The sequence below is a fragment of the Myxine glutinosa genome, chromosome 4 (assembly GCF_964187855.1).
Source record: "Myxine glutinosa chromosome 4, kmMyxGlut1.1, whole genome shotgun sequence".
Classification (NCBI taxonomy): Eukaryota; Metazoa; Chordata; class Myxini; order Myxiniformes; family Myxinidae; genus Myxine; species Myxine glutinosa.
The window spans coordinates 83725377-83851240 of NC_136264.1; the positions used below are offsets into that span (position 1 = coordinate 83725377).

The 125864-nt window shown below is 45.1% G+C and overlaps 2 protein-coding genes across 8 annotated transcripts; one reads left to right on the forward strand and one right to left on the reverse strand.

Moving 5' to 3' along the window:
• Positions 1–7863: 7863 nt before the first annotated feature.
• Positions 7864–34309, reverse strand: QPCT (glutaminyl-peptide cyclotransferase). Its single transcript, XM_068099613.2, has 7 exons — positions 34086–34309; positions 27304–27450; positions 24276–24560; positions 22695–22868; positions 12284–12383; positions 12017–12133; positions 7864–9552 (listed from the first exon to the last, which is right to left on the reverse strand). The coding sequence occupies exons 1-7, from the start codon at positions 34278–34280 to the stop codon at positions 9407–9409; spliced, it is 1164 nt and encodes a 387-aa protein (XP_067955714.2). The 5' UTR covers positions 34281–34309; the 3' UTR covers positions 7864–9406.
• A 1173-nt stretch (positions 34310–35482) lies between these two features.
• Positions 35483–115858, forward strand: LOC137414125 (F-box/WD repeat-containing protein 9). Of its 7 annotated transcripts, none has more exons than XM_068099607.2 (11): positions 35483–35651; positions 47342–47780; positions 47897–48036; positions 49497–49619; positions 59161–59273; positions 62433–62524; positions 62620–62768; positions 77547–77660; positions 99470–99553; positions 109754–109816; positions 115362–115858. In XM_068099607.2, the coding sequence occupies exons 2-11, from the start codon at positions 47375–47377 to the stop codon at positions 115446–115448; spliced, it is 1371 nt and encodes a 456-aa protein (XP_067955708.1). In that variant the 5' UTR covers positions 35483–35651; positions 47342–47374; the 3' UTR covers positions 115449–115858. The 7 variants fall into 7 exon arrangements, with proteins under 7 accessions (XP_067955708.1, XP_078632218.1, XP_078632217.1 ...); XM_078776092.1 differs by having other exon boundaries at positions 35487–35651; positions 47897–47965; XM_078776091.1 differs by lacking the exon at positions 99470–99553 and having other exon boundaries at positions 35487–35651.
• The last annotated feature ends 10006 nt before the right edge of the window (positions 115859–125864 follow it).

Here is a 125864-nt window from a genome sequence, read left to right on the forward strand (position 1 = left end):
TAAACTGCCTACCTTCTGGGAGGCTCACGCGGTGGTTTGGTTCGCACAGGCGGACTCCCTGTTCACCCTGCGAGGCATCACGGCCGACGACAACCGCTTCCACCATGTGGTAGCAGCGCTCGGTTCAGCCACCGCGGCCCGCGCCCTGAGCCTCCTCGAGAGCCCGCCAGCCGCTGACAAATACGGCGCGATTAAAAAGTTCCTCCTCGACGCTTTCGCCCTCCCATCGGTGGAACGCGCACGGCGCCTGCTCGACCTGCCCGAGCTCGGCGACACGCGCCCTTCCGAGCGAATGGACTACATGCTTTCGCTGCTCGGCGAGCACTCTCCGGCATTCCTGTTCCGGGAGCTGTTCCTCCGTCAGCTGCCTAGCCCGGTACGCCTCGCCCTGGCAAGCACGACGATCACGGATCCCCGTGCCCTCGCCAGGGAAGCCGACAAGATCTCCGCCGCAGGCCAGCGCATCGCAGCAGCGACCTGGGGCCCACCGCCGTCCGACGCAACACCCATTGCGCCCGAGCACCCGGCACGGTCGACGGCCGAACTGCCGACGCAATTGGCGGCCGCTACACCGAGCCGACCACCTCCAGCACGAGGACCGGGGCCTCCACCTGACCAAGCGTGGTGTTACTATCATGCCAGGTTCGGACAGAAGGCCCGGACATGCCGACCCCCGTGCACCTTCGGCAGGCCGGGAAACGGCCGGGCCGGCGTTCATTACCAGCCATGAGCGCCGGCCACACGGGCAACTTATTGTTCATCACGGATAAAGCGTACGGACGGCGCTTCCTGTGCGACACCGGCGCCCAACTGAGCGTCATACCCGCCTCTGACCAGGACAGGCAGTCCGCGGTTTGCGGCCCCTCCTTGGTTGCGGCCAACGGATCGGCCATCCGCACCTTCGGCCCGCGCAACGTCACCCTCTGCTTCGGCGGCCAACGCTTTGCTTGGACGTTTGTAACCGCAAACGTGGCCATGGCTCTGCTAGGCGCCGACTTCCTCTGTGCACACGGACTGCTGGTGGACGTCCAACGGCGTCGTTTAATCAACACCGAAACCTTCAGCTCCCTGGTATGCACATTGAGCAGCTCCGTGCCGACCGAGCTGGCATGCGCCCTCCCGGCGGCGAACGAGTTCGCTCGCCTGCTCACGGAGTTCCTGGCCCTCACGCGGCCGACGTTTTCGGCCGTCGCAGTACGGCATGGGATCGAGCACCACATACCAACCACAGGCCCGCCGGTCTACGCCAGAGCCCGCCGCCTCGACCCAGCCAAGTTCGCCGTGGCCAAAGCCGAGTTCGACGCTTTAGAACACCTCGGCATCGTGCGGCGCTCCGATAGCGCGTGGGCTTCGCCACTACACATCGTCCCAAAGCCAGGGGGCGGCTGGCGCCCATGTGGCTACTACCGCCGCCTTAACGACGCTACCACCCCCGACAGGTATCCGATCCCGCACATCCAAGACTTCTCCGCCCGTCTGGCGAGACGGGTCATTTTTTCGAAAATTGATCTCATACGGGGATATCAACAGGTACCTGTCAGGGTGGCCGACGTCCCTAAAACGGCAGTCATCACGCCGTTTGGCTTATTCGAATTCTTACGGATGCCGTTTGGTCTGAAGAACGCGGCTCAGGCGTTCCAGCGCTTGATGGACGGCGTGCTGCGTGACCTGCCGTTCCTTTTCGTTTACCTGGACGACATCCTCGTCGCCAGCACGTCCCGGGCCGAGCACCTCCTCCACCTCCGAACACTGTTCGCGCGCCTCAGCGAGCACGGCCTCATCGTCAACCCGGCCAAATGCCACTTCGGCACGACGGCCGTTGATTTTTTGGGCCACCACATCACCAAGAACGGGGCCGTGCCGCTGCCAACCAAGGTCGAGGCCATCACCACGTTCCCGCGTCCCCGCACCATAAAGGCCCTGCAGGAATTCCTGGGAATGGTGAATTTTTATCACCGCTTCATGCCCTGCGCTGCTCAACTCATGCGGCCCCTCTACGAAGCCCTCCGGGGCAAGCCGGCCAAGCCCGACATCGCCTGGTCCGCAGCAATGGACGCGGCCTTCCAAAGCTCAAAGCGGGCCCTCGCCGACGCAATACTGCTCGCTCACCCGGTGCTCAACGCTCCCACCGCCCTCACCACGGATGCCTCCGACTATGCGGTGGGCGCCGTCCATGAGCAATGGGTGAACGGGGTTTGGCAGCCACTCGCTTTTTTCAGCCGGCAGCTCCGGCCGAACGAGCTCAAATACAGCACGTTTGACCGTGAGCTCCTCGGTCTACACCTGGCCATCCGCCATTTCCGCCACCTCCTGGCGGGCCGACCTTTCACGGCGTTCGTCGACCACAAGCCGTTGGTTTACACAATGGCCAAGGTCACGGAGCCGTGGTCGGCCCGCCAACAGCGCCACCTCTCCGCCGTGTCGGAGTTTACCATGGACATCCGGCACGTCGCCGGCAAAAACAACGCCGTGGCCGACTGTCTTTCCCGGGCCAGCGCGAACGCGGTCCACCTGGGCGTGGACTTCGCGCTTATGGCGGCGGACCAAACCACCGACACCACGGTGCAAGCCCTCCGGGCGGCGGACACGGGCCTCCGCCTTGCCGACATCCCCTTCGCGGACACTGTCCTGCTCTGCGACGTCTCCCAAGGCCAGCCTCGCCCCATCGTGCCCGTCACCTGGCAATGCCGCATCTTCGCCTCCCTCCACGGCCTTTCCCACCCGGGCCGGAAAGCTTCCCAGAAGCTGGTGTCGGCGCGATTCGTCTGGCACGGCCTTCGTCGGGACGTCCGCGATTGGACCAGCACCTGCACAGCCTGCCAACGGGCCAAGGTCCGCCGACACACCCAGGCCCCGCTGGCACCTTTCACCGTGCCCGAACGACGTTTCGACCACGTCAACGTGGATCTGGTGGGCCCCCTCCCCCCATCACGGGGGTTCACACACCTGCTCACCATGGTGGACAGGACCACCAGGTGGCCGGAGGCCGTTCCCCTCGTCTCCACCACCACCGCCGACGTGGCGCAGGCTTTCATCGCCACCTGCGTCGCCCGCTTCGGCGCACTGGCGGACATCTCGTCAGACCGCGGACCACAGTTCACCTCCGAGCTGTGGGCGCGGTCGCCCGCAACCTGGGGGTCAAGCTCCACCGTACTACGGCCTACCACCCCCAAGCAAACGGGTTGTGCGAGCGATTCCACCGCTCCATGAAGGCCGCGCTCATGGCCGGCCTTCAAGACGGCGGTTGGGCCGACCGGCTGCCGTGGGTCCTTTTGGGCCTCCGCACGGCCCCCAAGGAGGACCTCCAGGCATCCACCGCCGAGCTTGTCTACGGCCAGGCGCTACGCGTCCCGGGCGAATTCGTGCCCGACGCTACCAGTCCCTGGTCCGCAGCTCACCAGCGCTCGGACCTCCAGGAGGCCGCCCGACGGTTTGCCCCCGTGCCAACATCCCACCACGGTGACCCCCAGTCCTACGTCCCCCCAGCACTTCGCACAGCGGAGTATGTTTTTGTGCGTCACGACGCACATCGGGGGCCACTCCGGCCGCCGTACGACGGGCCCTTCCGGGTCCTGCGACGGGACGACAAGTCGTTCGTCATCGACATCGGCGGCAGGTCGGACCGGATTGCGGTGGACCGCCCCAAGCCGGCGCACGTGGACGTCGACCAACCACCACGGGTGGCCCTTCCGCCGCGGCGAGGCCGCCCCCCGTCCACGGTGCCCCCCACTCGACCGCCCACCACCACACCGGACCCCCCCCCCCCACGACCCGCCAGGGGTCGCTTCGGCCGGGTCATCAGGGCCCCCCTCAAATTGACCCTGCCGGTGCAAGTCGATTCTGGGGGGACGTGTGTAGCGGCTACCGCTGGGTTTTCACAATCGCCTTGCACCTATCAAGGACGCGGAGCGATCACCATGCCGGGCTCGTCCAGGACGCCCGGGCAGGCTCGCCCTCAACTTGCCAGGCCGCAGCCAGGACGCTCGGCCACGCCCCCTCTCGCCTTTCCTGGGCAAACGCTCCGGGATAATGTGTGTATATATATTGCTGCCCGATAAACGGGCTTTTGAGAGTACCTGAGTGTTTTGTTTGAATAAAGCAACTCGGACGAATTCCAGCTTTTTGTCGCGTCCATTCTTCCGATCGACGTGGGAGCCCGAGCTCCTTCAATAGAAGATTAAGATTGGATTATTCATTGTAAGGCACAATGTGGGCAGAGGGAAACAAAAGGGATATATACAGAAATATACACTGTAGCTTTGATATCAGAAAATAAAATTCTAGCAACAATAATGACATTAAGGTATAATCTGACATATAATCCTTGGGCTGATTATGGTCATAGAGATAGGATATCTCGATGGACAGCATCATAAATAACCTCACCTAGCCAAACTCCTACCACCTAGCATCCCACACTGACCATATTTAAACAAACAAAGATAAAAAGACAATTTTTTAAAAAGCCCCTCGTGGTTTTAGCAATTTTGCTGCACGGAGTGAAAGGCCACCAGTCGGCCAACTTTGGTCCTATTGCAAAACAAAATCTTTTTCATATGTTACTCTCATGTATTGTCTTTGTGCCAAGTTTGAACAAAATCGATCCATGCATGCCCAATAAATAGTCGTGGACACGTTTAACTAACGAAAAGGCCGCCAATCGGCCATCTTGGATCTGATCTCGAAAAACAATGACATGCATATGTAAGCCATCATTCATTATATGTATGGCAAGTTTTAACAAGATCAGTAAATGCATGTCCGAGAAATGATTGAGGACATGTTCAACATCGGGGTTTTTACAACTAAAATGGCCGCCAGTCAGCCATCTTTGATCTCATCACGAAACAAAATGATGTACTTATGTATGCCATCATGTCTGTCTTTATGTTAAGTATGAACAAAATCGGTCCAGACATGGCTGATATATCGTTGCGGACGCATGCACGCACACACGGAAGGAAGTAAGGACAGACAGACGGACAAGACCTCCAGAAGCCCTCGTTTTGAACCAAGTCCAATGGGGGATAATAATAGAGGTGCGAAAGCAGAACCTCTGACACTTTAAAACCACACTGCTCTGGGAAGGAGGGCTTATCCATGGTGAAGGCAACTACCTCGGAGAAAGAAACACTTAAGTATAAGCCATGAGAAGGGCAACAGGTAGCCAAAATTTTTTTTGGGTGACAAGCCCAAATCTGTATAGATTTTGCTGCAGAGGGCGCTTTTCAAAATGGCCACCATAAGTATTACTTTTGACCATATCTTGGTCTGTGAGACTCAGACATGATATTGGTGCCGAAACCTGTTTTCAGTGTCAAGGAACTCACTAAGACCAATAACAATTGCATTGGCTCCTTCGTTTGGGGCAGCCATCTTGAATTTCAAAATGGCCACCATTCGAAATCGCAGTTGTCCATATATAAAATTAGAATTTGGTCCTTCGCTTACGCACGCACGCCCGCGCGCATGCACGGACGGACGCCAGGACGGACAGACGGACACATGGACGGAGGGGAAAACCATAGTCCCCCTTTCGCTCCGCGGTGCGACGGGGGACAATAAATGCAGTGGGGAAGTTGAATATTTTGAGACTTTGTAATGTGAGATGGAGAGATGTTGGTGATTTAATGAGTGATGATGTGAGGGTAATCTGCTTGTGAAGGGAACTGAGAAGTGCTGCAATGATGTTTGACGAAAATGTTGAAAAGTGTGCCTCCAGAATTATTTGCAACTCTGAGATAATTGTGGAGGCACACTTTTGTCAATTTCAACTTTTTTTTTGAGAAAATTGTGAGTTATTTGAAAAACAGTGAAAGGGTACCAATATTTTTGGCCAGGACTGTAGCATCAGGAATACCAGCATAAAAAAGGTGGATGGGCCGAAACAACCAATCACACCCGTGTACTTTATAAATATACTGTTCATTTCCCCCAACCCACTCCAGAACTCTTGAGAACCTGAGGGCAGGACTTCACAACCTTTGGGTTGCTCTGATGAGAATGCAGTAGCATCTCATTGGATGAACTGACAGAGATGTCGCTTCAAGTTCGGAGATAAAACCAGTTCTCGAAGCCCAAAAGTCATAGTCTTAGTGGCCGATGTCAAAATCAAGGTCATCGTGGCGGTGGTGTTCACCGTTGTTGAAAGTAGAGTTTAAGCTGCTGCTGGAGGCACAGAGTGTCTGGTGTTGGGCCTCGAATATCTATGTCATGAGTTGTGTCAGTGTGTGGGCCAAACAAGAACCGGCCCTACTTGCTGCTTCCTTCCTTCCTTCTGCGTAAGTGTTGCTTCATCAGTATGATGATTACTGCACTGCTGTGGATGCCCCAGGTAAATACGTTGCCTCTCGTCTGGCTTGGTGCGGGATCCCGCTTCCCAAAGTTGATTCGGACCCATTTTCTGGTGATAAGTTAATCCATTTATTTTTCCTCTTTGTCAAAAAGCCTTGGCCCAAAAGTCAAAAGCAAAGGTGGGCAAAATACAGCCTATACATTACTTCTGCGCGGCCTGTCTCGACTCCCAGACGAGACTATATTCATCCACCCTGAAAACAAAAACCAGATTGTTACCATACACCACTTCAATACAGAAACTTTGCAGTCACGACAAAGGGATTGCAGTGTTACGATTACATTTACTATATTATTATTATCATTCGAACATGATGTTGATGTGTTTATAAACCGAGGCTAATTTCTTACTCCCGCGATAATTAGTACACCGCTTCTCATCGAGTCATCCATGAACCATACACCGCTTCAATCCATTACGGTGGATACGCACTTAAAAGAAAAACTGATCCACCATAAGTTGGATTGCTGGATTTTGAACAAAATGGTTATTTAAAGAGTCGAAGCAATAACATTTGGGGGGGGGGGACTTTACATTTCCTATATCAGCGAATGCACAGCAGGAAAACAATGCAATGTCTGTGTGCAGGGTACAGGCCTATGATTGGTTGGAAATAGTTTAACACGAGAGCAACGAAAACATTGGCTATATAGTTTGCAATTTTGCAGGAATTCACATTTGTCACACTTCAGTGGAAGGCTGCAAACACAACTTTATCAAGAAGAGAAAAGTAGACGCTAAATGCCTCGTGGTTAACAAGGAGTGGATTTCAAAAAACTTCTCCACAGATGCAGCAGGAAATGCTGTGTGCTCAGTTTGCAAAGAAAGTGTCGAAAATGAAAATGTATTCAAAGAATCACATCAGATGGTTCCTCGAATGACAAAAGTGCAAAGTTCTTGTGAAGGATTACTTTTTATTTAGTCTTCCCAATAGGGATATTTAATTTAGTTTATTATTTGGTGTTTTTGATTTTAGTTTGGTGTTCATAGCCGAGAACCCGCAAAGGGATTGGGTGAAGCTTTTCTGTAGTTTCTCCATTTTGTTGGATTCTTATCGGTCTCATTCTGTAATAATGCTGGTCGGTAGACCGGAAAACGAAATCTCCAGTCTCCTCTCTGGTTTTTTCCAGACCCCGCACACATGTTGCATATGGCAAGCCACATATTTCAAGATTACGTTGCAAAAGTGTTTTTTAAAAACTTTTACTTTAAGCAATCCATTTGGACAATCTGGAAAACACATCCAAGATATCCCTCTCCCTTCCATACATCTACCGATGTCCCTGTTCGCTACTGGTGTTGTTTACTTCTCTCTCCCCATCTTGTCGCCTGCTCCCTTTATTATATGTTCTATGTGTTAGCTCTTACGTGAGCCTCAACTGAGTATATAAATAATAAATAAACCCACAAACTCACATGTCACTTCTCTTTGATAATCATGTGAAAATGTCTTAACCCATTAAACTTTAATGGCACAAACCGTTCACACGTCATGAATTCAAAAACTATTGAGATTGTAAGGTAATTTTATTACAAAACAGATATACGGCCCATGACAACATACCAACATTATGTGGCCTTCCCGTGAAAATGATTTCCCACCCTCGTCTAAAGAATAACTTCGAAGTAGACAACATAAAATCATTTTCTTGCTTTTTGTGTTTTGTGCCAGGATTTTGGGGCCTTGGATTTCATTTGGGTTCTTTCGTGTTTGTGACTTTTTGTCATCATTTGGACTACCCTTCACTTCTAAACTGACTACAATATATAAGACCAGTCGCTTTGCTGACGGAAATACCGATCTTTGCTGCGATGGCTAATCTGTGGGGTTCAAAAAAAAAAAAGATTCCTGGGAGATCCTGTTCTCCATGCAGGGAAAACCAACGTCACGTGGTGGCATTTGCAGTTTTGGAATTTGCAATCTGTGTACCCATAAAAAAGTTTTTATTTTTTTAATTTTTTTATCACAAACACTCCCAGGAGTTATTCGAATCCACCGTAGTTGGATTTAATAAAATCCGTTAATCCGTTCTCAAGTTATAACACGACAAACAAACAGACAGACACGGCTCCTTTAATAATATAGATTTTTATGTTAATACACTTGGGGCGCAAATTCTGGATGGTGTGCCGATTACAAATAATCCGAGGCAAATCCGCCTCTGCCAATCTCCGTTTGGTCAGCAGACGTGCAACGATTGTCATGGAGTGGTTTCCAATTGTACATATGATGGGTACACGACAACATGCTGGACTCACCCTGATCACATTATTTCTGCTATTAACGGTTTCCACAAGTTATTTATCCTTAATAAACATAAGAACTCCTTTGTACATTTGGAACTCCTTTGCAGTAAGGAGCATCATACCAAGATACAGCAAATAACTCGATAACACAAGACATCGATGCCACAGACCTGATTTTATACAAACTAGCACAAGGTGTTTCACTGCATTTTACACAGACATCAAGGTGAAGATCCTGGTGTTGGGCTAGCGGCTAGGGTGCCGGCTTAGGATTCTGGGTTCAAATCCCGGTCGATCGCTGAATTAACGCCAGGGGGGTTGACTCAGCCTGTCATCCTTCCGAGGTCGGCTAATTGAGTACCAGTTCACTGGTAATTCCCTGTTTGTCGTTAAAAGGCGGCAAAAAGGGTTCGCGTCAGGAAGGGCATCCGGCCGTAAAACATTGCTTCAAAAAGGGGACCAAAAAACAACAACAACCACGGTTCCTGAAAAAGGCCAACCCCCGCTTTGCGGGGGAAAATGGCCTCTAAAGGTGGTTATTATATATTTTTTATATCAAGGTGAAGATCAAATCTGTTAAAGCAACAACATTTTTGAAGTAAAAATGAACTCATTAAAATAAAATAAATGCCCATAAAATAAAGTCTCGTTTAATAAAACATTTTTTAAAATCCAGCATTATATATGTGAAATAATCGACACAAAGCTTTTCATTGTAACAATATTACATAATCTGGAAACAGTTGTAACCAAAAAGTGCAATCGGAACACTATTTTCTATCTGTCCCGTTGCTGTGGGTCGGGTCAAAGCTCGAGATATTCAGCGACAAACACTTGGATGATTTTATTGAGGTTATTGATGGTGACGGGGTGGAGGTTTCTTTCTGTATCATCCATTGTGTGCCATACAACGGGGAACGGTGTTGAGATCAAATGTAGAACCGGCACTCCTGTATGGGTAAATTAACCAAATCTCAAACGTCATCAATTGACAATGTAACACGATTTTGTAATCTTCATTTAAGAAAAGTTCCAACAAACAGCATATATTTTGGCTGTTAAGTTCCAAGAACTGTCGTATGTGGTTAACAAAATCTGTCTGGCACAATAGTACGTAGGTCGTGCACTTCCCTTTGAGCAGTTTCGTCCGAATTTGATATTTTCAGCCCAACTATAAACTGCCGGCGTGGCTTTGAATCCAGAATAAAAACTGTCATCGTGGTATTTCACATGATTCTTTAACGTGAGTGTTGTCCCTTGGATGGACATAAAATGGGCATCCCGTCTGCCAGAATTCGTTGGTGGACATTAAATATCCCATGCTGTCCTTAGCGGATGGAGGAGGCAAACTAGTGCCGACAACAACACAACACACAACATGCATTTTAAAGGCCATTTTCCCTGCTAGAGCGGGGGTTAGCCTTGCGGTCTCCATGACAATCTTCTCCATTTTGCCCTATTTTCTGCATCTCTCCTTGTTAACCCCCTTGCCCGCATTTCTTCTTCCACCATCTTTAGCCAAGTCTTTCTCGGTCTTCCCCGTCCTCTGCTTCCTTCTACATTCATTTCCATCACTCTTCTCAACCAGTCACTTTCATCCTTCCTCAACACATGACCAAACCATCTCAACCTGTTCCTCTTCACAGCATCAATCACAGGCTCTATTCCCATCATCTTTCGCAATTCATCATTTGTCTTCCTCTCTCTCAACGATACTCCACACATCCGTCGAACCATTCGCATTTCCACCCTTTCCAACCTTCGTTGCTGCTCTACGTTCATTACCCATGTCTCGCTCCCATAAATCACAACACTTCTCACACATGCAGCATACACCTTTCCCTTCAGCTTCAACGACACTCCCCTCATCATCAGCATGCCACTCAGTTCCCGAAACTTCTTCCATGCACATAGTGCCGACACAATGGATAAATTCTAAATTCCTGCCATAACCAGCAGAGGCCATTGCATCAGCGGCACAGCCACACCCTCAGCCAATTATGCTACTCTGGAGCCTTGTGCTCCATATGAACAAAGAATAAGAACAAGCAGGGTGGGTGATTCATCAATGTGTGCCACCCCTCAGATGGACGTTAAACTGGTGTCCCGTCTGTTAGCGCTAGTTGAGGGGACGCTTCATATCCTCCAGTGTCTTTTGCATGGAGTAGTCGCGTCATCCCCTGCATCCCACCCCTGGTCTGAAACAAATTTAAAATTCTGGCCACCTGAAGTTGAATGCTATGTCTGGCTGAATTTGAATTTAGTTTAGAAATAAATAGGCTCATGAAAGACTTTTTCCAATCTTAACTAAAAGCAACCCTATAAGAAGGTGAGTCATCAAAGCAGGAGCGATAATTAGCAAAATATATAATAAAAACTCATGTAACACAAGCTGCATGCATCATTATAAAACACTTTAGTCTCATCTCACTATAATTCTCCAAATGTCCGTCCGTCTGTCCGTCAGTTCGAAGGTACCGCAAAAACGGCTGAACCGATCGCAACGATATTTTGGGTGGGTAATTCTGGGATCCCCAAGAGTAAAATAGGCTATGTTGTTTTTCCAATTTCAGCTTTGGCCTCAAGCATTTTCAGGTTTGGTCTCCCGCATAACGTTCGCTTCGCATCGCAGTGACGGCGAGCACCAACATGTCGGCTGTAAGATTGACGTGTATGTACATCTGATTACTTGATAAACGTACCAGAGAAAACAAATCGTTTGGGCAATGGGCTCTCCAATATTCGATGTGTTCACGGTTTGAATTACGTAACGTAACGTTTGTGACGATGTTTGTGTTCACGGTAGTGTTTGAGGTGACGTTGTGAACGTAATTTCGTAATGTTTTTCGTTTTTATTTTCGTAATCGTTTAATGAACGTTTAATGTTTAATGAGCGTAAGAATAATGTTTAATGATCATTAAATGAATGAATGAACGAATGAATGTAATGAATAATGCCATGGCGTCACGTTGGCAGCAGTGACAATATAAAAATGTTTGCCAAGAACTTCAAAGAGAGAAACGGAACTTTTATCAGCAATGTCGTCTATCCTGAAGTTCTATGCTGAAGAAGGGGGACAAAATCATTCCATTCTTTTTCCCCAAAAGAAAAGCGTACAGTTGATATCACGATTTGAAACACGATGGAATAATATTTACCGATATGAACAGCGATGTGGGTTTTTTTAAATTGAAATTCGAAAAATACTGTTTAGATTTTGATGATTTGCGTGTGATATTTAACGGATGTTTATATAAATCGTTTAAATAATCATTTGTGCCTCCCAATTGAAGCCCTGCCCTTAGGGAGGGTACCGTTAATAAATCCACTGAATTATCAGAGGAACAACAACAACAAATGAAAAAAAACCACATTTATAAATAAATAGTCTTAGAGTTTTGTTTAATACCAACCAAGTTGAAGAAAAGGTACATGATCATCCTGAGTATGTGGGGCTCGTTGATTTTTATAGAAATACTGAGCTTCATAGTAATGTTGTTCCAAAAGCCTCAGATGATGTAGCCTTTTCTCTGAAAACAAAACATGACATGTAAATGCTGTTAAGGGGGAAAAAGACGTACAATTTGACGTACAAATAGATTTGTACGTCAAATCAAATTACGTCAAATACAAAGACATACAAATACAGATTTGCATACGAAGCAAATGAGAACACTCACCAATTCCAACTAGCCTATTGAACCAATATGTCGTCTCAGAAAAGTGATTTAAAAAATATGGATTCTGTGCTCCAATGAGATCCATCAACACAAACAAATCCTGCAATGAAAAATAATTATCACAAGTTTGCCTCCATTTAAAACGTTTCTGGACAAAACAATTCCTGTGAAAATCATAATAAAGTTGTATCTGAAGCAGGGAGAGGAGGGTCAGGGCAGTCATCATCTTTTTTCATCTTTCAGGCATCTTTCAGATGAAGCATCTTTCAGGAGTCATCTTTTTTTTTTTTTTTTTCTTTTTTTTTTCCCCGTTTCCGGTCCGGTCATGAGAGGACGCTGGCGTCACTTGCTCGCCGCTTCTCTGACTGGACCATTGTCCGTATCTTGCTTTCCTGGTGGTCGTGGCGGATTTTTGGCCATTGAGTCTGCCCTCTGCACGGTCCCGGCTCTGCTCTGCTGCTCCTGGCTTCACCTGCTCGGCTCCTTCGCTGTTTCCTCGGGCTCACTCTCGTGGGTTGTGCCCATTGTTTGCAGCGGCGGTGGTGGCGGTTTGCCGCCGTGATCTTGATTAGCGGCGGCGGTCGTTTGCCGCTGCATTTGCCGCTTTGCCTCCTCAACCTTGGCCTCGTGCTCGTCTCTTCGCTCCTGTCTGCCCTCTGCATGGTCCCGGCTCTGCTCCTGGCTTCACCTGCTCGGCTCCTTCGCTGTTTCCTCGGGCCCACTCCCGTGGGTTGTGACGATTGTTTCGCCTCCTCACCCTTGGCCTCGTGCTCGTCCCTTCGCTCCTGCTGGCATGGCTCTGCGGTACTCCGCCGCAAGGCTTCTCCTGCTTAAAACCCGCTCCACCCCATCATGCATCTCTGCAATCAAATCGAATGGACTCCTGCGTCGACCCAGGTACATTCACCGTGGCTCCGGTCGTAAGTTTGTTTATTTACAATCAGGTCACTCCATCCCCATCCTCTGGTCGGCTCAGCGCACTCCCACTCATCGTCCCAACACACCTGGTCACAACAACGCACAAAATCGCACCTCCTGTCTGCGAACCCTGGCCAAATCACCTGGATTCATACCCGCCGTACAAAACAACATCAAGCTCACCCTGTTCAATACCCGGTCCCTCAACAACAAATGCCTCATCCTGAACGACTACATCCTGGAAAATAAACTGGACTTTCTCTGTCTCACCGAGACCTGGCAACAACCACTGGACAACTACACGCTCAACCTCACCACACCCAATGGATATTCTTACATCAATAAACCACGCTCGGAGGGCCGAGGTGGTGGAATTGCCGTTATTCACCGACAAGACATCAAGACCAACCTCATCTCCATCTCATCTGCTCCATCATTTGAACACCTGGCTTTTAAACTCTCTGGTCACACACAGTCAGTCATGGCTGTTGTCTACCGCCCTCCCAAACCACACCCATCATTCCTGTCTGACTTCTCCTACTTTCTGACCCAGCTATGTTCCCTCTCCCCCTCAATCCTCCTCCTTGGTGATTTCAATATCCACATGGACTCCACTGACTCCACGCTAACCACTGACTTCACTGATTTACTCACCTGCTTTAACCTCACTCAACATGTCAACTTTCCTACCCATAACCGTGGTCACATTTTGGACCTTGTCTGCTCTACTGGACTAATTTTGCACCATCTCTCTGGCTCCGACCTCACTCTCTCTGACCACCTAGCCATCACTCTGACCATCAACATCCCCACCCCAGCACCAAGGCATTATCGCACTATCAACTTCCGTAAGCTAAACGCTCTTTCACCTACCTCATTCTCATCGACCCTCTCTGAAAAAATGTCCACTTCTCCCTTCGTTGACCTCCACACCCCTTCTGACCTCACTGACTACTGCAACCACACTCTCTCCTCCTGCCTTGACCAACTTGCGCCTATAAAAACCAAAACAGTTTCTTTCACCCATTCTGCTCCCTGGTTTACCCCTGAACTCCGCCTGATGAAAACTCGTGCTCGCCAACTTGAAAGACTCCGCAATAAAACAGGTCTCACAGTTCACTCCTCGGCATACAAGGACCACATACAACACTATAAAGATGCCCTCTCCCGCACCCGCTCCGCCTACTACTCTCAAATTATCCACTCTGGCTCCGGAAACCCAAAAGCACTCTTCTCTACAATAAACAAACTCCTCAGCCCCCTGAACACCACCACCCAGTCATTCACAATAGACAACTGCATCTCCTTCCTTTCATTCTTCCAACGCAAAATTGAAAACATCTACAACAGCTTGACCACCGCCGCACCCGCTCCCCCTCAAACCACCTTCCCCCCCTTATCCTGCCATCCCCTGTCTCAATTCTCCCCAGTCTCCCCTACTGACCTCTCTGAACTCATCGGAATGAAAACTGCCACCTGCACTCTTGACCCCATCCCCTCTAGCTTTGTCAAGGCCTCCTTTCCTGCTCTCTCTCCACTTATCATTGCAACAATAAACTCCTCCCTGTCTACAGGCATCGTCCCACCATCCCTCAAAATTGCTGCTGTTACCCCCATTCTGAAAAAACCTGGAGTAAACCCTGACACCCTAAATAACTTCAGACCCATCTCCAACCTACCCTTTCTGTCAAAGGTTTTGGAACGCGCTGTAGCCACTCAACTCAAACATCACCTCTCTGCCAATAACCTGTATGAAACATTCCAATCCGGATTCCGCTCCAACCACAGTACTGAAACTGCTCTCCTCAAAATCACCAACGACCTTCTCCTCTCCTCTGACGCTGGCAACCTCAACATTCTCATCCTCCTCGACCTCAGCGCCGCCTTTGACACCATCGATCACACCATCCTCCTCACCCGACTTGAAACCACCTTTAACATTACCGGCACTGCCCTCTCTTGGATTAAATCATACCTCTCTGACAGACGTCAGTTCATCTCCATCAATAACTGCAAATCCCCCACTGCTCCCCTCCCCCAAGGTGTCCCCCAAGGTTCAGTTCTTGCCCCCCTCCTCTTCATCCTTTACCTGTCCCCCCTCGGTCACTTAATCCGCCGTCATGGTCTCCAATTCCACTGCTTCGCCGATGACATCCAGCTTTTCATCTCCACCACGTCCATCTCCACCGCCACCCACTCTATCCTGACAAACTGCATCACTGAAATAAAATCCTGGCTTCAAATCAACATCCTCAAACTTAACTGTGATAAATCTGAAATAATCATCATTGGCCCAAAACGCTCACCAAGTCCACCCATAACTTTGCCCTCAACATCGACGGTTTCCCAGTATCCACCTCCCCTCACATCCGGAATCTTGGCATCATCTTTGACCAAACCCTCTCCTTCGACAAATACACTAAACAGATCACAAAGACAGCCTTCTTTCACCTGAAAAACATCGCCCGTCTCCGTCCATCCCTCTCCTCCGTGGCTGCAGAAACCCTCATCCACGCCTTCATCACTTCCCGTCTGGACTACTGCAATAGCCTCCTTTATGGTTCACCCTCAACAATCACCAATAACCTCCAATACATTCAGAACTCTGCTGCCCGTCTACTCACCCATTCCCGGACCCGTGACCACATCACCCCCGTCCTTTACAAGCTTCACTGGCTCCCCATCTCCCAGAGAATCCAGTACAAAATCCTCCTCTTGACCTACAAAGCCCTCCATAACCTGGCCCCATCCTACCTGGCTGACCTCCTCTCCAGACACACTCCCACCCGCAACCTCCGCTCTGCTGGTACCAACCTCCTGACCCCCCCCCATCCGGACCAAATTTAGATCCTGGGGGGACAGGGCCTTCTCCATCGCTGCTCCCACCCTCTGGAACTCGCTACCTCACACCATCAGAGACTCCTCCTCACTCACCACATTCAAAACATCACTCAAGACCCACCTGTTCAACACTGCATTCAACATTTAACCCACAGCATCTAACCCCTGACTATCTCCTCTCCTTCTCCCTCTTTTGTGCTTTGAATATTTCCCTATTGATTCTTCTTTTTTGCAATTGTTTTTATGTTTTGCTATGCATTATGTTTTGCACTCTGTCAAAGCGTCTTTGGGCTTCCTGAAAAGCGCTATATAAAATAAATGCATTATTATTATTATTATTATTATCATTGAATGAAAGCAAAAGAGGCAAAATTACCGATCCTCACCCTCCCTACCCCTTGCCTTACCACACTGCGTGTGCGTCGTACATTTCACTTTCCCCTCATATTTTCATATACTGCCAAGCTACTTTACCGCTCCTTCCCAACAACCCAAAACCTACACACCTCCCTCGCCACCTCCCCCAACCTTACACATTGCTTTTTCTCTTTCCTCAATTAAAAGTACAGCAGAAGTGAAAAAAGAAAATGATTCCACACATAAACTTAAGCCAAAGAAAATACATCTTTAAATACTTGTTATTGCAAATAAAATAAATTACCAATTTAAATAAACCACACTTGAATGGGTTCAGTCTTCAGTTAAATGAATTTTGCCCTGACAGGAAGGTGCAGAGGTTGCGCACTTACATTTGCGCTGCCTTGTCTGAGTTTGATTGCCAGCATGACCATAAACTGTCAGATTCGTGTTTCGCAGACAAGGCATTGCATCACCGTGTGCACATTAAGCTGGGTGTCCCATCTGCTCGCATTAGTGTTTAGTTGGTGGATGTTTTAAAGATCTCAAGTCCTTTGTGAAAGTCATTTCTAGTACCCTGATCAAATTACAGATCCCTGCTTAAATCACTGTTAGTCGATTGCAGTATCTGCCAGATACTTCGGCTGACGCCACGATGTGGGATTAATTGGAAACATTGAATAAGTAGGAGTTTTAGAAATTGGTTTCAGTTTCAACTGTCATAGCATCGGCAGATAAAAAACAATTCATTATTCAACTTTCCGATTAACTGATTTTCGGCAAAAAAATGAGTAATCAGTTAATTGACAGAGGTCTGACAAATCTTAACCCCAGCCCCTGACCCCAACATTAAGGTTCAATACAGATATATAAAACTTCACCCAATTGACTTTGTTGCCTCCAAATTAGCGGATATTTTAGTCAAATTTATTTTCTTTTACATATTACCCAGTTACAATTGATGGTCGTTTCATTTGAATGGTTAACCAATTTATTTGAAGGAATATTTATTTTACAATTTTATAATAATTGCTCAAATTGCGAGCCACCGACATGCATACACATCGATTAATGTATCAAGGTTTATTTTAAAGTTTCTTAAAATGGACACAATGATTATGCAAATTCGTTTAATATTTCATTCTTTAGATCTTCAATTAGGGTCTGTACCCTTTTGGGTATTTGAATTTCCATGACTTTCCATGACTCTTGACTGATATTCCATGACCCCACACAAGTCTATTTTACTCACCCCCTTCCTCAAAAACATCAGCAAGATTATGCAAATGATCAAGTATTTAAAGTCGACCACTATCCTGCTTCAGTTGAATAGCAGATTAGGTAACTGTTAACATGACAATGTGGTGGGCTGGATACAGAAGGCCTGTGAAGAACAAAGCAGGCCAGATATCAAAACCGAAGAGACACTGTTTCTACTGATCGTTTTTACTGTGAGAACATTGCTTGAGCTATTCTGAGCTGCAGCTTCGCAATGTGTCATGGGAAATTGTTCTGATTACAGAGCGAAAGACTTACACACAACTCTCTCGAATGTAACTTGTCCTAAAAATAACAGAAAACACATTCACTCTCAATTTCCAATGACCGTCGGTGAAATTCCATGACTTTCCAGGCCTGGGAAAGCATTTTGTTAAATTCCATGACTTTGCAGGATTTCCATAACCCATATGAACCCTGTCAATAGTGCAAGGGGTCTCGTGGTATAACCACTGATTTCATGTGTCCCCAAAGAGTCAAGGGGCATTATAATCTGGACTACGTGGGTACCATTCCATCAGTCCACAACTTCCTCCCTATCCACCTCAAAGGCATCGGTTAAAAAAACAAAAAAAACAACAACAAATGAAAAACATTTCCTACAATTCTAGCCTTTTGGAACACCCTGTATATAATTTTTTGTACATGTACAATTTGCTTTGAGTATTTTTATTTCCATCAATCCATACTTGCTTGTCTGATTATATATGTGGTCTTCCAATAGTCAATAAGTATAGAAAAGTGATTTTAAGAGTGGTGTTTGTTGTGGCGATGTTGTTTTGAAGACATTTTGTATTAGTCAGTGAGGCCTTTGTACCTAGTGGTACAAAAATATTTTTTCCTTTGCTTTGAAATATTAATGCTTAAAATTAGCTTGTATCAACAATAATACTGGCCTTGGTAGGTTTGTGGCTTCTATATTTCTCCCTTTAAATGCAACTTGCCATTCCTTCATTTGTATACCATCTTTCATTTGTATACCATCATTTGTATACCATTTGGTGTCGGGAGCGAGATTCGGACCTGAAGCGCTTAGCGCGCTCAAATTACGAGTGGCCCGAAATTTTGTTTTATAAAATCCTAAATTTAAAAATCGTGCCATGGATGGTCAAGGCGACGGGATGCCGGTGGGGGAATTAGAAGAGGGGTTAGGGGCAACCCAGGACCACAGGGAGGAAATGGAGGAGGAGAGCAATGGTGATGTGGTTGCGGGGGTATCGGGTACACAAGATGGCCCCCTCGCGCACGAGGTTTCAGGCGCACAAAATGGGTCCGCGCGCGGTAGCCGCGCCCGCTGCGCAGATGGGGGTGGGCGACATGGAAGCCTTCATGGCCCAAATCATGGCGGAAATGAAACGGGAGAATGACGGTCTAAACAAATCGAGTAATAAAATTGAAGAAATAACTGAGGGAATGGCGAGGGACAGAGCCGCATACGAGGTAAGGGAGGATGAGAAGGAGGTCAACCGCAGGTTGAGCGAAAAGGTCCCACGGGTGCATGAGGAGGTAACGCGACTCGAGGAGCGCAGGTTGAGTGAAGTGGAGAAAAGCACAGGTAACTGGACCGGGGTAGAAATCGCGACACGGGGTTTGGGGCAGCCGGCGACCACTGAGGTAGAGGGGATTTTTTTTATTAAAGCCAACGGTCGTCGAGGTGAACAAAGAAATTATGGGTATAGTTGAAATTGGAGAGACCGAGGACTTAGAAGAGCAACAACTGGAGGAAGGAATGGAAATTGCTCAATGTCCGTGCTCACATCACGATGCTGTGCTCATTAATCCTTACTAGGGCATTGCCCGTACGTGGGTGCCCGTTCCTTGCCAAAAAAAAAAAAAAACGCTACCCGTACGCTCTACCCCGCCCGTACGCCCGTAAACAAAAAAAACAACGCTCTTCGCTTCCGCCCTTCGCTCTGACTGAATTGGGAAAAATAATGCGCATAAGAAAACGAATTACGAACCGTAATGGCGGTCAGCTCGTAACGCGCTCAGCTCCGCTCGTCTCACATCGGCCACGCCTACGCAACAAAGCGTTCTGTGATTGGCTGCCGGAAGTGAAGTCGTCACTGTCCGGAAGTTCGCAAATCGCAGTTCCGATGAATCGTTTTAATTTAATCGCAGTTTGAATTCGTTTTAAAACATAGTTTAACGGCAACATAGTTTTCCAACGTGAAATAAATGAATACGCTGTCAAATGTGCCGTCCGAGGCAGAGTCTGATCGCCACGTTCGGCACACGTGATAGCTCGCTGCTCTCTGATTGGTTGAAGCGTTTTTTGGACATAGCTCGGTAAGTACTTGTCCGATTAATTACAAACCTTGAAAAGGCACATCCTCGGGTCCCCAGCAATATACCTGGCAAGTTTAAAGTATATCGGACCCGTGGTTGTCGAGAAACAGCGGTCACAGACACACAGACACACAGACACACAGACACACAGACACACAGAGATTGCTGGAATTATAGATAGATAAAGATTTGCAGGTGTTGGTGCAGGGAGGAAGAAGAACCCCGTAGGTGAGACGGGCTGTATGTGGTGCCGGGAGATTTTGTAAGAGGATGTCTGGCGCGAAGAGAATTGTCGTGCGATTGGGGTCAATATGGCACCCGGGCGTTCGTGGAAGGTCCTGTGTGTGTTGTGTTAAAGCGAATGGCACGCGCGTGAGGAAAAAGTGTGCGTCAAAGAGCGAGCGTGTTACAAAGCGCGAGTGTGAAACCGAGTGCGAGCGAGAATGCACGTCGGGGTGTACGGAGTGTGACACAGGGAGTGAGCGATACGGAGTGTACGTGCGAGGGTGAGTGTGACACGGAGAGTAAGGTGGTGGTGGAACGTGTGCGAGGAAGCACACCTGAGTTGGTTGTGGCGCGGGTGTGGGAGAGCCCATCGGAGCGCGTTAGTGGGTGGATGCAAGAGTGCACGCCCATGGTGAGTGGTACGGAGTACGTACCGAGGGAGTGCGTGCAAGACGGTGCGCGAGGTGTGTTAAGGGAGTGTGCGAACGGCGAGTGTGCACGAGGTGTGGTGTGTAACAGGGAGTGCGGTGGTGGAATGGACGGAGTGTGGAGGATGCACTGTAAGCGCCGAGACGCCGGGTTTTGTGAGTGTGAAAAGGGTCGCGTGTGCGTGTGAGCATGCGAGTAAGGCGTCGACGTTGACCGGGTTAGCAGTTAGGGCGACGGATAGCCGAGGCGAGCACTCGGGGCGCGGTGCGCTTTGCCGGATGCGAGGCCCGGCGCGGGTCGGTGTTGCGTCACTTCTCTTCGAAGCGTCGTTGCCGATTCCGGCTTGGCCCCGCCCTGCACGGTCGAGTCCGGGCCTTGTCGGGCAAGGCGACCGGTCTGGTTCAAGGGCAAGTAGGAGGAAGCGGTACGGTGCCCCCTGGCGGGGGCAGGGTTCCGACCGGGCGAGATTGAGCCATCGGGCCCGGGACCGCAAGGTGCCGCGCCGAGATGGTGCGTGGAATCTCGGCCCAACCAAACCGCCTCCCTTGCACCGAATGCCGAACGGATTCAACCTGCAGGCGACCAAACCACCCAAATTCATTGCTCGGCTTTGCGAAGCCGAGTTTTAATGATGGCATGACGCACCGAGGCTCGGATATAGTGGACTGTGATGATGATCGTGTTTTGGATTCGAAATTTTGGAATAGGGAATTTGTGATTGGTTGAAATTTAAGAGCAAAATTGATAGTGAGACATGCCCGATGTGGGGAGGTGGCAACTCTGCCATCCCTCACAGAGTGGGCAAAGGAGCAATAGTTTATGGGGTTTGGCAGTGAAAACTCGCCAAGGGAGGGTTTGGATAAAGTGTGTAGGGATCTAGAGAAGATGACCATAGGTAACTAAGGTTAAGTAGCACCAGTGGACAGGTAGTGGGGACATAGAGAGGGTAGTTGGATGATAATGACCAGGGAGCGTAATAATATAAGGGGCGACGGGGAAGCACGAGTTTTAGAGGGAAACCAGGTAGATCAGATGATGCCGTGTGAGTGTTGGAGGTGCACTCAGGAGTGTCTTGTGAGAAGGTGATTGTGAATTGTATTGCGCGCGGAAACCTTTGAGAGAGAGAGAGAGAGAGAGAGAGAGAGAGAGAGAGAGAGAGAGAGAGAGAGAGAGAGAGAGAGAACCCGTCACGCAACGCCCCCAGAGAGAGAGAACCACAGCAGCTTGAACTTTAATGCGGCACACCACAGCAGCTTGAACAAACGGAGCTTTGAAACCACCGCAGTTTTTGACCACGGCAGCTTTGAGCGGTGAACCAAGTTGCAGCCTCGAAGCAATGTTGCCGTACGAGAGACGGTTGAGGAGAGCCGGCGGCTGCCCAACTCGAGCCGCGATCATCCCAACCACCCGGATCCTTCCCGCCATTCGTTCCTGCCATCATCCCCCGTGTAAGTCTGATTGTTCGTCCGTCTTCTGTGTTGTCCTGGGGTTTAAGTAAGACTGTTAATGGGTAAGCTAGAGTTTCACTGTGTCCTTCTGGTCCGTCCCTCTTTCTGTCTTTATTTTCTTATTCTTCCTTCTCCCTTGGTTTCTTTTGATTGTACATAATAGTAGTAATAAATTATATTTGTATTTCCTACCTTTTGCCTTCTTCTTCTTCACATCCGTTCGTCTTTGAGGTTTCCACATTGAATACCTGTGGCACGATTTGGCCAATGTTCAGGAATCGGGTCTAGTAATTGTTAATAGTTCGTACCGCGGTTGCTAAAAACCGCTCGGCAATTAACATCTGTCCACGGTATGAACGGGGCTGTGCACCTGCCTTTCCGGGGGTAGCTGGGCAGTGTCAGGGACCACGTCGGTCAGTTATAGAAGAGGGGATTAATCCCCCCTCTAAGGGGAACAGAGGCCGACGTTGGGTTCCGTAACATTTCGCGCAAGTGTGCAAATTGAAATAGGTGTGCCTGCATATTCAAGTTATTATATGAACACTACACTAAAGTACAAATAACATTATTCCATAAATAAATGGGAAGCAAAATCCCAGAATCATGGCAAGGCCAAATCAAATTACAATTGAGTCGATCAGCGTAGTGCGAGTAGCATCCACGGGGTGATTCGTCAATGCCATTTGCTTTGAAAGATGCCGAGAGCCATACAAGGAGTCCTTGTCACTCCATTCCCTGAAGGATTCTTCTCCATCAAAGAAGATGAGCTGCAGCGTCAGGTCAGAACTATCAGTGCTGACCTGCAAGACAAACAGATTGACACAATTATTGTCATGAGAAATGAAAATAAATGTCTTTTCAAGACAGGAATATGTGCGTTCAAATGAGGTGGGAATATCTGCAATGTACTAGGCAGGGGTGTAATAGTGGGAGCTCCGATCAACATGGGTGAGCAGGATGATGAGGTCAAACTTGAATTTAGATTTGTTAGATGTGGAGACAAATAAAATGTAAAGGCACGGTAAGATGAGTTCATCAGAAGCTGGGCTTAGCAGCTAGTCTGGAGTCAGCCAGTAGGTAGGTTTATTGTGTGCAGTTGACCAGTATTTTTGATGGGGAGGGGGATTGATGGCAGGATGGTGGGAAATTTGGACTCCCTCCTTCCCTTTTGATTTTGAAAGGCCCATAATTTAACTACATTTCTTCCACTTTCATTCAGAACCATACAACTTAATCTCACAACTGCCTGATTCATACATCTTTTCTTCCTCGCACCACAACTATATGTCTTCTTCTTGCTCATAACTTAACTTCATACTTGCACTAATGCTAAAAATACCACACCTAACACAAAAGTTATACATTACCATGTGTTAGGAGGAGTTTTCATGCCAAAAATGTTTTCTATTGACAATGTTGTCTTTCACAACAAATTCTCCTTGGGTTTACATAGAAATAGCTATCAAAGCCAGTCGCTGACTGGGCATCCTCCATTGTACAAAATCCTTCCTTGGCACACCTGGACTTCTATCCACCTACAAGGCCTTCATCCGTAGCTTGATGGAGTACTGGTCTCTCCTCTGGACTGGCAACCCCGCCTGCTCAGCTTGACGCCGTGGAAAACAAGGCATTCCAGATCATCTAAATCTCCCGCGATGAGGCCGATTCTATGGGCCTATCACTTTACCATCACAGACAGTTCGGCGGTCTCCGTGCCTTGTTCAACCTCCCTTCTGATCTTGCATCCTCTGCCCTCTCATGGTTTGTGATCCCCTCTCTTACCCCAAGGTTTATGCAGGGCACACACATTCCACCAGCAACCCCCTTCTAGTGAAACTCCCAAAATGCAGAACCCAAACCCACCTCACCACCTGCAAGTCCACCTCCTTCTAAATATCCAATATTCCCTCCCTGAGAGTTTGATTATGTATTCATATTGCCCACCCCATATGTTCTCACCTACCCCTCATTCTTCTCCACATGCCATATTTGTCGAAGTCACCCTCTATTTTATCCTGCATCTCTACTGTTGGTGTTTCCCCCCTCTTTCTACTGTTACTTTTGTTCTATTGCATCCTGATCCGTTCAGTGTTCTAAGTTCTTCCACGAGCCTCAACTTTGTATCCAAAAAAGAAAAAAATCAGTTAAACTATTGTAATGCAACTTCCAAAGGCTTCAATGTTTTTTAAACCAACTTTGAAACATACATTTTTCATCTTCTTTAGTCGGTCATCCAGGGCTCGAGCAAGACTGAGCATCATGGCGCAAGGCACTGCAGAATCTGTAGCACCAACAAAAACACGGCCATACATATCATTTGGAAAATACTTGGAGTCATAATGGCAGGAAAGAATCAATCTTCTTTTTGCTTCAGGATTGAGGACTGCGATGATGTTGCTGAAAACCTTCCTGCCATAAGGTGTCATGTCTTCAAATGAATCAAAGTTAACGGTCCATTCAGCACTCAGTGACTCTATTTTGTTAACGATATGCTGTAAGAAAACAGAGGGGTGGGGGCGGAAGGGGAAAGGAGGGAGGAAGAAATCTTTTTTTACTTTTCTGAAACATCATCTATCTATAATTCCAGCAATCTCTGTGTGTCTGTCTGTGTGTCTGTGTGTCTGTGACCGCTGTTTCTCGACAACCACGGGTCCGATATACTTGAAACTTGCCAGGTATATTGCTGGGGACCCGAGGATGTGCCTTTTCAAGGTTTGTAATTAATCGGACAAGTACCTACCGAGCTATGTCCAAAAAACGCTTCAACCAATCAGAGAGCAGCGAGCTATCACGTGTGCCGAACCGTTAATGCAATGCAAGCGTTAATGCGTTAATGCAAGGCTTTTCTTTTTTTCCCTCTTCTCTTTCTACTTTTCCTTGCGATTAAATTGCAAACAGCCAAAATACGTTGGCGCTAATTGAATAATTGGCCATTAACACTAAAATAATCGTAACTGCGATATGCCAACTTCCGGACAGTGCAGCCTTCCATGTTGTTGTTGTTTGCAGCAGCTGTTTGCAGCAAGGCAAGGCTTTTCTTTTTTTCCCTCTTCTCTTTCTACTTTTCCTTGCGATTAAATTGCAAAAAGCCAAAATACGTTGGCGATAATTGAATAAATGGGCATTAATAGATAGATAGATAGATATGCGATATGCGAACTTCCGGACAGTGTGCGCGTTACGAGCTGACCGCCATTACGGTACGTAATTCGATTTCTTATGCGCATTATTTCTCCCAATTCAGTCAGAGCGAAGGGCGGAAGCGAAGAGCGTTGTTATTTTTTGTTTACGGGCGTACGGGCGGGGTAGAGCGTACGGGTAGCGTTTTTTTTTTTTTTGGGCAAGGAACGGGCACCCACGTACGGGCAATGCCCTAGTTGATTAAATGGCCTTAAGCTTTGTTAAAAAAACATTTTTCCAAAAATATAGGCAAGTCCCATGATACAGAACATTAAATATTGGAGAACGACTATAAACAGAGAATAGAGCGATAAATGAAAAATAGTCTACATTTATACAGCTTGCAAATTTTTTTTAAAACAACCTATGTTGTAGTTATATAAATTCAGTAATTCAATATCCAATATTATCCGGAGTTTTGCAGGTTCATATGACTTATTCGTTTTTGATTAAAGCTCTTTGTAGCAGGGTTTTTAAAAAGAAGTCTCCTCCCAAAGTTGATAGGATCCACGAGTTCTTAATTTGTGATTTTTCTGGCAAACATGTAGATAAGCTTTGACTTAATTCTAATTTTAGGGACACTGGTGGAGAGAGTATATTACCAGATAAAGTTAGGAAGCAAACTCCATTGAAGGTTTATATCACTTTCCCCAAGACCATAGGACAATCCTTATTCAATTATAGTAAATGTCTTCAAACTCTTAGTAAAGATATAGTAAAGGACATTTTGGAAACTGACTGTGCACGCATGTCATCCCCTTTTGTATGATCCTTATAGACATAGTTTCTGGGGATTTGAATATTATTACTAACAAATAAATTAGGGATCTGATGAAAATGGGAGCTAAATATAGGGAACCAGAATACAACTAGATGGATTTATGGAAAAAGGCCATGTACGTACAAGCTTCTAGGTGCATTTTTGTGTAAAAGTTGAACCTCACTTTTTAAAATAATTAGGGTATGCTGATTTCGATTAACCCGGTTCCCAAGCCGAATTTTGAGTTTTGAACTTTGAGAATTTTGAGGGTTCCTCTGTTGATTCAGCACGACATATGTTGTTATCCAAGACTGGTAAACCAGAAGCAATGTCACCGACAAGTGATGCTCTTCATTTCCATTTGATGTGAGTAAACTATCAAGCCATGGTATGGAGAAATGCTCATTGTGCCATACCTGACCTTCCTGCACATGTAGAAATGGGATGGAAACGTGGTGATTCAGGACTAGAGCCTATTCTGATGTCACCGAGTCCAATCCCAGAAATTTGCCTCAAGATGATTTGTTGTGTATGCCAGAAGCAATGCAAGACTCAACGCTGCAAATGTCGCTATTCAGAGTTGAGGTGCACATCAATGTGTGCCTGTCAGCAACAGAGTGATGATCAGACCCATTGTATGAATTTGATGTAGTTTGGCAAAACAACATGTGTGACATTCCTGAATGTTTGTGATTCATGGCCATGTATACTTAATTTTAGAATAAATGGTTGTATGAAACATTGTCTTATTAAAACCATTTCCCATTTTTCATGTCCAATTTCAATATCAGTTTTAATGTCTCTTTCAATATGTCACCAACCATAATATAGACTAGACGGATTTATGAAAAAAGGCCATGTATAAGCTTCTAGGTGCATTTTGGGGTAAAAGTTGTAAAGTTAAAGTAAAAGAGCTGCATGTATATAGTATATACATGATATATAAATGCTTGTTCAAAGAAATTGTCCAAAAATGGCAATTTGGTGGCCATTTTGTTAATGGTAATTAGAAGGTCAAAAACTCAAAATTCGGCTTGGCAACCGGGTTAATCGAATTCAGCATACCCTAATTATGTTAAAAAGGGAGGTTCCCAACATTTACCCAAAAATGCACCGAACATTCACACTTCTCAGAAATCTGTCTCGTCTATATTAAAGTTATTAGGATGTGGTAAGACTTCAAATAAAAGTAATAATTAAATAAGTTTGAATAAGGATATTGCATTACTGTTTTGTTTGACATATAGTAGGCTAAGATCTGCAAAACAATTACGTCATGAAGAAAACAGGCTCACCTTCTGGACAGTGCGACTACCAGATGATCCTGGCACACGTTCAATCAGCATTGGCTGGAGATCATTGGTCCACATTCGTTGTAGATCAGATAATGAACATATCTCTTGCAAAACCTTCCTGCTCAAAAGTTTTGGATTGTGATATTTCTAAAAGAAAAAATAGATCTCCATTACTCATCAAAAAGTGGTTTCCTTACATTGGTTGATACAATATAAATCAATCTCTATCATACTACAGTATATGTCATTTGTGAAATGCCTGTTTGTGCATATGCGTTTGTGTATGTTTGTTACCTCCGCCACCAAAGGTGGATGGAGATTATGTTTTCACCCCTGTCTGTCCGTTCGTGAACAAAATATCTCAAAAAGTTGTGGACGGATTCGGACGAAATTTGGCAGAGATGTAGCGTATGTGACAAGGCCGAAATGATTAGATTTTGGTGAAGATCAGGGTTCGGATCCGGCTACTAGAATTTTAAAGTGATTCTTCACCATCGAGAGATGGGGCCAAAAACGAAACATAGCAGGATATCTCAAAAAGTTGTGGACAGATTTGGACAAAACAAGGTGGACCGGTTGGGCGTCTGTCAAGGACGATTTGATTTTGGTGAAGATCTGAATATGGATTCGGATGTGAGAATTATTTTTTTTTGTAATGATTATTCACCATTGGGAGATCGGGCACAAAAACGATACATAGCAGGATATCTTAAGTTATGGATGGATTTGGACGAAACTTGTTGGGCATGTTGTGTGCGTGACAAGGAAGAATCGGTTCAATTTTGGTGAAGATCCGGATCCACGGAGTAGAATTTTTTATGTGATTCTTCACCATCGAGTGATATAGCTAAAAATGACGGGTAGATCAGGGTATGAAAGACTGGACCTATGGTGATTCCTGTGATCGATTTAGATTAAATGTGATTCTTTATTGTGATTTTTTGGTCTACTCTTGAATACAAAATGTAAACTGTTCACCAGGCGGAAGTATGCCGTTCTCTACTGCGTGCCGTTCTAGTTTGTGCATGTGTTTGTATGACTTCTATGCACTCCTGAACCACTGGACGAAATGAGCTGAAAACTGGTGGTTGAACATGGAGTTTGCCCAGGGGGGTTTAGGTGGTTAAACAGAAACCATAGCCTCGGCGATACAAGCTGCAGGGAGCACTCCATGTAAATGTGTGTCACAGCGGGATTCGTATTACACGTCATATGGTCCATAATTTTGGGGGAATTAACCCATCTGTAAGGACGGGTTCTTTGCTAGTTAATTCGAATCGTGGATGGCTCTCTTTCTACTTCAATACATGACAGTGGTACATCATATGCAGAGCTTTCACAGATGGGTACTGGCCATTAGCCCAACCGCACAATACTATTTCGGTTTCATATTGACCGATTTCAAGTTACGTGGTTGGACAGATTGTCGATAAAGCCCTACCAAGATGCCACTTTAGTGCTTTACAACTGTTCAGTAAGCTTGCTAGCAAATTGGCCAAAATATAATGACTCGACTTGCATCTTTGCAAATGACTGAGCAATCCCGAGAGGGTTTACACCACGCTTTTAGCAACTGAAGTGAAAGGTGCCTCATCCAAGCAAATCGAGCAGGTCATACAAATTTTTGTGATTATGGGCAAAACATTTAAAGGATAGAAATTCTGCTACAAAAGTGTACAAAACTTTCAGAAGTACCTTTTTTACCACCATTCAGGAAGGCTACCTCAGAAATGGCCCAACGGGGGAAGCAAAATGTTTACACATGACAATTTCAGAACGAGTAAGCAGCAAACCTTCAAAGTATGCACCTATAGTTTGCAGCATTTGAAAAAAACATATACTGGTACACCTGCACACGTTTTTGCTTAAACAAAACTATCTAGTTTAACAAATAATTTTTTAATTAGCTTCAAACTATTTTGTTTTCAATGCAGCATCTCACAAGGAAGGGCTTTCAAATGGAAATTAATCATTATTTGATAAATAATTTAATACAATACTGTTTTGATATTTTTCCAAATTAAAATCACATCGATTGATCGCATTCAGGCTTGCAACCAGCCGTCATTTTCTGCTCACGTCAAAACAACTCTTCCCCGATTGTTTTTTCTTTTTCTCTTTTGTATACAAGATCGAGGCTCGTGTAAGAGATAACATTAATCACAAAAAACATAAACGGATACATAAAACATATAATAAAGGGAGCGGGAGACAAGATGGGGAGAGAGAGGGAAGCACACAAGTAAAACAGTAAGGAACAGGCACATCGGGAGATCGGGAGATCTGTGGGAGGGAGAGGGCTTGGGGAGAGGGGACAGGGGAATGGGGAGGGGAGGGGGGGGGAGAGGATGGGAGAGGTATTAAACAAATGGACACTGCTATGATTTCCAGGAAAGAAGTCAGGATTTCAAAAAGGTGGATCTGGGGTGAATTAATGGGGGTAGAAAAGATCAAAGTTTTGGATGGGGGAAGATAAGAGATGGTGGTGAACAGCTGTTTTAAAGACCTGGAGGGAGGAATGGGATTGAAAAGAGTGAGGGAGTTTGTTCCAGAGGTGGGAGAAAAGAGGAATGAAAGTGAAGGTAAGTCGGTAGAAGACACAAAGACCACCAACCTGCCTGCAGTGAGCAAGTGAAAGGCCCTCCGAGTTAGCTTCATCACAGGAGATTCCAATGATTCTGAAAGCTTTGGTTTCAACAGCGTGAAGACGAGCTAGGTGTGAGGCAGGAGCACCAGCCCAGAGGGGAGAGCAGTATTCCATTGAGCTTTTTTTTTTTTTTTTTTTTTTTTTGTTTTGTATACAATATCGAGGCTCGTGAAAGAGCGAACATTAATCACACAGAAAGACAAACCGACACATAAAACATATAACATAGGGAGCGGTAGACAAGATGGGGAGAGAGGGGGAAGGACACAAACACAACATTTGAGAGCAGGGACCGAGAGACATGGAGACATCGAGAGATCTGAGAGAGGGCGAGGGCTTTGGGGGGGGGGGGGGGGGCGTGGGAAGGGGGCAGTGGGAGAGGTATAAAACATATGGACACTGCCAGGACTTCCAGGAAAGAAGTTGGAATTTCAAACAAGGTGGATCTGGGGTGAATTAGCGGGGGTAGAAAAGATCAAGGTTTTGGATGGGGGAAGATAAGAGATGGTGGTGAACAGCTGTTTTAAAGACCTGGAGGGAGGAGTGGGATTGAAGGGAGTGAGGGAGTTTGTTCCAGAGGCGGGAGAAAAGAGGAATGAAAGAGTGAAGGTGAGCGGAGAGCCGAGATTTCGGCAGTTTAACCATCAGAGGGTTGCTGGCAGATCTTGTGCGACCTGTAGGAATATTTGGGGGACAGAGCACAGAGAGAGCTGGGGGTGCAAGGCCGGAGAGGAGTCGGTAGAAGACAGAAAGACCACCTACCTGCCTGCGGTGAGTGAGTGAAAGGCCCTCAGAGATAGCTTCATCGCGGGAGATTCCAATAATTCTGAAAGCTTTGGTTTCAACAGCGTGAAGCCGAGCTAGGTGTGAGGCAGGAGCACCGGCCCATAGGGGAGAACAGTATTCCATTGAGCTGCGGATGAAAGCCTTGTATGTGGTGAGGAGCTCAGGTGTGCCAAGGAAGGACTTTGCACGACGGAGGATGCCCAATCGGCGACTGGATTTGGAGGCTTGGAAATGTGGTTTTCCCAAGAAAGATCATGGCAGATAGTGAGACCCAAAAGCTTGAGTAACAGAACTTCTTGGAGAGCATTTTTGAGAAAGTAGATGGGAGGGTTGGCCAGACGGTTTTTTCGGAGAGACAGTGAGAGTGTGAGATTTGTCAGGATTTAAAGACATGTTCCACTTGTTTGACCAGTCTGTGATTTTGTCCAGGTCTGCAGACAGTGAGGAGGCTGCAGACTGCCGATCTGAGGGATGAGGTATGGAGCGGCAGAAAGTGGAGTCATCAGCAAAGAGATAGAGAGGATTTTCCAGAGAGCCGGAGAGATTTATTGATGAAGACCAGAAAAAGCACAAGGCCCAGATTGATGGTGGTGTTGCATAACATGTGAAAGTCTGACTTTTTTTTTGGTCTCCTGAAATGAGAGGAGAGTGGAAAGGAGGTAACTCTACAGGACCAGATAGATCTCGTTATCCAGGCCGTTCGCAGCAACAATGCGATGGCAATATGTTCATATCCGCATCTATATACATATCTACTATATAATATTAATCGTTCATTCACAGATTGGTAATCTCGAACACCCACCAAGGCTCTACTTTGTTAAAATGCTCTTTACAATTAGTTTATTATGTATTGATTTCAATGTAAATTGATCAATTTATTTTCTACTCGCAACGGTACCCACCCTATGGGCGGGGTTTCAATTGGGAGGCCCAAATGAAAAGGCAAAATATCAGAAATTGAAGTCTTTTTATTTTAAACGATTCATATAAACATCTGTTGAATCATGAATCATATCACACACAAATCATCAAAATCTAAACAGTACATGGCACCCATTTTGAAAAAAGATTGAATTCTGCAAAACGGAAGCAGCCGCTACATGTCTCTCAGTCACACGTTTATGTGTGAAGAGTGCGTGCCGAATCTGTAACACGGAAGCGGCCGCTACACCTGTTTCTCAGTCACTTTGCACACGCTGCCATGTTACTTCGGAGCCGCATGTTTCTATAGGAAGAGTTCGTCAGGAGTCGATCTACGCTCTCCTGGTACGTAGAATAAACAGTATTTGTAGAATTTCAACAAAAGCCACATCACTGTTCATATCGGTAAATATTATTCCATCGTGTTTGGAAAAACTGGAAAATTGCAAAACTTGGAGAAATTGTAAAAAAATATATAGCCTATTTTACTCCCAGGGGTCCCAGGAATACCCACCTAAAATATCGTTGTGATCGGTTGAGCCGTTTTTGTGGTACCTTCGAATGGACAGACGGACATTTGGTGAATTATAGTAAGATTCATTGTGGTTATTTTTCGGTTATCTCATCTCAATATCAAGGAGATGAACTTGTAAATTTGGTCGAGATGTCTGTCCATCTGTCCTTGTTGCTGTTTTTGTTAACTTTTAATCAACTTTATTTTTGTTAACCTGCTATTAAAAGGTCTGTTAATTTTTTGCTATTTTTGCTACTCCTCCTTTATCACATGGCTGGTTGTTCTGAAACTTGAATACAAGACAGTATCCTGCACAATCGCGATCTTAAGATGGTCGCAAGGGGGGTTTCCCGCTGAAACTTCAGATCCCTACTCGTCCCTCATTTAGCAACCGATTACTCTGAAACTCGACACAGCCCTAATACTCGATGGTCTGCAGGATCACGTGGTCTTCGATTTTTCGATTTCGGATCAGGGTGCTCCCCCAAATCTCAAGAGGTGGCATTCAGCCCACTCGGGGCTATTTTAGGCTTTATGGCGTCTGTTTGAATACTGAAGCATGTACAGCACACGAGAAGCACCAAAACCACCAGAACACACACAGCCGGAACTCCCACCCACTGAGGTTCCACAATATATAATGGTACCGGTTACCATTTATAACATGATTGATTCCGCCCTTCATTTTGTGCATATTTTTGTGCTGCAAGGTTAACCATCATCACGAGGAGTACATTTAACAGTTGCTTGGTTGGTGGGCTTCAGTGCATTTTCTAATAAATCTATATGTATAAAAGAAAGTTTTTGTTTGTTTGTTTGTTTGTTTGTCTGCGCAAGCTAATCTCCTGAACGGTGAAAGATAGGAGGAAACCTCTAATACAAAAAATGTCGGGACCGGCCCTGGGAAGGATTTAGGCTAGGTGGCGAGGCCGGGCGAGGCCGGGCGAGGCCCACCTCGGCCGGGCCGGGCCCATTTCGCAATTAAAAGCTGAGCTGAATTATAGTAGTCAATCTTCTATGACCGCGCGTAAAAGCTGAATTATAGTAGTAAATTCATTCAAAAAGAACCAAAAATGTCGGGACGGGCCCCGGGAAGGTTATGGGCTAGGTGGCGAGGCCGGTCGAGGCCGCATCGGCCGGGCTGGGCCCATTTCGCAATTAAAAGCTGAGCTGAATTATAGTAGTCAATCTTCTACGGCCGCAGGTAAAAGCTGAATTATAGTAGTAAATTCATTTTAAAAAACCCGGGCAACACCGGGTGCTTTCGGCTAGTAGCTCATAAATCTCACACCTGAGGCTAATGCCGTCTGTCCGTCTCAAACGGAAACAGAAATGCTCCTTGGTGGGAAAACAATATTCAGCAAAAGTGGCTTCAAATTAATCCAAAACTATGGAAAAATTCCAATTTTTTTCAATCGAATAAAAAATTGAATGTGGGCTGTGTTATATATATTTTATTTACTGTTAAGAAATATGGCACAAGATATATTTGCTATTTAAGAAATATGATGATTTTGGAATTTCACAATACTCTATACTGTACATTTATTAGGCTAAATATGTCTGTCTGTTCTCCCTCCCCCCTGAAACATGGAAATGCTCCTTGGAGATCAATCAATTGCATAAAAGTTACTTCAAATAAATCGAAACCTACAGGAGTTGCCTCAATGTCGTTCTTTTAACCAGCGAAGAAGAAACTGCTTCCTTTTGTTGTGGTATTTCCAGCTAGTTAATATTTTCACACACACACACACACACACACACACACACACACACACACACACACACACACACACACACACACACACACACACACACACACACACACACACACACACACACACACACACACACACACACACACTTCTCGAAAAAAAAGTCAACTCACTCATATTAACTTGTTTTACTCACATATTCTTCGTTCCACGGCGTTTGCCTTACTGTCAACGTGTCTTCGGTTAGATCCATTGTAAAGCAAGCTGTCAAATAAAAAATAACCACAATCCCCACAGCAAAAAATCCTTTAAGCATAACACCATTACGAATATGAGCATTGTCAGCCGTATCACTATCAGTATCAGTATCACGCTTCTTGCGTCTCGGCATGGCGGTTACAATAAAAATATAATAATAATAATAATAACAATTTATACAAATAACGTGCTTAATCTTCTTTCCCTTTCAGAGTTGACGAAGTTATACAATTCAAAGAGATGATTACTTTTTGATGGGGAAACCGATTTAACAGAAACGTTGCTGTTGCTGATTACACTGCCAAGCCTTCTATATTGTGTACAAGAAATAGAAACTGATGGTTTTACATCGGCTGTATTTACAGATGTGGGCTTCTGAGTAATTACCTCTGGTTTACACATGATTAGTTCCATCAACACTATTCAACGTGAAATCAAGATTGAGCGTTTCACAGAATGATTGATTATAATTCTTGATTATGAATTTCAAAATGCCTTGTGTATTCTTTGTTTCAACGCTACTGGTATCACCCCCTTGTTGATACAGTAACAGTGTTCAAAGGCTTTTGTATTCAGCCAGGAGTTGGTCCACTTTTGCTTTGACCAAGGATATCTTATTCTCGTAATTTCTTCAACTACAGCTGAGCGATCATTCATTCAGCAGCGTCAAACTGATCAAGAATCGTCCGCTCCACAAATGACTGGAGAACGGCTTTCTGGCCTGGCATTGCTCAGTTTGTGTATGCCTTCCCTCGGATGGACGTTAAAGTGGGCATCCCATATGCTGGACTTAGTTGGTGGACGTTAAAGATCCCACGGTGTCCTTCGCGAAGAGTAGGGGAGCTATCACCTGCACCATGAACAAATTACAAATTCCTGCCCTTGCTAATGGAACGTCAAGCAAGCATGATCAGCCGTTTCGTGAAGTGAAGACTCGGGCCAAGTTTCCCCCGGCCAACCACACAACACAAGAAAGGCGGGATAATGGTGGCTTGGTGGGTGTTAAGGAGAAGACAAAGAAGAAGAGGAAGTAGCCAAAGAAGAATAACTTCAGCTGCCAAGTTGTCGGGTCTGCGTGGGCACCGCATCGATTAGGCATTTGATTGATTGGTTACTGTTGCACGCACAACGGTGTTGAAACTCTATTTTCTTTCACAATCATTCAGAATTTTTTGTTAAATAGCAATTTGGTTGTTCATATAAATCATCGTTTTTTCTGAAAATTTTGTTTCATCAGCTGGCTTAATAACTCCTTCTTTTTACCCTCAAAAGAACATCTCAGTTATTTTTCATACTCTTTCTTAAGTCATTATGTAGGAAGATAAAAATTTTTTTAAACAACAACAACTCCAATAACAACAAGAAGAACACGCCAATCCCATCCTGATCCTGATCGCGCATTCACCTGTGGCTGTGCAAAGATCCATCGCTTGGTGTTTTGTGTTTATACGGCGGATCTTTTGGTTGTGAAACATAATTTTTCACACTTTGTGGGAGAATAAAGGTACGTCACCCAATTGTATTTCCATAACCATGTACGGTGTATGTTTTCATGGCCTTCTGTTAGATTTGGCCACTAAACTTGTCCATAAATATTTAATTGGTTTGTACAGTATGGCTACCTTTGCAGAATAATAAAAACGATGCTCCAGGTCTTCTTTACTCTAGGACTAGGAAGTACGAGTTGTATGCTGCAGACGTTGTGGTAAGGTAAATGAGCCCTTTGATGATTTAATGGTTGTAATAAAATTGTTAGGAATGAGAAGATAACCATCCATCTTTTCACAGTGACAGAACCTCCCATCATGTGTGTGGGTATCGCCATCGACGCAGGTGACGTAATATTGATGCAATCATCAGAACGTTAATACAGTAGTAATGCTAACCGCCGTGAGAAGTGAGGCGATGCCGCCGTTTCGGGCGTGATCTCTTCGTCGGGGCAAATACGCATTATACATTTTACTTCACTTGAGAATGGGAAAACGTTGTTGTCGTTTTATTTCTCACGAGCGAAAGTACGGGCAACGTAGGGTCGTTTTGCTGACGGGAATATTGAGAGGAGGAGGAGCTGGTGAGGGAGGAGGAGGGAGGAGATGGTGAGGGAGGAGGAGGGAGGGAGGGGATGGTGAGGGAGGAGGAGGGAGGGGATGGTGAGGGAGGAGGAGGCAGGGGATGGGGAGAGGAGGAGGGAGGGGATGGTGAGAGGAGGAGGGAGGGGATGGTGAGGGAGGAGGCAGGGGATGGGGAGAGAGGAGGAGGCAGGGGATGGGGAGAGAGGAGGAGGGAGGGGATGGTGAGAGAGAGGAGGAGGGAGGGGATGGTGAGAGAGAGGAGGAGGGAGGGGATGGTGAGAGAGAGGAGGAGGGAGGGGATGGTGAGAGAGAGAGGAGGAGGGAGGGGATGGTGAGAGAGAGGAGGAGGGAGGGGATGGTGAGAGAGAGGAGGAGGGAGGGGATGGTGAGGGAGGAGGAGGGAGGGGATGGTGAGGGAGGAGGAGGGAGGGGATGGTGAGGGAGGAGGAGGGAGGGGATGGTGAGGGAGGAGGAGGGAGGGGATGGTGAGGGAGGAGGCAGGGGATGGGGAGAGAGGAGGCAGGGGATGGGGAGAGAGGAGGCAGGGGATGGGGAGAGAGGAGGCAGGGGATGGGGAGAGGAGGCAGGGGATGGGGAGTGAGGAAGTGAAGGGGATAGGGGGAAAGCAGGGGGACGGTGAAGGGGGAGCAGGAGGGTGGTGAGCAGGTATTAGGAGGAAGGGTGAGTGGGGATCAGGAGGAAGGGTGAGTGGGTATCAGGAGGAAGGGTGAGTGGGTATCAGGAGGAAGGGTGAGTGGGTATCAGGAGGAAGGGTGAGTGGGTATCAGGAGGAAGGGTGAGTGGGTATCAGGAGGAAGGGTGAGTGGGTATCAGGAGGAAGGGTGAGTGGGTATCAGGAGGAAGGGTGAGTGGGTATCAGGAGGAAGGGTGAGTGGGTATCAGGAGTAGTGGAGAGTGAGCGGGGAGTGGGTGGAGAAAGGGTTAGAGGGGATCAGGAGGACAGTGACGATGGAACAGGAGGAGAGTGAGATGGGATCAGGAGGAGGAGGAGGAGGAGGAGGAGCAGTGAGAGTGGATTGGGAGCAGGGTTGAGCGGGAAGCAGGAGAAGGGGTGAGCGGTGAGCAGGAGAAGTGGTGAGCGGGGAACAGCAGGAGAGCGAGAGGTGAGCAGGAGGAGGGGTGTGTGAGCATCAAAAGGAGGTGTGTGAGGGGAGCAGTAGGGGAGGCAAGCAGTGCCTGCATCTTCTTTATATATTAGACATCCTTCAGATGTAAATGAACACTCGTTTTACTCTGCACGTGTTGCACATCATGTGCAGCGAATTTCACCTCCCTGCGCCTTGTATTTATTTATTGTTTTTTTTTTTTAATGCTTTTGTACACCGCCCTTGAGGCTCTGCTTGCAAGCCGGTATTAGGTATTATATTAGGTGAGCACTGAGCAGGTATTAAGAGGGGATGGTGATTGGAATCATATATTGTTATTGGAATCCCCTACAATTCCAATATAAGAGACATAATTACTCTTTTATGGAAAATGTTTTTCGAACGTGTTTTATCCTTAAAAACAGACCATAGTGAACACATATTTGTTTTAAAAGATTAGCATTTAAAACCCACCCTTATGAAGGGGGACAGGCATCTGTCAAAACACACAAACTGACATTGTGTTTTATATGGTAGATGTTTTATGAGGACGTGACAAATGAACACGAAAAATACCACATACAGACAGACTATAATAAATAACTCTAACACTTAACAGAACAGAGAAACAAACTGAACCCTTTAAGGGCCCTCATGCACAAAAACCTTTCACATTAAAAGAGGGCGAGATTGAAAGCAGACAGCAATCCCATGTTTTTTTGTTTTTTTTTTGCTTTTTTTTTTGTTGTATACAAGATCGAGGCTCGTGAAAGCGCTAATATTAATCACACAAAAAGTCAACCGACACATAAAACACAAAATAAGGGGAGCGGCACACAAGATGGGGAGAGAGGGGGAAGGACACAAACACAACATTTGAGAGCAAGGACATCGAGAGAAATGTGGGAGGGGGAGGGCTTGGGGGGAGGTGGGAGAGGTATAAAACATAACACTGCAAGGACTTACAGGAAAGAAGTTGGAATTTCCAAAAAAAAGTGTATCTGGGGTGAATTAGCGGGGGTAGAAAAGATCAAGGTTTTGGATGGGGGAAGATAAATGGTGGTGAACAGCTGTTTTAAAGACCTGGAGGGAGGAGTGGGATTGAAGGGAGTGGGGGAGTTTGTTCCAGAGGCGGGAGAAAAGGGGAATGAAAGAGTGAAGGTGAGCAGAGAGCCTAGATTTTGGCAGTTTAACCATAAGAGGGTTGCTGGCAGATCTTGTGTGACCTGTAGGAATATTAGGGGGACAGAGCACAGAGAGAGCTGGGGGAGCAAGGCCGGAGAGGAGTCAGTAGAAGACAGAAAGACCACCAACCTGCCTGCGGTGAGTAAGTAATAGGCTCTCGGAGTTAGCTTCATCGCAGGAGAATCCAATGATTTTGAAAGCTTTGGTTTCAACAGCGTGAAGCCGAGCTAGGTGTGAGGCAGGAGCACCGGCCCAGAGGGGGGAACAGTATTCCATTGAGAACTGTTTGACAGCAAAGCAGGAGAAGCCACCAGCCCCGTTCAGCAACCACGGCAAAAACTCGAAAACTGTCCAGAGCCTTCCTCTTTATAGACCCCACTCCTTCCTATTCATATATGGAAATATATAAATATTTCTTGCCTCCTAAAACCCTGTGAGTACAACCAGTGGTTTGCAATTAATTCCGTCTTATGGTTCAGATGTGCAAAGAAGTCAAACAAACAAACAAATGCAGACCGGCACTTCTCAAACTGGAGAGTTCATAGAACACGATACACCACACAGTGTTCAAATATATACTTAAATTTTAATAGTCATAATTTTAAAGATTGTTTTTAAAAATTGGGAAGTTTAGCATTACTGAAGCTGTCTCGTACAACACCCTCATACAGTACACTGTAATAAGAGGATGTTGAGTTGCAGTTTAGGAGATTAAGGCGTTATTGATCACTAGACTACGGATTTTTATGTTAAGAAAATAGGCCTTTTATGTTTTGAAAAGCGGAAATATATTTTTTTTATGTGAAAAAATCCCGAAATATTTTTTTCCCCCGTTTTATTCATTTTTTATTATTACCAAGTTTTTCAGAAATCAGTCAAAAAAAGAACAAAAAATGGTAAGCTTTTTCCTGCACAACATTAAGCACTCTGGGCTAGTAAACAGGTAAAAAATGACGTTCAGGTACCTTTATTGCAACCGCATTGTTTGATAAGTAGAGGACTAGAAGAAATTGACAAGACCCTTTTAGGAACGGTTAAAGTAGGTGTTTGAAATCATTGTCTTGGTAATGTTCTCCTTGGTGAGGCGGTGTCGGCGGTCGGTGAGGACGTTTCTGTAGACGGAGAAGGACCTTTCCACGTCGACGTCGACGCTGACGATGGGGCAGTACCTCAAGAGGGGGATGTCAGCAAGCTTGACTCCAGCCGGCACACCAACCTCAGATCCGTGCTGATCTCCATCCAGGATCAAAGCCACTGTCCTCAGCACACCAATGTCGGGATTGCGCTGCAGCACCGCCTTGAACTTGGTGAGCAGGATCTCCTTACGGCAGCCTCGGATCTTTTCGAGCTCCTCCTTGGCCTGATCAAGGAGCTGGAAGGCCTTGGCCAGCTCCATGCCGGCCTCCTCCAGCTGCTTAAGGATCTTCGGGATGAACGACACGTGGGCATTTAAGAAGACCAAACTGAGCTTGATGTCCGCCTTTCCGAACAGGTCCTTGGCACTCCGGATTGCCATCGCGTCGTCATCGTTCAGCTGGTCCACAATGTCCTTGACGGCCTCGAAGTGCTCGGTGTAAAACACCGCGGCGTCGATCCACGTCCCCCACCGAGTCAGAATGGGCTCCGGGGGGAGAGAACGATTGGGCTGCTGCTCCTTCCAAAAGACAACACGCGACGGGGCTTTGACGAACACCTTCTTCATCGTGGCAATCAGGTCGTTGACGTCCTTGAACATTTCTCGGACTGTCTCGCAGACACGGTGGAGCGCGTGGGCAACGCAAGTCACATGCAGCAAGTCCGGGAAGAGTTCCTTCAGGGCATGGCCGGCCTTGATCATATAGGCCGCGGCGTCGCTGACGAGGACCTTGAGGCACTCCGGCTTGAAATCAGGCCAAAGATAGCGCAGCGTGTCATTGACTGCACGCACGATCTCCCCGGAGTTGGTCTTCTCCAGAAACATGCACTGGACGAGGTGGGGACGAAAGTACCCCTCCTTGGACAAGCGTCCCACGATGATGTTGGCCACATATCGACCTGCCGAATCGGTCGTCTCGTCGACGGACAGCCAGATGGGCTGCTGTCCGAGGTCGGCACGGATCCCCGCCAAGGCCTCGTCGTAGCACTTGTCGAGGTAGTGCTTTCGAATCCAGCTTTCATCGGGGATCTGGAGAGTGATGTGCTTCTCCAGGAACGACCGGAGGGCAGGGTTTTCCAATTTCGACCATGGGATGCCAGCGGCCAGCATGGCCTGGCACAGCTCCTGAGCCACGACGTCGCACTTGTGCCTCTTTCCGCCACCAAAGTCCTCCATGGTGGCTTGCGTGACCGTCCTCTTCTTCTTCAAGGCCAAGTTGCTCTTGTGGCGGTCTCCTCGGACATGTTGGGCCAGCTCAGACTTCTGCTTCGCCCGGAAAGTCTTTTCACAAGCTCGACAGAAAGCCGTGTCACTCGACACGTACTTGAAGGTGGCCCCATCGCCGCCAGCGTTGAATTCCTTCAGCCACTTGTCACGAAGAGCAGCACTCATCTTGATAGGAGACTTGTTCACACTTTGTGTACACTCTCTCACTGTAGTACACCGCCTCACTGCTGTACACGCTGGGGACGCAACGCACGCAAGTGGACGCAACGTTTTGTTTTTGAGATCGAGCGTAGTTAAAAATTTCGATCGCACTTAAAAATTTCGATCGCAGTTAAAAATTTCGAAAAATTCCCTAATTTTTTTTAGCGTTGCCAGACATTTTCGACCAAAAAGGGCATTTTATTTTATTTTTCCCGAAAAAGGGCGAAATATTTATTTCCTCCGAAAATAGCAAAATAATTTTTTTGCGCGCAAAAAAGCCGTTTTATGTGAAAAAATATTTGTTTTTTCACATAAAAATCCGATGTATATTGATCACCATAGAACGCAGTGTCAATTGGCATCGTGCATAGCCATACGGCAACTTTTTCTTCACTCCGATACTGCAACCTCTCACATGCCACGCCCACTTCCCAGGAGATGTGCTTGACAGCTCGTATTACATACACCATCCTATATAACTTGTACAAGTACTTCAAAACTGGAGGTTCTTGGAAGTATTATGAAGGCGATTTGTGTTCTAGTCTTCAATGATATAATTCAATTTAAATAAAGGTTTAAAGGTGTATAAATAAATGAATTCCAGGTTTTGCTGTTGTTTACACTGTCTATTACATCACCCTATCTAACATTACTTTAGTTCTTCCTGCCTGTTATTTGTTTCCTTTATAACATCCTTAGCCACAGTTAGTTTCCTGTTTCGAATGATTTTCAATTTTGTTTGACTGCCAGGCAGACAGACTGGGTAAAAAATAGTATCTTGCCCGTCTCTGCGCATGTGCGATCGGGTCGAATTGAGAGCCAAAGTACTGTAAAACAGCAAGCTTTTCTTCCTATTGATGTTCAAAACACAACATTCAATTTAAATAAGTTGTTCCTCGATCATAAAAGGCTAACCCCCGCTCTAGCAGGGAACATGGCCTTAAAATGCATGTTGTTGTTGTTGTTGTTGTTGTTGTTCCTCGATCATAAACTGATGAGACAAACAGACAGCTAGAAATGGACGGATGGATATGAAGCAATTATTGCTTAGGCTAACCCCAATTTTCGCTTCGCTTGCACCGAGTAATTGCATTGGTTTATTGTGAACTGTTGATGTGTTCTGTTTTACACACACACACACACACACTTTGAGACCTGGGAGGACTCCGCTCCACCTTCTGGAACCTGCATATGGAGATAACAACCAACGAGACACACACGCACACACCAGAAGGGATGTAAAAGAGGATGCTATGGATGCACCCCTGACTAAACGAGGCCATACTCAAAAATTTCAATACAAAAACAAAATTATCACAGCATGGTTAGACTTAAGCTTTTGGTAATGTCCCGCATTCATGGATGATACAATGCATTCAATTGTGCAAGATAAACCCCACAGTAATCAAACTGATAGAGAAAGCAATGGAGCCCTGGAATACTACATTGATAGTACAGCACTCGGAAGGAAAGATTGAAATACCAGGAGTGAAGATATCTCGAGGAATCTTCCAGGGAGACAGCCTTTCACCCCTCCGGTTTTGCCTGGCCCTGGACCCACTGAGCAACCTCTTTAATGAGCAAGGATACACCCTGACATTAAATAAGAGAATGCCCAAAGAGACCAAAAAGTTTGACACATCTACTTTACATGGATGATTTAAAACTCTTTGTACCAAACGATGAAAAATTGGCAGAGCAACTCAAATTAGTGAAACAGTACTCCATCGACATTCATCTGGAATTTGGCCTGGATAAGTGTGCCAAATACACATTCAATACAAGGTAGACCAATAAAAATGGACAACATAAGAATTGACACAAATACACCAATACAGGAGCAAGACAATGAAGCATCATACATATACCTCAAAGTAGAAGAGGGCCACCAAATATGTCAAAAACAAATGCGTAAAACAATTACCAAGGAATACCTGCATAGAACGAGGCTGATCCTGAAAACAACTTTATTTAAGGAACAAAATCAAAACAATAAACCAACTCACAATACCAGTATTCCAGTACAGCTGCAGAATAATAAACTGGCCACAATCAGAAATCGATAAACTGGATATCAAAACAAGAAAACTCATCCACAAAATGTTTCACAAAAATCGATGCATCCCGAGAATGTACCTGCTGCGACGAGGAGGTAGCTGCCTGATGGAGCTCAACCAAGTGCACAGAATGACAACTGTCGGATTAGCTGAATACGTAAAATGTACAACAGACTATCGAATCCAATTTGTAAGCAAACACAAGGACAACAAACCAGATAAGGTATCCCGAACCCACATAGCAATTTTTTTTTCCAAAGACCGGTGCGAATGGAAATGTCACATAAAAAAACCAAAATAAGTACAGCCCCAATAATTGCAAAAAAGGGTGAAAGAAAAATATAAAACAAAATATCAACAAATATACACTGACAACTGGGAAAACGATAAAAGAGCAGGAAGGTATAAAAAAAAAAGAAGAGTTGGACAGATTGGGAGTAGATGAAGAAGGCTTTTTGGAATGGCTAAGAAGAGGTCAGCTCAACTGGGATGCAGAACGAATCATTATAAATGCCCAAGGCCACTCCACCAATGGCAGGACTGAGTCAATTAGACAAGTGTAGGTTAGCAAGGTAGAAACAAAGTACGAGTCACCTCCTTTCAGGATGTAAATAAACTCATGTCAGAGCAGCTATACATTCAAAGGGACAACAAAGTATGTCGAGTAATTCACTGGCAAATCTGCAAAAGTCTCAATATCCCCGCTCCAGAAAACTCGTGGAATCATGAACCAAAAGCAATCACTGAAAACAAGGAAGTACTGCTTGCATATGACCTAATGATCCCATCAAGCATGAACATAGAAAATAAAGCATTGCCACCGGATATAGTACCGAGTTCCAAAAAAAAAAAAAGTCATTGCTAATTGAGTCCTCGGTCCCCAACGATTTTGACCTAAACAATGAAGCATTCGATAAAATGATCAAATACCAAGCCCTCATAAATAAAGTGAAAAGATCCTGGCAGCTGTAGTTTGCCAAAATTGTACCGGTGATTGATGGAGCAGCAGGAATGATAAAAAAGAACCTTACGGAGATCTCAAAACCATCCATGGGAATATGACAAACAAACTGCAGTTGGAAGCTGCCCAGGGCTCGGTGACGAACCTCAAGAAGCCCTCAGAACAAAACTTTGAAAACTAGAACGGCACTCAGTAGAGAGCATACCTCCGCCTGGTGAACAGTTTACGTTTTGTATCTGAGTAGACCAGAAAATCACAATACAGAATCGCATTTAATCAAAATCAATCACAGGAATCACCAAAGGTCCAGTCTTTCATACCCTGATCTACCCCTCGTTTTTGGCCATATCATTCAATGGTGAAGAATCACTTAAAAAATTATATCAGCTGGATCTGGATCCGGATCTTCACCAAAATTGAACCGATTCTTCCTCGTCACGCACACAACCTGTCCAACAGGTTTCGTCCAAATCCATCCATAACTTTTTGAGATATCCTGCTATGTATCGTTTTTTGCCCTATCTTTCAATGGTGAAGAATCACTGAAAATTAAATAATTCTCATATCCGAATCCATATTCATATCTTCACCAAAATCAAATCGTCCTTGTCAGACACCCAACCGGTCCACCAACTTTCGTCCAAATCCGTCCACAATTTTTTGAGATATCCTGTTATGTATCGTTTTTAGCCCTATCTCTCAATGGTGAAGAATCACATAAAAAATTCTACTGGCCGGATCCAAATCCGGATCTTCACCAAAATCTAATAATTTAGTCCTTGTCACATACGCTGTTGGCTTAGCGGCTAGGGTGCCAGCTTAGGATCCTATGGATCCTGGGTTCGAATCCAGGTCGATTGCTGAATTAACGCCAGGGGTTGATTGAACAGGTTGACTCAGCCTGTTCATCCCTTCCGAGGTCGGCTAATTGAGTACCAGTTCACTGGTAATTCCCTGTTTGTCGTAAAAGGTGACAAACAGGGTTGGCGGCAGGAAGGGCATCTGGCCGTAAAACATTGCTTCAAAAAGGGGACCAACAAAAACAACAACAACCACGGTGCTCGAAAAAGGCGGGGAAAAAATGGCCTCTAAAGGTTTTTTTTTTTTTTTTCCACATACGCTACATCTCTGCCAAATTTCGTCCGAATCCGTCCACAACTTTTTGAGATATCTTGTTCACAAACAAACGGACAAACAAACAGACAGGGGTGAAAACATAACCTCCATCCACCTTTGGTGGCGGTGGTAATAATATAACTCCCCAAACTGATCCAAGAATAGTGATCTCTCACTGAAATGGAGGTGGATACTTCGAGACCTGGGAGGACTCCATTCCACCTTCTGAAACCCGCATATCGAGATAACAACCATCGACACACACTCACACACTACCCTATTTCAAATAAACTGAACATCAAAAGAAACTTATCACTTTCATTTTTTGAAATGTGCAGCTTTACAAACACGTTTCTTCAATTGTAATGGCTGATTATATATGTAACGGGAACTTCACTTCAATCACCTGGTTGATCAACAATGGCATGCTTGAGTGGTTCTGTATAGGGATCTTTCCCTTTAAATAATGTCCCTCATAATGAAATCCTTCAGTTCTCGTGGTTAGACATTCATTTACTGCTGTCTATAGTCACTCTAGAGGCTTCTGAAAGGGAAAACAACAAGAAAATTCAGATGCCACGCCTAACATCTGAACAACGTTTAAGGGCAACTGGGATGCTTGAGGCTGGTGTAAGCCAGCGTACCAATTGCCCAACGTCTTGGTTGCTCACAGCCTGCAATTTCCAACCTGGCCAGGCGTTACGGTGAAACTGTAACTGTGAATGATGGTCCACGAAGAGGAAGACCATGGGTAACCACCCCAAACCAAGACCGCTGGATTGTGCTGCAGCATCTTCGTGATCGTTTCCGCCCTGCGACGCAAACAGTTGCAGTGACAAAAGGTCGCCACAACAATCGCATCAGTGTCTCTACTGTGCGGAGGCACTTGAGAAGTCGGGGCCTGGTGGCAAGACGTCCTTGCAGCGGTCCAGTGTTGAACGCAGTGCATCGGCGGAACAGACTAAGATGGTGTCTGCAGCATCGCCGCTGGACACAGCAACAGTGGAGTGCAGTCTTGTTCTGCGATGAGTCCAGATTTTGCCTCCATGCTGCTGATGGGTGTCAACGGGTATGGCGTAGAGGTGGGGAAAGGTATGCATCATGCTGTATTTGCCAGATCAATCGTTGGGGAGGACCCAGTGTGATGGTATGGGCTGGCATTTACACCCGTTTCAGGACACCTCTGGTCATCATCGAAGGCGATCTCACTAGTCAGCGTTATGTCAATGATGTTTTGAGACCTCATCTGCTGCCATTTCTCCAGGCTCATCCTGACATCTCGGTTTTCCAGCAAGACAACGCTCGACCCCATGCTGCTCGCCTGACCACCAACTTCCTCCAGGAACAGGGTGTTGAAGTGATGCCTTGGATGCCTTATTCACCTGACCTCAATCCCATTGAGCATTTATGGGATGAGCTTTGTCGACGTCTTGCATCGAGGAGATCAACAGCTTTCAATTGGCAAATGCTCATTCAATGCTTGCAGAAGGAGTGGGATAGACTTCCCCAGGACCGCATCAGATGCCTGGTCCAGAGCATGCATCGGAGGTGTACAGCCTGCATCACAGCTCAGGGAGGACACACACAATATTGAGGACTGCTGTGATTCTGTCCTTGACTTTGGAGTGTTGTGTACATTCCTGTGTCCTTTTGTTTTGACTGTATTCAGGTGCGTGCCTTTGTTTTGCAGTGCTGTGACTTTTCTTGCACCACCCCTTGTGATGTTCATGCTTTTTGTTTTTTTTGATTGAGGCAACCTCTTGTTTATTTACATCTGTATAGTAAAGATAGCTGAACTTTACCTCTGTGTTCAAATATTTTTCATTTTTGCATGGAGGATTTCAATGAGTGTTCTTCTAAAGTTTATTTTGATGTTGAGTATATATAGATTTATCAATTATTTTTCATTTGAGAATGGAGAGAACATATTTTTTATTCTTTTTTACTTAATCGTATCTTTGTGAAAATATTGTTCTGAAAGCTTCACAAAAGAAAAAAAGAAAAAAAAGAAAAAAAGAAAACTAATCATAACATTGGACTATTTGGTGAGGTTGCAGGTCATAACGTTTTAATAATTTATTTTTACATAATGTCGATGCATTTTGATGATATTTCTCTTTGTTTCTATTTGTAGAAAATTGCAGAACAGAAAGAAATTGACAAAGAAATGAAATCGTTATGCCAGAATGTTGGCAAATTATCAGTGGTGAACATCAATTCGCCTGATAGAAAAGATGGCGTTCCAGATTCCGAACCACCGAGAGACCAAGAAAGCAAATGCACTGCAATGTCATCCATGTCAAATCCTAACTTTGGATCAACAACAGTCTTCACAAGCACTGAAAAAATAGAATTGCCAAACGTTGCAAATGGAGATGACATTGTAGATGCTTCTGAACTGCTTCTTCTACCCACTGAGCTGTTGTTGAAAATTATTTCATTCCTCGATGCACATTTCGCTGTTGATGTTTTGCAACATGTCTGCAAGCTTTTTAATGCCTTGGTTAAAGATAAGTACACGTGGAAAAGCAGGGTTGTAAATCAGCTCAAGAATAGCTACCCTTTTTTGTCAGGTGAGACTTGCATGACACTGTGATGTATCATATTCAGAGTTGCAAGTCTTTTAATGTATTCTGTCATCTTTTACCAAGCCGGTTTATTTACCAGAGACTTTTTAATGCATTGACAGATCTGGAGATTGATTGGGCACAAGCCTGTGCCGAGATAGAGCAACATAAACGCATGTGGAGAAATGGAGGCAAGGACTTGCATCATTTTTCCTTAACAAAAGGACATTTTGCTTCAATCGTGAGCATGGTGTTGACAGAGGCAAGAATTGCATTTATCATGACATGATTTTTCATTGCTGTTGTGGTTGTTACCTCCTCCACCGAAGGTGGATGGACGTTAAGTTGTCACGTCTGTCTCTATATGTCTGTCTGTCTGTGAGCAGGATATCTCAGAGTTGTGGGCAGATTTGGACAAAACTTGGTGGAGAGGGTTGTGTGTGTGTGACAAGGACTAATCAATTCGATTTTGGTGAAGATCTGAATATTGATTCGGATACAAGAATTATTTAATTTTTAAGTGATTCTTCACCATTGAGAGATTGGATGAAAAGCCATTAGATAGCATGATATTTTAAAAAGTTATGGACGACTTATGATTAAACTTAGTGGACGAGTTGGTTAGGTGACAAGAACAAGTCGATTCGATTTTGGGTTCAGTTCCGAATCCAGATCCGGCCTATCGGTGGGATACAAAAACGTAAACTGTTCAGCCTGGCAGAGGTATGCTATGCGCTCTACCAAGTGCCATTCTAGTTGGTTGCTGTTATTGATCCAATTACTTTGTCTTGAATAACTTAACAACTGATGATTTGTTATCAACATTGAAGGTCATTTAAAGTTGACTTTGTACTTTGTGTTCTAGAAAATATGAAATTTAAGTGATAATCTTCTTTGGTATGCAGCACAATTAAGGCTGCGGGGTCACGTCATTGGCTGATACAATTCCCTCTTAGGGTAGAAATTTGGAATTTGTTCCAGGGTACCGACGATAGCTCTCCTACTCTCCTCACAAAGGACACTGTGGGATCTTTAACATCCATCTTTAACATCCGTGGTTAAAGGTTTGCAAAAGTGTGAGCTCTGAAATTTACATTTAGCACGAGATGATTTTTTTTCTCCACCTTGTAGGCTCCTTCGGTATCGACTTTTTCCAATATCGATATATCGGCAGGCACATACCGGTATCAATTTTTTTTAATGCAGGTTACAAAAATACCATTGGTATTTTAGATACCAAAAATACCATAAAGGGACCATTGGTCCATTATGTCGTCATACATCATGCATGCACTCGATGGTTACAAATTGTGGCAATTGCTTTCATACGATGGAGAATTTGGTTGATAAAGAGAATAAAAAGGGTTTGAATTGTGTCCTTCACTTACTTTATTCTTCCAGGGTAATTTCTAAAGACAGTAGAAGACCATTAATCATTAATTGTAGGTAGCCGGCAAGTGCTCGGCTAGCCAGCTCGGTAAAAACCTAGCTCAGTGCCTGATATTGGCACACGCATGACACATGCAGTATCAATATCGGCACAGACCCCTGGGTGTGGGGGGGGGGGGGGGGGGGTGGGAAAGAGGTTAGCAAGCAGCTGGTGTTTAACTCATATGATGACGACTCGCACAATGTTGTTTAATGATACCACACCTTTCATGATAATCACCTTCGATAATACAAAATATATGCAATATTTAAATTTTTTCTTTTTCTTTTTAGAATGGAAGAATATGCTTTTCTGGTTCGAAAGACCGTCATGTGAAAGTGTGGAATTTCTCTCAGCTGGCAACTGAACATGATCCAGAACCTACTCTGTCTCTTGGAAAACCATCTGCACATGAGGTAAGACTTGATGACCACTTGTTAATTCAAAAGGCTATTGTTTGAATTAAATTTCTTGAAAATCAAAGTGGTTGGTTTCAATCTGACCTTGAACGTTTGGTAGTCGGTCAGTGCAGCTTATTGTTTAAGATTAAAGGATTTAATTCAAGTTGCTTTAATGGCAGCAATATGTGCTTCATGACTTTGTAAATGTCATGGCTGAATGTTATGTCTTGTTGATTTATCCTCACTATTGACAGGACCAAAAACTATATATAGCACGATATCTCAAGAAGTTATCAATGGATCCGGACGAAACTTGGAGGACAGGTTAGGTGTGACAAGGATGGATCGATTCAATTTTGGTGAAGATCTGAATCTGGATACGGAGAATTTGGTTTAATTTATTAAGTGATTCTTCATAATAGTGATAGAGCCAAAAACTATATATAGCTTGATATTTCAAAATGTTGTGGTGGATGTATTAGGACAAAACTATTTGGATGAGTTGGGGTAGGTGATAAGGACAAGCCAATCAATTTTGGTTCAGGTCTAAATCCAAATCTGGCCCATAAGTGGGATACAAAACGTAAACTGTTCGACTGGGCGGAGGTATTAAAGATATAACATGGATTGGAAGGCCAAAGAAACTCAGCAAAATAGATGTTGTTCTCCTTCTCTTCCCTTTATAAGGGGTGAGGTCTGATTGCACCAAGCTTCTGTTCTGCCTTGACCACAATACTCCTCTACTCCCCTCTGTCCACAGTAACTCTCTCCACTCTGCAACCACACCCACCTTACCGGTATTCCTCTTTACGCCATCCTCCCATCTCAACCGCGGTCTACCTCTTTTCCTTCTACCATGTTCCCTCAACGTATCCTCTTTTTGCCATTCTCTCTTCCCCACTCCGCAAAAAATGTTCATCCCATCTCAACTGGCATTTCACCAATCTCCCTGTCAAGCTTATTAGCACCCCACTCTCCTCCCTCAGTTCATTCATTCTCTTTCTATCCACCCTCTTCACTCCCACAATCCTCCTGACCCAGTTGCTCTCGTAAACCTGCAGCCTCTGTTGTTGTCTCTCTGTCAGTGCTACACTCTCCAGACCATAAAGGTAGGCCTGCGTTCCGCATGAAATCGGAACGTTTCCTTTCAATCTCCTTGAAATATTTGTCTGCCATTGCACCCTCCACCCTCTTCCATGCATTCACATCAACCTGAATCCTCCGCGACTCTGCCTCTGACTTACCATCCCCGGTCACTGTTCCACCCAGATACTCAAATCTATTTCCTTGTCTGATGTCTTTCCCATCTAACGTGATATTCATTTATTTTCTCTGTTGCCAAACCCACATCATCTCTTTTTTTCTCTATGCTCATTTTCCGCCCATGGTTCTGAAATCCCTCTTTCCATTCCCCAGTACTTCCTGCATCCCCTGACCACTCTACACCACAACAACCAGATCATCCACATGCAATATCCTCCCTAGAATATATTTCATGTTTACCTTCCTGTTTACCAGTGTGTAGGGTCTGTTCACCTTTATCAAAAATAGTGACATCGAACTTTTATAGACAAAAGGAATATTTATTCGTACGCACGGAGATAATCTGCTTGTCCACTTGGGCAACCAGATCTCTAACTTCTATTCTTTCTGAATTGTAATTTATACCCCAAAGTAATTCGGCAAAGTGAGGCAAAGTGCCTGCCACTAGTCCAATGCACAGGAATGCTGTTATAAAAACCCTTGGCTTAATATTTTTATATAAGGCCACGCCACTGATAAAACATGTTTCTGTCAACTCTAACTCAAAGGCACAGTTCTGCTCGGCAACTGCGACATGGCTTTATGCCTCACGTGATGCAAGGACCCAGCATGCCTTTCGGCCATGGCTGTCTCTGATTGGTCCAGAGATGACAAATTATTAATTTTTACTCCGACACCAGCTCCATCACCATGATACACATGAGTGGACTAAGAGCGCTTCCCTGCCTCAAACAGATGTTCACATTGAACGCCTCCAACATCCCAAGACCAACCAAAACTCTTCCCTGTGTTCCCTTGTAGATCAATTCCAACAACATCAACATTACATTTTACAATTACAGCATTACAATTTCGCAACAATGGATGGAGGTCCTCAATGCCAAACAGGAAATTAGAGCAGTCTCCCTTGACATATCACGTGCCTTCGATACAGTCTGGCACCCCGCTCTGCTCACCAAACTCTCCTCTTTTGGTATCCATGGAAATCTCCACGCATGGCTGGCGGACTTCCTCTCTAGTCGTAGTCAACGTGTGGCCCTGAATGGGTTTCTCTCATCTCCTCTTCCTGTTCAGGCTGGAGTTCCCCAAGGCAGTGTTCTGGGCCCTGTGCTTTTTCTGGTCTTCATCAATGATCTCTCTGACTCTCTTGAAAATCCTCTCTATCTCTTTGCTGACGACTCTACTCTCTGTCGCTCCATTCTTCATCCCTCAGATCGGCAGTCTGCAGCCTCCTCACTCTCTGCAGACCTTGACAAAATCACAGACTGGGCAAACAAGTGGAACATGTCTTTCAATCCTGACAAATCTCACACTCTTACGATGTCTCTCCGAAAAGACCGACTGGACAACCCTCCCATCCACTTTCTGAATAATCCTCTCCAAGAAGTTCTGTCACTCAAGCTTTTGGGTCTCACTATCTGCCATGATCTTTCCTGGAAAAACCACATTTCAAATCTGGCCTCCAAAGCCAGTCGCCGACTGGGCATCCTCCGTCGTGCGAAGTCCTTCCTTGGCACACCTGAGCTCCTCACCACATACAAGGCTTTCATCCGCAGCTCAATGGAATACTGCTCTCCCCTCTGGGCTGGTGCTCCTGCCTCACACCTAGCTCGCCTTCGCGCTGTTGAAACCAAAGCATTCAGAATCATTGGAATCTCCCGCGATGAAGCTAACTCCAAGGGCCTCTCACTCACTCACCGCAGGCAGGTTGGTGGTCTTTCCGTCTTCTACCGACTCCTCTCTGGCCTTGCCCCCCCAGCTCTCTCTGGGCTCTGTCCCGCAAATATTCCTACAGGTCGCACAAGATCTGCCTGCAACCCTCTTTTGGTTAAACTGCCAAAATCAAGACTCTCTGCTCACCTTCACTCCTTCATTCCTCTTTTCTCCCGCCTCTGGAACAAACTCCCTCACTCTCTTCAATCCCACTCCACCCTCCAAGTCTTTAAAACAGCTGTTCACCACCATCTCTTATCTTCCCCCATCCAAAACCTTGATCTTTTCTACCCCCGCAAATTTCACCCAAATTCCCCTTTTTGAAATACCAACTTCTGTCCTGGAAGTCCTTGGTGTCCTTGTGCTTTATACTTCTCCCTCCCCCCCCCCCCCCCCCTTCCCATGCCTCATCCCCCCGGGCCCTCTCCCTTCCACACATCTCCCTGCTCTCGGATGTTGTGTTTGTGTGCTTCCCCTTTTCTCCCCATCTTGTCTTCCGCTCCCTCTTTTTGTGTATTTTGTTTGTCTGGTCGATTTGTTTGTGAAGTAAATGTTAGCTCTTTCACGAGCCTCGATTCAGTATACAAAAAAAACAAAAAAAAACAAAACCTAACTCTTGCCTCCAGCACTCCCATCCATCTCAGTGTCTCCATCACAAGCTCTGTCGGGACAATGTAACGGGCCTTCTCCAGATCCACAAATCTCCAGATCCACAAATCTCCAGATCCACAAATCCCCCAGATCCACAAGTTGGTGCTGAAGGTTTGGAATGCATTGGACATGGAGAGCAAATGGTCCTCACCTATGGAAAGAACTGTTGGAAGAGCCACTTTTTTCCAACCTCATTTTGCAGGCTCCTATGTTATCTTGTTTTTTGATTCAGGGAAAATTTGTTTCTGAAGGTATAACGACAGTTGGAGACCTCTTGGATGATGGCAAGAAAGTGTTTCTCTCACATGAGATGCTTGCAACAAAGATAATACTACGGACAGATAGAATTCCTTCCAGGATGCTCAAGGAAGTAAGAAACGTATTGCTTCTTGATTGCCTGGCTTATTTGGAGAATTATTGTGATTATGAACCTGTACAGGATAGTCCCGCTTACACCATGGCTTTTATGATCAGGCCGCGGGATTGTGATCTCTCCCAGATACCTCCTGTGCATAACATGAGCAATGTCCCTGGTGTATCTGGAGTTTCCTTCTGTGGAATGCCACGGTTGGCGATCTACTTCATCATGCATTCACTGCACTCTATTACACTCGCAGGGTGGTTAGACACTCCCTGGAGAGGGTTTCTTCTACCTCCCTGGCCTCTCAACTACAGTAGGAGTCCTATCCATTTTAGAACCCTCCAATGCTCATAATTATTGGTGACCTGAATTGGAGGGTACTTGATAAAGCAGTCATGGGCCTGTTTTGCGACATTTTACTGTTGCTGGTGGATGTTGCTTCTGTGGTGCATTGGAAACTATATTTCTTGCATACATACAATGCCCTAGTCTTCAGGCATTTTATTTTCTTTTATACTGGTTGATACAACAACAACACAACATGCATTTTAAAGGCCATTTTCCCTGCTAGAGCGGGGGTTAGCCTTGCGGTCCCCATGACAATCTTCTCCATTTTGCCCTATTTTCTGCATCTCTCCTTGTTAACCCCCTTGCCCGCATTTCTTCTTCCACCATCTTTAGCCAAGTCTTTTTCGGTCTTCCCCGTCCTCTGCTTCCTTCTACATTCATTTCCATCACTCTTCTCAACCAGTCACTTTCATCCTTCCTCAACACATGACCAAACCATCTCAACCTGTTCCTCTTCACAGCATCAATCACAGGCTCTATTCCCATCATCTTTTGCAATTCATCATTTGTCTTCCTCTCTCTCAACGATACTCCACACATCCACCGAACCATTCGCATTTCCACCCTTTCCAACCTTCGTTGCTGCTCTACGTTCATTACCCATGTCTCGCTCCCATAAATCATAACACTTCTCACACATGCAGCATACACCTTTCCCTTCAGCTTCAACGACACTCCCCTCATCATCAGCACGCCACCCAGTTCCCGAAACTTCTTCCATGCACATCTCACTCGAGCAACCGTTGCCGAGTCTGATCCACCTTCTCCATTCAGCATGTCTCCGAGGGAGCAAAATGTTTTCACACCTTCCAGCTTCACGCCGTCTCCAAGATCCAACTAAACATTTCCTCCATCTGCAGCTCCCTCTGTGCACACCTTACATTTGAATGTAGCTGCCACACTGGTTAATGACCCTCTCAGAGCACTACATTTTTGATGAACCCACTCAGCGCACATTGTACATTGAATGGAGTTCACTCCGACACCCTTCCTACACACAGCACAGGGCCACTTCCCAGTTCTTTCCACCTCACCACATGCTTTACCACTTGCCATCACCTTCGTCTTTCCGATATTCACCTTCAGACCTTTTGTCTCCATACATTCCTTCCACGTGTTCATCTTTTCCTTCAGTCCATCCATACTTTCCGCAATCAACACCAGATCATCTGCATACAACAACTCCCACGGTAAACCCTCCTTTACGTTCTGAGCCAGCACCTCCATCACAGCTACAAATAGTAGTGGACTTAGTACCGACCCCTGATGCATTCCCACCTTCACCTCAAACTCACCACTGTTCCCGTCCTTCGTCTTTACAGCTGTGCGCGCTCTTTTGTACATTGCCATCACAACTCTGATCAACCATTCCTCCACTCCTAACTTCCTCAATGCCCATGTCAATACTTTGCGTGGTACCCTATCGAATGCTTTCTCCAGATCAACAAAACCCAAGAAACAACTTCTTCCTCTTCTCCATGTACTTCTCCTGCAACTGCCTCACAATGAAAAGCGCGTCTGTCGTTCCTCTTCCTGGCATGAATCCAAACTGCATTTCGTCGATCTTCACTTTCTTCCTTATCCTCCTCTCCAACACCCTTTCCAATACCTTCATTCCATGCTCCAATAACTTTATCGCTCGGTACGAGCCACACTCCAGAGGGTCACCTTTCCCCTTGTATAGAGGGATGAGGGTACTCAGTTCCCAATCCACTGGAATGCGGCCTTCTTTCACCACCAGATTACAGATCTCTGTCATTCTCTTCACACCCCAACTTCCTGCTGCCTTCAACATATCTCCCACAACTCCCGTCGGCCCTCCCGCTTTTCTACCCTTCATTGCTTTTATCGCTTCCTCAACTTCCTTCTCAGTTATCTTCTCTGCCGGTCCTAAAACAGGGTTACTCTCTATGTTGCCATCCCATTCATTCTCTGTATTCAACAGCATTTCCATATATCTTTTCCATCTTCCTTTCATTCCATCTGGGTCGACAACGATTTGTCCCACTTCATCCTTCAAGCAACTCACCCCCATCACATCACACCTCTCTTTCGCTATCTGCTTTGCAATTCTGAATACTGCTTTCTGACCCTCTTCCGAATCCAAGCGTTCTCCGAACATTTTCCTACATGCCTCCTGCGCCTTTGCTACCTCTTTCTTTGCAGCCTTCCTGGCTGCCTTATAACTTTCATGCTCTGCTGTTTCTGCTCCCATGCCCTTCGCCTTCTGCCACTCCTTGAACTTCTTCCTCTTCTCGTCAATCCTCTTTCCAACTTCATCATCCCACCACCATGTTTCCGAGTGCCTCGGTGGTCCTTTTGTCCATCCACATACCTCACCAACGGCTCCCAACAGACAGGCTTTCATTGACATCCAACCACTTTCAAGCTCAACCACATCATCCTCGACCCTACTCGAGGTTAGACACTCCCTGGAGAGGGTTTCTTCTACCTCCCTGGCCTCTCAACTACAGTAGGAGTCCTATCCATTTTAGAACCCTCCAATGCTCATAATTATTGGTGACCTGAATTGGAGGGTACTTGATAAAGCAGTCATGGGCCTGTTTTGCGACATTTTACTGTTGCTGGTGGATGTTGCTTCTGTGGTGCATTGGAAACTATATTTCTTGCATACATACAATGCCCTAGTCTTCAGGCATTTTATTTTCTTTTATACTGGTTGATAATCGAGCATTATTACATTTCTGGCTTTTTTCTCACCAAAACTTTTTTTCGGACATTCTCGGAAAATGTCCATTTTTTCGGTCATTTTCGGAAACAAAAAGGAAGTCGCTGGATCTTCTTGTAAATGTAATTGGACCATGCAAAGCTGTCAATTTATAAAGCGAGGAAGGCAAAGATTGACAATAAAAGGTTGCAAAATAGTTCTATATGTCTGAAAGCTTTGTTACGCTCACTTATCATTTTGGAGTTGAAGGTGGCACAATACTCTAAATATTCAGATTGATGACAATTTGGACTCTAATTGATGTGCTTTGTCGTATTTCTCCTCATGACACTAGTTTTGTTCATATGATTATTAATTTGGTCCTTGTATTTGGTCTGTTTTTTCTGTTTTTTTGGTTTTTTTCTCTCTCTATCTTGGTGGTGCTTAATCTCGTAAATGCACTACTTTTGTCCATTGCAGTTCTGATTATGCACTTGGGGTCCATAAAGAAATCTTTTTGAGCACCATTAAAGAGACTTTCTGACTAAAGAGACTGAAAGAGGTTTCTTGCACCTTGACCACAGACCCCTGCAGTTATTTACCTTCTATAAAAGTACTACTACTACTACTACTACTACTACTACTACTACTACTACTACTACTACTACTACTACTACTACTACTACTACTACTACTACTACTACTACTACTTTAACAGCTCTATTTTCCCACCTTCTTGCAGAGTCGACCAGGGAACGTTTGGCAATGACAGATGTTAGACTGACGTTGGCATCAATTTGGAACTTAGCCAGGTTGCTGATGATAGCTCCTTTACTTTAATACCAACTAAAGCTGGAAGACAGGATGCCAATTTTAATGTCTATCCGAAGGACGGTGCACACATATTCGAAGGACGGTCTATCCGAAGGATGGTGATGTATCACCCTACCTGTGGAACATCGGGATGACAGTTGATAGCTGGGCCACAATTTAAGCTCGGGCAAGACAGATCAGAGGCGAGTGTGTAAACTTTTATGCTATCCTGCCAGCCCTATCATTTTGCTAGTTCTAGAAACATCCGCTCCCCCTGGGAGTAGCCTAATAGGAGAGGGGAGGCGATATTGGGGGAGATGCAGAGGCTGCGTTAGTGCCATTCATCCCATGCAATTGTATAGGGCCCTCAGACAATGAGGAGCCACCACACGAATGATCGTGGTCCACAAATTTTTGAGACAGGGTCCCCGAGGGTGGAGGGGGGTGTCACTTTGCTGTCAAATTATATCAACTTGTGAATGGTGGTGAGCACAGCACAAAAGGAATGCTCCATTTCAAGGAAAGAAGGCACCGCAATTTTTTGTGAGGGGTGGGGGGTGGGGGAGGGGGGGGGTCGTTTAACGGGTGTAGAAAAGATCATGGTTTTAGATGGGGGATGACTTGAGATGGTGGTGGACAGCTGTCTTGAAAACCAGGAGGGGAGAATGGCATAGAAGAGAATGTGGGAGTTGTTTCCACAGGTAGGAAAAAGAGAAATGAATGAGTGGAGGGGAGCAGTGATTCTGGATTTTGGGAGTTCCACCAGAAGGGGGTTGCTGGTGCACCTTGTGCACACTGCAGAAAGATCAGAGGGTGCAAGCCCAGAAAGGACGTGATAGAAGACAGGGAGACCATCGATCTACCTGCAATGGGAAAGTGACAGACCCATAGACTCTGCTTCATTTTGGGGCATTACAATAATCTCGAAGGCCTTCCCATGCCCCCACCGGGTTTTAGAGGAGTGAGACAAGTTTGAAAGTTCAATCCTGAGGTTGAACAGATGTTTTCTGGACAGATTATGAGGGATAAAACTCGAAAGTGCTGAAGGGAAAAGTGGTTTTCGCCACACACATTTGGAAGGGGGCCACATGCATTCTTTACAAATATCGACGCATATTCATTTTACAGTTCATTTTACCTCACTCTTATGCTGAAACGTGCAATAAAGGAAATAACTATTTCTCGGCTATATATTCTTAACCCTGAGAACCATCTCCTCAACAGAGACACAAATCCGCTGGACTTTAAGGACACAAATTTGACAATTCAATATAACTAGGTACGACTTGACACTGAAAATTGTACGAAAACACGACCAGCAACACAGGAATGAAAAATAAAAGGGTAAAATTAAATGGTCTGGGAAAACTTTGCTTTGATGAGCTTGAGGGAGAACTGCTCGGATTAGTATCATGCGTGAATGCAATCAAAACCAGGAACACTTGTCCATATGTCATCACGATATAATTTGGCTTGTGTGTTTTTGTGTTTGACTTGCAGATAACCGGTTCCGGGTTACTTGTATAAAAAACCACCTTTAGAGGCCATTTTTCCCCGCAAAGCGGGGGTTGGCTTTTTTCAGGGACCGTGGTTGTTGTTGTTTTTTTGGGGTTACTTGTATGTCAATGAATATTTTCCCTAGCAATATTGTCTATCTTTTGGCGATTTGGGCTACCAATGTCAGGGTTGAGAATTTGAATGTCTTGAAGTAATTTATGCATATCATTTTTATTTTACAGGGATGGGTGTCCTCCTTGGCCTTTCATGATTGCCTTCTGAGTTCTGCATCTTGGGATCACACTGTTAAATTATGGGACATGTCAGCCAATGGAAAGCAAGTGGGAGAAATCAGGTATTTGTTTGCCACCGAGAATACTACAAGACCCCAGTTTACATTGGAGATGCATTTCTGAAAAGTGCAATGAATATCGAAATGACGTAAATCAAAGCAATGTTTCTCATAATAATTAATGGAATAAGCGCGTGATGCGTTCCTAACGTTGACGCTTCATGCATTATATTTTGTTTTTTTAAACATATGATATTACCCTTTTTGGCTAATGAAAGTTGTAATCGAATACACATACGTATAAAAAAAAATTACCACACATATTTAACTAAAAATTAACTTCTTCCATAAGCGGTCGAACTTGGGGTACCCCTTCTTCTTTCTCCAATGAACGTCGGCATTTTTTGGAGGCAGACTTGATAACCCGGCGACATCAACCGCGTATTAACCAGCTTCCATTCGATGAATAACATCCAATTTCACTTCAAAGGTAACACTTTTACATTGCCTCTTGGCCAATCTACAGCACAGAATATTTATTTAGGTGCGAAGTAAAGTAAAGTATCGTAAAGTGGGGTGACTTTAAATGCTGTGGTGACTTTGAACACTTGTTACAAGGTTCATTCGGATGATGTTTTACCGTAAAAAAAAAATCATCTGAATGAACCTTGTAACAAGTGTTCAAAGTCACCCCACTTTACGATCCAGTGAACCCTTAAATATCATGGGGTTACGTTCCTTGAAAATGCCGCAATAGGTAAAAATCAATTTCCTATGGTAATAATGGAGTTAGGTTTATGGGCTTCGAGAAAATATCGAGGAAGGTGGTGGCAGCACAAAATAAACACAACAATTGAAGTAAACATCTACCATATAAAACACAATGTTAGTTTGTGTGTTTGTATCGATGTCTGTCCCCCTTCCTAAGGGTAGGTTTTAAAGGCCAATCCTTTAACACGAATGTGTGTTCACTACGGTCTATTTTTGAAAATATAACAAACTCGAAAACCATTTTCCATAAAAGAGTAATTATGTTTCTTCTATTGTATTTGTAGATGGTGGCTTTCAAACCGAGCCTCAAGGGTGGTGTGAATGATCGTTTTAAGGCCATTTTCCCCGCTAGAGCGGGGGTTAGCCTTGCGGGCCCCATGACAATCATGGTTCCCTGTTTGAGGCAATGATTTTATGGCCGGATGCCCTTCCTGACGCCAACCCTCGGTCGCCTCTTACGATGCGCAGGGATACGGTGTACCTATTCTAAACAGGGGTACTCACCGTCTGGTGTACAGAAGCGTTTTTTGAAAATGACAATAAATATAAGGCACAGGAAGGTGAAATTCACTGCACGTGATGTGCAATGCGTGCAGAGTAAAATAAGTGTTCATTTACGTCTGTGGGATGTCTAATAAATAAAGGAGATATAAGCACACCTGACACTAGGCCTAGGCTTCAGACTTTGGCATGCACACGAGGCTACATCGTCGAATAAACTGTTCCAACCTGTCATTTTTGACGGGCTGCTTACTCGTGTAAAATACATATAAATCGGCTTTGCGATGAAGTCTCCTGCTGCATTGAAGCAGATTAAAAAAGCGAAGCAGATTAAACGCGACCCTTCCCTTCTGTAATTTGTCTAAAGCCCCCACCTCCTTCTCTCTCTCTCTCTCTCTCTCTCCGCCCCTCTCTGCTGTACCATAACTCTTCACAGAACGTCGGTGCCACTACTGCAGCTTCCTGAGCAAGGGCTATACTGAGTGGTTTGCCATTGCCTTTCCAATATTATGGCAGGAATTTGGAATTTGTTCATGGTGCTGGCGATACCTCGCATAGTCTTCGCAAAGGACACTGTGGGGTTTTAAATGCCCACCAACTAATGCTAGCAGATGGGTTGCCCAGTTTAATGTCCATTCCAAGGACGGCACACACATTGATGAATTACCTACCTGCCTGTGAAACACCGGGATGACAGTTAACGGCTGGGTCAGGATTCAAACCCAGGCTTCACGGCTTGGATGCAAGTGTGCGCAACTCCTGTTCATCTTGCCAGCTCAAAGCCTCCACCTTTCCTCCCCTATTACGTAATCTCTTAAATTGTTTCCTTTTGTAAGCTGTATATGTGTTGTTTCTTTTATGAATCGTTCTGCAGCTCCTAACACCAGCGAATAAAAAAAGAACACATAAAAATCAGTCAGGGCAATAATAACCGAAAACAAAGTAGTTTATTACGATTGCACGGAACTAGCAGGGAAAATGGCCTTAAAATGCCTGTTGTTGTTTGTTGTTTGGAACGCAGTGTTGACGTGGAGATAGGTACAGTACAGTACGCACTGCATGTCTCGGTTACCACCTGCACCGCAGCAGCAACGCCGCTGATTTACAAGTATATGTGTGAAGTCAATTATATGTGTAAAGTCTAAACAGTTAACAATAATCGCATATTTTGTCCATCGTTTTATTCTTCAGCCTCATTATTAATGGTGAACGAGAAAACAAAAGGCTCGTGGTAAGAGATAACCATCACAGCTCAGCTCAAAAACCACGATTGGTCGAAATTAAACCCCACGATAACTAAATAGGTACACAAGAGGTGCCTGCGATTGGTCAAAACCTATGATATTCAAAACCACTATACAGGGTTTCCCATAATTCTGGAACCATCACATAATCAAGAATCATAATCATAATCATAATCGTGATCACAAAATCATGAATCACTTATTTTGCCCTATGGTTCCAGACTTATAGGACACCCTATGTATGGAAGGATTTACTGTCGAGCAGTTCTTTTGGTGATTTTGCAATCTCCCGAATTGCTACTTTAGCTGTGTGTTCTGGCGTCTATATCAGCCTTGTACGTTATAAAAATGATGGAGAATAAAAGGTATGGCTTTTAAATAGACGTAAGTGCGAGTTGAGGCGACGCATATCAGGTTGTGGTATTAATAACTTTGCAAACATATTTGCGAAACGACGTAAAAACAGGACATGTAAATCGGGGTGCTACTGTACAATTTAAATATCTTGTGGATTAATGGCTTACAATACAATATATGAAATATGAAATTATACAAAAAATATATATAAAAATATAAAATATATTACACAAAAAATATAAATGGCAAGGATATGAAACAACTTTTTACGTGTCATCACACTTCTTTCTTTCTTAACCGCCATTATATTTGCTATAATTGCATTTGTTTTCTCTCCATTCTCTTTTAGGACGGACTCATTTTTCTACTGCACACAATTTGTTCAGGACACACTCGTTGTGGGCAGTAGCAACCACCTCATCAACTTGTACGATGTCAGAGGTAATAATCTCTTTACAATTGTCAGTTTTATTTTTTACAAGTCATTTTCTTTCAGTTGTATGCATTTATGATCATTCTTCACAACCTGCCTACAGTCAGCTACAAAGAAGTTCATAGTCTTAAACATCATTCCAAAGCAGTTATTTGCTTATCTGCGGATGACAACTACATCATCTCTAGTAGTCCAGACAAGACGTTGGTTATATATGATCGGGTGGCTGCAAAGGTGCTTCATAGGATTCGGGTAAGAGGGTGTCATGTGTATGTATGAGTAGTGTTTCATCATGTGGATGTAAGACTAATGTTTCAGCCTCAATAGTTAGTTCAGACTGTAATAGTTCAGTCTGGAGGGCAACATCAAAGAAATTAACAAGAGGATGCTGTTTGAAACATACATGGGTGTTCAAAACATTTTAGAAATGAGGTTCGAACAGTAATCCAAGATACACCAATTATTTAAAAAAAAAAAGTTTTATATGCACAGTATAACGATACTAGTGGGGTCACCCGTGGGAATCCCACGGGCATGGACGTGTGTGACATTTGGACATCTTGATTTAGATGCTGCACATTAAATTTTACAAAATGGTTACTGGCAATTCATCAGATCCAGAAATGGTGTAATGAACACAATTTATTTATTTCACATAATATGTGCAGTGACTCCTCACTCCTCTCCACCTGACACTCTCCTCTCTCCACCCTCACGCCTCTCCAATCCCACTCCTCTTCCTCCTCCTCACACTCCCCGCCAATACCTCCTCACACACCTCTCCAATACTTCCTCACACACCTCTCCAATCCCTCTCCAAGCCTGGTGTTGGGCTAGCGGCTAGGGTGCCAGCTTAGGATCCAAGGATCCTGGGTTCGCATCCCGGTCGATTGCTGAATTAACGCCAGGGGGGTTGACTCAGCCTGTCATCCTTCTGAGGTCGGCTAATTGAGTACCAGTTCACTGGTAATTCCCTGCTTGTTGTAAAAAGTCGACAAAAAGGGTTGGCGTCAGGAAGGGCATCCGGCCGTAAAACATTGCTTCAAAAAGGGGACCAAAAAACAACAACAACCACGGTCCCAAAAAAAGGCCAACCCCCGCTTTGCGGGGAAAAATGGCCTCTAAAGGTGGTTTTTTTTTTGGTTTTTTTTTTAACACGTCTCCAATCCCTCACTCTTCTCCAATTTCTCGCTCCTCTCCAACCCCTAGCCCCTCACTCCCCAACCCCTAGCTCCTCGCTCTCCAATCCTTAGCTCCTCGCTCTCCAACCCCTAGCTCCTCGCTCTCCAATCCCTAGCTCCTCGCTCTCCAACCCCTAGCTCCTCACTCTCCAACCCCTAGCTCCCCACTCTCCAACCCCTCGCTCCTCGCTCTCCAACCCCTAGCTCCTCACTCTCCAACCGCTAGCTCCTCGCTCTCCAACCCCTAGCTCCTCGCTCTCCAACCCCTCGCTCCTCGCTCTCCAACCCCTCGCTCCTCGCTCTCCAACACCGAGCTCCTCGCTCTCCAACCCCTAGCTCCTCGCTCTCCAACCCCTCGCTCCTCGCTCTCCAACCCCTCGCTCCTCGCTCTCCAACCCCTAGCCTCTCGCTCTCCAACCCCTAGCTCCTCGCTCTCCAACCCCTCGCTCCTCACTCTCCAACCCCTAGCTCCTCGCTCTCCAACCCCTAGCTCCTCGCTCTCCAACCCCTAGCTCCTCGCTCTCCAACCGCTCGCTCCTCGCTCTCCAACCGCTCGCTCCTCGCTCTCCAACCCCTTGCTCCTCGCCCTCCAACCCCTAGCTCCTCGCTCTCCAACACCTAGCTCCTCGCTCTCCAACACCTAGCTCCTCGCTCATCCAACCCCTAGCTCCTCGCTCTCCAACCCCTAGCTCCTCGCTCTCCAACCCCTCGCTCCTCGCTCTCCAGCCCCTCGCTTCCAACCCCTCGCTCCTCGCTCTCCAACTCCTCGCTCCTCACTCTACAAGCCCTCGCCCCTCACTCTCCAACCCCTCGCTCCTCACTATCCAACTCCTCGCTCCTCGCTCCTCTCCCGTCTCATTCATTTTGGAAAAGGAAGTTTCCACACAACGCATGAACTGTCACGATCCTCAAGAGGAAGTGTCTCGTAATCATCAAATGACAAGTAAATTACATTGTGAAAATTAAAGATTTCAAATAAACCTACTTAAAGTGTATGCGCACATAACTAATAAAAAAAAAACGAATAAATATCTCTCGGTAATTTCCTGAAACATATTTTAGTTTTTACTTCCGGATAATAATGTTGAATGAAATAAGAACGAAGAAATATGTCGTTTTGTGATGGCTGTCATCAAAAGTAAAAGTAATATATCTTAACGGAAAAGAAAAAGCGAATTTTTAATGTATGTCGACATTTTCAAAGACTGTTATTTTAGGCGGTGTATTTTCGTGTATCATCGTGGCGCGATTTAAAAAAATATATCTCTGCATTTTCCCGTGTGTGCGTGAATGTTCTCAATTATTTCCGACACCGAGTCTAAAACCATCGATAAAAATTAAATCAGATGGTGAATTCGAGATAAAATCGTGAGGGTGACTCAATGAATGGGCTTTATTTTACAGGCCTTTGAGAATTCATTTCGTTCTATAAACGGAAATTTTGATGGGATTCTCTTCCCGTTTTTTTTTTTCAACAGAGACTAAAACTATGTTAGCGACTGTTAAAAATGAAATGATATATCGAATTAGAGTTGAAATAAACCTGTGAGAGAGAGAAAGACAGCACGGGCCTAACTAAACAGGCCTCGAAGCTATTCGAGTTAATAAAATGGTGGATATTTGTTTCCATGAAGCCTCTCCCAGAATGGGTGGAGCTACTGTCTAAACGGAGTAAGCCACACCCACAGACAGACAGACAGACAGAATCACCGTAGCCTATTATAATATAGATGTAATCAATTAGAAAAAAAAATCACACCTGTGTCCAAAGGAAGTGGGTTCAGTTTGGCATTTTTAATATGAAATGGGCAAGGCCTAGAAATGAACGAAATCCTTTAGAATTACCTTGTAGAACCCCTTAGAATTACCCTTTAGAACCCTTTATAACCCATTAGAATTACCTTTTAGAGTTACCCTTTAGATCCCATAAGAATTACCTTTTAGAATTACCCTTCAGATCCCCTTATAATTACCCTTTAGAACCCATTGAACCCATTTGCATTACCTTTTAGAACCCTTTCAAATTACCCTTTCGAATTGAATGAAATGAATGAATGAATGAATGATCGTTTTAAGGCCATTTCCCCCGCTAGAGCGGTGGTTAGCCAGAGCGCTAGAGCGGGAGTTTTTTTTTTAGAATTACCCTTTAGAATTACCTTTTAGAACCCTTTAGAATTACCCTTTAGAACCCTTTAGAATTACCTTTAAAACCCTTTAGAATAGCCCTTTAAAACCCTTTAGAATTACCCTTTTGAATCCTTTAGAATTACCCTTTTGAATCCTTTAGAATTACCCTTTAGAATTGCCTTTTAGAAGCCTTTATAATTGTCTTTTAGAAGCCTTTAGAATTGCCCTTTATAACCCTTTAGAATTACCCTTTAAAACCCTTTAGAATTATCCTTTATAACCCTCAGAATTAAACACAGTGGGTTAATAGGTTCTTCTTACTTTTGATAGACAGATAAATGGATGGATGGAAGGAAGGACATAGCCTAATATTGAAACGGCTTCGCCGCTTAAAAACGAAGTAGAGCAAGAAAGAGCAATCAGAGATTGCAGACCCTTGCCAGGCCGGGTTTTCAGTGGTTTTGAAGGCTTTTGTAGTAAAACAAATATGGCGGTCGAACCTCGTTACCGATGGTGTCCTCTTTTTTTTTTTCTCCACCAATTTATCCCTCGATGATGCTCAATAAATTTCATCTTGATCGGATGAAGTTTTGTACTTGTCGAATTATGACGTCATAATGGAGGCACCTATGACATCATCATTAACATATGTTATTCCACATGGAGAGTTATTTACAATGAGCCATGTCTCAATTTTTTCAATGCAGTGCTTTCGGAGATAGAGGTGCAATTTTTTTCGGTTTTTCAAAGATGGTGGCTGAACCACGTGACTGATTACGTCATAATTTTTTTTTTTAATCCACTGTAATTAATTGACCGTAATTGACCATAAATTACGTGACCGAACGTAATTTTTTTTTATCCACGTCATTTTTTATCCACAGCGCTTTCGGAGATATAGAGGTGCAATTTTTTGGGTTTTTTCCCAAGATGGCGTACCACGTGACCTATGACATCATAATTATCATTAAAAAAATCTTTGGTGGAGTTGCACTTATGGTGAAAATTTGATGTCTGTCAGACCAACAGTTGCAGAGAAAATCATATTTATTCTGTGCGGACAGACAAACAGAGACAAACAAACAAACAAACGGACTCAAATGCAATACCCTCTCCTCCGGCGAGGGTAATTAGGAAAGCAAGATGGTGGCAGCTCAGGGTTTCTGTGCTTGTAAGTTATCCTCGTCTGTTGGTTTTGAAACCTGTATGCCTTTAATCATGCTATAATCATACTTGTCTAGCTGCTGTCTGGATATAAATCGACTTGTGGGTGGGTGTCTGTTTGACTTGTATGCCCTCTTAAATCGCTGGATGGAATGAGTTGAAATTTGGTGGTTGTACTTGGACTGTGGTTCTACTTGCCGCTAAATGCCAACTTACAATGGCAAGCTTGGAAAGACAAATATAAATATTTCAGAGGCATGCATAGAGATAGACAGTGACAACAGAGTGGGAAAAACGAGATCTTTTTTAAAAGATCGGAGAGATCACAGGAAAGTTTAGGTCTACGATTGGGGTCCTTGAAGGGGAAGCCAAACACAATTATTTTTTTCTGAACACCATTGAACATCATTAATCATGGTCTAATTTGAAGGGAAGAAATATTGTATTTTTTTGCCAATCACAAAGTGCTGAAAAAGGCCTAAGGTGTCGATTTTAAAATTTTGCCAGTGATGTCACACTCATAATCCACCTTGATCCTAGTGGTGGTTTACATAGAGAAATGGTGTATTTCGAGCTTGGATTCCGATACTGATTCCATCTTGATGAGCATCTCTGAAGGTTCTCAGTGTTGTTACGGCCAAGGGTTTCGTAGTCGACTATGACGGAGAGCCTTGGTTACTCCCGGAGTACCACACCCGAGGCCACCAAGTGTGGATAACTCAGCGATCTGGTTGGTTGCTAGTCAACCGCGAATGCCAATTAGTTGACCAGATCCCCCAGGGTCCTCCGTATAATTACCGTTTACTTGGGGCTAACGTGGTTTTCTAACCGGGTTTCGTCCCCTTGATGAGTGCTGATCTTATCTTAAGTTTTCACGAGATGCAGCTGAGCGGAACTGCTAGTCCACACCAGATATAGTTTGGAGCCAATCTGTGGGAACTGAAACGTCCCACCTAACCACTAGTATGGGCTATGCTAAACCAATGAGAGAAATGACATACACAGGCAGATTGGAAATATAAGTGTATTGGGGGTAATTATTTACAGGGGAGCAAAGAAAGGTATGTGGTACATTTAACAATTGGTGTTTATTCACAACGTAGTACAGCAGGGCACAATACAGCATTTATGTGGCGCGGCATAAAATGAACAATAAGGGTGTATGTGTGCTGCGATATTTACAAAGCAAAAGAGACACAGTGCAGAGTTGACCCATCTAATTATCCCACCTATTACAATCTTACTAATACAACATTGATGCCAATTCAGAATCACACTGGCAGAGTGAGAGAGAGAGATCGAGGTTGGTCCGTCCTTTACCTCACAGCGCAAGGACCATCATGTCTTTCGTCTCCCTGTGCCATGGAATGGGGAAAATAATTGGTTGAGCTCTTTTTGTTATGGACTGGGTAATTGCTGCTCTCGGCTTTTGCTAGCAATTGCTGGTCTGCTCCTGGCTCTCGATCGGGGTCAGCACCCTCGTCAGCTCGTTCACTTCCTTGTCTGGAACTCAGCTCTCCGCCAAACTTGTAGATTTCTTGTTGTACCCAAACAGGCTGTCTTCGTAACTAACCAAAATCGTGAACCGTGGACCAGACCCTAACCTGTAGACTTGTACACTCAGACCCATGCACCATAGACTAGACCCAGACTCACTGATGACTGCACATCAGATTTTTATGTGAAAAAATAAAAAATATTTTTTCACATAAAACGGCTTTTTTGCGCGCAAAAAAATTATTTTGCTATTTTCTGAGAAAAAAAAAATTTCTCCCTTTTTCGGGAAAAATAAAATAAAATGCCCTTTTTGGTCGAAAATGTGTGGCAACGCTAAAAAAAATTAGGGAATTTTTCGAAATTTTTAACTGCGATCGAAATTTTAACTGCGATCGATCTCAAAAACAAAACGTTGCGTCCACTTGCGTGCATTGCGTCCCCAGCGTGTACAGCAGTGAGGCGGTGTACTACAGTGAGAGAGTGTACACAAAGTGTGAACAAGTCTCCTATCAAGATGAGTGCTGCTCTTCATGACAAGTGGCTGAAGGAATTCAACGCTGGCGGCGATGGGGCCACCTTCAAGTACGTGTCGAGTGACACGGCTTTCTGTCGAGCTTGTGAAAAGACTTTCCGGGCGAAGCAGAAGTCTGAGCTGGCCCAACATGTCCGAGGAGACTGCCACAAGAGCAACTTGGCCTTGAAGAAGAAGAGGACGGTCACGCAAGCCACCATGGAGGACTTTGGTGGCGGAAAGAGGCACAAGTGCGACGTTGTGGCTAAGGAGCTGTGCCAGGCCATGCTGGCCGCTGGCATCCCATGGTCGAAATTGGAAAACCCTGCCCTCCGGTCGTTCCTGGAGAAGCACATCACTCTCCAGATCCCCGATGAAAGCTGGATTCGAAAGCACTACCTCGACAAGTGCTACGATGAGGCCTTGGCGGGGATCCGTGCCGACCTCGGACAGCAGCCCATCTGGCTGTCCGTCGACGAGACGACCGATTCGGCAGGCCGATATGTGGCCAACATCATCGCGGGACGCTTGTCCAAGGAGGGGTACTTTCGTCCCCACCTCGTCCAGTGCATGTTTCTGGAGAAGACCAACTCCGGGGAGATCGTGCGCGCAATCAATGACATGCTGCGCTATCTTTGGCCTGATTTCAAGCCGGAGTGCCTCAAGGTCCTCGTCAGCGACGCCGCGGCCTATATGATCAAGGCCGGCCATGCCCTGACGGAACTCTTCCCGGACTTGCTGCATGTGACTTGCATTGCCCATGCGCTCCACCGTGTCTGCGAGACAGTCCGAGAAATGTTCAAGGACATCAACGACCTGATTGCCACGATGAAGAAGGTGTTCGTCAAAGCCCCGTCGCGTGTTGTCCTTTGGAGGGAGCAGCAGCCCAATCTTTCTCTCCCCCCGGAGCCCATTCTGACTCGGTGGGGGACGTGGATCGACGCCGCGGTGTTTTACGCCGAGCACTGCGAGGCCGTCAAGGACATTGTGGACCAGCTGAACGATGACGACGCGATGGCAATCCGGAGTGCCAAGGACCTGTTCGGAAAGGCGGACATCAAGCTCAGTTTGGTCTTCTTAAATGCCCACGTGTCGTTCATCCCGAAGATCCTCAAGCAGCTGGAGGAGGCCGGCATGGAGCTGGCCAAGGCCTTCCAGCTCCTTGATCAGGCCAAGGAGGAGCTCAAAAAGATCCGAGGCTGCCGTAAGGAGATCCTGCTCACCAAGTTCAAGGCGGTGCTGCAGCGCAATCCCGACATTGGTGTGCTGAGGACAGTGGCTTTGATCCTGGATGGAGATCAGCACGGATCTGAGGTTGGTGTGCCGGCTGGAGTCAAGCTTGCCGACATCTCCCTCTTGAGGTACTGCCCCATCGTCAGCGTCGACGTGGAAAGGTCCTTCTCCGTCTACAGAAACGTCCTCACCGACCGCCGACACCGCCTCACCAAGGAGAACATTACCAAGATAATGATTTCAAACACCTACTTTAACCGTTCCTAAAAGGGTCTTGTCAATTTCTTCTAGTCCTCTACTGATCAAACAATGCGGTTGCAATAAAGGTACCTGAATGTCATTTTTTACCTGTTTGCTAGCCCAGAGTGCTTAATGTTGTGCAGGAAAAAGCTTACCATTTTTTGTTCTTTTTTTGACTGATTTCTGAAAAACTTGGTAATAATAAAAAATGAATAAAACGGGGGAAAAAAATATTTCGGGATTTTTTCACATAAAAAAAATATATTTCCGCTTTTCAAAACATAAAAGGCCTATTTTCTTAACATAAAAATCCGTAGTCTACTGATGACTGCCTTTTATCTGTATGGAGAGGGGAGGGGCTAGGCGGGAGTTGGGGTTAATGCCCCGCCTCTTCCAGGCATGGCTGCCGGGGGACAAGGTTCATGCGCCGCCTCGTTTAGCCCTATCGTGGCATGCCCTTGCTGATGTGGCATACCCAGGCGAGCCTCTTGCTGACGTCATTCTCAGCAAGAGTGTTTTGCTGTGCAGTGGTGTTTGAGCTTGGCCATGGTTCTGAGCTCCCCACTTAACATTGGGCGGACGTATCTTTCTGCACGTTTGTGGTGCAAATATGCGCTAGGAACTCAAATGGTATGGCAGGCAAGCGGAGGGTCGTGGCTGTTTGTAGGAAGTTACAGGGAAGTTAGTGCACCTTTGCACTTCCTGTCATTGGGACTTGAAGATGGTGGTACAAGATGCGTCAATGCCGGTATCTCCCTCGTATCGCTCAGCTGCTGCTGGCAGTTTTGAAGGTAAAGGCAGGGTCATGGGTATTTGCAGCAGTTGTGTGGTGAAAATCTTGTATCTGTGGGATGGTGGGCAGTCGGGATTGAGCAGGGGTAGTTGAGCATGGTGGTTAATAAAAGTGTGAGGTGGATTGCTATTTCTTGTGGCAGAGGAAGGTAGTTGTGTTGTGGTGGTGCAGAGATTGTTTGTAGGTTGATTGCGGTTAGTGGTGGTTGATGCCGTTACTTATAGTGGTGGTGACCGTTGGGAATTGCGTTTTTGGTGCGATGATTTGCACAGGGATTTGCACAGGGATTCAAATGCGTTTTTGGTGCGATGTGCAAATGAGCTCTCCTTCTGCTACTTTCCTCTGTTGTTCCCCCTTCACCGTGAATTGAGGAAGTTAGCGCTTTGGTTATAAAGAGAAAGAGAGGAAATCCCTAACTAATCCTACACAACGCATTGCCCTTGAAACCCACGACACAGAAGGGAGAACTATCTGAACATTTAATAAGGAAACGACTAACTCGGGAACCTGTATGTTGTTTGCCATTGCTTTGGGGGAGGGGGGGGGGGGGAGTGAGGGGTTCTGGCTCACAGAACCACAACAGTATGTTGAAACTGATCAGTGGGATTTTGAAGTCGAAATCGAAACTATTTCAGGGGAATTATGAAACCTCATCATTGTGAGTCATATGTGAGTGATTCAGACGTTTTTTTACATTCAATTGACGGTTTATCAGGGATTTTGTATTAATTGATAAATCGGTTATACTACTCCAGAAGAAATATGGCACGAACCGGCATGGGCACGATACAGCACAAATATGACACAGCACAGCATGGACACCTCCCAGGCACACTCGGACACAGCCGACAAAATGGGTGACAAATGCTTTGTCCACCATCTCAGGCTGACTCGGTGTCCTGTATGTTACAGGATCGTCCCGTTTCATACTTTCCCGGGATGCCATGTGTCTGTGGGCATGCTGTATCATGTCCCACAATCGTGTCTGTGCTGTTTCTGTGTCGATGTCCCACCCCAGTGGAGAGGGAAGGGGGTGTTGGGTGAGGTGGTTGAGAAGTGAGGTGAGATGGGTCACCGTCAGGCCACCCACAATGCAGGTGTTTGATTCACTGCTCAAATCGCCCGTGCACAAGTGCTGGTAGCTCGGTAAAGATGGTCTTGCAGTTTTGAGCGACGGTTATTTATTTCGCTTCTGCTTAATTGGCATCTTCTTTCAATTGTGGGAGATGACCACAAAATCTAACCATCTCTGTTGTTTCATAACGGTGTTCTATAAAATGTTCCGAACACAAATGCAAACATTTTGTAGGTCCGTTCCACACTCGGGTATTTCGGACAAATCCCGTCCAATTTCTGCCAAGTTTAGGGTCTTTCGGCCATTGGTGTAGCATGAAATCATCTCAGTTTAGATTACTACAACCAAAGGATGCATCGACTAGGCATATTTGTGGAAAATTGACAGTTATTCGCCGCTTGAGAGAAATCGTACTGTGAAGTTTGAGTTAAATCGTAGACAGTATGAATATGCCGGTCGACTTCTGAGAGTGATGTAATGGCTAAGCATGAAGAAGAAGAAGATTTCGACTTTTAATCGCAAAATTACCTACTTTATAAATTGCAAATCGGAAAAGACATCTATTTTGTAGGGTATCAAGGGATAGATTAGCGTTGACGTGCTCTGAGCGTTTGGCTTTGCCTTTAAGAGTAGAACAGGAAAAAATCTGATAGAATAAACACAGGTGAAAGAAAGATAGAAAGACTATACTGAAACTCTATCGGAACGAGATAGCAATATGATGGCAGCCTTCGAATAAACAGAATATGAGCAAGAACCAATAGTGATAGAATGTGATGTACATAGAGTGGCAGAAGGCGAAGGGTACGGGAGCAGAAACAGCAGAGCATGAAAGTTATAAGGCAGCCAGGAAGGCTGCAAAGAAAGAGGTAGCAAAGGCGCAGGAGGCATGTAGGAAAATGTTCGGAGAACGCTTGGATTCGGAAGAGGGTCAGAAAGCAGTATTCAGGATTGCAAAGCAGATAGCGAAAGAGAGGTGTGATGTGATGGGGGTGAGTTGCTTGAAGGATGAAGTGGGACAAATCGTTGTCGACCCAGATGGAATTAAAGGAAGATGGAAAAGATATATGGAAATGCTGTTGAATACAGAGAATGAATGGGATGGCAACATAGAGAGTAACCCTGTTTTAGGACCGGCAGAGAAGATAACTGAGAAGGAAGTTGAGGAAGCGATAAAAGCAATGAAGGGTAGAAAGGCGGGAGGGCCGACGGGAGTTGTGGGAGATATGTTGATGGCAGCAGGAAGTTGGGGTGTGAAGAGAATGACAGAGATCTGTAATCTGGTGGTGAAAGAAGGCCGCATTCCCGTGGATTGGGAACTGAGTACCTTCGTCCCTCTATACAAGGGGAAAGGTGACCCTCTGGAGTGTGGCTCGTACCGAGCGATAAAGTTATTGGAGCATGGAATGAAGGTATTGGAAAGGGTGTTGGAGAGGAGGATAAGGAAGAAAGTGAAGATCGACGAAATGCAGTTTGGATTTATGGCAGGAAGAGGAACGACAGACGCGCTTTTCATTGTGAGGCAGTTGCAGGAGAAGTACATGGAGAAGAGGAAAATGTTGTTTCTTGGGTTTGTTGATCTGGAGAAAGCATTCGATAGGGTTCCACGCAAAGTATTGACATGGGCATTGAGGAAGTTAGGAGTGGAGGAATGGTTGATCAGAGTAGTGATGGCAATGTACAAAAGAGCGCGCACAGCTGTAAGGACGAAGGACGGGAACAGTGGTGAGTTTGAGGTGAAGGTGGGAGTGCATCAGGGGTCGGTACTAAGTCCACTACTATTTGTAGCTGTGATGGAGGTGCTGGCTCAGAATGTAAAGGAGGGTTTACCGTGGGAGTTGTTGTATGCCGAAGATCTGGTGTTGATTGCGGAAAGTATGGATGGACTGAAGGAAAAGATGAACAAGTGGAAGGAATGTATGGAGACAAAAGGTCTGAAGGTGAATATCGGAAAGACGAAGGGGTAAAGCATGTGGTGAGGTGGAAAGAACTGGGAAGTGGCCCTGTGCTGTGTGTAGGAAGGGTGTCGGAGTGAACTCCATTCAATGTACAATGTGCGCTGAGTGGGTTCATCAAAAATGTAGTGGTCTGAGAGGGTCATTAACCAGTGTGGCAGCTACATTCAAATGTAAGGTGTGCACAGAGGGAGCTGCAGATGGAGGAAATGCTGAGTTGGATCTTGGAGATGGCGTGAAGCTGGAAAGTGTGAAAACATTTTGCTACCTCGGAGACATGCTGAATAGAGAAGGTGGATCAGACTCGGCAACGGTTGCTTGAGTGAGATGTGCATGGAAGAAGTTTCGGGAACTGAGTGGCATGCTGATGATGAGGGGAGTGTCGTTGAAGCTGAAGGGAAAGGTGTATGCTGCATGTGTGAGAAGTGTTTTGATTTATGGGAGCGAGACATGGGTAATGAACGTAGAGCAGCAACGAAGGTTGGAAAGGGTGGAAATGCGAATGGTTCGATGGATGTGCAGAGTATCGTTGAGAGAGAGGAAGACAAATGATGAATTGCGAAAGATGATGGGAATAGAGCCTGTGATTGATGCTGTGAAGAGGAACAGGTTGAGATGGTTTGGTCATGTGTTGAGGAAGGATGAAAGTGACTGGTTGAGAAGAGTGATGGAAATGAATGTCGAAGGAAGTAGAGGACGGGGAAGACCGAGAAAGACTTGGCTAAAGATGGTGGAAGAAGAAATGCGGGCAAGGGGGTTAACAAGGAGAGATGCAGAAAATAGGGCAAAATGGAGAAGATTGTCATGGGGACCGCAAGGCTAACCCCCGCTCTGGTCGGGAAAATGGCCTTTCAAATGTATGTTGTTGTTTGTTGTTGTACATAGAGTTCTGAAAAAAACTGGCAAATGCAAATGCAAAAGCACTAAGTGCCACTGAAATTGCAATATAATTTTTAAAGATGGTTGGGGAGGTGCATTCAAAATTTAACAGCTATCTGTACACATCTGGAGCAAGATTGTATGGCCTTAAAGGTGGAAGCAGTCTTCACACCATTGCTAAAGAAAGAGGATCCCCGAGAATATTCAAATAACCAAACAATTGTCTTTATTTCACATGCCAGCACGATTTTGCATGCCTTTCCAACTCGCAATCCCACGAGATATGCGGAAACGATATGTGATCATGAGCGGGTCATGATGGCCTGTCACATTTGCCTGTCCAACTTGCAATCCCACAAGATATGCAAGAAAGACATGTGACTGCAGGGAGACCGTAGCAGAGGCCAGGGAGGTCGGTGCAGAGCCCATAAAAGGGTGTAGTAGAGCCTATGGAAATGGTAGCACCATCATTATTGAATGCCTCATAGGTGGAGCATGCCACGGGATGCAGCGTTGAAGAGAACATGGGGGCTGTTATTGCAGTAGAGACCACATGGTGAGTAGTGTGTTTAGCCCCTGCCCCAGAGTTAGAGGAGAAGATGAGTGTGAGCAATGGAGCTGCTGATTGAGATTGAGAAAAAACTTTCAGGGTAGGAGTGACACCCATGCAGAATGTTTTTATGATAAATGTGACGTCATAGGTCACGTGGTATGGCAGCCATCTTGGATTATAAGCAAATGATTAAAAATTATTTCTCGGAAACCGCTGAATGGAAAAAATTGAAACTTGGCACATTGTCAAGTACTCCCAATGGGGAACAAAAGTATGATAATGATATCATAGGTGAAGTGGTATACCAGCCAAAAATGTTTTAATCGAATTCCTTATCCTAAAAATCTGAAATTGCATGCACATGATCTATGACCCATTTGTGTTGAAATATTAAATTTATGACATCGAAGGTCACGTGGTTTAGCAGCCATATTGGATTGAAGGAAAATATTAAATAATTATATCTCTGAAACCGCTCACCCTATCGATGCGAAATTTTACATATAATCATCCAACAGCACTGTTGCATACAACAACAACAACAACAACAGGCATTTTAAGGCCATTTTCCCTGCAAGAGCGGGGGTTAGCCTTGCGGTCCCCATGACAATCTTCTCCATTTTGCCTTATTTTCTGCATCTCCCCTTGTTAACCCCCTTGCCCGCATTTCTTCTTCGACCATCTTTAGCCAAGTCTTTCTCGGTCTTCCCCGTCCTCTACTTCCTTCTACGTTCATTTCCATCACTCTTCTCAATCAGTCACTTTCATCCTTCCTCAACACATGACCAAACCATTTCAAACTGTTTCTCTTCACAGCATCCATCACAGGCTCTATTCCCATCATCTTTCGCAATTCATCATTTGTTTTCCTCTCTCTCAACGATACTCCACACATCCACCGAACCATTCGCATTTCCACCCTTTCCAGCCTTCGTTGCTGCTCTACGTTCATTACCCATGTCTCACTCCCATAAATCATAACACTTCTCACACATGCAGCATACACCTTTCCCTTCAGCTTCAACGACACTCCCCTCCTCGTCAGCATGCCACTCAGTTCCCAAAACTTTCCCAAAACTCACTCTAGCAACCGTTGCCGAGTCTGATCCACCTTCTCCATTCAACATGTCTCCGAGGTAGGAAAATGTTTTCACACCTTCCAGCTTCACGCCGTCTCCAAGATCCAACTCAACATTTCCTCCATCTGCAGCTTCCTCTGTGCACACCTTACACTTGAATGTAGCTGCCACACTGGTTAATTACCCTCTCAAACCACTACATTTTTGATGAACCCACTCAGCGCACATTGTACATTGAATGGAATTAGCCCTATTTTAGCCTATAACTGTTGCATATAGTTTGAAAATGATGATTTCATAGGTCAGGTGGTTTGGCAGCCATCTTGGATAGAAAAACGAACCTTATCCGATCAACACGAAACTTCACAAATGTGATCCCCTACCCATACATATGCAGAGTGATGGCATCTACCCATTGTTGTGGGACTATGCGGAGGCATATTGGTGACAGTCGCATTGTTCTAGTTTTTTATGTTGAAAGCTCCAGTCACTGACAATATAGTCATCATCGAGGCCAGGCCTTAAATATAATAACCGCATAAAGAAAAATAAAAGAGAATGTTAAGGTGAATGAATGTAAAAGTGAGAGAATGTAAATAAAGATAGAGATAGAGATAGATATAGATACCTAGAGATGGAGAGACAGATATCTCATTCTTCCCTAACTTGTATTTTGAAGAGAAAAATAAAAAGCCCCAATATACCCATTTAAATATGTAATGCCCACATTTTTCTTTTTATAGGTGCCTTCATGTATACTGTCCATATCTCACTTAAATGGTGAATTGTGGACTGGAGATGCAATTGGAAATGTTGGCGTGCTTTCATGCAAAGGAAAATGTGCATCAGAAATGACGGTATGTTTTTATTTGCCCATTCCCCACACGGTGGGAGACGGCGTTTGGCAGGTGTGTGTGTGTGTGTGTGTGTGTGTGTGTGTGTGTGTGTGTGTGTGTGTGTGTGTGTGTGTGTGTGTGTGTGTGTGTGTGTGTGTGTGTGTGTGTGTGTGTGTGTGTGTGTGTGTGTGTGTGTGTGTGTGTGTGTGTGGTGTCGGTGTGTGTGGTGTCGGTGTGTGTGGTGTCGGTGTGTGTGGTGTCGGTGTGTGTGGTGTCGGTGTGTGTGGTGTCGGTGTGTGTGGTGTCGGTGTGTGCGGTGTCGGTGTGTGCGGTGTCGGTGTGTGCGGTGTCGGTGTGTGCGGTGTCGGTGTGTGCGGTGTCGGTGTGTGCGGTGTCGGTGTGTGCGGTGTCGGTGTGTGGGGTTTCGGTGTGTGGGGTGTGGGTGTCGGTGTGTGTGGTGTCGGTATCGGTCCTGGCCATAACTTTCTTCCCCATTTTAGCTTTTGTCATCACATTTTCAACAAAACTTTATTGTGAGAAACAGTGTGAATCAGCGCGATACATGCCCCTCATCATATATCATTGCAGAGGCATATGCATCTTTAACCATGCCTGCTTTCTCTGGGAGTGAGGGAAGGGGGAATGGTGGATATGGGTTAGTGGTGGTGATGGTGGATCAGGGGACGTGAGAGGATGGGGGAATGGTGCAGGGGGGTGAGGTGGATTGTGATGGTGGAGGGTGGGATGGTGAGGGAGGACGGCCAAATATATTTTGTGTTCTGATTGAATATATACTGTAAATCAGAAGTCAGAACCCAACATGTATAATTAAAAGGAAACTAAGCATGAATTTATATTTATTTGAAGTTATCAGTTAGAGCTGGAAGGGAAGTTCAATACAAATTAATCAAAAACTGGATGGGAAATTTGAACTGCCAGCCTTACTGAGCAGTCGTGCCCCTAATACACCAACACATATTTTATTTTACCCATATCTCAATCTCAAACGCGATTAATCAAGTCAAAGTAACAAAAAACAAATAGCGCTGATGAATACAGGTAAGTCACGTATGTCTTATTCTTAGGTTAACTATATATATGTACTAGTGGGGTCACCCATGGGAATCCCACGGGCATGGACTTATGTGACATTTGGACATCTTGATTTAGATGCTGCACATTAAATTTTACAAAATGGTTACTGGCAATTCATCAGATCCAGAAATGGCGTAACGAACACAATTTATTTATTTCACATAATATGTGCAGTGACCCCTCACTCCTCTCCACCTGACACTCTCCTCTCTCCACCCTCCCACCTCTCCAATCCCACTCCTCTTCCTCCTCCTCACACTCCACTCCAATACCTCCTCACACTCCTCTCCAATACTTCCTCACACTCCTCTCCAATCCCTCACACTCCTCTCCAATCCCTCACACTCCTCTCCAATCCCTCACACTCCTCTCCAATCCCTCATACTCCCCTCCAATCGCCCCTCACTCGCCTCTCCAATCGCTCCTCACTCTCCTCTCCAATCGGCCCTCACTCTCCAACCCCTAGCCCCTCCCCAACCCCTCGCTCCTCTCCAACCCCTCACTCCTCTCTAATACCTCCTCACACTCCCCTCCAATCGCGCATCACACGCGTCTCCAATCGCTCCTCACTCGCCTCTCCAATTGCCCCTCACTCGCCTCTCCAATTGCCCCTCACTCGCCTCTCCAATCGCTCCTCACTCACCTCTCCAATCGCTCCTCACTCACCTCTCCAATCGCGCCTCACTCGCCTCTCCAATCGCTCCTCACTCGCCTCTCCAATCGCTCCTCACTCGCCTCTCCAATCGCTCCTCACTCGCCTCTCCAATCGCTCCTCACTCGCCTCTCCAATCGCTCCTCACTCGCCTCTCCAATCGCTCCTCGCTCTCCAATCGGCCCTCACTCTCCAACCCCTAGCCCCTCCCCATCCCCTCGCTCCTCTCCAACTCCTCACTCCTCTCCAATACCTCCTCACACTCCTCTCCAATACCTCCTCACACTCCCCTCCAATCGCGCATCACTCGCGTCTCCAATCGCTCCTCACTTGCCTCTCCAATCGCCCCTCACTCGCGTCTCCAATCGCTCCTCACTCGCCTCTCCAATCGCTCCTCACTCGCCTCTCCAATCGCTCCTCACTCGCCTCTCCAATCGCTCCTCGCTCTCCAACCCCTCGCTCCTCTCCAACCCCTCGCTCCTCTCCAACCCCTCGCTCCTCTCCAACCCCTCTCTTCTCTCCAACCCCTCGCTCCTCACTCTCCAACCCCTCGCTCCTCTCCAATCCCCGCTCCTCTCCAACCTCTCGCTCCTCTCCAATCCCTCGCTCCTCTCCAACCCCTCACTCCTCTCCAACCCCTCGCTCCTCTCCAACCCCTCGCTCCTCTCCAACCCCTCTCTCCTCTCCAACCCCTCTCTCCTCTCCAATCCCCACTCCTCTCCAACCCCTCGCTCCTCTCCAACCCCTCGCTCCTCTCCAACCCCTCGCCCCTCTCCAACCCCTCGCTCCTCTCCAACCCCTCTCTCCTCTCCATCTCCTCGCTCCTCTCCAACCCCTCTCTCCTCTCCAACCCCTCTTCTCTCCAACCCCCGCTCCTCTCCAACTCCTCACTCCTCTCCAACCCCTCGCACCTCTCCAATGCCTCGCTCCTCTCCAACGCCTCGCTCCTCTCCAACGCCTCGCTCCTCTCCAAGCCCTCGCTGGAATGAATGCCAGTTTAAACAGGATTACCTTTACTTCCGTATAATAATGATGAATGAAATAATAACGAAGAAATATCTGTCGGCAATTTCCCATCTGTGGCGATACGTGAACGAAGCTATGCCCCTCTCTCCACATTATTGTGACGACGTATAAATTAAATATTTAATCGTGACTATTGTCATCAAATGGAAAAGTCCGCCACAAATTTTTAATATATCTCGCCATTTTCCCGTCTGTTATTTTAGGCGGTGTATGACCGACCATGCCGCGATAAAAAAAAAAAATCTCTGCATTTTCCCATGTGTGCGTGAATGTTCTCAATTATTTCTGACACCGAGTCTAAAACCATCGATAAAAATTAAATCAGATGGTTAATTCGAGATAAAATCGTGAGGATGACTCAATGAATGGGCTTTATTTTACAGGCCTTTGAGAAATCATTTCGTTCTATAAACGGAAACTTTCATGGGATTGTCTTCCCGGTTTTTTTCAACCGAGTCTAAAACTATGTTAGCGACTGTTAAAAATGAAATTATATATCGAATTAGAGTTGAAATAAACCTGTGAGAGAGAGAGAAAGACAGCACGGGCCTAACTAAACAGGCCTCAAAGCTATTCGAGTTAATAAAATGGTGGATATTTGTTTCCATGAAGCCTCTCCAAGAATGGGTGGAGCTACTCTGTAAACGGAGTAAGCCACACCCCCGGACAGACAGACAGAATCACCGTAGCCTATTATAATATAGATATATATTGTTGCGGATCTCCCGAAGCCCGTTCCCATTACAAAGGGGGGATTTAATCGCTTTTTTCCCCCTGGGTCTTCGGGTCCACGAGATCGAATCGCCACTTCCGGGCAAACGTGAAAAAGGGTATCGGGACAAATTCGCACGTACCTTTGGTACCCACGCTGCCACGAAAGCGGGGATCGAGCCTCGCACGAGCCACGCTTAATCGAGTCCGCCCGAGCGGAATGCGTATCACGTGACTCGTGCTGTTACTTTTATTGGAACCCGATTCGAGCGGTTTTATTCGTACCATGCGAAGCCAATGGAGGGAAGGGACAGGAACGGTCAAATCGGAGGAAGAACACAATTTATTATTATTTACAATGATCCAGAATGAAGGAAAGGGGGACACAGAGCAGAGCTTAACCAGTTTAACTTATCCCCAGACAAATGGGCCCACTCACACACACGGGGAGATGGAGGAAGAGAAGTTCGCGCGCCAAGCGCGCTTCGCCGTCATTTGCCCCGGGGCAGCTCGCCTGGCGTGGCTCTCCGATGTTCACGGCACGTATCCAGGCAAAGGTAGGCAGGAGGAAATCCTCGCAGCACGTATGCAGGCAAAGGCAGGCAGGAGGAAATCGCGCGTCTGTGGCCCGGCGCGGGTCGTCCTTTCGAGCGCGCGATTAATACAGCGCAGAGCACGGGGAACGGGGGAAAGTTCGCGTACAATAGGCAATTCGATTCCTCGTTCTGCAGCTCCACTCGCGTTCTCGTCTGCCTTCTGCATTCTGCGTTCTGACTCACACGCGTCCTGCTGCTGTTCTCCTACATTCTGCCTAATGGGCTCGGGGCAAGACCTTATATGGCTCCTCCCCGATCTTACCCGAATGTTCCAAGCTCCGCCTCCTGCCGCAGTGGTAAGCCACTCCCCTCAAGCCCTGATTGGCGGCTCGTTGCTTACCGGCCACTCCCCCTGCAGCTCGTCCCTTCGGCCTCGGCAGACTTGCCCAGGCCTGCCGCGTGGCATCCCAGCGCCAAACCAAAAGCACCAAAGCAAAGCGCCAAAAGGACACCTAATCTCACTGGCCTACTCAACGCAAAACTAAACACAGGAATGGACTACGCTTACATTCACTAAGAAATAACTGAACTAAGCGAGGCTACATGTTGTGGTGCAACTAAATAAGAGGGGGAATTAACCTTTATTCCAAAACCGCACACTACACCCCTCTCTCAGCAGACTCGTCCCGAGTCGAAACCACCAATGGAACGACCGGTAGAGCCAGACATGCAAAATTAACCTAGCCTTGCGGGCCCCATGAAGACCGTTCATGAAGACCGTTCATCCCAGCAAGCTCGTACTCAATTTGCTGACCTCGGAAGGATGACAGGCTGAGTCAACCCCCCTGGCGTTAATTCAGCGATCGACCGGGATTCGAACCCAGGATCCTAGGATCCCAAGCCGGCACCCTAACCGCTAAGCCAACACCAGGCTACAACACATCTCCCCGGAGAGAAAACACAGCAAAAACACACTCATAATTGGCACTTGCTGCTTGCTTCTTGCATCTTGCTTCTTCCGTGTGCGTCTAACAAACCGGCTGCCCCCCTGACCGGCATATAGGCCATTTGAAACTTCGGGGCCATCTCAACTTGCAGAACTTCGGTATCCCTAGCACACATAAAAAACAAAAATGCTTTTATTTGGCCAGCAGGGCCGTTCTCACATGGTCCAACTGCGTGGCATCAACGCCACTCAAACAAGTGGTCCGAAGGTGCAAGATGATTTTGCAGCAAAATGCTGCACAGCAGAGGTGCAAGACCACAAGGCTTGTGGTCCATAATGAGTGACAAGGGTGCAGCAAAAGGTTTGGCAGCAAAGTGCTGCACAGGTGCAACAAAGGTGCAGCAAAAGGATATGGCAGCAAGGTGCTGCACAGTTCGGCTGCACAGGTGGACAATGACATGGCAGCAATGTGCAGAAGAGATGCTGCACAGGTCGATGGTGCTGCACAGTTCGGCCTCCAAAATGGTCCTGGGGCGGGGGAAGACAAGGCACAACAAGCAAAGCGGAAAGCACACAGTGGCACATAGAAAACAAGGTGGTGCGGCGCAAGGTACGCGGAAGAGCGAGCAGAGCAGGCTCGTCCATAGCCGTCCGTACCCCCCACCGTGGGCTACACTACCCTAGCCTCCCTTGTATTTACAATCCGTCACTACGTCTTGTCTCCCATATCCCCCTCTATCTCCAAATTAGTCTCCCAATCCCTCCCAGGAAGGAAGGGATGGAACAAACAACAATGTCACATTACGTCATGACGCGTCTCACTACTTAAACAGTTCACAGAGCCCTGGTGTGGAGCTCGTCCTCCTTAGTGATTGGCTGTGGATGGTGCGAAGGGATTTCTCATCCTATCTACACTACTGACATTTACTTTTAACCTACCCGGGGTCGTACCCTGCCAATCGGCCTCTTTAAACTATGTGGTTCTAAGAACCCGAATTCCCATTGCCCACACTGTTGTGCTCTCTGAATTTGGGTCTCACCCCCACAAATTTTCACTCTGTGCCCTCGCACAATTTCGGGGCTGGGTCGTGTGGCTCCACTAGCAGGACCAACTACCTGCGCACTTCCGCCACTGAAGCCGCCACCCGAGCTTACCTGCTCCTGCGACTACCTAACTGGGGAAGGCGCCCTCCCTGGCTCTTACCCCCTCTGTGCCCACCTTGGCATTGGGCAACCCTGGTCCTCTCCTGGGATCCTCGGGCCCCACTCACACTACAACAACTACCCTAACCGGCTCCTAGAGCCTACCTACGGCCTCACCTGGCCGACAAACTACCAGTGGCAGAGTGCCTCAATAACTACACGCACCAATTAAGCCACACACCCAGCCATGTCACTGACTCATGCACCCAGCAAAACACTGCTTCCTACTACCTGCACCACAGGTGTCAATATCAATACAAATTTTGCCTATGCCCTCTACCTGGCGTTACACTACCCCCCCCTGGCTTTCGCGAATGGGTTCCACTCTCCCCCCCAACCCCCATTCACTCCTTCGCACCATGCATTCCACACCTTTTATTCCACACCAAGCATTCCACACCACTTATCTCGCACACCATTTATCTCGCACACAACTTTTCTCGCACACCTTTGTGATCACACACCTCCAACACAATTCCATTTATTTTCCACACACAATTCCTCAAACATACAGCATCATCTATCTAACTACTTCCCCTAAAACTCGTGCTTCCCCGTCGTCCCTTTACACTATGCACTCCCTTTTCTTTACCAACCACCTGAGGTTGGTTGATATCAACTTTATCAACCACCCACCTACGTCCCCGCTAGAGTACAGGTGTCACTACTTAAATATCTGTCTCTTCTGTCTGCTAGATCCCTAACAATTATCCTAGCCCTCCCTTGGCTAGCTTCGGTGCCCCATGGAGGCAACCATTGCTGGCACCTCCATGTGCCTATCACTGCCATCCCCCTAAACTAATGCTCATGGGCCCCGTCGTGTGAGGAATGGTGACACTACCATTCCCCCACGTGGGGGACACTACTTCCCTAACACTACTCTCCCCAGTCCTCTGAACTATGAGCCCCCGTTATTTGAGGTACTGGGTCCTGCCTCGGCCTCTAAGGCCAAGGTGATCCATGAGGGCGCCTGTTCGCCCGTGTAGGGTCTCACTCGGTCGGCATGGATGATCCGAGGGAGGGCTCGTGGTCCCATTTTGATCTTGATGACCACGTCACAAATTTGCGCCAGGACGACCCCCGGGCCTTGCCAAGGCGAGGTGAGTTTGGGGCATCTGCCCTTCCGTCTCCGGGGATTGAAGAACCAAATCTTCATCCCCGGCGAATACTGGCTCCCCTGGCTCCGTTGGTCGCACCTGCGCTTCATCTTGGCACCCGCCAGCTGAAGCTGGTGACGTGCGAAGGCATGGACCCTCTCCATGCCTTCCTCTAAGTGACGTGCATAGCCCTCCCCCGGCGGTCTATTAGGGGTTTCTGGCACGGGTCCGCATAGCAGATCGGCGGGAGCCCGTACATGAGCAGCGCTGGACTACCTGCGGTGGCCCCGTGCTGGCTAGTTCGGTAGGCCATTAACAAATACGGGAGATGTTCGTCCCAGTCGTCCTGACGGGTGGTGGTGAACAGGGCCAATTGTTGGACCAGGGATCGGTTGAACTTTTCCACCATCCCGTCAGATTGCGGTCTTAAGGGCGTTGTCCTTGTTTTCCTAATTGACAGGAGCCTGCACACATCTTTTAATAATTGACTCTCAAAATTTCGACCCTGGTCGGTGTGCAGCTCCTCCGGAATCCCATGCCGACATACAAATCCTTCCACGAAGGCCTGTGCTACAACCACGGCTTCTTGGTTAGGGAGGGCATAGGCCTCCGGCCACTTGGTGAAATAGTCCATAACTACTAGGATGTATTTATTACCTTGGCGGGTGCGGGGTAGTGGTCCTAATATGTCCATGGACACCCGCTCAAGGGGGGCCCCCACCTGGTGTAATTGAAGGGGGGCCCTCATCCTCCGTGCTTGTCCCTTTTTAGCAGTACAGGCGTCGCATCTCCGACACCAGTCCTGTATATCGCGCCACATATTTACCCAATAGAACCTCCGGCGGACCCGAGATGTGGTCTTTGTTCTGCCCAAATGGCTGCCGGGGCGGGTACCATGCACCTGCTGCAAAATGGTGGTCTTAAATTGCTCTGGGACTATCACCAGCCAGGAAGTTTTCTCTGAGGGAATCTCTACCCACTTGCGGTACAAGATGTTGTCTTTCAATTCCAGGGTTTGCTATTGAACCCAATATGCCTTTGTTGGCGCCCCGAGGGGGGTGACCTCTTCCTCACTAGGTCTTCTCCCCAATCGAACCCATTCGTGCACCGGTTCCAGTACGGGATCCTCCCGCTGGGCCGTGCTCCAAGCCAAAGTTCCAAATTCCTCATCAGCGGTGAGTGGCAAGATTGGCCCTCTCACCCGGGTTGCACGGACTACGAGGGTAGGGGTGGGGTCTGCCAATTGTTCCCTGTCCTCATGTCTCGCACAAAATTTACAATTTCCCCCCCCAAACAGGGACGTCGAGAGAGTGCGTCGGCATCCCATGGGCCTTTCCGGCCCTATGGGTCACACTGAAATCGTACTGCTGCAACTTTTCCAACCGCCTTGCAATTTGGCCCTCAGGTTCCTTGAACCGGAGGAGCCATTGCAGGGAGGAATGGTCAGTTCGAACCAGACATTTCCGCCCGTACAAGTACGGGTGGAAAAAGCTCATGGCAGCCAGCATAGCCAATAACTCTTTACGAGTGACGCAATAATTTCGCTCGGGCCTACTCATTGCCCGACTATAATAAGCGATCACTCTCTCCACGTCCCCCTGTGTCTGGGACAAGACCGCACCCAATCCCTCCTGGCTTGCATCCGTGTCCAGGGTAAATGTCCCGTCACTGGTGGGGTAAGCTGGAATGGGTGCGGATGTCAAACACCCCTTCAATGCTAGGAAGGCCTCATTCAGAATTATTGGAATCTCCCGCGATGAAGCTATCTCTGAGGGCCTTTCACTCACTCACCGCAGGCAGGTAGGTGGTCTTTCTGTCTTCTACCGACTCCTCTCCGGCCTTGCACCCCCAGCTCTCTCTGTGCTCTGTCCCCCAAATATTCCTACAGGTCGCACAAGATCTGCCAGCAACCCTCTGATGGTTAAACTGCCGAAATCTCGGCTCTCTGCTCACCTTCACTCTTTCATTCCTCTTTTCTCCCGCCTCTGGAACAAACTCCCTCACTCCCTTCAATCCCACTCCTCCCTCCAGGTCTTTAAAACAGCTGTTCACCACCATCTCTTATCTTCCCCCATCCAAAACCTTGATCTTTTCTACCCCCGCTAATTCACCCCAGATCCACCTTGTTTGAAATTCCAACTTCTTTCCTGGAAGTCCTGGCAGTGTCCATATGTTTTATACCTCTCCCACCGCCCCCTTCCCACGCCCCCCCCCCCCAAAGCCCTCGCCCTCTCTCAGATCTCTCGATGTCTCCATGTCTCTCGGTCCCTGCTCTCAAATGTTGTGTTTGTGTCCTTCCCCCTCTCTCCCCATCTTGTCTACCGCTCCCTATGTTATATGTTTTATGTGTCGGTTTGTCTTTCTGTGTGATTAATGTTCGCTCTTTCACGAGCCTCGACCTTGTATACAAAAAAAAAAAAAAAAAAAAAAAAAAAAAAATTGCACTCCCTCGTCCAATTAAACCTCGTCCCCTTCTCCGTAAGCCGGTGAAGAGGCCTGGCTATCTCTGCAAATTTTGCCACAAAACGCCTGTAATAGGAGCAGAGTCCCAAAAACCCCCGCACCTCTTTAACGTTACGCGGTGCGGGCGACTCCTCTACCGCCATAATTTTGCCTGGGTCTGTTTTTACCCCCTCACGACCGATGACGTGACCTAGATAGGCCACTTCTTTAGTAAACAAAGTGCACTTACTCGGACTCAACTTCAACCCTGCCTGTCTGAGGCACCCAAACACCTGGTCCAAATTAGCTATGGCTTGGGGAAATGTTCTAGCATGTACCAGGACGTCATCCAGGTACACCAGGCATGACTGCCATGGCATGCCACCCAACACATGCTCCATCAATCGTTCAAAGGTGGCGGGGGCGTTACACAAACCAAACGGCATCACAGTGAACTGATACAGCCCCTTACCTGTGGAAAACGCCGTTTTCTCCTTCCCCGCCCTATCCATCTCCACCTGCCAATACCCACTCTTAAGGTCCAAGGTTAAGAACCAATTTGAGCCCGCAACAGCATCGAGGGTATCGTCAATTATAGGCAGGGGATACGAGTCCTTGAGTGTCACGTTGTTTAGTTGGCGATAGTCCACGCAAAACCGCGTGGTTCCATCTTTCTTTTTAACCAACACAACTGGTGACATCCAAGGACTTCCCGAGGACTCAATGATACCTGCATTGAGCATCTTTTCTACCTGTTCATCAGCTTCCTCCCTCTTGCTCCAAGGGAGCCGTCGGGCAGGCTGATGAATAGGCCGGGCCTCACCGGTGTGGATCTGATTTTCACCAGGCCCGTACATCCAATATCCTCGGAGGACAAGGAGAAGATGTCCAAATGGGTTTCAATTAATTTGTGTAAGGGCTCCCGCTGGGTCTCCTCCAACTCTACATTACTCCTGTTTACCATCTCAGAAATGGGATCGGGCCAATTCCTACCAATTGATAGAGACCCCCTCCGGGACCGGCTCGGCTGGATGTTCTCGCCCCTCACTGCCGCGACTTCATTAACTGGGGTGCAGCCGGCTATCTTCGTGCCCCGTCCTATAGTGCGTGGTTCTGTACTCGTATTAATTAACCGGACGGCCGCCACCGGCCCGTCCGTTTTTACGAGGGTGCGGCCCACGACTAAACCCCGGACGGACTGCGCTGCCACCGGTTCGACCAGGCCGCAGGACTCCTGCCAGGTTGGGTGAGCTCGCCATCGGGCCGGCACTATTGCCTCGGCCCTCAGGGGAATGGTCACGGCCTCAGAAGCCTCTAGCTCCCTCCTTTCAGCCGTGCTCACCCCGTCCAATGGCAGCTCATCTACTCCCACTTGCAGGGTCCCCCGGCACAAATCGATTTTACAACCGCTGGCAGTCAACAGGTCCAGCCCGATTAGGCATGGGTCGCACACCTCCGCCACCTAAACTTCTATCTCCCTCTTTACCGACCATAACTTGAGGGTTACAAAACCACGCCGTATGATGGAGGCCATTACCCCGGTAGCCAGCTGCAAACTATGGTTTTCCAGATGCTGGATTTTATCCCAGCCGTCTGCACTCGAATCAACGACCACAGGGCTGATGATCATGGTGCTAGCTCCTGTGTCCACTGCGGCGTCTACCCCCGCGCGGCAATTTTGCACCAAATTGTCAAACTAACAGTACCAATTTGGCCACAATAGATGACCTGTCGCGTCAATGAGGGCTCTTCTCCATTCCCCAACTGCCGAACACGGCCCTGCATGCTCGGCACCTATTAGTTTCCCGGGCCCTGGCGGCGGGGTGTCTGGGTCGGCTAGTCCAACCTGTACGAGGCGGAGTTGATGGTCCCGGCTGCCATGGTCCGTCCCGGCGCAGGGTTTTGCACTCCCGCACACAGTGACCCACCCGGTTACAATTATAACACCTCACCTGGTAAGGTGTGTGCCTCCGAAATTCCAAATTGCCCCCCCTGTAATCCCGAATTGGGGCATTTGATAGTGGCCGACCGTGTGCCACCGCTGGAGCCGCCTGCCATGGTCCAGATCCCGCGAGGCGCTGGTCCACCAGCCTTCGGAACATGTCCTCCAGGTCCGGACCCCTTTCAGGGGCGGACCCTCTCAGGGGCCCGCCACTAGCCACGGGCCCTACCTGTCTCACCGCCACTGCGTGACGCTCGCCCCCCCCCCTCCCGGACCAGGGGCCTCGCTGCCTCCCATCGGGCCGCAGCGTCGGCCGTAAAGGCTGCCACACAACTCCTGAATCCAGAGCAAGTACCAGTCATCACGATGGATCAACCCCTCTATGCACTTGGCAAGCGGATACAGTGGAGTCATCCTGAACTTTATGGTGAAGACAAATTGGTTATGACTAGGGCATTGCCCGTACGTGGGTGCCCGTTCCTTGCCCAAAAAAAAAAAAAACGCTACCCGTACGCTCTACCCCGCCCGTACGCCCGTAAACAAAAAATAACAACGCTCTTCGCTTCCGCCCTTCGCTCTGACTGAATTGGGAGAAATAATGCGCATAAGAAATCGAATTACGTACCGTAATGGCGGTCAGCTCGTAACGCGCACACTGTCCGGAAGTTCGCATATCGCATATCTATCTATCTATCTATTAATGCCCATTTATTCAATTATCGCCAACGTATTTTGGCTTTTTGCAATTTAATCGCAAGGAAAAGTAGAAAGAGAAGAGGGAAAAAAAGAAAAGCCTTGCCTTGCTGCAAACAGCTGCTGCAAACAACAACAACATGGAAGGCTGCACTGTCCGGAAGTTGGCATATCGCAGTTACGATTATTTTAGTGTTAATGGCCAATTATTCAATTAGCGCCAACGTATTTTGGCTGTTTGCAATTTAATCGCAAGGAAAAGTAGAAAGAGAAGAGGGGAAAAAAGAAAAGCCTTGCATTAACGCATTAACGCTTGCATTGCATTAACGGTTCGGCACACGTGATAGCTCGCTGCTCTCTGATTGGTTGAAGCGTTTTTTGGACATAGCTCGGTAGGTACTTGTCCGATTAATTACAAACCTTGAAAAGGCACATCCTCGGGTCCCCAGCAATATACCTGGCAAGTTTCAAGTATATCGGACCCGTGGTTGTCGAGAAACAGCGGTCACAGACAAACACACAGACACACAGACAGACACACAGAGATTGCTGGAATTATAGATAGATGTTGGGGCCACTGCACACGGAGATGGCTGCCCTCAAGACAATTGGTGATTTCATGGATGGCAGTGGATGGACGAATGCCATAACCAAGGCTAACATCGCTACAGCGGGTACAGCTGATTCTCTAATCCATGCATCCAACTTGTGCAAAGCCAGGCACGCACACCAAGTCTCAGCAGCCGCACTACACATTTTGCAGAAGAAAGCATATGGAACGTATCTGGAGGTCACAGATCAACCAAGAAGCTTTGACGACTGGTGCTCAGGACAAAGAGATAGCCATCCACAGTTTTTGTACTGGTCTACTGTCTGTACTGGTCTACTGTCTTAGACTTCCAGCTGTCCATCTTCCAGTTTGTCAGATCCATTCATTGCTCAAACTTCAAGCTCTATGTGGAGTCCACAGCACAACTAGTATCCTGTTTTTTTTCCATGGATCACACTAACTATGCCAGATGGTTGCCTGTTCATGTGTGAGATATGGTGGTGCTCCGATAAACTAGTCCACATGTCTACCAGAACTTCTGCATGGGCTCATTCACTGCCAACAAGACTGGATGGAAATTCTCATCAATAGGCCTCGATCAGGCTCACGAACAATTTAATGTACTTGCGAAAGGAGACGGTGGAGCGGTCGGCCTGACTGAAAACCCTGCTGCACTGAGGTGGTGGATGACAGCGGGCCCTGAGGTAGCTCTAATAATCGAAGAGTTTGAAGAGTTGTACTTGAAGCCGAAGGAGCAAAGGGACCTACACCATGAACAAAACTGGTAGTATACAACAAGCATTTGCCAAAGATGTGCGCTCCCTTGTTTCAACCATTGAGGAGATGGGCAACCCGTTCGAAGATGACAGCAATGATCTTCTATCACTTGAATTGAAGGAAATAATGCCATCCAGCGTTAGAGAGACTGTCATGCACGTTAAAAAGATTGGTAAAACGCAGTACCAAACATTCATAGAAGAGCGTCTGGAGAAGCAGGAGAAAGCTATAGATGATGTAATCTCTCGGAATTAGCCTCCACTTTTCAATAGTCCAAAGCAAGTTGGTAAATCAAAGGTGAAGGGAATGATAGCAGAACTCAAGAATGACTTCCATCTGTTTTCACGATTGTACATTGCGAGTCAGCGGCGAGAAGGAGACTTGGACAACTTCTTCTGCCATGAGAACCAGGCGTTTCCTCCAGCGATCACCAACAATGGCAAAATGCGCAGGGCGCTAAATCGGACCTCTTACAATCGTTGGAGAAAGTTTCCCCTGCTGTCCATGTGGATCCACAGGTGGAGGCAAAGGTCTTTGATGGGGCGGCAGTTGTCCACCTTCTGCCAGGGGACTCAGAAAAAACTTCCAGGAATATGGCCAGAACATTTTCATCCCATACTTTGAAGGTCAACTGTGAGACACCAGCCGTGTAGACATTGTATGGGACACCTATCATCCAGACAGCCTAAAATCTGCCACACGTCAAGAGAGTGGGTCCGGATCGCACCATCGCATTCTACCTGCAACGAAGATACCAGGGAACTGGAAAAGTTTCTTGCGGAATGATGAAAACAAGGAGGAGTTGTTCAGATTCTTATCGCATATGGTGGTGGATGGTTTGAAAGGAAAGGAGATCTATGCAGCTTTGCAGCTATTGGTGACAGCGTGCTAACATCGCAACCAGATGCCGACATCAAGCACCTGAGCCCATGTACACAAGAAGAAGCGGATACAGGAGTCCTTTTACATGTCCTTGATGCCGTGAAAAAGGGGAGAAAACGGGTATTGATTCGAACTGTAGATTCTGATAGTGTGGTCTTGGCAATAGCACACTACTTTACCTACCAGTCACACGGTGTGGAGGAACTCTGGATTGCCATTGGCACTGGTAAAAGCTACCGCTACCTTGCCATCCATAAAATTGCCACCGGCCTTGGCCGCAGGAAGTCCGAGTCTTTGCCATTATTTCATGCCTTCCCTGGCTGCGACACAGTGTCATTTTTTGCCCAAATTGGGAAAAAGACAGCCTGGAATGGAAGGCTTGGGAGGCATACCCCAGCATCACGCAGACCTTTCATGCTCTCGCTTATATGCCATCTGTGGATGCTATTACTATGGAACTACAGAGCATAGAAAGATATGTTGCCATCCTCTATGACCGGACTACCCAGATAAAGACAGTGAATGACATGCGCCGACACTTGTTCACGAAGAAGGCAAGAACAATTGATTACATTCCCCCAACAGCAGACGCCTTCGAACAACACCTAAAACGTGCATGTTTTCAGGCTGGACACGTATGGAGTCAGGCACTTGTGCCCTACCCAGAACTTCCATCACCAGCTGATTGGGGCTGGATGAAAACAGGGACTTCTTGGACACCAATTTGGACCTGCTGTCTGATACAGGAGGCATGTTCAGAGCTTACAAGCTGCCATTGTAAGTCCGCCTGTAAAGGCAACTGTAAATGCTCCAGGGCAAATCTGCCCTGCACATCACTGTGTGACTGCGATGGACAGTGCTTGTAGTACTACGCGTCTGTGCGAGAGCCTCCACCTTTCAAGTGCCCACAATATTTTAAGTTAAAACTGCAACTGTGTGTAACTTTGATTAATTAATACCATTCCATTGTTATCAGAGACCAATAAAACAATGTGTATCACTTGGAATTGAAATTTTACCTAAAATACTATGAGAGATTCAAGGAAAATGGAAACACCATGGCGGCCATCTTGAAATTAAAGATTATGGATGCCAATCTTTATGCAATTGATCCCATTGGATTCAGAGACCATGAAAACATCTGTTCCATGCGCTCACGCTTTCGAAGCTAAGTGATCTTTCTCAATTGTGTTTTTGTCGAGACTGTATCTATCTTTCGGTGTATGTACCTAGAGCGTATCTTTTGGAAAAATTTCGGTGCTAATTTTTCGTACATGTATACACAATCGTCGGTTAATGCGTATCGAGTATTCTGCGGCCTAGTACTCGTAGGCTTGGCTACCGTACCGTCTCCGACCTTGTGGTTTTGTTTTTCTCTCAGCGATTCGTCGAATGCGCTGCAATTATTTTCGTTCTCTGTTTCGTCCCAGTCGTTCACCCCATACCTCCTTGTTTAATATCTCTACTCAAAAAAAAAAAACCCAAATTTTTTTTCCTTCCCAGGGACTATTCGTTTATTTGTTGTTCTTATTCTGTTCGTTCGTTCTTCGTTCGCGATCACGCGATCACGTGGTTAGAAATGTATAATCTCTCCCCTGAACAACTATTTTCTCTCATATATTATAACACCATTTTCTTCTTTTCCTACAAAAGGATGCTTTCGTCTTGCTCACCAAATCTATTCATTCCAAAAAATATATATAATACCATCTCTTACAGTTCCTCCTTTCTACATTCCCTAAACTATCCAGAACTCCACCCCTCCTCCAGTGTCCTCAAACGTATTTTTGACTCGAACGTCTCAAACTCATTTTGCAAAAAATGTTCGTTTCCCATGAATCGTACACTTTTCAAAATCCAATCTCACCCCTCCCCTCCAAATCCTCCCCATCACCCATCCCTTTCAAATCTCCCCCCTTGCCCCTTCCCTCCCCTCCCTCCTAAACTCCCCCCACACCCCTCCCCTCCGAGACTCTCCCTCGCTCCTCCCCTCCTAGACTCCCCTCTCACCCCTCCTCCTCAAAGCATCCTCCCTGCTTCTTCCCCCTTCCAACTTTCACATTCATCTCCCCCAACCTTCCTCCTCGCTCTTCCCCCTCCTCAAATAACACCTCACTGTGCCTCACCCAATCTCCATCAAACCTTTTGTCCGCCCCATTCTTCCCTTTCTCCAAGCTATTCTGAAATCTCTGAAATCTCTGACACACCTTCAACAGCTCTCCCTACCTCTTCCTCCTCTTCCACATCTTACCCTACCCCTCCCCCCCCTGTTCTGGACCCGATGCTCCCCCTTCCTCTTCATTAACGGTATGGACCTCAAACATCCGGGGCCTTCGCTCAAACTTGACTGACCTCTCCATACAGGTTGCTTCTGACAAACCAGATGTGATCTGCTTAACAGAAACTTTCCTCCTTCATGATGTCTCTGATGCCTTGGTATCTCTCCCAGGTTACTCCCTCCTCCGGTATGATAGACCTGAGCCTCGTCCTGCAGGTGGGGTTGCTATCTTTATAAAAAACTCTCTTCCTCACTCGCCCTCCACTGCCCTCTCTCCACCTCACCCCCAGGAATACCTTTGGCTACGGCTTCCCCTTCGCTCTCACCTTTTGTTCATATGTGTGTTGTACCGTCCACCAAACAGCGATGACTCCATCTACATCTCGCTGTCTGATAATATGGACCAACTTCTATCTACCCATCCCAACTCTCTCTTCCTCATATGTGGTGATTTCAATTGTCACCATGCCAGTTGGCTGGGTGTGGGTACCTCTCTCACCAGCCATGGCTCTTCAGCAAAGGACTTCTGCGACTCACTGGGACTGACACAATCTGTCAATTTCCCGACCCGGATCTCAGTCAACGGAGCATCTTCTCTTCTGGATTTGGTTATGACAAACTTCCCTGAAAATGTCTGCTGCTCTTCTTCTGCTCCAATCGGCTCATCTGATCATGTGCTTGTCGAAGTGGACATCTCTCTGACCATTCTCAGAGAGCCTCCTCAGCGTCGACGAGTCTGGCATTTCACTCAGGCCAACTGGCACGGTCTTCAAGCAGCCATCAATCATCTGGACTGGTCTCCCATCTCTACTGCCTCTGACATCAACTCATCCTGGGAATTCTTTCAAAGTAAATTGCTCTCTCTCATGCACAGATTTATCCCATCTCGTCTTCCGTTGTCATACCCTTCCTCCCGTCCATGGTACACGGAATCTTGTGGTGAGGCTGTTGCCCTGAAACAACTTGCTTTCGTCTCCTGGAAAGCAAATCCAACGGAAGGAAATCTCATTTCCTTTCACAAAGCCCGAAACAAGTGTGTGTCCACCCTCAGGAGAGCCAGGAAACAATATCTCACCGTTCTCAAGACCGAACTCTCTTATCTGTCTCCCTCTTCCAAATCCTGGTGGCGTCTGGTCAAATCTGTTTCTGGTGTTTGTTCCCCCTCCATCCCCTCCCTCACTTCAAACGGCTTAACGGCTGACTCCGCACGTGAAAAAGCTGAATGCCTCAACTCTGTGTTTGCCTCTAAATCTTGTGTCCCAAACCCATCCCTCTCTGTACCCACCGTACCCACCGTACCCAGTCGTACCCAGCCGTACCCAGCTGCTCCTGGACGCTGTGTCCTTTCCTCCTGACAAGGTGGAAAAGTTTCTGTCAACCCTCGACTCTGATTCTGCAACTGGTCCTGACAGCATCAGCCCATGGGTCCTAAAATCATGTTCTTCCGCTCTTTCACTCCCTCTTTCTGTTCTCTTCACCCTCTCTTTTGCTCAAGGTCATCTGCCATCTGCTTTGAAATCAGCCAACATCACCGCTTTGCACAAAAAAGGTGCAAAAACAGATCCCAGCAACTACAGACCAATCAGCCTTCTCCCAATTATCAGCAAAGTCATGGAATCCATCATTGCTTCAGATATGAAATCTTTCCTCTTCTCCAATGGCTTGATCTCTGATCATCAATTTGGTTTCAGACCTGGTCACTCTACTCTGGACATGCTGCTTCTGCTTTCTCAACAATAGATGGAGGTCCTCAACGCCAAACAGGAAATTAGAGCTGTCTCCCTTGACATTTCACGTGCCTTCGATACGGTCTGGCACCCTGCACTGCTCACCAAACTCTCCTCCTTTGGTATCCATGGAAATCTCCACGCATGGCTGGCGGACTTCCTCTCTGGTCGTAGTCAACGTGTGGCCCTGAATGGGTTTCTCTCATCTCCTCTTCCTGTTCAGGCTGAAGTTCCCCAAGGTAGTGTTCTGGGCCCTGTGCTTTTTCTGGTCTTCATCAATGATCTCTCTGACTCTCTTGAAAATCCTCTCTATCTCTTTGCTGACGACTCTACTCTCTGTCGCTCCATTCCTCATCCCTCAGATCGGCAGTCTGCAGCCTCCTCACTCTCTGCAGACCTGGACAAAATCACAGACTGGGCAAACAAATGGAACATGTCTTTCAATCCTGATAAATCTCACACTCTTACGATGTCTCTCCGAAAAGACCGACTGGAAAACCCTCCCATCCACTTTCTGAATAATCCTCTCCAAGAAGTTCTGTCACTCAAGCTTTTGGGTCTCACTATTTGCCATGATCTTTCCTGGGAAAACCACATTTCAAATCTGGCCTCCAAAGCCAGTCGCCGACTGGGCATCCTCCGTCGTGCGAAGTCCTTCCTTGAGCTCCTCCTGAGCCTGAGCCTGAGCTCCTCACCACATACAAGGCTTTCATCCGCAGCTCTATGGAATACTGCTCTCCCCTCTGGTCTGGTGCTCCTGCCTCACACCTAGCCCGTCTTCACGCTGTTGAAACCAAAGCGTTCAGAATCATTGGAATCTCCCACGATGAAGCTAACTCCAAGGGCCTTTCACTCACTCACCGCAGGCAGGTTGGTGGTCTTTCCGTCTTCTACCGACTCCTCTCTGGCCTTGCCCCCCCCATCCCTCTCTGGGCGCTGTCCCCCATATATTCCTACAGGTCGCACAAGATCTGCCTGCAACCCTCTTATGGTTAAACTGCCAAAATCAAGACTTTCTGCTCACCTTCACTCCTTCATTCCTCTTTTCTCCCGCCTCTGGAACAAACTCCCTCACTCTCTTCAATCCCACTCCACCCTCCAGGTCTTTAAAACAGCTGTTCACCACCATCTCTTATCCTCCCCCATCCAAAACCTTGATCTTTTCTACCCCCGCTAATTTCGGTCCCCTTGTGTTTTATACCTCTCCCCCCCCCCCCTCCCCCTCCCACGCCTCCTGCCCCCAAGCCCTCTCCCTCCCACACTTCTCCCTGCTCTCAAATGTTGTGGTTGTGTGCTTCCCCTTCTCTCCCCATCTTGTCTTCCGCTCCCTCTTTTTGTATATTTTGTTTGTCTGGTTGATTTGTTTGTGAAATAAATGTTAGCTCTTTCACGAGCCTCGATTCAGTATACAAAAAAACAACAAAAAAACAACAAAAAAAAACATGGGGTAAGACACTGGAACTGTGGTGTTATTCGCTCATAGTATAGAAGTTATTGAGGGAAATAGATCACAGAGGGCGGTCATGTTGAAATTCAATATGGCGGCCACCAGGGGTTCTGATTTTTTGGGCGCCCCTCAGGAAAACAATTGTATAGGTCCATACTACATCTGTGCCAAATTTGGTGCTTTCCTGAAAAAATGAATGATACGCCCTATTTTTCGGTCTTAACTGCCTAAGTATAATGGGTCTAAAGCATCATACGGGTCTTTTGAGTCTTGGGGGCATTTAAGGTATTTTGGGTATTTAGGATATTCTGGGTATTTAGGTCTTCTGTCAAGGTCAAAATTGTCACTTATCATCTGAATGACTTGAAATTTGAGCAGGGTTTGCATATTGGGTCACTGAAGCCTATTGCGTTTGAGATCAAAAGGTCAAGGTCACCTAAAATTGTCAATCTTTTTGTATTTTATTTAGTTGTTTTTGTCATGTTTAACATACGGAAGAAGTCCAAATACAAAGTGGACGAGGACAGGCTTTGCATTTTCAGATGCCCACTCGTTTGGAATGGCTGTTTTTGCGATTGTCTACTTTATCTCTATCTGCATATACTATAACATTGTTGATACTGTCACGTGTACGACATGCGGCCGCACGTAACACTGGGTGGGAATAGCACATGCTCTGGTGGTATGAGATGTGACATGAAGGGCCCTGAGCAATTGAAAGTGCTCCGCAATTTAACGAATGTGTATAAACACGCTCATTATCTACCTTTATAATTACTTTTGCTTGCAGTGATACTCAATAAAATCATATCAGTCTGCATGGCAGACAGACATGAACACAGGCTCGAATAATATATAAATAATTTGATGAAGGACAAGCTAACAGATGATGGAAATTCCGGATGGAGTAAGGAATAATAATTAATCACGACACTTAAACAGTTAATAAGCTAATCCCCAGCTAAGGCCCCAATGCACAACAAACATTCACACTGAAGCAGGCAGCAATGCAGAGAAACACGGGATGGAGAGCCCCTGGCTGCCACCAGTCATGTGGAGGGCAGAGATGAGTAAACGTGGAGCCAGCACGTACCACCGGCCTTGTTCTCCAGTAAATACTCACTAAGACTGTCACACACTGGGAGTAGGCCTCCTTTGTCTTCCCCTCCCCCTCGAGGCGACCACATTAATGCTCCTCTGTTGATCCCAACCAACCACGTGCCACACCATGCCAAGTGACAGCGTCATCGCCCAATCAGACTGCACCGATCCTGACCCAATCAACACAGTGTCCTGCCAATAGCTCGGTCCATTGGTGCTTCAGTTTGCTTGGCATGAATCAGGAGCTGCCGTGTTGAAGGGCTGGAGCTTCTTCCTCTTCCATGCAGAGTGTGAGGAGATTTTGGGAAGGAGGGTGGTGGAAAAGTATGCTGTGGTTTAGACAGTGAAGCACCCGAAGTGCCTCCCCCTCACCCGGCACCCACTCGGATCGACATGGGAGACGTGTGACAGGACATCCCTAACCCTATCTAGCCAATAAAGGTTACAATACCACCTCCTAATGGCATACAAATAATTCCAATTAGTGCCCACCCTCTCCTCCACACAAACATAATACGTGACAAAATTACACTGTTTTGATCAAGTTATACCCATGAAATACATTTAAATGTTTCTATATGTTGAAAAGTGATAACATGTGACCATATCTCCACAAAAGTAACATTTATTTATAGTGTCTGGAAATGCATTAATCGACATTAATTATTTTTGTTGTTTTTCCTCCTCTCTTGATGCTTACCATGGGTTTCTTCTTCATTTTTCAGACATTTAATATGAAAAATGAACATCTATATAGCCTGAAACATTCCCTTGGCTATCTCTACTTGTGTTATCCAAACAGTATTGAGGTTTGTACCTAAATAGTGTTGAATATCATGACGTAACCACAATATCATTTTCAACCAAGTATAATATCTTTTATTTTATTTATTTTATGGATGGGTCATTTGGTTTTCTGTTTATTATAGTGCAATTTTGTGATGGGGAAATGTCTTATTTTTGACTACGTACCATGCAGAGTCAAAACCAGTAATGTTTAATAGATATATACTGGTATACAGTCATGGCCAAAAATATTGGCACCCTTGCACGTCAAAGAATGCACCATTTCTTCCACAAAATTGTTGAAATTAAAAAAATATTTTACTATCTACAGATGTATTTCTTTGGTTTGCAGTGGAACAAAACCAAAAAAAGCTGAAGCAATTACTAAATCTTAGCTTTTTCCAGACAGAAATCCTAAAATGGCCCGGACAATATTATTGCCACCTTTTAGAAGTTGTTAGAAATAATTTGAGTTAAAGCAGGTGATTAATGAGTTTAGTGAGTTGCAGGTGCCTGCAATATAAAAATCACTCATTCAACCATTTTAAAGAGAGAAAAGAATCATCCTGCTGTTTTGTGTCACTGTGTGTACCACAATGAGCATGGAGAAAAAGAAAACCAGAGAATTGTCTGAGGACGTCAGACACAAGATGGACAATCTCAAGCATGAACAATCTCAAGGCTGCAGGTCCATCTCCAGAGAACTTGATGTTCCTGTGTCCACCATACGCAATGTCTGGAACTTGGAAGTTTAAGGCCCATGGCACTGTAGCCAACCCTTGGCTATCTCTTCCCTTGGCAATGTCTACTTGTGTTATCCAAACAGTATTGAGGTTTGTACCTAAATATTGTTAAATCGCATGAAGTAACAACAATATCATTTTCAACCAACCTCCCTTGGCCGCAAGAAAAAACTTGATTGAATATTTCAGCGAAGGATTATTCAAATAGTGGAGAAAGCACCTCGATCAACTGCCAAACAGATTCAAGCTGACCTTCAGACATAAGGTATGACAGTTTCAACTCACACCATCCGTCACCAACTCAATTTAAAAAGGGGGTTCTATGGTAGGAGACCTAGGAGGACCCCACTGCTGTGAGAGAGAGACATAAGAAAGCCCGACTGACACACCTAAACAAGCCAAAATCCTTCTGGGAGAATGTCTCGTGAACAGATGAGACCAAATTAGAGCTTTTGGTAAAGCACATCATCTCTATGTTTACAGAAAACAATGAAGACTTCAAAGAAAAGAACACCTTCCCTAGAGTTAAACATGGAGGAGGTTCAGTGATGTTTTGGGGTGCTGTGCTGCATCTGGCACTGGGTGCCTTGAATCAGCAATAGGTGGCCAGCAATGAGTCCAGATCGAAATCCTATTGAACAACTGTGGGGAGATCTGAATACAGCAGTTGGGAGAAGGCACCCTTCAAATCTAGGAGAACTGGAGCAGTTTGCACAAGAATAGTGGGCCAAACTGCCAGTAGCGAGGTCTAGGAAGCTCATTCATGGCTATAGGAAGCGCTTGGCTGCAGTTATTTTGTCCAAAGGCTGTGCTACCAAATATTAAATCTTCAGTGTCAATAATTTTGTCAATGCCATTTCTTTTTATTTTCTGATTTAAAAGGATATATATATATATTAAGTTCTGAATCAAAAACAAAGGTACTGTAATATTAAAAGTGAAATAAAGAATTGTGGAGACAAAACACTTTTGTCAATTGCAACTTATTTATAGAGAAAATTGTGGGTTATTTGAAAAAAGTGCAAGGGTGCCAATATTTTTGGCCACGACTGTATAAATCATATCATTTGAAAAGTGAAAATATTATCAGAAGGCGCTAGGGATATTGCTATTAAACAGTACAACAGTCACCAACCATTTATATATTTTCTTCCCTTCATTAATTATATTAAAATTAAATGAAATGAAATTAAAATTTAATTAACATAATAATTAAAATAAAAAATTAAATTAAATGAATTCATTATTAAAAGCCTGGTGTTGGCTTAGTGGTTAGGGTGCTGGCTTGGGATCCTAGGATCCTGGGTTTGAATCCCGGTCGATCGCTAATTTAACACCAGGGGGGTTGACTCAGCCTGTCATCCTTCCGAGGTCGACAAATTGAGTACCAGCTTGCTGGGATGAATGATCACGGTGTGTACCCCGGTTTAGAATAGGTACACCGTATCCCTGCACATCGTAAGAGGCGACGAAGGGTTGGCGTCAGGAACGGCATCCGGCCATAAAAACATTGCCTCAAACAGGGAACCATGATTGTCATGGGGCCCGCAAGGCTAACCCCCGCTCTAGCAGGGAAAATGGCCTTAAAGCGATCATTCATTCATTCATTCATTCATTCATTATATTAAAGTATCTTTTCTAAGCCTGGCTGGAATACATATACATATATACATATATATAATCAGAAGAAATTGAATAAGTTATGGACTTGGCTTCAGAACGGTCTTTTATTTTCAGACAAGCTTTCGGCCAAATAGGCCTTCTCAGTCTCCAAGAACAGCAGGCATTGGTATGATATTGATACATAAATAGAATGCATACAAAAAGAACAGATATCGTTAACGGCTGCTCACCTTCCTCACTGAAGTTCAACGAGAGTGAGCTTACAGTTAGTTGATACTGTACACACATATATATATATATATATATATATATATATATATATATATATATATATATATATATATATATATATATATATATATATATATATATATATATATATATATATATACAGTGGAACCTTGACTTACGAGTTTAATTCGTTCTGTGACCGAGCTCGTAACTCAATTTGCTCGTTTCTCAAATTAAATTTCCCCATTAAAATGCATTGAAATGCTATTAATCCGTTCCAGCCCGCCAAAAACCACACCAATTTTTTTTTAAATATGCAGTATATATAAAAATATCTCGCGCTTTATATTTCACCTGTATGCAGCATACAAGTTGGCAGGATGGCCTGGACTGGAGGTACGCACACTTGACTCTAAACTGTCCAGCCTGGGTTTGAATCCCGACCCAGCTATAACCTGTCATGGGTGAATCACAGGCAGGGTGATTCATCAATGTGTGTACCGCTAAACTGGGCGCCCCGTTTGCATCCCATTAGTTGTTGGATGTTAAGGATCTCACCGTGTTTTCCACAAAGAGAAGGCGAGCTATCGCCGCCACTCTGAACAAGTTGTGGCCTGGCATGCTCTTCTCCTCTGCCGTTATATACGTCCTCCTCGGCATCTTTTTCCAGAAGAGCCCTGTCTCGTCACAGTTGAAGATTTGCTGGGGGATGTATCGTTCGGCTTCTATCAGTTCGGCAAAAGTTATAATAAAATCTTCAGCTGCCTTCACATCCGCCTCACCAAGTCGACAACACGCACACCTCGCTCATGTTTTTCGACGATTGCGTGTTTTATATCCAAGCACATCATCCTCTTCTTCTTCTCAGTTATAATAAAATCTTCAGCTGCCTTCACATCCGCCTCACCAAGTCGACAACACGCACACCTCGCTCATGTTTTTCGACGATTGCGTGTTTTATATCCAAGCACATCATCCTCTCTTCCCTTGGCACTCAATTTCTTAGGACCCATGGTTAAAACTAAGAAATTTTCCAAAATAACCAAAATGCGAAAACAAAGCAGCAGCGATATACGGCAGAGATACTTGCACGGCAAGATAACCACGTGACCGGAACCCACCTGGTGGCGGGTGGCGAAAGCTCGTAACTCAAATCTCGGCTCGCATCTCAAAGCAATAAACCGCCCGAGCGACGTCTCGTATCTCGGAAAACTCGTAAGTTGGTGCACTCGTAAGTCAAGGTTCCACTGTATATATATATATATATATATATATATATATATATATATATATATATATATATATATATATATATATATATATATATATATATATATATATATATATTAGGCCATGGGGCATACCATTAAAATCCACTTTTTCGTGCAACAACGCAGGGGATTACTTAAAATTGCTATAGATGGGTTGGGGATGTGCTCCTGAACAAGAAACACCATGTCCCCAGACACCAGGGGTGCTCATTAATTTTTAACGCGCACTTGATGAAAATGCAAGTAAATATATATTCATCAACTATACGTTACTGCATTTTCTTTTATTTCTGGATAGTTTGAGGAGTAAAATGAAAAAAATTGATTGTGATATTGTTTCTAGACCTCCTTTTCACTAAAATACACCAATAAACATGATATTTTTGTATCTAGATAGTCATAGCGATAAGTTGAAAATGAATCCACAATCCGATACACTGCATTGAAGCCAAACCAGAAAATCCCAACATTGGCTACCATTATGATTGTTCACGTCGCTTTTGTGACATCAGTAAAGTGAACAGGCTGAAGGAGAAAAAGACCGAAACATCTACATCTCATGGTAAGTTAATATGATTATGTAGTAATTTTTTTAGTAAGCTTTAAGTTTAGCCAAAAGTTTCAATTGTTCTGCAAACATAGACATGATCATGATGATAGAATCTGATCGTGATGATAGAATTCACATTATATTGCCATATATCATGATCAAATAAATCATCATGCTTGATTCAAGCAAGTTAGTAACAAGTTCCGGAAGATTTGGAGTTCGCCTTAGAAGAGTAGTATCTTCAAATTCAATTGACAAATGTACAGCAGACTCAGCAAGTCATGCATGATGAAATGTACATTTTATGATTTTGTATATCTATTTCAAGACTACAATTTATAATACAAATCGTACTATTGCAAGCATGCTCTTTTACTTTAGTAATAGTATCATGATATGTGGGGATATTGTGGTTTATGTCATCAGGCTCATGTCACACCTCATTACAGTTTTTAGGATCCACAAAGAATTAAGAAATAATTTTGTACATGTAGACTACACATTTTTACTAAATTGTACGGTAGGTACTTCTTACTGTCCTGTAAATGATGGTAATAAAAAGTATGTTTACCTTGTCGGAGAAGTTGTTAAAAAAACCATGATTTGATATTTGTTACTAAAAAAGACAGATGTTTGCAAAATTTTAAACTCTATAATTATAAACAATAAACACATGTTGAGTTTATTTTTATTTTGTATTTTTGTTTTGTTGTTGTTTTTTTGCGCGGTGGTCATGGTCATTAATATTTTTACTAGCAAAGCGTGTACAAATGTATAACAAGGGATGCACCAATAGATTCTTGGGGGGGGGGGGGGGGGGACATGGAAGTTGTTAAAGCCTACATGAGCACAGTCTGATTACATGAGAATCATAAAACTTCCATTTCTTCACTTGTCGTTATCTCACTGAATTTGAAACAATGAATTCACTGGTAGATAAATGTTGTATTTTCTTCTCATACAATTCACATTCAATCAGACTGACTCTTGTGGTACATGTATCTATAGAAAAATGTAATGTGCCATTGTGTTTGATAGATAAAGCATATGTATAAAACACTGTATAATACAGTGGCAACTCCGTAACACAAACTCTGTTAACACGAAATTCATGATAACACGGAAGTGTTTTTTTTTTTCATTCCAAACTTATTTTCTACATTATAATATAACCTGATAATTCCTTTAAACGTGAACTAAATCATAAGATCCAAACAACTTCATGTTAAAGAGTTGCCACTATATATTACCTTTAAAACACATTTTGTCAACTTGAAATAATACTACATGAGAAATCATATTTTATCTGAAATATATTTTATTGTAGGCATTAGCGGCAATAACATTTTCACTGAAAGTACGTTTTATTTCATACATTACAATTTACAAGGTACTTTTCGTTAATTGAATGACATTGCTCATATCAACCCAATACTGATAAACAACATCTTATCTGGGTGTTAATACTGTTATTTGACTTGTCTTTTTACAAACCATTCATGGACACTCTTTGGAAATAGAGTTATGGGAAAGAAATGTAAACTTAACTGTTAGAACTAAGTAAAACAAATGGAAGTTTCATTTCATAGATAAGTCGTAAATAATGAAATGTCAAATGCATCAAAAATATGATATCAAGTACAATCATATAGAAACGAAGCTTAAACGTGTGGGTTAATATCATAAGAATAAATTAAGAATAAATTAATTTTAAACATGTCAACCACACAACATCAATGACAATCAGTGAAAAAATCACTGATCATACAGGATCGAACCTGGGAACCTCCACTTTACTAGTAAGATGCTCTAACCTGAAGTTGAAGTTGAACTGAAATATACGATCAGATGGAGAAGAACGGATGATTTTAAATCAATACGCTTCTCAGATGAGAGGATGTTAGAGGAACGGGACTAGAACTGAAGACCTATTGATTTAAAATCATCCGTTCTTCTCCATCTGATCGTATAGCTCAGTTGGTTAGGGCGTCGCACTAGTAAAGCGCAGGTTCCCAGGTTCGAATCCTGGATGATCAGTGATTTTTTCACTGATTGTCATCTATGTGTGGTTGACATGTTTAAAATTAATTTATTCTTAAGTACAATCATTTTTAAAATGAAAGTCCTGTGTTCATGATTTCGACCTTATACCTGTGAATATAGTTAATAGTACAAATTTCTCAAACTTGAAAGCTGTAAATTGAACAATGATGTAAATTATAATGTAATGGATATCATAAACAAATTTGATTGTCTCAATTATTTATGTCTGTCTGCCTTATCCTGGCATGTATACATTATGTATTGAACATGGAAACGAAGCAAAAGTAACAGTACTCTTAAACACTGTTAATCATGCAAGCACTTTCCATGACATGCGTAATGTATACATGTTGTACTGTTTTAAATAAATAAGTTGAAAATGAATCTTCTAAAAACTAAAAGGAGTCAGCCGTCAACTGCCACTCATTGCCATTCTTCAAATCAAAGAAGATGAACTGATCATAGAAGGTAGAAGTGAGAAGTTAATTTTAAAAAAGTAAAATAAAAATGATTTATTTGCGGCACAACATGTGTTTCAGCTGCGGCGGACCATATTTTCAGATTGGATTCATTTTCAACTTATCGCTATGACTATCTAGATACAAAAATATCATGTTTATTGGTGTATTTTAGTGAAAAGGAGGTCTAGAAACAATATCACAATCAATTTTTTCATTTTACTCCTCAAACTATCCAGAAATAAAAGAAAATGCAGTAACGTATAGTTGATGAATATATATTTACTTGCATTTTCATCAAGTGCGCGTTAAAAATTAATGAGCACCCCTGGTGTCTGGGGACATGGTGTTTCTTGTTCAGGAGCACATCCCCAACCCATCTATAGCAATTTTAAGTAATCCCCTGCGTTGTTGCACGAAATTGTCAAATGAGCACATTTTAGCCCTATGCCCCATGGCCTATATATGTATATATATATATGTATATATATAAATAAATAAATGCGAGGTGTGTGTGTGTGTGTGTGTGTGTGTGTGTGTGTGTGTGTGTGTGTGTGTGTGTGTGTGTGTGTGTGTGTGTGTGTGTGTGTGTGTGTGTGTGTGTGTGTGTGTGTGTGTGTGTGTGTGTGTGTGTGTGTGTGTGTGTGTGTGTGTGTGTGTGTGTGTGTGTGTGTGTGTGTGTGTGTGTGTGTGTGTCCAGTTTTTGTGTCCGCGTCTTATTCAGAGATGGCTGAACGGATCTTCATCAAACTTTCAGAGGTTCATCAGTGAGTGCCTGGGGGTGTTTTAGGCATTTAAAAAAGAATTTTGAAAAAAAAAAAGGTCGTTTTTTGGAGTAAAAAATAAAATAAAAATCGCTCGATAGTGCCGAAGCCTTTTTAAATGAATGACAGTTATATACTACAAGCACACATTCGCATAAATAAATACAAAACAATTACCAGATATTTGAATACAAATAAATCAAACAATTCCGGAAGTGTACGAAGTTGGTAGTACGGCTTCTTCTTCTTCCTGATCGGCAACACACTTAACTTAGAAACGTGATGAACGCCACATTCACCCACCAGCATATATATATGAACCCCCTTCCTCTCCTGCCACCCTTCCCCTCCCCTTTCCCCCTTCCCCCCTTCCTTCCCTCTCCCCCCCCATTCCCTCCCTCCCCCCCCCCCATTTCCTCCTCCCCCCCCCTTCCCTCCCCTTTCCCCCACTCCCTGCCCCTTCCCCCCATACCTTCAACCTTCCCCCCCTCCAAACCCCTTCCTCCCCCTCAAACCCCTTCCCTCCCCCCTCCAAACCCTTCTCTCCCCCCTCCAACCCCTTCTCTCCTGTCCAACCCCTTCCCCCCTCCCCTCCCCTGCCCTTCCCCTCCCTCCCCTCCCCTGCCCTTCCCCCCCTTCCTCCCACCCCCCTCCTCCCCCCTCCCCCCCCTCTGGATTTATTTTAACTTCCAATACGTTTGCTGTCACTACAAAGGGATTCGTGTTACAATTAGATTTACTATAATATTTACGTTACATTATCATTATTTCGAAAATATTACCATTAAAAAACTGAGGCTAATTCCCTACTTCCTCGGTTATTGATATTAGTGCCGCTCATCATTGATCGTGAACCATACACCGCTTCAATCCATTAACTTTTCATTCACGACATTGGGATTAAAGTGTTATGGTTAAATTTACGATATTATTATTATTATTATTATTATTATTATTACGAAAACGATACTACTGAAACGATACACTACCTTATTAACAAAGCTGGGCTTAATTTGTCCGAAGCGGTCCGAAGATGAGTCGTAACGCCTCAGGCCTATACTTACTTACCGTACCATATTTTTGGAAGAGCCGTAACGTCTATGCTTTCGATATTTCATGATCATTTTAACAATCGGTTTGTTTGTGTTTCACACTGAATGAAAAACGTAAAGGTAGAGCATGGCGATTGTGATATATGACAGGTTCGATGATATGTTTGGCTTGAACGGCATATAAATCAAAATGGCGGAGTGTGGAGAGTCAGTCGCGTATGCCGTAATGACATCAGACGTAATTCCATCACCCTGTTACGTGACTATATCCTCAGCTCTGATTGGTATACGTTTGAGGGGACATACATACATACCGACGGTCAAACACTGTTCTAGACGGCTTCACCCGATAGGCTATGCCGTAAAAATGAAGCGAATGAGTTTAGATGGATTGAATGAGTTGGAACATCCGTTAATCATCAAAATTTATGCCAGGAAGGAACTTTGTCTGAAGTTTGTGTATCCAAAAAGACTCACGTCTCAGAATTGTGGTGTGTGATCGATTTGTAATTGATTCTATGGCAGAGATTTGAATATCGTCTATTGAGTGATCTGGTTGATTAAGTTATCAGTGAGGGTCAGTATCTTGCTCTATCTTGTCTTGGTCTTGACCTTCACTCTGTGAAAGAAGCAATAAACTGAGCAAAACGCATACCAAGACCAGACCTTCTGACTTACAAATCCAAACCTCCAACTAACTATGTCCCACAGGTAACCACCTACTTCCCTACGTCATCCTAATTGCCAAGTATTTTGAATAAGGCCCTTCCTCTCCTCCATCGGTCAGAAACACTCTGCCCCGCATTTCCTCAACCTCCAGTGACATTATTTTGACGTGGTCGGACATTCAAAGATATTTTAGTGAAAGCAATGCACCCACAGCCCCACAGCAAAGAAAATATGATTCCTTGCTTCCGTAAATGCACAACAACAAAAAGCATGTATTATAAGGAAACAAATTCCGCAGTTCCAGCACCGGACAAAATTCCACAGTTTTGTCCTGCTTTGCCCTGCTTTTTGTAATATCGATCAAGGAAGCAGCATGTACCATTTAAAAAAGTCTTTGATCTGACTTGGCCGAGGTCGGGTTCTAACCGCTGACCTCCCAAACTCAGAGTAGGTGCTCTATTACGTTATTGAGTCTAGTTATGTTTAATGTATTGATGATGTGAACCAGGAAGTACCCTTCCTGGTTCACTGCCTCTATCATATTTGGAAACATTTTTTAGGTAAGTTGTTTATGTACAGAGACATTCCAAATGTACAGATTGTTCGATTAACTTTAAATCATACACATTTATGACACAGAAGTGAATTTTAAAGTACATTTTCAGTGTCCTAGTATGGACAGTTCTTAAAACAATACTGCACCAGCTCTTGCAACAATCCAAATCTACATAGCATGAGATCTTGCTTGCTAAGTCTCACATTAAATATTTATTAGTATGGCCTGTATTACTCTGTTCCACACTATTTTAATCTTCACAGGTATGTTTTCCAACCAATCCTCTGACCAAGTTGTTTACAATCCATTCAACAATGATGAGCACAGTGAGTTCAAATTCTTCATTTATTTCAAAAATGGTGATCTTTTTTCAAAAATGATCAACACACAAAGTGTGTTGTAAGATTTATTGCTGGCAATTGTTTGAGATCGTACTATTTTATTTCGTGAGATCTAATGATTTAATAAAGTTAGCATTGTGTCATAACCGATTGTGTGATTAACATTCGTTTTATTTTGTTAATCCATAAAAGTTGATATGAATTCATGAAATCATGTTGAAACACACCAACCAAGTTTGTATATTTAAGATAGCACTGCCAGGTATATAAATTTGAGTTGTTTCTCACATTAGTCAGTATCAACCCAAGTTAACAGATATCACTTGTGAAAATGGTGCTTTCTTACTTTTGTCAACAATGCGGTTCTTCACATCTCGGTTCCTGAAAACTTGTAATAAAATCAAAAGGTGTTTATCTTCTATATAATTGATGGCCTTATTCTGTTTGTTTGCTTGCTTGTCTGTTTCTCCATTTTCTCTTAAACTACACTACCGGTCAAAAGTTTTAGAACACCTCAATTTTTCCAGTTTTTATTGAATTTTACGCAGTTTAATGTCTCAATGTACTCTGAAATCAAGCATAGAACAAATAAACAATTGGAGATAAAAAGAAATCATAGAATCATTTTGTTTAACAAAATTTAATTAAAATTTTTGACTCAGCAAAGTAGCCACCTTTTGCAGATATAACCGCCGAACACACTCGTGGCATTATTTCTACAATGGAAATCAAATATTGTTGGGGAAGTTCTTCCCAACACTATTGCAGAAGTTCCCACAAATGTGTTGCACTTGTAGGTTGCTTTGCTTTCACCCTTCTGTCCAGTTCATCCCAAACCAGCTCGATGGGGTTTAAGTCTGGAGACTGTGCTGGCCATTCCATGATTTGAAGCCTACCGTCTTGTTCTTTTCCTCGAAGGTAGTTTTGACATAGCCTGGAGGTGTGTTTAGGGTCGTTATCTTGCTATCAGATGAACCCCTGACAAACTAGGCGTATACCAGAGGGTATTGCATACAACAAAACAACAGGCATTTTAAGGCCATTTCCCTGCAAGAGCGGGGGTTAGCCTTGCGGTCCCCATGACAATCTTCTCCATTTTGCCCTAATTTCTGCATCTCCCCTTGTTAACCCCCTTGCCCGCATTTCTTCTTTGACCATCTTTAGCCAAGTCTTTCTCGGTCTTCTCCGTCCTCTACTTCCTTCTACATTCATTTCCATCACTCTTCTCAACCAGTCACTTTCATCCTTCCTCAACACATGACCAAACCATCTCAAACTGTTTCTCTTCACAGCATCCATCACAGGCTCTATTCCCATCATCTTTCGCAATTCATCATTTGTCTTCCTCTCTCTCAACGATACTCCACACATCCACCGAACCATTCACATTTCCACCCTTTCCAGCCTTCATTGCTCCTCTACGTTCATTACCCATGTCTCGCTCCCATAAATCATAACACTTCTCACACATGCAGCATACACCTTTCCCTTCAGCTTCAACGACACTCCCCTCCTCATCAGCACGCCACTCAGTTCCCGAAACTTCTTCCATGCACATCTCACTCTAGCAACCGTTGCTGAGTCTGATCCACCTTCTCCATTCAGCATGTCTCCTAGGTAACAAAATGTTTTCACACCTTCCAGCTTCACGCCGTCTCCAAGATCCAACTCAACATTTCCTCCATCTGCAGCTCCCTCTGCGCACACCTTACACTTGAATGTAGCTGCCACACTGGTTAATGACCCTCTCAAACCACTACATTTTTGATGAACCCACTCAGCGCACATTGTACATTGAATGGAATTCACTCCGACACCCTTCCTGCACACAGCACACGGCCACTTCCCAGTTCTTTCCACCTCACCACATGCTTTACCACTTGCCATCACCTTCGTTTTTTCCGATATTCACCTTCAGAACTTTTGTCTTCATACATTCCTTCCACTTGTTCATCTTCTCCTTCAGTCCATCCATACTTTCTGCAATCAACACCAGATCATCTGCATAAAACAACTCCTATGGTAAACCCTCATTTACGTTCTGAGCCAGCACCTCCATCACAGCTACAAATAGTAGTGGACTTGGTACCGACCCCTGGTGCACTCGCACCTTCACCTCAAACTCACCACTGTTCCCGTCCTTCGTCCCTACAGCTGTGTGCGCTCTTTTGTACATTGCCATCACTATGATCAACCATTCCTCCACTCCAAACTTCCTCAATGCCCATGTCACTACTTCACGTGGAACCCTATCGAATGCTTTCTCCAGAACAACAAACCCAAGAAACAACTTCTTCTTTGGCGTATTGCATGTATTGCATGGCGCTGCAAAATGCTGTGGTAGCCCTTTTGGTTCAGGGTGCAAGTCGCCGACTCTGGATCCAGCAAAAGAGCCCCAGACCATCACACTTCCTCCTTGATATTTGACAGTTGGTATCACACACTGAGGAACCATCCTTTCGCCTACTCGACGGTGTACAAAAACGCTGTGTGATGAACCAAATATTTCAAATTTTGATTCATCGGTCCATCGGACCTTCTTCCAGTCTTCAGTAGTCTGCTGGCGGTGCTTCATGGCCCAGGCAAGCCTCTTTATCTTATTTTGCCATCTTAGCAATGGCTTTCTTACTGCCACTCGACCTGTCAAACCTGCAGCTCGAAGTCTTCTCTTCACAGTTGAAACTGAGACTTGCTTACTTCGACCAGTGTTAAGCTGTGCTTGAAGCTGTTGTCCTGTGAGCCGCCTATCACACAAGCTGTTGACTCTCAGAAACTTGTCTTCTAATTCTGTTGTGGCTTTGGGTCTGCCAGACCTCTTCCTGTCAGAGTTTCCTCCAGTTTCCAATATACTACTTCCTGTAGTGCAATATTGTCCAAATAATGTTTCAGAGGGTGTAATAACGGTCTGTTCCAATACTGCTTTTATACAGACAGGGGGTTTGTAATCAAGTAATCAGCAGTGGTTGGGACACCTGTAGGAATTGTTTGCATCAACTTTCAAGGCTTAATTTACTTACATTGCTGCAGAACAGCTGTAAGTTGTTAACCCATTACTTGTTCCCTGAAGAAGGTGTTATTTACAATACAACTGTGCAATTTACATTATTTTCCCGTTTTTGCAAACCTAAACTTTTTTTTACCTCGAGCAGTTTACTGCTTACCTTTGTACCATTTCAGGTTATTCACTGGACATTAAACTGCATAAATTTCAATAAAACTGGAAAAATTGAGGTGTTCTAAAACTTTTGACCGGTAGTGTACTTGACCAGACACCATAAAATAGATATCATTATGAAGGTTTTTGTCCAAAAAGTTCTGGTTATATATTGTATTTTTCTATAACAAATGAAGTTGTGTTTTTTATCATTTAGCTTACTTATCTGCTATTTTTACTGAATAATTGCAAGATTCTGGCGTCTCGTGAGATTGTGAATTAAATGTTTTTTTATTTACTTTTAACATTGGTTAACGAATATGAACTCATGGTTAACGAATATGAACAGGATTGTTGTTAACAGGAAAAAAGGGGGAAGAGGTTGCGAGTTTCACCTTCTGTCATTGTTTACTTCTTGTTCTTGTTATGTTGTCCTTGTTGTCCTTGTTGTTCTTGTTGTTCTTGTTGTTCTTGTTGTTCTTGTTCTTGTCAATCTTAACGAACGGGAACAGGAACATTGGTAAATTAGAACAGCACTCGGTAGAGCATATAACCTCCACCAGGCTGAACAGTTTACGTTTTGTATCCCACTGATAGGCCAGATCTGGATTCGGGCCTGAAGCAAAATCTGATTCACTTGTTTTTGTCACTTACCCAACTCATCCACCTCGCTCTGTCATAAGTCGTCCACAACCTTGCGAAATATCAATCTGTATATACCATTTTCATTTTAGTGCCATCTCTAAATGGTGAAGAATCATTTTTTTAAATTTTCGTATCTGGGTTCAGATCTTCACCAAAATTGAATAATTCGTCCTTGTTTACACACCCAACCTGTCCACCAAGCTTTGTCCGAATCCGTCAATAACTTTTCAGATCGTGTTACATATCGTTTTTAGCTATATCTCTTTATGGTGAAGAATCGCTTAAACAATTCTAGTATCCGGATCTGTATCTTCACCAACAGCTAATCAATTCATCGTTTTCACACACCCATGTCCACCAAATGTCATCCAAATCCGTTCACAACTTTTTGAGATCCAGCTCGCAGACAAACGGACAGACAGACTGGGGTGACATCACAACCTCTGGACGGTCCACCTTCAGTGGTGAAAGTATTAATGGGAAGATAGGGGGAGGTGAGGGCAGAGTTGTGATTGGTGGCGACAGAGTTGGGAGAGGGAGGTTGATGCATTTGGAGGCTTTGAGGACTTGGGGTGGGGGATAAGGGTGTTGAGGACTTGTAGTGGAGAGGGCATTTGAGTACAGGGGGGAGGGGAGGGGTTTGTAGACTTGGGATAGGGGGCTTGAGGACTTGGGATCGTGGAGTTTATAGACTTTGGATCTTGGAGTTGGGTTGGGGTAGAGGGTATTGAGAACTTGGGATTGCGAGGGGGAGTTGATGGCTTGTGGTTGGGTGGCGTGGAGCAGGGGAGGGGTTGATAACTTGAAGTCACATTGTAGATTCCGTGGAATTTCCATGGGTCGTTGCTAGTCTAAGTCTTTATAACACTTTTCGTTTATGGACTAAGGAAGCGAGTGCAACTTCATGTTATCCGCAGAGCGAATAAACAAACGATTTCTTGGATTAATGAAATGCTGTTTTATTCTCACATCTAATCTAATTAGAATGATTTTTTTCTTTTATTTTATGTGCTGGTTCAATACACTTCACAAGTGTAGGTGCTGCAGAAGCAGTAATTAGATTAGCTGCTAAAAATGGAAATCTACAATAAAAAAATGATGTCTGGTAGAAATATGGAAGAGATTGCTTTATTTTTTTTATAGGATAATTCTCTTTTGCTGCCGCCGCCTTTTTTCGTAATGTAGCACATGGCTACGAGTAGTATTACTACTGGCTGATGGAGGCACGGCCGTGCCGCTGATTCAACACCCTCTGTAGGTCAGACCATGAATTTGCAATCTGTTTATGGTGCCGGCGATAGCTAGCCTACCATTCGCGAAGGACAACGTGGGATCTTCAACGTCCACCAACTAATCCTAGCAGACAGGACGCCCAAGTTAATGTCCATCTGAGGGACGGCATATACATGGATACCTCGTCCTGCTTGCGACACACCAGGATGACAGTTTATAACTGGGCAGAGATTAAAACCCAGGCTAGACTGCTCAAGGCGAGTGTGCATACCGCTAGGCCATCCTGCCAGCCCTACATCCATGCAAGTGGAAGTCTTGGCTAAACATCCGATTAGCGTTCTCAACCATCCTTTGTACTCAACCGATCTCATGGTATGATAGTTTTTGCTACCTTGGCTACAACTACCTACAGCTAAGGGGGGCTGGGACATTTTTAACTACCTCTTTGCAAGCATACTAAAAACTAAACCTTGTGTTGCTTATTTTGTGTCGGTACAGATGAGCACTCGGACCAACCTGCTGGCGGCTGGTTGCCATGAAGGCGCGTTGGATGTTTGGGTGCCACTTAACCACTTTTCCTCATGACCTGTGATTCTTTCTTTCTCAATGTTTTGAGCAACCAGCTGGCCATGGAACCATTTGCATGAAAAGGGGAAAAAATATATCTATTTAAATATTTATTCTCTGTATGTATGAACAAGCAGTGATTCTATTGCATGTGAATTGACTGATGTTAATGCTATGTCCTTAAAGCCTGTCAAATGTAGCATTGTAAGTAATCTGAACATTTCTGGTATTATCCCCTCTGTTTAATTAAATTGTTTTTGCAGATGAATAATTTTATAGACTTATTCCACCATATAATTCACCACATCTTATTTGGTTACTAGTGGCTTGCCTGTGGTGTTGAAACTAATGTTTGCATGTCGGTGTTCACACACCATCACTGTTGGACTTTGACTCATATCAAGTAATTTATAAATATTTTTCCTGTTTTCTTGGAGTCCCAGTTTTATTCTTGTTCTTGGCTTTGCGTAGTAACTCGGCATATTTACCCATCACTTCGCTGACGGTTTTAATCACAAGACAACATTATGTACTTCATAAACATTCCGCTCTGTTCACCCTATCATTTGTCCGAGGTCATCTTCCATCTGCTTGGAAGTCTGCTAACCTCGCCTTTATCAGCCATCTTCATCTTCCCGGTGTGTACCCCGGTTTAGAATAGGTACACCGTATCCCTGCGTGTCGTAAGAGGCGACTAAAAGGGTTGGCGTCAGGAAGGGCATCCGGCCATAAAACATTGCCTCAAAAAGAGAACCATGACAATTACAACTACAGTCACGTGAAAAAGTAAGTACACCCCATGTAAAGTTTTGACTTTTTCAACATATTTCAACATACAGCGATTTGATCTTCATTTCAACAATATTGATAGATAAAGGTGATATAATATAACAAATATCATGAAACATTTACATTTTGTAGTTCATTGTATAATTTAAATAAACATAAATGCAAATTTCACATGTGGAAAAAGTAAGTACACCCCGACATTTATCACTACTTCAAATACATAAAATTAGAAACAGGTGCACCAGCTCAGGTGCAAATGATTAGAACATCGTTAGAGAGGATCTTGGAGGAACCTGTCTTATTTAAACCTCAGATATTTAGTTTGGTTTGCTCTTTGTTGTTGAAGTGTGCGGCATCATCATGCCGAGATCAAAAGAGCTCTCTGAGGCCTTCAGAAAGAAGGTTATAGATGCCTACGAGTCTGGGAAGGGATTTAAAAAGATCTCCAAACAATTTGAAATCAATCATTCGACTGTCCGGAAGATCATCTACAAGTGGACAAGATTGCAAACAACTGCCAACTTGTTCAGGCCAGGCCGCCCCAGCAAGTTCAGCCCGAGAGCAGACTGCAAGATGCTGAAAGAAGTCTCGAAGAACCCCAGAATGTCATCACGGGACCTACAGGTAGCTCTTGCCACTGTTGATGTCAAAGTGCACGAGTCTACCATTAGAAAGAGGAGTCTACCATTATAAAGAGGCTGCACAAATTTGATCTACATGGGAGGTGTGCCAGGAGGAAACCTTTTCTGTCCAGAAAGAACATCAGGGCAAGACTAAAGTTTACCAATGAACACCTAGGCAAAGACCAGCACTTCTGGAACAATGTGCTCTGGACAGATGAGTCAAAGGTAGAGCTATTTGGCCACAGTACCAGAAGACATGTTTGGCGAAAACCAAAGACAGCATTTGACCACAAGAAACTGATACCAACTGTAAAGCATGGTGGTGTAAATATTATGGTTTGGGGCAGCTTTGCTGCATCAGGGCCTGGGCAGCTCACCATCATAGAATCCACTATGAATTCTTCATTGTACCAGAGGGTGCTTGAGGATAATGTGAGGCCATCTGTCGGAAAGTTGAAGCTCAACCGAAGGTGGACCTTGGAACATGACAATGACCCTAAACATACCAGTAAATCCACCAAGGAATGGCTGAAAATAAAGAAATGGAGGGTTCTGGAATGGCCAAGTCAAAGCCCGGATCTAAATCCCATCGAGATGTTGTGAGGGGATTTGAAACGATCTGTGCATGCAAGAAACCCCTCAAACATCGCACAGCTGAAAGAATTCTGCATGGAGAAGTGGGCAAAAATTTCTTCCAGTCAATGTCAGAGACTGGTAGACAGTTATAAGAAACGCCTACTTGAGGTTGTTTCTGCCAAAGGGAGCAATACCACCTATTAGAGCCAAGGGTGTACTTACTTTTTCCACATGCGGAATTTGCATTTATGATTATTTAAATTATACAATGGACTACAAAATGTAAATGTTGCATGATATTTGCAATATTATATCACCTTTATCTATCAATATTGTTGAAATGAAGATCAAATAGCTGTATGTTGAAATATGTTGAAAAAGGCAAAACTTTACATGGGGTGTACTTACTTTTTCACGTCACTGTACATATGGGCAGGGTACAGCCCGAAGTACCCCGTGGGGGACCCCACTCCCTCTCGTCAAAACTCAAGGTGGGGAACCCGATCGAAGCAAGGGTGGAAATCACTCCATTTATGACGACGAAACGTCTGATGCCCGACGTGGAGATCGGTTTCTGAGGTTTGGGACATGGAATGTAGGGACAATGACAGGGAGATCAGGAGAAGTGGTGGAAGTATTGGTCAGAAGAAGAGTGGACATATGTTGTGTGCAGGAGACGAGATGGAAGGGAAGTGGTGTGAGAATGGTGAAGGGTAGGCAGGGACAGAAATACAAGATTGTGTGGCAAGGGTGCCTGGAGGGCGTGAATGGTGTTGGTGTCCTGTTTTCTGAGGAGTTTGTAGACAGTGTGGTGAGTGTGACGAGAGTGAGTGAAAGGTTGTTGATGGTGAAAATGATGATTGGAAAGCTCTTGGTGAACGTCATCCCGGGATATGCTCCGCAGGTTGGTCGGAGCGATGAAGAGAAGGACAAGTTCTGGTGTGCAATAGAGAAGCTGATGGAAAACGTGAAAGATAAGGAAGTTGTTGTGGTAGGAGGAGACCTAAATGGACATGTGGGAAGGAGTATGGATGGTTTTGAGGGAGTTCATGGGGGTTACGGATATGGTGTGAGAAATGGAGAAGGTGAAAGGATTTTGGAGTTTGCTGATGGAGCTGATTTGTTGATTTGTAATACTCAGTTCCAGAAAGAGGATAATAAGCTTGTTACATACACGTCAGGTGGGTCGACGACATCCGTTGACTACGTGCTGGTGCGTAGGCGAGATAGGGGGCACCTCCGGGACATAAAGGTGATCCCGGGGGAGGAGGCTGTTTCACAGCACCACTTGGTTGTCTGCGACATAAGGGTGAAAGGTGCGAGGAGAGCTCGGCAGATGAAGTACCAACCGAGAATGAAGGTGTGGAGGTTGAAAGAGGTGACAGTGAGGGAGGCATTAAAAGAGACGCTGAGTATGGTAGAGGATGATGTGGTTGAGCTTGAAAGTGGTTGGATGTCAATGAAAGATAGTCTGTTGGGAGCCGTTGGTGAGGTATGTGGATGGACAAAAGGACCACCGAGGCACTCGGAAACATGGTGGTGGGATGATGAAGTTGGAAAGAAGATTGATGAGAAGAGGAAGAAGTTCAAGGAGTGGCAGAAGGCGAAGGGTATGGGGGCAGAAAAGGCAGAGCATGAAAGTTATAAGGCAGCCAAGAAGGCTGCAAAGAAAGAGGTAGCAAAGGCGCAGGAGGCATGTAGGAAAATGTTGGGAAAACGCTTGGATTTGGAAGAGTGTCAGAGAGCGGTATTCAGGATTGCAAAGCAGATAGCGAAAGAGGTGTGATGTGATGGGGGTGAGTTGCTTGAAGGATGAAGTGGGACAAATAGTTGTGGACCCAGATGGAATTAAAGGAAGATGGAAGAGATATATGGAAATACTGTTGAATGCAGAGAATGAATGGGGAGGCAACATAGAGAGTAACCCAGTTTTAGGAACGGCAGAGAAGATAACCGAGAAGGAAGTTGAGGAAGCGATAAAAGCAATGAAGAGTAGAAAAGCGGGAGGGCCGATGGGAGTTGAGGGAGATATGTTGAAGGCAGCGGGAAATTGGGTTGTGAAGAGAATGACAGAGATCTGCAATCTGGTGGTGAAAGAAGGCCGCATTCCAGTGGATTGCGAACTGAGTACCCTCGTCCCTCTATACAAGGGTAAAGGTGACCCACTGGACTGTGGCTCGTATCGAGCGATAAAGTTATTGGAGCATGGAATGAAGGTATTGGAAAGGGACGTAGTGGGTACATGGAGAGGAGGATAAGGAAGAAAGTGAAGATTGACGAAATGCAGTTTGGATTTATGCCAGGAAGAGGAACGACAGACGCACTTTTTATTGTGAGGCAGTTGCAGGAGATGTACATGGAGAAGATGAAGAAGTTGTTTCTTGGGTTTGTTGATCTGGAGAAAGCATTCTATCGGGTTCACGTGAAGTATTGACATGGGCATTGAGGAAGTTAGGAGTGGAGGAATGGTTGATCAGAGTCGTGATGGCAATGTACAAAAGAGCGTGCACAGCTGTAAGGACGAAGGACGGGAACAGTTGTGAGTTTGAGGTGAAGGTGGGAGTTAGGGTGGTCCAAAAAACATCGATCTCTCCGATTTTGATGCTCCACTGGATTGTCGTTAGAAATGGTCTAAAACATTCACCCACCAAATATTTTCGCTCAATTCCATCTCGAAACTCATACACACTTCAATTGAAATATGGCGTTTTTCACCAAATTTGGCTAAATGAGAACAATCCAATAGCAACCTAGGTGGAAAAGGTACATGCACTATTGTACTAAGCCATTTTGTGGTTCATGACTTTTTGCATGCGCCTGTGAGTGTGAAATCATCATGGTCGAAACATGTTTGACAATGCTTGAAACATGTTTGAAACATGTTCATACATGTCTGACTCATGTTTCGACCATGAGGACTTCGCAGGGGTATGTACATTGTACCATCAATGACATTATTTAGGAAAAAAATATTTCTAAAGTCTTTGTAAGCCTCTCAACATGGACGATTTTCATAAAAATTGACCAAAATGACAAATTTATATGTTGAGTGTGTATGAGTTTATAGATGACTCGGATGCAAAATATTTTTTGGGTGAATGATTTAGACCATTTCTAACAATAATCCAATAGAGCATCAAAATTCAGATAAAAAAGTGATTTTTTTGGCATTTTTGGACCACCCTAGTGGGAGTGCATCAGGGGTTGGTACTAAGTCCACTACTATTTGTAGCTGTGATGGAGGTGCTGGCTCGGAACGTAAAGGAGGGTTTACCGTGGGAGTTATTGTATGCAGATGATCTGGTGTTGATTGCAGAAAGTATCGATGGACTGAAGGAGAAGATGAACAAGTGGAAGGAATGCATGGAGACAAAAGGTCTGAAGGTGAATATCGGAAAAACGAAGGTGATGGCAAGTGGTAAAGCATGTGGTGAGGTGGAAAGAACTGGGAAGTGGCCGTGTGCTGTGTGCAGGAAGGGTGTCAGAGTGAATTCCATTCAATGTACAATGTAGTGGGTTCATCAAAAATGTAGTGGTCTGAGAGGGTCATTAACCAGTGTGGCAGCTACATTCAAGTGTAAGGTGTGCACAGAGGGAGCTGCAGATGGAGGAAATGTTGAGTTGGATCTTGGAGACGGCATGAAGCTGGAAGGTGTGAAAACATTTTGTTACCTAGGAGACATGCTGAATGGAGAAGGTGGATCAGACTCTGCAACGGTTGCTCGAGTGAGATGTGCATGGAAGACGTTTCGGGGACTGAGTGGCGTGCTGACAAGGAGGGGAGTGTCGTTGAAGCTGAAGGGAAAGGTGTATGCTGCATGTGTGAGAAGTGTTATGATTTATGGGAGCAAGACATGGGTAATGAACGTGGAGCAGCAACGAAGGCTGGAAAGTGTGGAAATGCGAATGGTTCGGTGGATGTGTGGAGTATCGTTGAGAGAGAGGAAGACAAATGATGAATTGCGAAAGATGATGGGAATAGAGCCTGTGATGGATGCTGTGAAGAGAAACAGTTTGAGATTGTTTGGTCATGTGTTGAGGAAGGATGAAAGTGACTGGTTGAGAAGAGTGATGGAAATGACTGTAGAAGGAAGTAGAGGACGGGAAGACCGAGAAAGACTTGGCTAAAGATGGTCGAAGAAGACATGCGGGAAAGGGGGTTGACAAGGGGAGATACAGAAAATAGGGCAAAATGGAGAATATTGTCATGGGGACCGCAAGGCTAACCCTCACTCTTGCAGGGAAAATGGCCTTAAAATGCCTGTTGTTGTTGTTTGTTGTTGTTGTTCTTCTTCGTGACCACAATTATTCCCACGTTCTTGTGGGGTTGTGTGGGGGAGTGGAAGGGAGAAGTTTGGCTCAAGTCTGAAGAACCGGCCGGCCAGGCCAGACATTCGTCAAAGGTTCAGGCAGGAATTTGTAATTTGGCCAGGGTGCCAGTGATAGCTTGCCTACTCTTCTTGAAGGACACAGTGGAATCTCTAGCTTGCCTACTCTTCTTGAAGGACACGGTGGAATCTCTAGCATTTACCAACTAATGCTAGCAGATGTGATCCTTAATTTTGACCAATTCTGTAACCATATGAGGTGATAGTTCAGTAACTGTCGACATCCGAGCTCTAACACAACCAGACTTTCGAATGTACAAGATCTTCCTGGAGCAGTGGCAGATTCGATCCTCATGATTTTTTTTTAATGACTTTCATTTTTCTCTGTCATCTCGATGAACGCGTCTTTACTAGCTTTGAATCTTTGAAGTATAATTATGAAGAAAGCATGAACTTGGATGGGTGCATATCAAGCCAGATAGTCACAAATATCTCCCAATGGATTGTCCGTAAGTGTCATACACAGACTACAGCACGAAGACTTGTACATTTACTTCCTGAATTCAGCCTAACCTATCCTCGCACACACACTTCCAGGAATATACTCTTCAAGCAGGGGACATATATCTCCACTCTAGCCTCTCAGATGGTTTGTGGGGAGGATAAATGAAAGATGGATAAAAACACTTGATTGATGGAAAGGATGAATTAAGGCTTGTACTGTAACATTGCAGAATAAAGCATTTTAAATCCAATACATGTATTTGATTAAAGATTCAGTAGATGCTCCACAATGCTGACTCTCCTCCCCAAGACTGAAAATTCCTCAAGTGAAATGGAAGTGAACCTCTGGAAGAAAGGCATCATTAATATTGTCACGTTCCCAGGGTGAACACCCCTGGGGACAGATGGCTGAGCAAGCTTTACACTGAGGTGCTCAGTCAATGATGGCGGACCTTCTTTATACGTGCTGGCGAGGGCAGTGGGGAGTAGCGAAGCTCTTACCTTCACAGACCCCACTGGACATCTTCGACCCTGTTAATCAATGCAAGCTGACATGGAATTAAAATGTACAAATACTGGCTTTATTGAAAGAAATGCCGGTAACAAAAGAATGCACGGTAAACTAAAATTCCTAATCGAGGGAACCTCCAAATAGACTGTTATGCAACACAAAGGGAAAAATAACTGGAACAAGTACAGATACATTCAAAGTACACCGCCCCCATGCCAAATAATTAAATATCCTACAGCGCGGCATTGCCAGGGCGCCTCTAGCTGCTGCTTCACACAGCACCGCCTCTGGCACCCGGCAATACCGCAGTGCAGCTCATATAGACTGCATTGGGAGGGAGAGGTGTACAATAATTGATTGATTAATTGTATAATTAAAATCAATAAAAGATTATCACAAAATATTTTCTTAATCAATTGGCTAAGAGCATAACTAAACCACTCGTGCTTCATCCGAAGATGTATCTTTTAGAAATTTAATTAAATAAGTCATTAATAAAAAATTTAATAATTTATTGATTAATCAATAAATAATTAATCAATTAATCAATAAATAATTAATCGATTAAATGATTAATGAATAAATCAAAAATATCCTTGATAGCCACATTACTTGATCACTGTCATGTCCAAATATTAGCTTCCCAGCTCAAAAGGTGCCTGAGATATTGGCCAAATAAGAAAGAAAATAAATAAATGATTAATAATGAAAATAAATAAATAATAATCATTAAAAAATTAAATTATTAATCAATTCGGTCACAGAACACATAAACCATGACCATTTCATCAGAAACTGTAAGTGATTTTTTTTTTTTTTTTAGTAATTAATCGAATAATTAATCGATTAATTGATTAATTGATCAATAAATCAAAAATATCCTTGATAGCCACATCACTTGGTCACTGATGTCCAAATATTTCCTTCCGAGCTCAAAAAGTGCCTGAGATATTGGCCAAATGAGAAAGAAAATAAATAAATGATTAATAATGAAAATAAATGAATAGTAATCATAAAAAAATTAAATTATTAATCAATTCGGTCAGAGAACATAAACCACCACCATTTCATCAGAATCTGTAACTAAAATTTTTTTTTTTTTAGTAATTAATCGAATAATTAAATAATTAATCGATTAATTGATTAATTGATTAATTAATAAATCAAAAATAGCCTTTGCAGCCAAATCACCTGGTCATTGGCATGTCCAAATATCAGCTTCCTAACTTAAAAGGTTCCTGAGTTAATGGTCAGAAAAGAAAGGAAATTTGATTAATTAAATAAGTACTTAATTAATCGCTAATAATTAAATAACTCCTCAATTAATTGATTAATCAAAAAACAAAAAATACTGTTTTTGACAAAGGACTTGCTCACTATTGTGCCGAAATTTCAGCTTCCTCGCTCAAAGGATGGCTGAGATATCGCCGGGACAACCAAGAAAACAAACAACCAGAGTGAAAACTGAGTACTCCCTTTCAGCGTGCGTCACTGCCGACCCCTCTTGGGTGCCCGGCAATGACGTTTTGCAATGCCTGGAGATGGCATAGGAAAGGAGCGGTGCACAACAAGAAAGCAAGAAATCAGAGTGAAAACTGAGTACTCCCTTTCAGCGTGCGTCATTGCCGAGCCCCCTTCTGTGCCCGGCAATGACGATATGCAGTGCCTGGAGATGGCATAGGAAAGGTGCGGTGTACAACAAGTACAGATACATTCAAAGTACACCGCCCCCATGCCAAATAATTAAATATCCTGCAGCGCCTGTGTATAAGTAAGCGCCTATCCTGTGTATAAGGAATGGTGCAAGAAATCATTTTTGGGACTTTCATAATGACATATGTTCCAAAAATGCTCGGCGTGAATGCACATAACCCCTTAGTAGCTATGTTGATCGGGGCATGTTTCCGTATTTCATGTGTGCGGGTGAGGATTGTAACCCAAAACTGCTCACAGAGTTTCAAAAAGAAGCAGAAAATACTTGGAAAAGTACTTGAGAGAAAGGGATGTGCCTCTGCACAATGAAAGCATCGAAGGCCTTTGTCAGTTTGCCCAAAGGACTAAAATCTTGCATCTGCCCATACTTCAAAAAAAAAAACTCCTAAGTGATGTGGGCCGGTGCAAAATCTGAAGGATCATAGACGGTACGCCTTCCATCAAAACCCCTGATGTTGGGCATCATTACCAACAAAGCAATGGCTAACAGATTCTTCGACAAAAGACATCTTTATGATGTGAAGATACTCAAAGCTTGTGGCAGCTATTATTCACTTAAGAGCTGGATGAACCCGGCAGACTTTGCTGAGGGAAACACCATATCTGGTTTGGGTGCTCATTAACACCAGTGGGAAGGCATATCTAGGGCTTGTGAATGAATATGGTAAGTTTAATAACAACCTTAAAAAAACAGCCCAGAGTGGGCTGATGGTCATCTCTTGAGATTGCAGTTCAGACCTCTGCTGATGCCCTCCCCTCTTTACTGCACTCGCTGAAAATAACATATGGGTAGTATGTACATTACTAGTGGACTGTCTCTACACAACTAGTGCCATCGACGAAGTCACAAAGGATTAATATTATGGACGCAGGTCGCACGCACTCAGGCACACTGAGACCGAGCTCCTTTTACATTATAGATTCAGCAATGTGTCTCCGAACCGTCGAGGGTCGTCATGGGGCCACTGTGTAGGATTTGTGGCTGAAAAGTGTCGGTACGGCATCGTGTTTCAGCAATTTACGATGCTTGTTTCCCAGGTAGTGAGCCTGTTGATCAAATACGAACGCTGACGGCTCGAAGTGGTCTTCGCAAACAACACGATACCGGTATTTTAAATGAACATAGGTTTTGATGCTGAATTTGGTTGTTCCGATGTTTTTCAACCACCAAACACGATGATGAATCTTGACGATCTTTTTGTGGTTCAGGCACAAATATCGTGCACAGACGACTTCTGAGTTCTGTGGGTAAATTTCTCGCCGATTTGCACAGTTAAAAGCTTGGCACATCGGCATCTTAAATGCTAGAATAAATGATGAAACGCAGACGTACACATCCGTCAATGAGCTGCGCACCCGGACGTCACGCGAATAGATCGAAGTAGCCAAT

Bases quoted from the DNA above. Each gene is read 5' to 3' on its own strand.
- QPCT (XM_068099613.2), bottom strand. From the start codon at position 34,280: ATGCCGAGACGCAAGAAGCGTGATACTGATACTGATAGTGATACGGCT. The intron at 12,384-22,694 runs GTAATTTGATTT...TTTTCATTGCAG, and splicing joins CTACGCTGATCGACTCAATT to GATTTGTTTGTGTTGATGGA. The intron at 12,134-12,283 runs GTGAGTGTTCTC...TTTTGTTTTCAG, and splicing joins CAATAGGCTAGTTGGAATTG to AGAAAAGGCTACATCATCTG.
- LOC137414125 (XM_068099607.2), top strand. From the start codon at position 47,375: ATGAAATCGTTATGCCAGAATGTTGGCAAATTATCAGTGGTGAACATC. The intron at 49,620-59,160 runs GTAAGACTTGAT...TTTATTTTACAG, and splicing joins GAAAACCATCTGCACATGAG to GGATGGGTGTCCTCCTTGGC. The intron at 99,554-109,753 runs GTTTGTACCTAA...TAATCTTCACAG, and splicing joins GTTATCCAAACAGTATTGAG to GTATGTTTTCCAACCAATCC.